This window comes from Mesocricetus auratus, unplaced genomic scaffold (genome assembly GCF_017639785.1).
Source record: "Mesocricetus auratus isolate SY011 unplaced genomic scaffold, BCM_Maur_2.0 Super-Scaffold_100011, whole genome shotgun sequence".
Taxonomy (NCBI): domain Eukaryota; kingdom Metazoa; phylum Chordata; class Mammalia; order Rodentia; family Cricetidae; genus Mesocricetus; species Mesocricetus auratus.
In genome coordinates this window covers 52,917,341-53,061,519 of record NW_024429195.1, presented here as the reverse complement: position 1 = coordinate 53,061,519, position 144,179 = coordinate 52,917,341, and the positions used below count along the sequence as shown (strand labels likewise).

The window sequence follows — 144,179 nt, the reverse complement described above, 5'->3', positions numbered from 1 at the left end:
TTGTTCACAAGCCTCTTGTGATGGACAGTGCTATTGTTTCCAGACTTTTCCCACACGAGTAAATCTGTGATACATGTCTTTGTACTTATAGGCCCGTGTGATTTTTGTTTTATTTTTATAGGTCAGGTTCTGGGGAGTGGGATGATAGATCAAAGTGTTCATACATTATTTTATTAGTTATTTTTGATAATTACATACATGTATAGAATGTGTGTGCTCATAATTGCTATTGCCTTCTCCTATTTCTCTTCTACCTTTGCTGGTTCCCTTCTTCTCAACCACTGTCCTTCCTACCCACGTATGTGTGAGTGCGCAAGCATGCACGTGTGTGTGTGTGTGTGTGTGTCTGTCTGTCTGTCTGTCTGTCTGTCTATCTATGTGTGAGCATGTGTTTGTGTGTGAGTGTATGTGCCTATGTGTGCTGTCTATATGTCTCTCTGTGTGTATATCTGTATGTGTTTGTGTGTGTGTGTGCACACACATGCACACAGTTCTTGTGCAGGTAACTACAGCCACTGTGTGTTGGCGATGGCTACAGATGTACTGCATTGATGGGGAATATCCTTCGGCATAGATGTTTCTCTTAGTGTGGATGAATAAAACACTGATTGGCCAGTAGCCAGGCAGAAAGTATGGGCTACCAGATGAGGAGAATTCTGGGGAGAAGAACCAGAGAGAAGCCGCCAGAGAGATGTCATGCAGCTGTTGATGGAGTAACAGGCATTCTCCAGTAATCCAAGGCCACATGGAGATACAAAGTTTAATAGAAGTGGGTTAATAATTAAGAGAGAGCTTTCCAGTAAGAAGCCTGAACCATTGGCCAAACAGTTTATGATTAATATAAGCCTCTGTGTATTTATTTGGGACTAAGGGCCGTGGGACCAGGTAGAATAGAAGCCCCATTTACGCTGCATCCAGTGTTTCATGGTGCCCCTCTCCATTCTCTGACTCTTTTGGTCTTTTTTCCCCTGACTTCCATGGCATTCACCAGCCCTTGAGGAGCTCAATGTCAATGTCTTATTAAGGCTGAACACCCAACAGCTAACTTATTCTCATCACTCTAGACAGTTGTGAGCCAGCATTAAAGTTTGCTCTATGAAAAACAGAAGCTTCTCTGCTGTAGGCTGGGCATAAGCATAAGCGCTTAGGAGACAGCCCTGCCACTGACTCCCCGCTCAGCTCCAACTCCATCTCTCTGCGAGCACACGTCGTTAGTGGATATTACCCAGTTTCTTTCTAACCTTTGGTGGGCTTTTTTGTTTGGTTGATTTTGGTTTTTCAAGACAGGGTTTGTCTGTGTATCTTTGGAGCCTGTCCTGGCACCAGGCTGGCCTCGAACTCACAGAGATCCGCCTGCCTCTGCCTCCCAAACGCTGGGATTAAAGGCGTGCGCCACCACTGCCCTGCTTGCTTTCTAATCTTTTTAAAGTGAAATGTTATTTTACGAAGCATCGTCAATACTATTTTTTATACTATTTTAATGAAGATGTCTCTTTCTAAACAGGTAAGTGCTACCATTAACAGCATTTTGCGTATTCATTATATTTATTACTTGACTTACAATAACAGCTTTTACTTTTGAATAATCAATGTCTTCACTTCCTTATCTTGCCTAATAATCCTTCTGACTCAAACTTTACTCCTCCTCCCAGAATCAGCCCTGCCCCAGAAGCCACCTCCTCAATATCAACCTGATCCCTCCCTTCTCCACATGGCCTAGGTGGAGGCAGCTCTCTCTACACAGACATGCTTAGCACATCGTGTTGAGTTTGCTGGCCCTGCTGGACTGCATGCTTCCAGAGGCAGCATCCTAGTCACCTTGGATTAAAAACAACCAAACATAGTGCCTTCCTTGCTACTGCTCACTGTGTAGTTGACAAATGGCATTTCAGTGTTTTTGTGTAAATTCTTCATATCCCTTAAGCAGTTTACTAAGTGCTTGTAAAGGAAAAAAAAACTGGATATAAAAGACAAGGTTCATTCAGTACTCCCGAACGAGATGACAACAGTGCAAAGCTGGAGACATAATAAATATTTTAAAAATGAAAAGCACATTCATTCACTTCACCGTGGGCTCTGGGTTGCTACATAGAGGAAGGTGAGTCAAGAATGAATGTGGGTGGTGCTGCTTGGTGATAGAGCAGCCGTGAGTGAGAAGCCCTGGGCTCAAACCCCAGAACTGCAAAAGAACCAAGCGAAACAAAGCATGGTGTATTGATCATAGAAGAAACTTTTAAAAAGCCTAGTGTATTGACCATAGAAGAAACTTGACAGAGATGCTCACGACTTTTTCCTCCAGGACACTGTGGTGTCACAGAAGCCTGGTTTACTATTTGTTTTCCCATCATAAATCATTGAACCAGAGGAAACTGACTGCCTGTAAGATGCCTGTTAAGATGCCTGTTAAACACAGACCTGCATTTGGTGTGCCATCGGATCCTCTTGCTTGTTTTCATAGTTTGTGTACTCCAATGATTATCAAGCAGAAAAAAGGTTCAGGAAAAGGTATCTGAGAAGAAAGACTTGCATAACCATTTACCAAAAGCCTTTTGCTTTGTTCATAGAAACAGTCAGCTTGAAATCTATTGGAATAAAAATATTTAGAGGATTATCTTGAAATCTAGTGTGTGTTCATGTTTCTGTAACATCTATTATCCGGAAAGTGGTAGCAAATTTATATTTACCTTGAAGTAAAGTTAAATTTAGCTTAAACTGGCATGTGGTTCCTGGAGAGATAATAGATGCTCAATAAACAAATATTGGAGAAAAGAGTTATGGAAGCTGACAACCTCATTTATAACTTTGTCATCTTATGGATTTACGGTTGTTTTAAAACACTCACACCCAACATTCTCCAGCTAATGGATTTTTTTTAAAAAGCAAAAGGTAATCCCTAAAAAGGGCAATTGGCAGAGACTAGGCTTACTCAAGGGCAGCAATGGAAACTTGAGCTGGGACTCTTTCCCTCTTCAAAATTCAGGGTCTGAAGCAGAGTTCTAGTGGCAGGGTGATCGATGGGGGATGTTCTTCTGTATGTATGTTTCTCTTACTGGTTGGTGAATAAAACACTGATTGACCAGGAAGAAAGATAGGTGGGGCTGGGGGTAAGGAGAATGCTGGGGAGAGAGGCAGAGATGCCAGACTGCTGAAGGAGAAACATGCCCGCTTACTGATAGACCACAGCCTCATGGCAATGCATAGATTAACGGACATGGGTTAGTAATTTAGAGAGCACTAGCCAGTAAGAAGCCCAAGCCATCAACCAACAGTTTCATAATTAATATAGTGTCCGTGTGTTTATTTGGGGCCGAAGAGTGGCTGGAGCAGGCAGGACAGAAACCTCCAGCAGCACGTGATGGCAGTACATTTTGAGCACCAGGTAGTGCAATTTTTAAAAAAAAGTTTTGGAGCCAATTTAAGCAAATGAGAAAAAAATGAAAAAGTAAATCTAAAGGTATATTTTTTTTCCAAACTTGGATCCTGGAATACATTGTTGGGCCAACAAAAGCACACCAAAGAAGGCATGCGCCTGATGAGGACTGCAATTTTAAGAAACGCCAAATCATGTAAGTCATGAGGTGCCATTCAGGGCACCTGGCAGATAAAGCCCAACATCAGGTTCACTTACAGAACCTACTAAGCATCGTATCAGTCCTTCAGCAATCAGCTCAAAGCCTAAGTATTGTGTAACCTTCCTTTTGGCCGACATTCCATTCTCCTAACATCTGGGAAACCGGGCAGGGGAGGAAGTTCCTGCTTCCAATTATGCTTTGGCAGCCAGAGGTCATTGAAACTGTTAAGGTATGAGGTAGAGCAGAGGAGAGCGTTATAAATAGCCGCTTCCACAGCCCCCCTCGCAGATCTGCAGCATGCAAATGAAGGGAAAACAGACAGCTCCAGGTTCTTCCTTTGCTCATGGCATCCTTTCCTGAATGCTTGATCCTGATGGAAAATTCTTCTGGCGGTGGCTCTCATGTGACTCTCATGAGGATTCTGTGACTCTCTAGGGTCCTCTGTGAGTCCTCACACTAGTGGAGAAAGAACCACATCAGTGAGTTGAGCCAGGTGGCTCAGTCAAAGACATGGGTCAGGCGTGAAGAGATGGCATCTCTTGGTGGCATCTAACTCACCTGGAACTTGGAACCATCACTTTGGAGGTAGATAAGGTACAAAGAAGAATCATAGGCAGAGGCTTTTTCCTTCCTTCCTTCCTTCCTTCCTTCCTTCCTTCCTTCCTTCCTTCCTTCCTTTCTTTCTTCCTTCCTTCCTCCCTTCCCTCCTTCCTTCCCTCCCTCCCTCCTTCCATTCCCTCTCTCCCCTCCCTCCCTCTCACCTTCCCTTCCTCTCCCCATTCTTTCCTTCCTACCTCTTCTAATCTGGTGCCCATTTTTCTGGACCAGAGACTTCAGATAAAATAAGAGTGCTAACCTAGCCCATTGTTCAGACTAGTGAACTTAGACCATGTCAAATTGATTTCTTTTATAATCCAGGACTCTCAATGGCTGAGCCATGAGCATCCCCCAAGACTCCCTAGGTCTAAGGAAAATTGCATCTCCCTGGAATTCTCCATGAAGCTACTTACTGACATTTAGCCTGGAAACAGGTATGCTCTAGTTAGAGTTACTATTGCTTTGATGAAACACCATGACCAAAAACATATTGGGGAGGAAAGGGTTTATTCAGCGTACACTTCCACATTACTGTTCATCACTGAAGGAAGTCAAGCCAGGAACTCAAATGGGTAGAATCCTAGAGGCAGGAGCTGATGCAGAGGCCATGGAGGATGCTGCGTACTGACTTGCTTCCTCTAGCTTGCTCAGCCTGCTTTTTTATAAGTGCCAGGACCCCCAAACACCACCCACAATGCCCTGGACTGTCCCACAGTAATCAGTAGTTAAGAAAATGCCCTGCAGACCTGCCTACAACCTGATCTTGTGGAGGCATCTTCTCAAATGAGGCTCCCTCCTCTCTGATGACTTTAGCTTGTGTCAAGTTGACATCAAACCAGCCAGTACACATAGAAATGGCACATGGAGGCCACAGGACCCCTGTGTCCTGTACCAAGGGAGCCTACTAAACTCCAGAGTCCTCTGATCTGCATTTAACCCAAGATGACAGGCCCTATGTGGTCAGATTCTGGGGGCCCACCCTCAGTCATCGGTTCCTGTATAGTCAGGGTGGGTAGCGTTCCTGCTTATGCCGTGTGCCAGGCTCAGGGACAACAACCATGGGCAAGCACTCAGCTTCTCCTTTGAGATCTTGTGAGCTCAGTGAAGGGAAGCAGGTGCTCCCAGCGGCAGTCATGTATTAAGTGTCACAGAGTGGCTCAACTGGGAGCCCTGAGAAGAGAGCTGCACCGTTGATGGTGGCCCACCCTGTCCCTGTTCCTTTCAGAGAAAACGCTTCTGTAATTAGGTAATGTGAGTGTCCTAGCCTCCAGAGTATGTTGGCAAATGTGGAGTGACCGTCAATCACCTCCAATGTTTCCCACAGACATCTTGCTTCTTTTAACATTTTTAATCTCATGTATTTTTTATGTGGTGTGTGTATGTGTGTGTCTGGTCCGTGTGGCATATGTATATAATATGGGCATGCATTTTTGGTGTGCATGTGGAGGCCGAGGACAGCTTTCAGGACTGAGTTACTTCCTTCTAGCATGGGTTCTCGGGACTGAACTCACACACCATCGGAACTCATGCCATCAGGGTTGCCCAGCACACACAGTCATCTCAACAGCCCACATTTTGCTTCCTGGACCCTGTCTTTGCTGCAATAACAGTTTGTTTTCCACTAAAGAAAGTCAAAATCACTCAATAAACCAGTAACAAGAGTTCTCCACGATGGCAAGAATTTCTCCCCGCCTGTCCTGTCTGAAGAGTTGGGCAGCTAAAATCACCAGGAGATGAGTCTCAATGTGAACTATATGGATGTAATATACGTGTGCTGGTCAGGCCTTTCATCTGCATGACAAAATGCTTAAGACAACAATTTAGGAACAGAAGATTTATTTGGGTTTATAGTTCAGAGGTGTGAGTCCTTGGCCAGCTGGGCTCATTGTTTTTAGGACTTTGGTATGTAGAAACATCACGGGACAAGGGCTTTGTGGAGGAATGTGAAATAGAATAAGGTAGAAAAGTTCAATTATAGATACAAATTTATTGACCCTCCTCCCTTAAAGTGATTTAATTAAAGCACTGCTTATACTGCCTGTTTGCCAAGCATGACTTCACTAGCTACCAAAAACAAAGGCCTGGAGAAATATCTGACTGCTATGTTTGCTTCTGGTAAGTCTCACATGCTTGCCCACTCCTCCTTGTGGTTTTAGAGAATAAAATGAGAATATAAATTGAACTTGGGACCAAAGTCTGTGGTCCACTGGTAACACCGCCTCTCTTTCTCTCTCTCTCTGGTGTCAGAGCACTTATTCCAGAAAGAGCCCCGCAACAAAAGCAGCTCACCCCACAACAGCCTGGAAACAGGAAGGGACCTGGGCCAAGATACACCTTCCAAAGGCATGCCTCTCCACCCATCCTCCAAGTTGCTCCACCTTCCCCAGACACATCTCCCCCCATTCAAATTTGGAATCCATCAATGGATTATACCATTGACTAAGCCTGAGCCTTCACAGTCTAATCAATTCTAGAAACATACCCTCACAGACCTCGCAAAGGGGTTCTTCCCTAATCGTCTAGGTCTCTCTCAAGTCAATCAACTTAATCTTGAGACTGACACTGACTTCTGCCCTCCCACACCACATGCCCTGCCATCTGTACTATGCATTTTGGACTCTGGATACTTCTAATTGTTAGTTAAAGAGATTCACCCAGGGAAGTAAATTGTCCACGGATAAGACTTTGCCCTAGACTTTGACATTCATGAGCAATGTTAACGCTTGCTTAGTCTTCTTTAGTCTGAAACAAAGCGCACACACACCTCAGGAGATCCTGAGGTGAGAATTCATGCCCAATTGGCACACTAAGAAAGTGTCGCTGGGAGGAAACTGAGGGAGAAGTGGGGCATGGGACTGAAGTATGTGAGCCAACGTATGAAGCCCCAGCTCTGCTTGACTGGCAGCAGAACAGCTGAGAAGTAGGAGTTAGACCTCAGTCTATCTCATCTGGAGGCTAGGCAGCTGGTCGTTCACACCAACTCACTCGTACTTTCAGTGCATGCACACCGGGAAGTCATTTGCCAGGGGCCACTCTGGGGTAATATAAATTCCCAGACTCGTAGGCAGTTTTCTGTCTGGGCAAAATGGATCTAGCGTCAAGGTCAGTTACAGGTGCCATTGCCAATTAGAAGTACAGGCTCGTAGAAGCCAAACAGGGGCACCTGGAACTCATAAAGACTCCAAGGAGATCCATGGGAGCCCAGGAAGGAGTCCTTGAGAGAATGTGGAAAGGGCAGCTGAGGCCTAAGTGAATGTGTGTTGTTGTCATGAGCGAGGTGCCTCGGCACCATACGAGTGGCAAAGCCCTCCTCTGGTTCAAGTGTGAATATTGACAGCGTACCCAGAAAATACCCATCTCCCCCTAGATATGTACAGCTTGAAGACTTCTCCTTTACGGAGACTGCCACTACTGAGGTTAGCTAAATCTGCCGCCTCCTTGTTCCAATATATATATATATACTAATCCTGCCTCCTTGTTCCACTATATATACTAACACTGCCTCCTTGTTTATCTGTATGCAATTACCTTGACTCCCTATTTGACTACATATAAAAAATACACTGAGCTCTCACAGTGCTGTGGGCTTTCTCTCCATCAGAGAATCCAGTCCATCTGATTGCAGCTTTTCTGTTTGTCAGTTTTGTCTGTCTTTCCTTCATTCCCTCACTGCCACAGGAGGTTGGTCCCTAGAGCCATGTAAGGATATGGCAGAGACTTGTGGCGGAGCATTAACAAGTTCAGTTCTAGTATCAGTGCTCAGCATGGGAGACCTCTGGTTGACAACTGAAGGGATTACTTGCAACGAGAAAAAAGTTGATCTGGAAATACTAAAATGTCTTGTGACTCGGGTCACAGTGTCATTCATTTTTGTGATCCTGGAGCTCTGGTTAATTTTACTAAGCCAATATACCCGATGAGATAGCAAGAAATTGGGTTTTCACTTCTGTTTCTTTCACTCACTAGTTGTGTGATCTCTGGTGAGACAATTCAGTAAACGTGCTTGGATCACCTGTGCTTTTGAGCTAAAGAAAGACGTGTCGGGGCCAGGACTGTCAGAGAGAAACCGGTCTCGGGAGAGAACAAAGACAGATGTATCTATCTGCCCTCCATTTACAGATGTGTCTATCTGCCCTCCATTTACAGATGTGTCTATCTGCCCTCCATTTACAGATGTATCTATCTGCCCTCCATTTACAGATGTGTCTATCTGCCCTCCATTTACAGATGTGTCTATCTGCCCTCCATTTACAGATGTGTCTATCTGCCCTCCATTTACAATAGGCTTCTCAACCTTCCTGACACTGTGACCCTTTAATACAGTTCCTCATGTGGTAGCAACCCCCAAGCATAAAATTGTTTCGTTTGCTACTTCATAATTGTAATTTTGCTAATGTTGTAAATTGTAACTATCTGTGTTTTCTGATGGTCTTAGGCGCCCCCTGTGAATGGTTGTTCAACCCCCAAAAGGCCTATGGTCCTCATATTGAGAACCACTGATTTATAGGCAGGAAACAGATGAGGTGCTGAGTCATAAGTGTAGAACAGGAAGAGTGGCAGGAATGGGCAGGAGAAGAGAAGATGGCAGTAGAAAAGGAGGTTTTGGTGGAAGGGGATTAGAAGAGTTGCATCTAACAGAACAGAGCCGGGCACTAGGGCCTTCCCAACTGAGTAGGGACAAGAAAGTGACAAAGGACCACATTAGAGGCTAGAGCAGTCATGTAGGGCCATCTAGGAAACAAAGCTGGGAAGGAAATCCGGAGCCAGATTTTTGAGTCTTAAGTGTCTACATGGGATGTTTCTACTGAATGCTTTTCAATATTGAGTCACCACAGAAAGCTCCTGGAAAGGGGAGTAAGTGGTTGGAGTCACTTAATTCCATGACATAGTAGGGTTCTGCCGGAAGTGAATGAGGCTAGCTAAGAAGTTCTTTTTTAAAAATAACGGGATATCTAGTGCCTTTCCTGTAAAAATGGAGATGACTAACTAGGTTTGCTACTAAATCAGCTTAGGAGTTCGTGTCTTAAGGTACTGGAATGATTTCTAGTAAGAAAAACGGCAACTGTTCTGAATTAAGATGGCAGAGCAAATGGAAAATGGCTAAAAATGCTAGGAGGTCACCTGGCACTTCAAAACAATCCAGCCATCAAACAATAAAACATAAAACAGAGCCGGGCGTTGGTGGGTTACACCTTTAATTCCAGCACTCGGGAGGCAGAGGCAGGCGAATCTCCGTGAGTTCGAGGCCAGCCTGGTCTACAGAGTGAGTTCCAGGACAGCCTCCAAAACAATATAGAGAAACCCTATCTGGAAAAAACAAACAAAAAAAAACCAAAAAACAAAACCCCAAAAACCCCAAACCAAAGCATAAAACAGAATTATTATGATGTTTAATGAGAATTGAAGCAAAAAGTAGCCCTTCTTTCCCTTTTGTTTTTCTGAGGAGGGGGTCCTCATTATACAGCCCTGGATGGCCTGGAACTCTCTATGTTGTAAACCAGGCTGGCCTCTAACTCATAGAAAGTTCACTAGTGCTGGCATTAAAGGTGTGCACCACCGTGCCCAGTGTCTTGCTATAAAGAACTTTATGTTGGAAGTCAATGATGAAAATTCATAGAACATTCTAGAGCAGAAAAATGCAAGAGATAAGTTTAGGACACACTAGAGGCAGTTTCAGGACTTGGATGCAACAGAGCAAGATCCGGGGGACTATGTGGTTGGGGAAACTGGAGGCAGCTGCTGCTACCCGACCCTTGCAGGAGGAAAGAGGTCAGGGAATCCCAAAGAAACAAACTCTGGAGGTGGGACTGACGTATGCATGCTTGATGCTCAGTATCTATTGGGAAATGTTGGCACACAGAAATGCTAGGACACACAGAATAATAAACAAACAAAAGGAAAAGTGGTCAAAAGAATTACTGGGGGGCTGGAGAGATGGCTCAGTGGTTAAGAGCAGTGACTGCTCTTTCAGAGAACCCTGGTTCAATTCCCAGCACCCACATGGCAGCTCATAACTGTCTGTCACTCTAAGATCTGACACTCTCACACAGACATACATGTAGGCAAAACACAAATGTATATAAAATAAGAGTAAATAAATTATTCTTAAAAAAAGAAAAGAACTACTGGTTGCAAGTAGTTGTCTGAATGTCTGGCAGACTGGCTAAAGGGAGGAGGTGTTTGGTGGAGAACTCCATGATACTGTCTACCGAAGGCCCTGTGCCCGCAGACTCTGACTCAAAACTCGAGGGCAAGCAGTCTTTCTTCTTGTGTGCCCTGCCCACATAACAACATTCCCTACTCTGTGTGCATGTGTGTGCTATACAAGTGTGTGTGTGTGTGTGTGTGTGTGTGTGTGTGTGTGTCTGTCTGTCTGTCTGCATGTGCACATGGAGGCCGAAGGTCAGCATTGTCTTCCTCAATGCTATCAACCTATTTATTTTTGTTTTGTTTTGTTTTTCCAGACAGGGTTTCTCTGTGTAACAGTCCTGACTGTCCTGGAACTCATTTTGCAGTCCATTGGCTCTACCTGGTTCTTACATGAGTTTGTCCATTTCTTCCAAGCAATGCATGGACCCAAGCATGTAGGTTATCCCAAGATCAGGGTCTGTGCAAGAAGCTGTGTCATATTATGGGCTATCTCGCCTCAAAGCAGGCAGTGATGACCGTGTACAACATGCCATATGCTGTGATATGGTGGTACTCCACATGCAATATCCCTGACCCAGATGTCATTATATGATACAGAGTCACCCAGAATCCATTGCCACCTACACATAACACTGCTGGCCTCATAAATATTTATGTGTGCTTCAAAAGGTTATTTAAATATTTGTACCACTCATAGAAAAAACTCAGTGCACACATACCAGTGGTTCTCAACCTTCCTAAAGCTCTGTCCCTTTAATACAGTTCCTCATGCTGTGCTGACCCCCTCCACCATAAAATTATTTCATTACTGCTTCATAACTGTAATTTCGCTATTAGAAACTGTAATGTAAATATCTGTATTTTCAGATGGCCTTAAGTTGACCTCTGTGAAAGGGTTGTTTGACTCACCACTATGGGGTTGTGACCCACAGGCTGAGAACCACTGATACACACACACACACACACACACACACACACACGCACGCATGCACGCACGCATGCACGCACATGCACACACCTAGGAAGGACTAAGGTTTTGCCAGTTTGTTGCTCTCCTGTTTTTTTGGCAGAGAGCATGTCAGAAGAGCTGACTAAAGCTTGCTGCTCGCCTTCCAAACTGTTTTTGGCAGGTAATCTTGTCTTCACTGGATGGAACATGGCAGCAATGTGAAATTTCCAACTTTGCAAGACTCAAGGTCAGAAACATAGGAGAAAGCCTGAAATTTCCAGATGGAGTTTGGCCCTAATGGAAGCTTTAAAAATATCAAAGATGACAAAGCACTGAGTTGAGGTACATTCCTGGCTTCCCTGATTAAGAACAGCTTTTGTGGCACTTGTACCTTTTCACATCCTTCACTGTTGTCCATGGCTAAAGTTCCTCACCCTCAGCTGAAAATGCTGAGGGGAGACATTGAAAATCCAACCTAATTCCATTTTCTGGCTTTACGTCCCATCCCAGCCTCCCTAAAGCCTGCATTCCAGTTTCACAGGAAGACCACTTCAATATGACACACTCTACCATGCCTTACTACTTCTCATGAGATGTCATACCAAGAGCCTTTTCCTGCCTTCTTGCCTAAAACAAAACCTTCCCACCCTATAGAAGGGTTCCCCCCTCCTCTGTACTCCTGTAACATTCAACGCTTAGCTAAATCATGCTGTCTTATCACACAGCATTGTGGCTCTGCGTTCACTTATCTGGTTACTCTGTTAGTCCTGGGCTCCTCTGGACAAAAATAAGATAGATCTCATTTTTTCAACACTGCTGTGGCTCCAACCATGCCTGGTACAATCTACTCAATATCTGACACTCACTGGTATTGGCTGTTGACATCATACAATTTATTTACCCCAAGCTTTTCTGATACAGCAGCCAGCTTGGCTTGGGTGTGCTCTGAGTTACCCAGAACACTAGGAAGCTAATTCTAATCAGGTGACAAAGAATCAGAAGGATTTGGTGCTGGACCTTCTCTGAGTGTGTGCCGTCGTTGTAGAACACGGCCTTGGGCCTTGATCTACAATCTCAACTCATCACCTGGTCCACTCTTGCATCCAGGTTTGCTGTTTGATAACATGCTGTTGCAGGGATCACCAAAAATGAAGCTCTTTAGTCCCTAGGAAAAGGGCTGTACCCTGGTTCTTTTGAATGCAGTGCATGGAGATTTCAAGGCATCAAGAAATCAGCCAAGATCCTAGTTTTAGTATCCAGGCTGCATGTCCAGTGTATAGAAGCCAAAGCTGGCACCCTGTGGCCTTTGTTACCCTGTGACCTGCTTGTGCTGGGAGACCCATGGGGAGGGCATGGACACCTCAGGGCCAGAAGCACTCCAAGTGGAAGGGAAAGGAGCATGGCCGGGTCAGCGCATTATCAGATCTTAGCTGATAATGAGGATGGAGCAAAACCAGAGGCTTCCAGATATCTAGAGTATGAATGGCCTATGCAAGACCAGCTCCTGGATAGAAACAGTTTCTGTTCTTTTTGGGGGGCTAGGAGGGTAAGAACAGAAACTCTTTTGGGAGGAAAAAAGTGCTACTAAAGCACCCACCCCTTAATTCCACCCAATTTCATTCCTGCGGATTTTTGATACGCTTTCTATCCAGGAGCGAAATCTAAGTTCCTACTTTGACTTGTACGACTACTTTGACCCACAGAGAACGGCAGAAGTGATGTGCCACTGTTACTTCTGGGGGATCAGGAAGGGCCCCGCAGCTTCCTCCGCAGCTTCCTCCTTTAGCTCTTTGAGCCCCGAGCTCTGTCACAAACCAGGTTGAAGTAGGCTGGGAACTGAACAGGCCTTCCCCCAAATTCTAAAAGCCTAATCGCTGATGCTGATGTGGAGGTAGGTCTTTGGGAGGTAATTAAGCCCTAAAGGTGGCGGTTTCATGGACAGAACGAGTGCCCTTATAAAGATACCCTGGCAGGATCCATTGACCTCTGCACGGGGTGAAGCTGTGGTGAGAAGCTGGCAGTCTGTGAAGCAGGAAGAACCTGCTGTGCCTTGGTCCTGTGTTTCTCCAGGGCTGTGAGAAAAGCATTTCTGTTCCTCTAAGCCACCCAGCTGTAGCGGTTTTGGTGTGACAGCCTGCACAGGCTAGGGCAGACCTTAAGCAGGACCTAGCTTCCTGGATTTGTGACAATGACGACTGCCACTGGCTGGAAGCTTGGGTGGTAGCAGTTACCGTTCTTCACTTGTAAAGGGGAAATGAGCAACCACCCAGAGTCAATACGGTTCTGTGTATAAAATAACTCAGTAAAGATGTGGTTGTGTACGTAAGACAACTGAGTAAAGAGATCCTACCTGTTACATTTCTGAGTGCACAACCTCATCACTACTACTGCATTTTTCTAATTTAAGCTCCTTATCAGCAGCAAATCTTTATCCTCATTGTCTAAACCTTTGTCCCAGCGAGCCAGAAGTCAGAAAGGAAAGAAAAATAAAATGGAGAAAGTTAAAAGAAGCAAGGCAGAAGCAAGCATATGGAAGGTTCTTTTCACTTCCAGAGGACGCTACCCTTGGCGTCCTGGGGTTGCTCACTTATGAGCTTGGAGTGGAGAATTGGCAGGAAGACTCATTACCGTGATTTGTGTCTGTGGACAGTCGGCTTGGGGCTTGGACCCAGACAGTTTAGAAGAGCCTCGGCAGGATGAGAGAGAGCAGAGTGGTCCGTGTGCCGACTCCCATGGCACTTTGCATCCCTGTTGCTCCAGATCGCATCCAGCTTGCAGGCAGCTTTGGGGATTTGAGCTAAGAGACTGGCCAGGACAGCTGTGCAGCCAGGCAGGGGGCTCATAGGTTTTTGTAATCCTGGCTTTCCATTGTATGAGACTAAGAAGTCCCTCCCCCCCCAATATTTAGAGGGTTCTAGCTATCTCTTAAAGGAAGCACACTTTGTATAATTATAGAAGATTAAAGTTTTCAAAGAATTCACAGGTCTAAGAGAATGACTTAACTATACTGCAAAGCTGGACTTACAAGATCTGGGTGAATTCATCCAAAGCCTCCAGACAATTATCTGAAACAGAGGTCTAGATTATTTTAATATGGTCCCATATCCCAAAGTTAAATTGAGTCGCACTTGAGCTCACACACAAAGCACATCTAGACAGAAAGCTATGCCATTAACTATTCCTTCATGGTCAAAACAGTCCAGTGCTTTCACAAAAGCAGGCTTAAGAGAACAATTGAAAAGATGTGTTGTTTGACAGCAATATAGGGTGCAGCTATGCCTTCCACTAAAAAGGAAGATTTCCAAAGTGTTTAACAACTGGTATAGCACCAACCTAGACTTGCCAAACCGTGTCGTGATGTCCCACAGTGATGTACCTACCAGTCACTCGAACCAGAGCATCCCGCTGGAATGGGGGCTCGTGATATAACCCACACTTCAGCCTTAATCCCAGTACTCTGGAGGCACACACAGGCGGATTTCTGCAACTTTGACACTAGCCTGGTCTACATAGTGGGACTGTAATGTGAGTCCCTGTCTCAAAAAAAAAGTGAATAAAACATAAGCCTGTATTAAACAAATGCCTTTTAAGTTGTTCTCTTTACAAGTTACCCATAAAAACAACAAAACTTTACTAATCTTTTATGAAGTGAATCCAGAATGAGTTTTCCCGCGGGTATTGCTATGAGCCAGCCCTATCACAGATCAAAAAACGCCTTTGAGACTGGAGAGATGGCCCGGCAGTTGGGAGCACTGGCTGCTCTTCCAAAGGACCAGGTTCTATTCCCAGCACCCACCTGGCCGCACACATGCATTTGTTGCTCAGGTTGCAGGGGATCCGACATCCTCTTCTGGCCTCGGTTGGCACTAGGCATGCACATGGTTCACAGAGATGCAAACAAAACGCCCATACACATAAAACAAAATAGTAAAAATTATATGAGGAAAATGCATCAATTCTAAAGACATACCGATTCTTCCATGTCCTTATTCCCTGAACTAGATGGTAAACGGTCATTCACATGCTATTAGATGTTTCAAGTAACCTCGAGATGGTCTAAAATATACAGGAGGCATGAACAAGTTTGAAGCAAACTTTGCACTATTTCATATAAGGAACATGAGCATCCATAGATATGGGAATCGAAGGAGCATCATAGAACCAGTTGCTCACAGAATAATTATAGTTTTATTTTATGCTTTAATTAATTAACCTGCATGAATGTCTTGTTTGCATGTATATTTGTGCCCCACATTTGTGTGTGTCTGGTGCCCTGAGGCCAGAAGAGGTCAACAGATCCCCTGAAACTGAAGTTATAGATGACTGAGCCACCTTGTGGGTTCTGGGAATAGAACCTGGGTCCTCTGGAAGAGCAGCCAGTGCTCTTCACTGCTGAGACATCTCTCCAGCCCCAGCTGTAGCTTTAAACCATCATGGGAATTAAAGGAAAGATGCAACAATCCTTGCATATGTTTTAAAAAGAGCAACACTGATTAATTTCTCATTTTAAAAGGAACATCTCTTCAGTATTAAAACTTGGAAAAAATGAGAAGAAATTTAAGAACACTACAGTCCACAAATAATCAATGTGAATAGGCAGGGGAGATTGGCTCAGTTGGCTTGCACCTGTCATGCTATTGCTAAGACCTGTTGTGGGATAGTAGTTTAAGATGTGTTAAATTCGTTTATACTGTGGAGTACTTGTTTAATCATGCAAAGATGTGTTGCATTCTTTTGTGTTGCATTTGTTTAACTCTGTAAAGCTGTGTTGCTTTGCCTACCTAAAACACCTGATTGGTCTAATAAAGAGCTGAATGGCTAAGAGCTAGGCAGGATGGGATAGGCAGGGCTGCAAGGCAGAAAGAATAAATAGGAGAAAGAGAAGAGGAGGAGCAAGAAAAGGTGATAGAGAGGTATGCTCCAGGCTAGCCACCTAGCCACACAGCCAGACACCCAACCACACAGCAAGCTGTGGAGTAAGAAGGAAAAGAAGATATAGAATAGAGAAACATAAAAACCTAGAAGCAAAAAATAGACCGTATAATTTTAAAAAAAGCTGGCTAGATATAAGCCAAGCTAAGGCTGAGCATTCATAAGTAAGAGTAAGTCTTAATGTATTTATTTGGGAACTGGGTAGTGGGTCCCCAAAGAACAAAGAGTAAAAACAAAACAAAATACAGCAAAACCTACAAATTCCTGTTTTGTTTGTTTTTTGCCCAGAACCCACATAAAAAGGCCAGACACAGTGGTGCATACTAACAATGTTGGCACTGGGAAATCAGATGGTTCTTGGGTATAATGGCCAACCAGCCTAGCTGACTTGACAAGTTACAGGCTGATAAGAGCCCTGGCCTCTAAACTAAAACAGTAACAGGAACAGTGGGTGGTACCTGAGACTGTCCATGGGTTGTAGTTGTTTTTTAGGGATTTTGTTGTGGTTGCTTTGTACAAAAGGTCTCTGTTTTCTAGTTTACACAGCCAAGAGGAAGAGAAGGTCCGGAAAGAGAACAGTAAATGTGATTAAAAAGACAAAATGAGTGCTCGATTCAGCAGCACATATACTAAAATTGGAACAATACAGAGAAGATTAGCATGGCCCCTGCGCAAGGATGATATGCAAATTCGTGAAGCGTTCCATATTTTTAAAAATCAATCAAAAGAGATGAAGGAGGGCACTTCATACTCATCACAGGAGAAGTCCACCAAGATGAAGTTTCAATTGTGAACATCTATGCCCCAAATACAAAGGCATCCACGTTTGTAAAAGAAACATTACTAAAACTCAAATCACATATAAAGCCCCACACACTCATAGGAGGAGACTTCAACACTCCACTCTCACCACTAGACAGGAATACCAGACAGAAACTCAACAAAGAAACAAAAGAACTAATAGAAGTTATGACCCAATTGGGATTAATAGACATCTATAGAACATTCTATCCAAATTAAAAAGAATATTCCTTTTTCTCAGCACCACATGGAACCTTCTCAAAAATCAACCACATACTTGGCAACACATCAAACCTCAACAGGTACAAAAAAATTGGAATAACTCCATGCATCTTATCAGACCACCATGCGCTAAAATTAGAATTTAACAACACAAATTGCAGAAACCCTACAAACTCATGGAAATTGAATAATTTACAATTGCACCATTCCTGGGTCAAAGGAGAAATAAAAATATTTAAAGACTTCCTAGAATTCAGTGAGAATGAAGACACAACATACCCAAACCTATGGGACACTTTGAAAGCAGTGCTACGAGGGAAGTTCAAAGCACTAAGTGCCCACATGAAGAAACTGGAGAATAGTTATATTAGAGAATTAACAGTACAGCTGACAGCTCTAGAACACAAAGAAGCAAACTTACCCAGGAGGAGTAGACGCCAGGAAATAATCAAACTGAGAGCTGAAATCAATAAAGTAGAAACTAGGAAAACAATGCAAAGAATCAATGCAACGAAGAGTTGGTTCTTTGAGAAAATCAACAAGATAGACAAACCTTTATCCAAACTTACCAAACGGCAGAGTGTGAACATGCAAATTAACAAAATCAGAAACGAAAAGGGGGACATAACAACAGACTCTGAGGAAATCCAGAGAATCATCAGGTCATACTTTGAAAACCTGTACTCCACAAAATTCAAAAATTTAAAGGAAATGGACAATTTTCTGGATAGCTATCACTTGCCAAAATTAAATCAAGAACAGATAAGCAATTTAAATAGACCTACAACCCCTATGGAAATAGAAGCAGTCATCAAAAGTCTCCCAACCAAAAAAAGCCCAGGTCCAGATGGCCTCAGTGCAGAATTCTACCAGAAAGTCAAAGAATAGCTTATACCAATTCTTCTCAAAGTATTCCATGCAATAGAAGCAGAAGGGTCTTTGCCAAACTCTTTCTACAAGGCTTCAATAGCCTTGATACCCAAGCCACACAAAGACACATCTAAGAAAGAGAACTTCAGACCGATATCCCTCATGAACATTGATGCAAAAATACTCAATAAAATACTGGTTAATTGGATCCAAGAACACATCAAAACAATCATTCACCACAATCAAGTAGGTTTCATCCCAGGGATACAGGGATGGTTCAACATACAAAAATCCATCAATGTAATCCACCGTAAAACAAGCTGAGAAACAAAAATCACACATGATCATCTCACTAGATGCAGAAAAAGCCTTTGACAAAATCCAACACCCCTTCATGATAAAGGTCTTGGAGAAACTAGGATAGCAGGAACATACCTAAACATAATAAAAGCTACATAAAGCAAACCAACAGCCAACATCAAACTAAATGGACAGAAACTAAAGGAGATTCCACTAAAATCAGGAACAAGAAAAGGCTGTCCACTCTCTCCATACCTTTTCAATATTGTACTTGAAGTTCTAGCTAGAGCAATATGACAGCAAGAGGAGATCAAGGGGATACAAATTGGAAAGGAAGAAGTCAAACTTTCACTATTTGCAGATGATAGTTTATATAAGTGACCCAAAAAACCCTACCAGGGAACTCCTTCAGCTGATAAATACTTTCAGCAAAGTGGCAGGATACAAGATCAACTCAAGCCTTATTATATAAAGACAATAATAGGGCTGAGAAAGAAATCAGAGAAACATCACTCTTTACAATTGCCAGAAACAACATAAAATACCTTGGGATAACACTAACCAAACAAATGAAAGACCTGTATCACAAGAACTTTGAGTCTTTAAAGAAAGAAATTAAAGAAGCCCTCAGAAAATGGAAAGATCTCCCATGCTCTTGGATAGGTAGCATCAACATAGTAAAAATGGCAATCCTGCCAAAAGCAATCTACAGATTCAATGCAATCCCCATTAAAATACCAGCACAGTTCTTCACAGACCTTGAAAGAACAATAATCAACTTTGTATGGAAAACACAAAAGACCCAGGATAGCCAAAACAACCCTGATTCAACAAAGCAACATCTGGAGACATCACCATCCCTGACCTCAAGCTCTATTATAGAGCTATAGTCCTGAAAACAGCTTGGTATTGGCACAAAAATAGACAGGTAGACTAATGGAATCTAATTAAACACCCTGATATTAACCCATACATGTATGAACATCTGATCTTCAACAAAGAAGCTGAAAATATACAATGGAAAAAAGAAAGCATCTTCAACAAATGGTGCTGGCATAACTGGATGCTGGCATGTAGAAGAATTCAGATAGATCCATGTCTATTTTGATGCACAAAACTTAAGTCCAAATGGATCAAAGACCTCAACACAAATCCAGCCACACTGAACCTCTTAGAAGAGAAAGTGGGTGGTACCCTTGAACGAATTGGTACAGGAGACAGCTTCCTGAACATAACACCAGTAGCACAGACACTGAGATCAACAATTAATACATGAGACCTCCTGAAACTGAGAAGCTTCTGTAAGGCAAAGGACACAGTCAACAAGACAAAAAGGCAGCCCACAGAATGGGAAAAGATATTCACTAACCTTACATCTAACACACGGCTGATCTCCAAAATTTACAAAGAACTCAAGAAGCAAGTCTCCAAAACACCAAAGGATCCAATTACAAAGTGGGATACTGAACTACATAGAGAATTCTCAATAGAGGAGTCTAAAATGGCTGAGAGGCACTTGAGAAAGTGCTCAACATCCTTAGCCATCCAGGAAATGCAAATCAAAACAACTCTGGGATACCATCTTACTCCTGTCAGAATGGCTAAAATCAAAAACACCAATGACAGTTTATGCTGGAGAGGTTGTGGAGAAAGAGGAACACTTCTCCACTGCTGGTGGGAGTGTCAACTAGTACAGCCACTTTGGAAATCAGTATGAAGAGTCCTCAGAAAAATGGGAATCAACTTACCACAAGACACAGCAATTCCACTCTTAGGCATATATCCAAAAGATGCACATTTATACAACAAGGGCATCTGTTCCACTATGTTCATAGCAGCATTATTTGTAATAGCCAGAACTTGGAAGCAACCTAGATGCCCCTCAACTGAAGAGTGGATAGAGAAAATGTGGTACATTTTCACAATGGAGTACTATTCAGCAGAAAAAAACAATGGAATCCTGAAATTTGCAGGCAAATGGATGGCACTAGAAGAAACCATCCTGAGTGAGGTAACCCAGTCACAAAAAGACAAACATGGCATATATTCTCTCATATATGGATTTTAGACATAGATCTGGGGAGTGCCAGCCTACAATCCCATGGCCAGAGAGTTTGGGAAACAGAACCTTCATTCAGCGGCTGATGGAAGCAGAGGTAGACTCCTATGACTAAACACTGAGCTGAACTCAAGGAACCCAGTGACAGAGAGGGAGGACTGATGACCAAAGGGATTAAGACTGGGCTGGTTTAAACCCCAGAAACAGCTGACCTGACAAGGGGTACCTCTTGAATCCCATACTGATGGCTGGGAATCCAGCATGGGACTGATCAAGACCTCTTGAATGTGGGTGTCAGTGAGGAGGCCTAGGCAATCTATGGGGCCTTGGGTAGTAGATCAGTGTTTTTCCCTGGCATACAAATGGACTTTGGGTGCCCATCCCACAATGTAGAGATGCACTCTCACCCTGGACTCTTGGGGGAGAGTCTAGGCCCTGCCCTGGATGAAATGACAGACTATGGACACCCCCATGGAGGGCCTCACCCTCCCTGGGGAAATGAGGGGGTTGGTGGGAGGACACGGGAGGAGGGGAGGGAAACGGAGAGAGATCTGGGATTGACATGTGAAGCAACCTTGTTTCTAATTTAAATTTTTAAAATAAAATCAATGGCAAAAAAAAGACAGAATGAAAAAACAAAGAAAAATAAAAAAGGCAGTGGCTGCCAGGCATTGGTGGCACACACCTTTTATCCCAGCACTCGGGAGGCAGAGGCAGGCAGATCTCTGTGAGTTCGAGACCAGCCTGGTCTACAGAGCGGGTTCCAGGACAGGCTCCAAAACAACACATAGAAACTGTCTCGAAAAACCAAAAAATAAAAAATAAAAATAAAATAAAAAAGGCAGTGGCCCCCTTGGACAGAGAGAATGGAGGCTGTAAGTTGCCTAGCAACACGGGGAATTGCCTCGATTTGCCCTCACCGTTACCATGGCTGCCTCACTGCCCCTCATGCCCCTCTCTCACCCTAGGGTGTCCTAGGATTGCCCCACAGGCTCCCTGAACTCTAACTTGGAACTTGACGCTGCCTTTGAGTTTGGCCAGTGAGGAATTCTGATAAACCTAAGGATGGTTGTGGCATCTCTCCCCACCTCCTGCCTGGTGGAGCGGTCCTTCTCTCCACTGGAAGTCACAACCCTTGTCAACAGCTTCTGTCCATGAACATTCTGGGTCTGGCTTCTGGCAAGCACACTCTCCCCTTGTCCCTTCAGACTTGGCAGGGGCAGGGTGGTGGTGTTCTGATGTTACCAGTTCTGGGGTCCAGCACCAATCCTGTGATCACTCTATTTACTCAGTAAACTCTGCCCCAGGCATCCAATTTGAGGGGGCCTCTGTTCCCCGCCAAGACCCTGGATGACAGTTATTAAAACCATATGTTCCTCTTCCAAGGCTAGCGTGCTTTCTTCATCTTGGGAGTCAGAATATTGCCCGGGTGTCCTCAGCGGGGCCTTTTGGGCTAAGAAACGTGTGAATAACTTGTCGCCAGTTCCAGCAAGGGGTTGTTTCTAATGCTGCTGCTGCTGCTGCTGGTGGTGGTGATGCTGTGAGCAATGACAGCTGTTGTCAGGCCTGCCCCAGAGTTCTTTAAAATCTGCCTGCATCCTCAGAAAAGACCAGGGAAGTGACTTTTGCTTCCATCTTTGTGTTAAAACCATTTCATGCTAAAGTTACTGAGAAATTAGATGATATTTACCCCCTTTCACACAACTACAGCACACATCTATCAGGCCGCCTCCTTGGAGTCCTGACTCAAGTGACTCTACCGCTAGGCCTTTCCTGCATAACTCAGTGGTATTAATTGCAACTAATTAGTTGTGGTGGGAGCAATGCAAGTGGAGGACAGGTTTGTTTTGCTTTATGCTTTCCGAAGGCTCCTCCTGCCATAGTGAAACAGCTCAAATCACAGCGGCCAGAGTGTGTGGTAGAAGCTGTTCCCATCATGGAGGTCCAGGAAGCATGGGCTGGGTGTAACTTCCACAGGCCATACATCATAGTCTACTTCCTGGAGGGGGTCCTACCTCCTAGAGGTTTCAGAGCCTAGGCAAGGCACATTCTAAGCACGAACAGCACTCGGGTACATTTCATATTGAAAGCATAGCATTGACTTCAGCATTTCCTAGCCGGCTTCTCTGCCTTCCTTTTATCTTCAGTGCTCGTCATCTAATGCCATATGTTTTTATCAGCGCATTTGTTGCCTATCTCCATCCCCTTGAAGTGAACTCCAGGAGGAAAGAGATCTTTGTTTTATTTATTGCTTGATCCCAGCACTTGAAACAATCCTAAGCCTACAGTAGACCCTGAATAAAGCTTTGGAATGAAGAATGAGGAGGTTTAAGTTCAAAGCCAGGCATCTCTCTTGCCTGTAGGTCTTTGTTTTTCTACACCACTTTCCCCAGTAGTCACAATCAAGGTGAATAGATAATAGCCCCAAAGAGAAAGAACAATAGCATTGCTTTTTTTTCCTGCCAGACTCAGCCATTATGTAACCTGCTATGACTACAACACCAGAGAGCTAATAAAGGAAACAAACAATGCTTACACTTTTTGTTTTCAAAAATACATTTACTGTCAAGACAGCCAGACATATGGTAAGAGAGCGTGGGCTTTGGCTGCAACAAGGCAGCATTTGGAATGCCAGGGAGAAGAGCTCGGAGCAAGAGATTTTGGTGTGGAGAGAAGCCCTCCACTGTCCACTAAGTGTGGTGCTCACTGGATGAATGGAGCTTTCTTCAGAGTCAGGGAGACGGATGACATAGTCAGGCAGCCTGAGCAAGGCCAACTGGGGAAGCTTAGGTCTGGAAGCCACAGATGCTCTGGCACTGATTCTGAACGTCGCCTTTTCTATGTTCCCAGGGAGCCTGCTGTTTCATTTCCCAAGACATACACTTAGAAATGCAGAAAGAAACACTAGAGGTTGAGGTGGTGGCAGGAAACAGACACAACCGTGGATATATGGGGAGATAATATCACCAGGTGACTGGAGCAAGGACGGTGGCCTCACACATGATGTCTTAGTCCATTCATGCTGCTGTAGTAGCATGTCACAGGGTGGTAATGTATGCAATGAAAATAAATTTATTTCTTACAGTTAGGGACATCAAGGTGTCAGCATTTGTGAGGGCTTTGGCATTACTGCTGTTGTATCTTCCCTTGGTGGGAGGTAGAAGAGCAGAAGCCTACCTCGAAGATCTTGCTTTTATTACAAACTTACTCCAAAGGTCTTCATCTGCATTGGTCCATCTACAAGGGCTCTAGCCATCATTTGAAGGTCCCATCACTTAACATAGTTGCATTAAGTGTCCATCAGGGTGCATGGGGTACCTGCCTAGTCCACCACTCACCTTGATCTTGAGCAGGTTACTTAACATTTCAAAGTCTCTGTTTCCTTGGCCATTCAACTAGGTAGTAACGCCATCTACTTCATCACTGTAATCCCTGTCCTGTGAGAGGAACCTAATAAGTAAGAGCTCAGAGTGGCCATGATGCCTAATAAGTGAAGATATCCTGGCAGCTGGAGTTCATCATTTTCTTCAGTACCAGATCCCCTCTGCTTACTGGGAGGATCTCCTTGCCGGGAGAGCTTTTGTTTTATTTTTAAAATATTTTTTATTAATTCCTTGAGAATTTCATACATTGTATTTCAATCATATTCACTCCTTCCTCAGCTCTTCCCAGTCTACTCCATTCCATACCCACCCAACTTGATAATATCCATCCAATTTTTTAATATCAATTTTTTACTTTACTATTTTATCTTTTAAAACACCCATGAATTCAATTTGTGCGTACTCATGGGTGTGCAGGTGTTCACTAGAATGTGGCCAACCTATCAGGCCACACCATTGAAGAGAACCAACTCCACCTTTCCCATTCAATTGCCAATAGCTTCTCAGCCAGGAGTGGGACTTCCTGCCTGCCCCCTCTCCCCCCTAAACCCCCCATGCTGGGATTTTGTCTGACTTGATCTTGTACAGGTGAGATTGATAGCTTTATGTCAACTCAACACAGATCAAGTCATCTGAGGGGATGGAGCCTCAATAGAGAAAATACCTCCATGAAATCGGGTTGTAGACAAACCTATAAGGCATTCTCTTAATTATTATTGATGGGTGGGGCCACCCTGGGCTGTTGGTCGTGGGTTCTATAAGAAAGCAGGCTGAGCAAGCCTTGGGGAGCAAGTCAGTAAGCAGCACCCCTTCATGGCCTCTGAATACCTCCTGCCTCCAGGTTCCTTCTCTGTTTGAGTTCCTGTCCTGACATCCTTTGATGATGAACAGTGATGTGAAAGTGTAAACCAAATAAACCCTCTCCTCCCCAAGTTGCTTTGGTCATGGTGTTTCGTCCCAGCAATAGAAAACCTAGGACAGCCTGTCTTGGCTTGCTATTACAACTGCTGTGAGTGCGCGTGTACAACTGATCTGCTGAGTGGGGAAAACACTGTTTCTTCATAGTTTTCCACTGCCTCTGGCTCTAACAATCTTTCCACCCCCTCTTCCGCAATGATCTCTGAGCCCCGAGAGTAAGGACCATGGCTGGGGGTACGGGAGCTTCCAAGGAAGGGAAGACAGAACAGTGATACGAAGGAGTCAAGGGGAACAGTGGAATGGGAGGGGCTAGACGGGACAAGAAGTGGGAAAGCAGAGCGGGGAATACAGAGAGGGAAAATGAAAATGACAATCTGAAAAAGCCATTTGAAAGCCTACTGCAGCAGAAGCTTCCCAAAGTACAACAGACATGCATATAAAGAGTTAGTAGAGTTACCAGATAGCAATGGCCCTGCTAGACACCGTAGACTATCAAATAGGAATGGATTACCTCTATGGGAGTTGTTAGCCAATGAGGTCCACAGACCCTCAGATACTTACAAGCCAGAACTTGACAGCAAGACCCTATTTCAAAAGGAATGATTTTGATCAAAGACTTCAGAAACTCAGGTTTTGGGGACTCAGTGTCACCAGGTGAGGTGTTTTTCTTTATATTGTTTCAATATGGAGCAGTAGAATTTAAAGCCTTTTTCTTTTTCTCCTCTTCCTCTTCCTCTTCCTTCTCCTCTTCCTCCTCAATCTCATCCTCCTCATCCTCCTTTTTCAAGACATGGTTTCTCTGTGTAGCTCTGGCCGTCCTGGAACTCACTGTGTGGATCAGGCTGGCCTTGAATCTGGAGATCTGCCTGCCTCTGCCTCCAGTGTTGGGATTAAAGGCTTTGAGTAACCTACAGGGCACCTGGTAAACTCACAATGAGAGAGGTTGCGAGTCTAAGCAAGAATTTAAACCAGACACACCCCCTTCGGAAACACAATAAGGTGGTCACCCCACACCCCGTGTCAACATTTGGGACATTCTTTACACTTCTTAGAGAAGCCTTGTCATCAGGCCCTCCGTCCTCGGCTTTGTATCATCGAGTGCAGATACTACCTGTCCTGCGGGCACGGTGGCATCGTGAGGACACTGTATGCACACACAGGCTCACAGCGCTTGCTGTGGCTCAGGGGCATCCAGAACCCTCCACTCCGTGGAAGCCACTGTCCTGGTGAGCCCTCACCAGAAGCCGGGAAAGTGAATCTGCTTAGATCGCAAAGGAGACCCAGCTCCTCCCACCCCTTAGTTTCTAGGGAAGCACCCTTGGAAACCCCGTATTAGACACTTCACTGTTAAGGAAGCTTTGGGGAAGTTTCCACTATTGCTTACAAAAGACGTTTGTAAAGGCTGTTGAACCCCAGGACGAGAAAGATCGACTCACATCCAAGTTTGCTGCTTTCCTCACGCCCTGCTTCAGAGGAGCGAACTCAGAGCCTCCTCGGTATCCAGTGACCAACCTGTCCCTCCCGGGAGCACGGCTGTGAGGCTCCTTGAGAAAGCTAGAGAGGGCAGCGAACAACCACATGAGAATTAGGAAAAGCCACCATCCCGTTTCCAATTTACGAAAATCTTGCAAATTGCTAAAGATACTGCCTTTAAAATTTGCATTTTAAAATGTGTATTGCTTTTGGTGCGGGGAGGAAGAAGATAATGTTGGTACTAGGGAGCTATGGGGTGATGGGAGAAACAAAGGAAACAGGAGCCTCTGGTGCGGTGGGAGCCTCTCCAGACGACACCACAGCTCCCCAGAGCTTGTACGTGTGGCTTTCCACTTTGCATTGCAACTTTTAAAACTGTTTTCCTTTTATTCAAGACTCTAACATATAAATCTTAATACTTCACTTGCGCAAACAGAAAGCTCCAGTAATCACTCCAGACTGTTTGGAGTTTAATTAAATCGTTTACGCCTTTCATATTGCATTCATAATTTTAATAAATTTGATTCGGGGGCTTCCCGTGGTCATCAAACTTTATAAGATGTTTATAATTCTTGTACATCTGTCAATTAAGATTACAAAATCAACAAGGTTAAGTTCTTTGGTTGTCCCTTATTGCTTACAATCCAGGTAAAGTTACCTTGTTCCTCTGAGAGCTAAATCCTTTGAACCCTTTCTAACTTGTTAACTTAATTTGTCAGATAACGTTAAAATGCAAAATGTTCAAATACTGCAGGCACAGAACCTCTCCACACAGATATTTTTAATTTGACTTAAAAGTGTAATTTAGGAGGTATTTCAGGGTTTATGTAGTATTTATATTAGCATTTCCAGTTAGCCCCAAGCAGGTTGGTGTTTTTGACCCAAAGCACTGAAGAGGCTCGTATCAACGTTTTGGGATTCCATCCTTTTACTTAAACATAATTTGGCCCAAAAGACTGAGCCCTGATGATAGTTGCCATGACAAAGTCCCATGGCTTTCCAAATCAGATTACATCATAGGCTGTCTTCCTGAGTTTACACCATGTGATTACCTAATTCTCCCCTTGGTCACTGGAAATCGGTAAGAGCCTGTTCTCCCTCTAGAAGGAATGCTCAGTGGTTGGGGGTATTTGTTGCTCTTCTAGAGGGCCTGAGTTCAATTCCCAGCACCCACATGGTGGCTTACAACTGTCTGTAACTCCGGATCGCAAGTTCCAGGGGGATCCAGTAACTTATTCTAATTCAGCAGTTCTCAGCCTGGGGGTCAAGACCCCTTTGGGAGTCACATATCAGATATCCTGTTTATCAGATATTTACATTATGACTCATAACAGTAGCAAAATTACAGTTTTTGAAGCGGCAACAAAATAATTGTAAGGCTGGAGGTCAACACAACGTGAGGAACTGTGTTAAAGGGCCGCAGCATTAGGGAGGTCACGAGCCACTGCTAAGCCTCCACTAACACAGGACTGTTTAAACTAGGGCGGGCCATCTGTGCGGCTGTAAACACGGAACTAGTGAGCAACAAAGAAGAGAATTTAACTCTGGGTCCCCATCCATTAGTAGGAACCCAGTTTTGTCAACACTGCTAAATATTTAGGCACATAAATTACAGCTCTGTCACCTGAGCCTGATTAAATCCAAACAGGGAAGTCCTCTCAGTTGTTATTAGAAAACCCAGGTCACTACGTAGAGGACAGAACATTCTGTGCTTCCTCTGGTGCCTGATTTTAGAAAGCCCACCTTCTCTGAATGTGCTGGTCCATTTTACTTATTCACATGTTTGAGTATATTAGTCACTGCTCTTAGCAAAACAATCAGTAACTTAACACAGTATTGTAATGGCATCTTGCCTTGCCAGTGAACTTGTAGTGGTGGCCCTTTGGGTGTGGTTTCAGGTGACCCATTATAAAGTAGAGGATGGGCCTGCTGGAAATCTCTTTGTTGCGGAGAGCATCAGAAGGGCAGAGACTGCATCTTCCGGAGCGGAAAGACTGCAGCAGTAATTTACTCTTATCTGTGTAAGTGCTTTCCTAATAAACACCTATTTGTCATTTGTCTTGGGTCTGGTGGACTCATTTAAACTCGGCCTTCACAGCATGGGAAGTTTAATTCAACATCGTGTCATAGTATAGCTCAATGTGGGTTGAGTGGGACTTGAACTCTCTCCAGTGCTATTACTTGGGGTCCCAAGTTTCTTATGTCAGTGTCTTACATGGAACATAAAACATGGAGACCTCTGGAGGGGGTTTAGGAGGAGGGACACACCCTTATATGGTCTTCCTGACCTCTGCCTGTACACTATTGACCAGAGCTGAGCTGGGCTTGTCTACCCAACAGAAAGTCTGCAGACCAGGAGAAAGAGCATGATGAGCCCTCTTCATTTCCACATTATAGCCCAACTACAACAATAACCATTGCTTTGTTCAGACAACACAATTGTCTAAATACAAATTGCTGTTGTTGATGGAAAAACTGGTATAAATTGATCAGATGCGAAGGTCATAGCACAGTGGAATGGGAAAGCAATGCTGCTTCTACTCCTTTGTCCCTCAGCTTCCCATATACCATGTTTTGACAACGTTTTACAAGTTGGGATAACCATAACCTAAAGTGCTAAAAGAGGTACTTGCTCAGGTGAACTATTTGGCCATTTGGAATACTACCTTTGACTGGGATGAGGATCTCTAAGGAGAGCTTGGATGGAAGGACAATGTTCCATGTTGATTTTTGAGGAGTCACTGTAACATAACAAAGTTATGAGAGATGATTCTGGGGACAGTAAGACCTGGCTTGGGGTCCATGATGCTCCATAAGCTAGCATGGACACTTTGAACACGTTAACATCTATAAGCTTCAGTTATGTATCTGTGAAATGGCGATGATTAGACCTCATCTCAGAGTTGCCATGGGGAGAATGGTACATGTCTTTCTTTCATCAGAACTGAGGTCTTATGGTGTTAAAGTTCTTTTACCTGTCCTGGGCACAGGCTATGTTCTCAACATCAGGTAGTTTTATGATACTTTAACAAAAAAATTAAAACTATCATTATCCATGAAAAAGATATCTAGCATGCAGATGATAATTAAAGTTTGCAATAAGAAGCAATATTTCCAAGACACAAAAGAAGGCCTGAGTTTCTGAGTCATGCCACTAATGAGGTTGTCTACATACTGCTCAGTCTACAGGTGGCTTGTTACTTGACCTTGTGAGATAAGTGCAAAAGTTAAGAAAAGCCTTTAAGAAACTTTTTTGACAATTTGACATTGGTCCATCAGTTCATTAGGCAGGGTGTGGTCTAGTTAGGGTATAGCTTGAAAAGAATCATGAGCCCTATGTGATGCAGTTTACCTTATATCAGGGATGATAGGATAAGTGCATCAGAAGGGTGTGTGTGTGTGTGTGTGTGTGTGTGTGTGTGTGTGTGTTCAAAAGCATTTCTTTATTTTTAAGACAATTTTTTAGTTTGGCAAAAGATTTAAATTGAGGAAATAAACTTTATATCATTTCTTTTTAACCTTGATTTACTCAAGAAACAAGCTCTGTGGTAGGCACGTGTTTCAAAATGTGTCAGTAGGAGTAAGCCAAATCAGGGCAAGGGAAGTTTGTTTGGAAGAAATGACATCTAAAGAGTAGTCCCTCATGTACCACGTTCCATGGATAGAAGTAAGAAAGAGAAAGTGCTAAACCTATGATGTGTTTCATGCCTTTAGAAATGTACTGACTCAAATTACATGAATTTTGCCTCACATTTTGCACAATAAATTTTAAAATGCATAAGCCATCCCATCAGTGCATTTCTTCTGACAGTACCCAGCAGTTAAACAAAATCATCAAAATTGAGGAAAATTTGCATACCACGTATATTTTTTAAAAAGTCAAAAGAAATTTTTGAAAAGAAGGAGTGTTACATTAAGTCCCCCACAGAATCAGATGTTAACTGCTTCACATCAAAGAGGATTTACAGGATTTCTTTCACAGTAGCACTCAAGGTGGTAAAGATCAAATATTCGCACCATTGCCAAGGTGTGAATGCAAGACCACGCCAAAGACACTGGCTTAGAAAAATGATGGGAGAGAGAGCCCAACTGCCATTTTCTAGGGAATCTGTAGCCCAGACAGATCTGGGGATCAGCTAATGATTCGGAGACAAAAATCACAGAAAACAAAACTGTGGAAGTATTGTTACTGCAACGACATGGGTGCACAGATGGTTTTGCAACCAACCTTATACTTATGATTTACATGTGATTGCCATGGGATGACAGAATTCTTTCATCTTCTTAGCCTTATAGCCAATAAACACATCTGTGAACTATATAAAACCAGAAAGGATTATGCTGTCCATAATGTGTCTGGCATTTAGGATTTTGTGTAGGATTGTATTCTGAAGGCACAGCTGCAGTTACTGGAACACATTCTGGGTTGGTGAGCCAGAGTAAGGGCTTGGTGCCAAGGTGTAAATCAGCAAAGCACTTTCTCCATTAAGAGAGAAGTTGGTGGAATATTGGAATCCGTCAATCTGAAATTCCATAGAAAGGTCATTTAAATGGCATCATAATTTAAAGGGATAGTTGTTGGAACTGGATATTGGTAAAGGATTTTAAAAGAATATTGCTCTGTATTCTGTATAAAAAAAATAAAATGGAGCCCATTCTATATGGAGAGATACTTTGCCCAGCCTAGACACAGGGGTGTGGGGGGGAGAGGTGCCTTGGTCCTGCCTCAACTAGATGATGGGACAGACTTAGTAGACTTCCTAGGGGAGGACTTACTCTCTTCATGGAGCAGATGGGAGGAGGGGGGAGTGGAGGGAGTGGGAAGAAAGGGGATTGGAATGTAAAAAATAAATTAATAAAAAATGAACAAAAAATAAATAAAATGGTTACCTGGCTTCCTAGAATTGCTCTGAAATATCTTTTTTTCCCCATTTTCCCATGTCACTGGCTTCCTGACAAAGTATGAAAACTATCCATTTGTAATACTCCCTACAAGTGGTATGTCAACAACTCAAGGATAATTGGAGAATTAACAGGTAAGCACGTTTGTCACATGAAATACCTTAAATATTAATAGAACTGATCTTCAGTGTGTTGTTGGGTCTGGCTGACAAGTTGGTACATTCCTGAGAAGGAGAGTGTGGGTTGAGGGAAGAAATAGACAAGAGACAGTAGAGTTGGGGGGCACTCAGTGAATGCTGAAAAAAGCCCCAAGTTTATTACTCACAGTCTTTATATACCCCAATCAAATGGGAAGAGTAAAAGACTTCCATAATACAAAGAACAAACAAACATAATTACCTTCCCAATACCAAAAATAACAAACAACCACGCCTTAATCCAAACATCCTATAATTTGGTCTTGAGGGTCAAGACATCCACACCTTTGGCCAAACATCCTGCTGTTTAACCTTGGAGGAGCAAGAATAGGTTTGAATTCTCTGACCTTAAGTCAAGATGGAATGGAATCAAATCTGTGGGCCCCACGGTGTTTGCAGGCATGATTTTTATTTAATTACGACCATAGGACAATGTCTGTGTTCATCATACAGTGTGCCTCTGCCCCAGGAACAACATGTAGGTCTTCATAATTCTTTTCCTTCTTTTATGTTGACCTAATTATACTTATTAAAATGAAAGGTTTATATATAACAGCCTAACAATAAATGAATTTAATGACAAAAACATAGATTTTGTGTGTTTTGTTTTTCTGAAACAAGGTCTCATGTAGCCTAGGCAAACCTAGAATTCCCTGTGTAGCCGAGGGAACTTAAACTTCTGACCTTAATGTCTCCACCTTCCACATGCTGGAATTAAAAGCATGAACCACACTATCCTATTCATGAAGTACTGGGGGTTGAACCCACAGCCTTGCACATGGTAGGAAAGCACTCGACAGATGAACTACATTTCCAGCCCTTGTTTTAGGAATTTGTTTTTATTATCCCAAAAGAAGCACTGATCTCTGACAGACTGGAACAAACAAAAAGGGAAAGATTTTTATGACATTTTTTGAAAAATTCGGTTTCAGAGTGTCAGCCTGATACAAGCGGTTCATGAGATTAAAGAGACGTGCTTATCTGGAAGCCACCGTTATGCTCAAAAATAATATTTTTTTTGCTTTTTTTAATTATTATTATGTTCTTTTTTATTTTAAATAGCTTGTTTTACATGTCAATCCCAGTTCCCTCTCCCTCCCCCCCATCCTCCCACCCTATTGCCAATTCCTTCCACATAGGGGATATCTAGAGTCTGTCATTTCACTCAAGATAGGGTCCAGGCATTCCCCTAAGAGTCCAGGCAGAGAGAGCAACCCTCTTTGTGTTATGGACACACGATGTCTGTTAGTATTCGAGGGATAAACACTGATCCACTGCTCAGGGCCCCATAGGTTACCCAGGCCTCCTCACTGACTCTCACATTCAGGGGGTCTGCATCGGTCCCATGCTGGCCTCCCAGCTGTCGGTCTGGGGTCCAAGAGCTCTCCCCTGTTCATATCAGCTGTCTCTGCTGGTTTTGCGAGCCCATTTTTTGCCAACTTGCTAATCGCTCCTCTCTCTCTGTCGCTGGGTTCCTTGGGTTCTGTTCAGTATTTAACTGTGGGTGTTTGCCTCTGCTTCCATCAGCCACTGGATGAAGGCTCCAGGATGGTTATAGACATCAAGTTCACTATCAGGAATAGGCATTCGAGGTGGTCTCTCCACTATTGCTTAGCTTGCCAATTGGTGTCATCCCTTTAGATCACTAGAGGTCACAATGCTGCCTGATCTGTCTTCTAACCTATGATTCCCTCTTCCCCCTATCCTACCCCCCCCCCAGTCAACCTTCCTTTTCCTCCACGACCTACTCTCTCTTCCACTTCTCCCCCTCTCTACTTCCCAGGTCCCCCTCCCCCCAACCCTCAACGTGTTCCCCATCTTTTCAGAGGATCTTGCCTCATTTCTCTTCTCTTGGGTACCATGTATATCTTTTAGGTTCTTTCCTGTTTCCCAGACTCTCTGTCAGTGGAAGTGCAGACTGGCACTCTCCTGATCTATGTTTAAAATCCATATATGAGTGAATACATACCATGTTTGTCTTTTTGTGACTAGGTTACCTCACTCAGGATGGTTTCTTCCAGTGCTATCCATTTACCTGCGAATTTCAAGATTCCATTGTTTTTTTTCTGCTGAGTAATACTCCATTGTGTAAATGTACCACATTTTCTCTATCCACTGTTCAGATGAGGGGCATCTAGGTTGCATCCAGGTTCTGGTTATTACAAATAATGCTGCTATGAACTTAGTGGATCTTAAACCTAGGCTAAGGGTGAGTTAGCTCCAGAACTTAGGTGGTGGAGTACAAGAGAAAAGTGACTGCCACACATTTTCCTCTGACTCCTACACATACCAAAACACTCAGAGAGACAGACAGACAGACAGACCCCTAGACCCAAACGCCCTGTAGTAGGTAGGTTGTGTGTGGACAAAGTTCCTTACAATGTGAAGAGCTCCAGGGGCTAAGAGCCATCTCCCACAGCACAGAATTCTGAAATTCTAACCAGAACCAATTGTTAAAAATATCTATATTTCAAGTCAGGATGATGGGATATGTGTAACGGTTGGTAGCTCCGTTTATAATGTGAACTGCATCGGACACTTGGAATAGCTGAAGGGGCATGTCAGCTGTTATTTTCTGCAGACTGACCCCACAAACACTTAGGAAGCACCTGTCCAGATGTTTGTCCAGATGTTAGCCACAAATAGAGTCCATCTGGGCAGCTCACATGCAGGGCATATGTGAGCTAAGGACAGGCAGGTGCATACGAAGACAGAGTCCCACACACAAACTACCATTTTGCATCCTGGAGCAGTGCCCTCTAGCAGTAGAACTTGAGCCTATCTTTCTGTGTCTCAACTATCTCATCTGTGAGCTGGAGATGTTCACTCAAACTGTTCCTTACAGAACGGCTTTGGGGATCAGATAAATTCATCCAGGCGAAGGCAACAGAACTAACCTGACACACAACGAGCTCTTAATTCCAAGAGAGTGGTCACGGCATGGGTAGAGACTGTGCTCAAGGAAACCGGAGAAAGCAATCTGAGTGAGGGCACAGAGAGCATCTTTGGTGCTTGGAAGCGCGGGAGCGCTTGGTGCACATGGATGGATTTGAGAAGGACCATGAGAGTCCTTAACAGTCCACACAGCAGAAAGGTCAAACCCGAGGAGGCCCTGTGCAAGCCGACTGGATCCACAGGCAGGAAATACCTTTAAAGGACATTTCCGTCCACAGGAAGCTAGCCTGAGACCGAGTGAGTGGGCAGAGACGACTCTCTTTAGTTTAGCTTAGTAATTCCAGTAGAAACTGCTCCTCCAAAAAAACAAGTTGACAGTGTAAGGAATGAGAGAGATAAAATAGTAGCTGGAGGGGATACAAGGTGGAAAGTTCTTTCATGTTGAAGGAAACACGGGCAGACTTGTTGCTGAGAGAAAGAAACGAGTGGGGAGAATGGGATGATTAATGGGACAGGAATCTAGGCGCATGGGAGGAGACCCAATCAAAAGAAAACGACCTGGGAGTCCCTTTCAGCCATGCACTAGGTGAAAGGAAGCAGGAAAGTCACTGAGGATAGAGAGGGATTTAGAGGTGAACTAAGTTGAAGCAGTTTTTAAGCACAGCTAATGGGTTGGAAGCAAATTTTTCTCCCCATGGTGGTAGATAATCTAAATCTGCTTGCCATTCCATCTAGCTTGTCATCCCACACCATGGAGCAGGGTGCCCAGCTATAAGCTAGAGGCTGAATTTAGCCCCAGTGGTCTGTTTTTGTGCAAACCACAAACCTGAGACGGCTTTCATCTCTTTTACTGAGGTGTAACACAGATGACAATTACTATCTTAAGTCCTTTTACTACCCAGGGGCGTTGAGTGCATCTCAATGATGTGAAGTCATCACCACTACTGTCTCCAGAATGCTGCCATCTCAAACAGAAACCGTGTGCCCGTAAACAAGAATTCATGGTTCCACTACTGCTCCAGGTCCCAGAAAGCTCTGTTCTACCTTCCATTTCTGTGAGTTTGCATGCTCTGGGTTCCTCACCCAGGTGGAGTGATAGTACACTGTCCTTTTATGTCTGCTTATTTCACTTGCCATGAGGTCATTCATGTTGCGGAATATGCAAGAACCTTGCTTCTTTTGATATATATGTATGTCATATATATATATATATATATATATATATAGATATATGTATATCACTACCCGTGTCCAGAATACCATTACTTTCTTCATTTATTCATTCTCTTGGAAATATTTGGGTCATTTTCACTTATTTAATTGCGGAGAAAGCTGTTGTGAACATTGGTCACTGACCTTTGTTTGAGTCCTTGCCTTCAGTTGGCTAGCATATGTAAGAGACATATCACACACTAATTCTATATTTAACTTCCTAAGAAGCAGCAAGCTGCTTTCATTGCAAATGGACCACTTTGCTTCCTGCAAGGCATTCCTGAAGTTCCGTTTCTCTACATTCACACCAACACTTATTATTTTCTGCTTTGCCTTTGGTTTTGATAACAGCTACCCCAATGGATGCAAAGAGATGACCTGTTGTTCTCTAACTGTGGAAAAATATGCATAATGTGACATTTGCCACCTGTGTCATTTGCTGTGCAGCTTGGCAGCATTAGCATATTCAGAGATTTCCTAAAGAAGTGTCATGTACCACATCAAATGTACACAAACTCATGTGAGTTTACAGCGCCAACCACAGCACATATTCTAAACTGGCTCCCCCACTGAAGCCCTTGTGTGCATCGTCTTCAGCTGGTCTTACAAACTGGAGACCAAGTTAGCCTAGTGGTCTGTTTTTATATAAACCTCTCCAGGACTCCTTCATCTCACCCATCAAGCAATAACTCTCCATTCTTGCCTACTCTCAACTCCTAGCAATACCTATTCTATCCATTTTTTTATGAATTTGGTTGCTCTAGGTTTTTGGAATCATGGGATCCTACACAGTGTATCATTTATGACTGACTATTTTCACTTCAGATAGTATTCTCAAACTTCATCTACCTCATGGCGTGTGGTGGCACAACTTTCTTTTAGGGATGACTAATAGTCCACTATCCATGCATGCTCCATTTTTCTATCTGTGGATAGGCACTGAGCTGTTTCTGCCTTTGACTACTGCATGGACACATGGGTGTGGGACCAGCTTCTTGCTCTGTTTTTCTGGGTTTGTACCCAGCAGTAGGGTTATTGGGTGATGTGGTGGCATTATTTTTAAGTATTTGAGGGATCACTACAGTTTCCATACTAGGTACACTATTTTAGTTTCCTACCAGAAATGTACAAAAGTCACATCCTCACTGACAGGGACGGGGCCACCCATCAACAGCCATTCTGGCCGTGTGAGACATGTTTCATTATTATTTCATCTACATTTCCCCTATGTCTGTTACACTGAGCATTTTTCTCTTGTGTTTATTGGCTATCTGCATATTTTCTCCAGAAAATATATCTAATTAAGTCCTCTGCCGGGTTTTAATCCAGTTGTTTTACAGTTGTTATTATTGTATTTTAAGCATTCTCTATATGCTGGCTATTAATATCTTATTAGAGATGTAATTTGCAACTTTCTCCCATCTGTCATCTGCCTTTTGACTCTGTTGGCTGTACACATGAGAATCTATGAGTTTATATGTGTTAGATATGAGCTATCTAATGCCCTTCCATAATCTCATCCTGCTCAGCGGCTAGCAGGGGCCTCTGTCAATCGCACCCCAAAAACTAATTCCTACATGCAGCTGAGACAGTTGCAGTTATAATTAATATGTCCTCGGAAGTTAGTGCTTTGAGAGACACTCTCAATATTGTGATTTTTCTGCCAACTATATTTACTGCCAGTAGACTTCTCATATCTATCTGTAAAACTGGTTTAATAGAATCTATATGTACTAGGATGAATACAATGAGGATTATCCAAAGAGTAGACACAGGATGTAGACACGAAAAGGAGATACAGAGTGAGAAATGGTCACCTGAAGAGCACATTTCACTGCAGATATGCCCACCCCCAACCTCCACCCCACCCCCACCCCAGTATTACATAGCTGTAACCAGATCAGACAGAGCCTCCACCCCACCCCAGCATTACATTGCTGTAACCAGGTCTTACACAGCCTAGAAGGAGAAAATGTAAGCTCTAGGAGTTTATCTTTGTAAAGCAGGGGACCTAAGAGCATCTCGGGAGCTACGAGGTCTTGGAGGGAACGGAGAGGAGGTAGAGGGTAGGATGCTGCGGACCAGAAAGAATTCAGAATTCTCACCTCAGTTATTCCGCTTTTACACTGAATGTGTTGCTTCATTCAGAGCTGCTCCCACCTCTCCCAGCTCATAATTAAACTCTTAAAAAAACAGAGCTCTCTGATTAGAACGCGGCCTTTATTGCTTTGCATGCTGCTCCCTTGCCCACACAGCCATGCGTGAGTAACAGTGACCTCATCACAGAAACAGAACTCTGGACATGACCTCAAGGAACACACGGGATTCTCTGGCTCTTCCTCCCCCCTCCCCACCATTCGCCTCTCTGTTTTCAAGGGTTTTGCAATGCCAGCATGCTGGTCCCTTGGAGAAAGAAACTGTTCCTGTCTGTGTCCACCTCTCCTGTAAATAAAGTGGTTTTCTTCAGTTTTACTCCGTGTGAGGAGAGTTGGGAGAAGGATATGAAGAAAGTGATTTAAAGTGGAAAAAATAAACATATGCCCTAAAAGGCTCACGATATAATCTCTCTCTCTCTCTCTCTCTCTCTCTCTCTCTCTCTCTCTCTCTCTCTCTCTCTCTCTCTCTCTCTCTCTCTCTCTCTCTGTGTGTGTGTGTGTGTTTCTTTTTTTGTTCTGTTTCTGGTTTTGGTTTTTCGAGACAGGGTGTCTCTGTGTAGCTTTGGAGCCTGTCCTGGAACTCACTCTGTAGACCAGGCTGGCCTCAAACTCCTGAGTGCTGGGATTAAAGGTGTGTCACTACCAAACAGGCACAAGATGATCCCTAAAGAGATCAGGACCAACTGAAGCAAGCCACAGAAGGAACCCAAGACGTACGGAGTAAACAGCAGGCACAGGCTAAGCACTGGCTTCAGAGAAGAGCAATGCTGGCCGAGTTGACAAAGGGTTCACATGGAAGTCCACACCCATTAGGCTATGTCACCTGGGCCACCACCCTTTGTAGGCAAAGAACACCTGTGTAATTTGTGCCAAACCAGCTAATGACAAGTAGCATCAGACATTTGAGAAATAATTAGCTGCTCACCCTTCATTTTCAGCCTGCAATTAAACAAGTGCAGATGTAATTATTTGTGAATGTAATTTTTCCAACAGCAAATAATTGTGGCTAAAGAACTACCTACATTGTGAAAGGGAGGTTTAATTGAACCCCCCTTTAATATGTTGGTGCTTAAAATATAAGTTGGTATATAATTTGATTAGTGGAAAAACACCCGTGGCTTCTTTATTGCATTTTTATATTTTAATAACTGCTTTCCCTAGCCCATTGTGGCCCTCACTTCAGCATGGTCAGTGTAGCACGCTCTTAATTAAACCCTAAGCAATGCCACATCACAGAGGAGGTAGCTAGGAGACCTACCCAGACCTCGTGAGTTCCCTACAGCCAGCCCAGAAGAGGCACAAATAAAAGGCCCCAACTTTGAAGGACGCAAATTACTATGTCCTGCTTGAAATATCAAGGTATGGCCCCAAAGGAACTGAGTCCAGCACCTAGCACCAAAGGTCACAGCCCATCACCTCTGGCTGACACTGTTGAATCTTCCCTTGCATGCCCTCATCCTGTAAACATGACTTCATTCTGGTTCTGAGTGCTCTTGTCTCTCTGTTTGCTTATCTGTCTGTCTTGCCGCTGTCTCGTGGGCTGCAGGAGGAAAAGCTTAGGATTTTTTCCTTGGTGCATTTGCATCTCTGCGGATAGAAAACCACTAAAATTAGTCTCAGCCAAACAAAACAAAACAGAGTAACCAGCTAACAGAAAGACCCCTGAAGAGATTCGGTTTCTTTCTTTTGTGTCTTTGTTGCAGAGGGATGTTCTCCAGGTAAAAAGCAAGCTCATAGCTCTTGTACTGCTTAGGCTTGAACTAGCCCCACCGCTTGCCTAGAATAAATTGCTTAAGTGTGTGTGTGTGTGTGTCTGTGTGTGTGTGTGTGTGTGTGTGTGTGTGTGTGTGGCGTATGTACAGTTGTACATGTTGTTAATATCCAGACATCTGTACTAGCCTGTCCTTAGTGTTCTGACAGGGTTCGATCTTAGCCGCAGCCAATAAGAGCATCATCTGTACATATTCACTATGTTCCCTTTTTAAAGGGCCCTGCCCACCCTCTCCCACTGCTCCTGTCCCCAGAGGTCAGTCCTCCCCCCCTTTCTCCTTTTCACGATCCTTTTCCCTAATTCAAAAACAAACAAACAAACAAACAAAAAACCTCTACTTGAACACTGCCTCATGGCACCTTTCTCTCACGAGTCGTTTGTTTTTAAATTACAGCACACATTTAAGCATGCATTTGGAGGCCAGAGACAACTTTGGGTGTTATTCTTCAGGAGTTGTCTCTCAGGTGCTATCTATTTTCGTTGTCCCTCACTGGTCTGAAGCTTACCAAGTAGACTAAGCCAGTCAATGAGTCTCACGGATCCATCTGTCCCTGTCTCCCAGCAGATACAAGCATAGGCCGCCATGCCTGGCTTTTTCACCTGGGGATTGAACTCAGGTCCTCATACTTCTGAGACAAGCATGCTATTGACTGTGCTATCTCTACTATACTGTGTAAGCTCTTTGTTTTCTCACCTATAAAATGTAGACAATAGCAATGCCTACTCATTTTATAAGACTGTTGTAAATAATAAACACAGTAACATATGTAAGTAATTCACAACATGCTTGACACATAAGAGCTCAGTAAAGGCAAGCTTTATTGATGCTGAAAGACAGGCGTTTCATGGGCAACAGCAGGCATCTATCAGCCTGACTTAGTGGCCTATGAGATGGTTAGTCTTAAATGTCAACTTGCCATAGCCTAGCGTCATCTGGGAAGAGCTCCTGAACAAGGGCTCTCTTACACAGGTTGGGTTGGCCTGTAGGCATATTTGTGGGCGATTGTTGTCAGGGCCATGGGAGGGGATCAACAGGCAGCATCGGAATTCAGGGAACACAGCTGGGTGGTTGGCAAAGCCACATCTGAGTGAGCCTTGGAGAGGCAGAGCCCCAAGGACTATGTGTCCTGGGGACCTAATACTGTCATTGAGTGTAGCTCTGATTGTTGCCTTCATGCTCACCACATCCCTCATCATCTATGGGTTAGATGAAAACTCTCAGGGGTTTCTAGCCCCCTCACTGGGCAGTGTTACTGGTACTTACAATAATAGTGATTGACTTTTTCCAATCATCCATGCTGGAGCAGTTTAATGATTGTACCACCACTCTTAGAAAGAATTCAGACATATAGAATTGTTTAGTAAGGTTAGGTTAATATGTTTTTGTTAATGGCTTGGAGGTAGAAAATCTTGGGGAACAATTTAGAGTTTAGAAACACACTTTTAATAGTTGAACAAGGGACTCTTTGAGGTCAGGGAACAGGAACAATGGCAGCCTGGATATTGCTGGCTGATGTACCTTTCTTGCTAGGATGGGTTGGTGATCAAAGGTGATAATTAATTCCTTGTGCTCATTTCTGCCCTCAGCTCCCTGAAAAAAACCAAAACATTGATGAATGGGTTTGTATCCTGAGGACTTAAAGTAAAAATAACTGACTGTTTTTCACATACAAAAATTTAGATTGCCGGGCAGTGGTGGCGCACGCCTTTAATCCCACACTCGGGAGGCAGAGGCAGGCGGATCTCTGTGCGTTCGAGGCCAGGCTGGACCGACAGCCTCCAAAACAATACAGAGAAACCCTGTCTCGTAAAAACCAAAAAAAAAAAAAAAAGTTTAGATTTGTGGTACTTTTGGGGGGGTTGGTTTTTTTCAAGACAGGGTTTCTCTGTGGCTTTGGAGGCTGTCCTGGAACTAGCTCTTGTAGACCAGGCTGGTCTCGAAGTCACAGAGATCTGCCTGCTTCTGCCTCCCAAGTGCTGGAATTAAAATCACCACCGCCTGGCTTTGTGATTCTTTTAAGGTTTTTTTTTATATAAGATTGCCTTTTGAGATAAATAATAAAGTGATTAGTTCTTTCTCTATAGCCAAAAATGCATCCTACTAGTAAAAGGACTGGCTGAGTAAAATAACCTTGCTTGCTTACACTCTGTTGATCTATAGCAAGTTGCTTGGGCATGAATGTATGTGAGTTCTTGGAGATAATTTGTTTTTCGCCTGTAATACACAAAATGTTATTCCTGTAATAGATATGGGACATATGCTGGTCTTTCTACTTGTACTCATTGCAATTATTGACTTAAAAATAGAATGTAGCCACACTATAATTTTTATATTGCTTGAAAGGTTTTGCTGGGGTGGTGTATACGCTGTAAGGAAAAAATTAAGGACAGACAGAAGGGTTACATCTGAATACAGGTAAGAAAAGAAAGATGATAGAAAGACCCCAAAGGGGTGTGTGTGTGTGTGTGTGTGTGTCTGTGTCTGTGTGTGTGTTGTGTGTGTCTGTGTCTGTGTGTGTGTGTGTGTGTCTGTGTGTGTGTGTGTTTTCCTTTTTCACTGGCCCCAGAGAGTTAAGCTTGGCCCTACTTGCCAGCCCCAGAGAACTTAGTTTTACTTCCTCAGTTAGGAAAGTCAAATTGAACTGTTAGTCCGAAGACTCTGTGGTTCCCTCTCAATTCCTGAGCTGCTGAAGGGGAAGGCTGGTCCTCACAGCAGCAATTCCTGCACCCAAACAGGGACTTAGGGGGTAATCAAGAGGGCTGTCAAGGAGAGAGAGGCACCCTTTTCGCGGATTGTCTAAGAGAGTGGCAATTCTCTAATGGTCACCGCGGAAGGAGTCTTGCCTAAGTTGCTGAGATTGTCTTGATTGTCTTAGATGAGGTGGGATGGAAGACCTACCTCAAATGTGGGCCACACCATGTCATGAGCCAGCGGTGACCTGCTAAGAAGGAAGGAAGCCAGTTGAGAGCAACCAAACCAGCAGCATGGACCCTAGGCTTCTCTTTGCTCCTGACTGTGGATGCGATGTGATCCACTGCTTGAGTTCTTACTGCCGCTTCCCCCTCAGTAAGGGGCTATACCCAGAAGAGTAAGGGGAACAAAACCTCTCCTCCTGTGTCTCTTTGTCAGGGCAGTTATCACAGCAAGAGACATTCTTTCCAATGACAGGAGAGCACAGCACGTTTATGTAACACCAGGTGTCACATAAACAATTCAGCTTTTTCCTTAGGGATGGCCCTCTAGAAGCACCTTTTCCTGTGTTATCTCAGTTAAGTTTCACTGCACATCCGGGAGCCAAGGACCAGTCTTAGTCTCACTTTCCAAGTGGGCAAAGTCAGGCTTACCGAACCGGGTACAGAGAAAACAAGGTTGGCAAACTTTCGCTATCCAGAAACAGATGGGAAATCTTCAGACACTGCCGGCCAGATGGCATCTGTCACAACTTCTCAGCACTGTCACTCTAGATGGAAAGCAGCTGTAGGCAACACATAAACAAATGAATGTGGCTGTGCTCAAGGGGTCTTTTTTATGAGTACCAAGGTCTGTCTTCTGTATCTTTGTGTCACAGAACAGCATCTTTTGTTTGTGTTGCCTCGGGGCTTGTTACCTGTCTTTCATTCTGTCTGCCCCACTTTCCTGCTTCCTCGGTGTCCAGTTGGGTGGTCCCTGACGTCTCTTTTTCTTGCTTCATGGAGCCTAAATTCCTCCTCCTACTTACTCTCCCTGCCTGAAAGTTCCATCTATACCTCCTGCCTAGCTATTGGCCATTTAGCTTTTTATTAGACCAATCAGTTGCCTTAGACAGGCAAGGTAAACTAATGAAACACATCTTTACAAAGTTAAACTAATATTCTGTAACATAAACAAATGCAACACGTCTTTGCATAGCTAAACAAATATCCTGCAACATAAACAAAGGCAACACATCTTTATATAGCTAAACAAATACTCTGCAACATTTCTGCAATCCATCTCAAAGAGGGGAAAGTCTAGCTTCTGTGGGATGAGCTAGAACTAGGCTAGACAGTTGAAGACAGGAGGAGTAGTGCCAGGGTCTTGGAGGTCCCGTTGAGCATAGTGTTCTATTTGGAGGAGTCCACTAAAGTTTGGTTAAGGCAGGAGTCTTTGTCACAATGTCATTTCAAAAGTGACTCCAGGAAATGAGCAACACGGCATAGATGTGATCTGAGCAATGTGAGCACACAGGGGCATAGATGTGATCTGAGCAATGTGGGCACACAGGGGCATAGATGTGATCTGAGCAATGTGGGCACACAGGGGCATAGATGTGATCTGAGCAATGTGGGCACACAGGGGCATAGATGTGATCTGAGCAATGTGGGCACACAGGGGTTGTTCTTGAGGTAGATGCTGAGCTTCTCTAGCATCTGGGTTGCCAGGTTGACATTAGGTTGCTATGCGGCACAGAGCATGTTACACTTCATTCATGATGAAGGTGGTGGGAAAACTCACTCTTTCTGATCTCTCCGTTGCCTTCCTAGCCAAGTTGTCTTCCCTAAACCCAGATCTGAGCAATCTCCAACTGCCTACGGAATAAAATCCACCCACATCTGATGGGGGAAGTCCTTCTGTGTATATGTTTGATTGGTATGAATAAAGCACTGTTGGACAATAGAGAAGCCAGATAGGTGGGACTAGGAGTCTAGGAGGATTCTGGGAAATGTAGTGAAGAGAGTTGTTGTGATGTGATCCTTGGAGGAGAGAACACAAGCTTGGCATTCTTGGAAAGATAAGTCCTTATAAAAGTATATATTAGTGATTATGGGTTAATAACTAAGTCAGAGCTAGCCGATTAGAAATCATAGCAAACAGCAGCCAACAGCTTCATAATTAATACAGTGTCTCGTGTGTTATTTGGAGACTAAAGCGGCGATGGGACCCAGGCGGGATCCCACAACAATATGGAGCCGACAACGTGGGTATTAAGAACTTCCACTTAAAACTTGACAAAAGCTTAAAAAGGGATTTTACACCCAAAAGAACAGAGGCAAACATAGCTTCTTGGTAACAGCTTTTTCTGGGGTGGGTTCTGTTTTGCTAGAGACAAGCAGAGTCTTGCCTGACAGCACTGGTGGTAAACTTACACCCGCCATCTTGCAAAAAAAAGCAGTTAAAACAGCTGCAGTTTGATTTTAGGAATGCTGTTTAGCAGATAACAGACACGTGGCCAGAAAAGCATAAATATTTACAGCAAAGAGATTCAGATGAAGAAAAACCTCTAAAGGTTTACAGTGTGTTTAAAAACATATGTAGGCTTGGGAGAGAAAAAGAAACAAGATAAAGTGGTTAAAAAAAATAGAAAGAGAAAATGGCTGGGCGGTGGTGGCACACACACCTTTAATCCCAGCACTCCAGAGGCAGAGGCAGGAAGATTTCCACAGAGAAACCCTGTCTCAGAGAAAATAAATAAATAAATAGAAGTAAAAGAAGTAGAGTACCAAAAAAGCCACATAATGATGAAAAATACACAGAGTCTGGATACTGTATGCTATTGTGTTTTTCAGTTGTTCAATTGCTAAGGAAGGAACAACTGCTGAAATATACTTGATTATAAATGCTGCTAAATTAGCCGGGCGTTGGTGGCGCACGCCTTTAATCCCAGCACTCGGGAGGCAGAGGCAGGCAGATCTCTGTGAGTTCGAGGTCTGGTCTACAGAGCGAGTTCCAGGACAGCCTCCAAAACAATACAGAGAAACCCTGTCTCGAAAAACCAAAAATAAATAAATAAATAAATGCTGCTAAATTAATCCAACTTACATATTTTAAAAATGCTTTGACTTCTAAATTTAAATATAAGGACAGGTTACTTGGGAAAAGAGTTTTTGCTTGTGTTTCCACAGAAAATGAAAAATCATGGATTCCTTTCAGATTTATATGGTTTAATGAACCAAGACCCCCCCCCCAAAGCAGTGGCCAAGGTGATCTCACATCTAAGACAAGTGAGATGATGCAGACTTGCAGACTACAAAAACAAGGACTTATACATGTTTCTGTGTTTTGTCATGATCCCCATAGTATGGACAGCTACCCCATCAAGCAGGAAGCAGTTTGGAATGACCAATGCCCAAATTCCCAAATATTGTTTAAATGTTTGTTTTCATTTATACAGAGTTAGTTATGAATGGTAATTATCACAATCAATCTCTTTCTAAAGGGAAAAAAGGGAATATGATATAGTAATGAATACTTTGTATTGGAATGGATTTTCATTTATTAATAGAAATTTAAGGTCAATTTTGTGATATGTATATTTATCCTCTTTTTTAAATATTGTGTTTATACTGGTCTTTTAAAAATGTGATGTATAATTAAGTAGAGATTATAGATAGTTACCTATAATAGTCAAAACTTATAGCTGGGTTAGTTAGGTTTTCTAGATATACAGAGATGTATTTAAGATAGATAGATATTCTTCAAACCTTTCAAAGACCTACAGAATATATGGCATTTAAATGGTTTAGGGTTTTTCGTGATAGTGAGACACAACAGCCCCTGACACACCAATTACTTCTGAGAGGAAGATGGGTATCAAAGATACTCGTTGTGGAGTTTGCTTTCAACATGGCAAGATTAGCCATTTGGGCAAGAAAGTGTTCTTGACTGGACTGTTTGACTATTGCTGTATAAAGTAGACATGAAGGACCCACAGGAAAGTGACTGCTGAACTTGAACAGTCATACAGGGTCCCTGCTTCATGGAAGAGTCTGCCAGACATTCTACAGGACACAGAAAAATGACTAACAAACTGCCAGAGCTCTTATATGTAGCGGACAGTTTAAAATATCCTGCTTTGTTGTGAAGTCTTCCAGACACACTGTGACCTATGGGCTGAAGATGGATGCCCCAATGTTACAGAGGAACTTTGGGTGACTGTCCAGGTAGTGAGATGTCTCTGTCAATTCTAGTGTTTATATATTATCCTTCTGAGGTCTTTTATGGAGTTGAAGACAGATAGTTATAGTTTTTCTTAGTTATAATAAAAGATAAGCTACATATAAGATTTTAGACTCACACGGATAGGATAGATGATAAAATGCTTTCTTTAAAACTTACTAAATGTTAATGGACAAAATATTGTAACTATAGTTCTTGCTTGATAACTATTCTGTTATATATAATTTAACTATGTTAAAGTTAAAACCGCTGGGCGGTGGTGGCGCACGCCTTTAGTCCCGGCACTCCGGAGGCAGAGGCAGGCGGATTTCTGTGAGTTCGAGGCCAGGCTGGACCGACAGCCTCCAAAACAATACAGAGAAACCCTGTCCCGTAAAACCAAAAAAAAAAAAAAATTAAAGTTAAAACCTTTCTTTTTATTTAGACAGAAAAGAGATGATGGGGGAAGTCCTTCTGTGTATATGTTTGATTGGTATGAATAAAGCACTGTTGGACAATAGGGGAGCCAGATAGGTGGGACTAGGAGTCTAGGAGAATTCTGGGAAATGTAGTGAAGAGAGTCGTCACGATGTAATCCTTGGAGGAGAGAACATAAGTCTGGCGTTCTTGGAAAGGTAAGTCCTTATAAAAATATATGTTAGTGATTATGGGTTAATAGTTAAGTCAGAGCTAGCTGATTAGAAACCATAGCAAACAGCCAACAACTTCATAATTAATACAGTGTCTCGTGTGTTATTTGGGGGCTAAAGCAGCAACAGGACCCAGGCGTTGCTCATTGTTCTGAATTCCATGCTGGCGCCGTGGGTCAGGCTCTGTGGGAACCAGCCTGGGAAATGCACAACAATGCCCAAAGGAATACTGCATGACCCAGCTCCCACACTGCTAAGTGTCTTGAGCTAGTAGTTTGTGCGACTCCTCACAGAGGTCAGACATCAATGTGCTTAAGATTCTAAGATGTCCTGTGGTATCACAGAGTTGTCTATGACACCCCAGAGCAGTGGTTCTCAATTTGCGGATTGTGATCCCTTTGGGGGTGGAACACACTTTCATAGGGGTCACATATCAGATATTTACATCATGATTCAAAACAGTTGCAAAAATTACAGTTATGAAGTAGCAACTAAATAATTTTATAGTTGGGGGTCAGCACAGCATGAGGAGCTGTGTTAAAGGGTCACAGCTTTAGGAAGGCTGACAACGACTCTGTAGAGAACCTTAATGCAAAGCCTGGAAACCATTGACTTGGTGGGTACATCATTGATTGCTTTTATACAGTTTTCTCAAATAAACAAACTTTTTTTTTTAAATCTCATTTTTAAAAATGTGTTGTCCAGAATCGCTTTACTGGTGGGGAATACTCAGAGAACTCCAAAAAAGAAAGTGGAAATGAAAAAAAAAAAAGAAGAAGCCAATGAAACCTGAGAAAAATGAAAGAAGGATCCATGGTCTTATTGAACTGTTTAACCTGTGAAAGCATGTCATAAAAGACATTTCTTTTTTTTTTTTTCATGAGTCATGGCCAATTACTATTGTTTTGCTTTGAGTGATGGGTTCTGGACAGCAAGGAGTTGATGAAACTCATCCCCAGGCCAAAAACAGATGCTCCTCCTCCTCCTCTTCCTCATCCTCTTTCTCCTCCTCCTCCTCCTCTTCCATTTCTTCTTCTCTTTGAACACAGGAGAGTGAGGACAGAGAAAAAGGGAAAAGTGATTACCCTACCTTCGCATACACAGCTATTTTTAAATATAATTACACACTTGGCTGATGTCTCTATTTTATTGCCTAGGGGCAGTCATGTTTGCATCAAACACTTCAATGCAGAATGTTATAGAAGCTCCGGGCTGGTCAGAGCATGGGCTAAAAAGGACTAAAGCATCTTTGGACTTGCACTCCGAGCCTCCTTCTACCTTGTTCAGCCCCAGCTTTTTGGTGGAGGTGAAGTTATCGGTCTTTTCGGCTCTCCTTTCTCCATTAGTCATCTTTGTCTTTCAATCTCTGGGTCCATAGGACCAGATAGATCATGGTGAAGCCAGCCCCCCACCGGGACAAGTTTGCTCTCTCAATGTCCAGACTACTAAATCTACCATCATTCAGGAAGCAGGGTGGGGGTGGGGAGGTGTGAGCAACTGTTGTTCGCCCAGCAGGAACCTTCACTATCCAAGCAAACAGGGCTCTCCTGGGGGTTCCCTAAAACCCCATGAGTCATACCCAAAGGCAAAGCAGATTGTGAAATCTGCCCTCAAGTGGTTTTAGAGAGGTGCGTTTTCACATTTGCTTCCAGATTCCTGAACTCAAGTTTCATCCTCCTGAAATCTGAGCTGCGCGTAAAAGGATGTGTTAGGAGCCCACTGGCTCGTACTCGGCATTTGCTCTTAGAACCAGGAACAGCAGGAAGGGTTTGCGCTCAACTCAACCAAGCAGCTGTGAGGACATTTCAAGCAGCTGGGTCTGGAGCTAAGTTAAACACTCCAGGCTTGCTCAAGCACGGCTGTGATGAGGAAGAAGGCTCAAAGACAACCAGCTAGTGAGAACAGGGCTCCCCACCTACAGAGGTGCAAGTTGCCCCCTTTAACAAACTACGGAAAAAGCGGGGAGAGGAAAGAGCCTTGAATGTTAAGTTAGGAATTAATTCTTCAGTGCTGTAGCCAAGGCTCTTTTCGGCTAGTATGCATTCATCTCGGTGGTGATTTTGTTTAATGATGTTTGCAAAGTTCAAGGCTGCAGCCGGAAAGATTCAGCTCATTAGGGAATGAATGAGAGTTGTGGCATTTAGGACTGAATGCTTCACCATGAAGAAGCATCCATCGTTTGAGTTTTTCTTCCCTGAGGTCCAGGCAGGACTCCAGCTTTCAGGACCGAGGAATGACTAAGTCAGGGCCATCGCCAAAGGTTGGGACATAAGCACCTGTGCAAATCTCTCCCTCCCCTTTTACTTTAGAAGCTGATGATTCCACAGCAAAGCTGGGGGAGGAACATTTTTCAAAAGGTGAGGAAAAAAACATTCGCCCTTAACGGTAGCATTAAACAAGTCCAGCAATGAGAGAGCAGGAGAGCTCGTAACTATACGATGAGAAAGGATGGGGAGGCAGACCCACAGAACGCACCAGGAGCAGGCTAGTTCAGACTTGTTCAAGAAGTGGCTTTAGGGGGGCAGGAATGGACAACTATAGATCCTGTGGCTTCAAACCGTATCACAGAGGAAAAATGAAGCATACACAGAACATGTATCATCCTCACTGCACAGCACTCTGACAGTCTTTGAGAGTTAGTGGAGGGAGACAGGAACCTTTGGCATTTCTTTGGGGGACTTCATGAGACATTGTAAAAAACAAAACAAACAAAAATCAAGCCAAATAAATAAACAAATCGTAATATTAAAAATAAAGTAGATGGGCAGATAGTGTAGACTAAATATGTGCGTGTGACATGCAAATAATTAAAATCTACTTAAAGGACTTTAGCATCTGAGATGTTGGTGTCTTCTGGAGTTAATCTCCTGAGGACCCTGAGGGATGACTATGTGTGGGCAGGCGCTGAATTAATAAGGTGAGAGATGTGGAGTGTGGGAAGAGAACACAGAAGGGCTGGACCTCGCTCATCTGTCATGCATGTGCCTCCTCCGGCTTTGAAAACAGCTCGGTCAACATAGCTTGTGCTTCCCGCAAGAGCTTTTCACAAAGCTCCCCGGGAACAACGTCAATCTTGTTAGAGGACACACGCCAGTGCAGAGAGGCTCCCAAATGTAAGAAGTTTGATTGGCGTCAGTATAAATCCCCTCTGTCAGTGAGAGGCTCCAGGAGGGGTGATATAGAAGTTGAGAACCTTTGTATGACACCCAGCAAGTTACCGGGACCTGGAGACACGCTGTAAATCCACGGCAGTCTTTGAAAGCACAGGCCACTGGCTCCGTCGTGAGACTCAGACCAATTCATAAGGGACAGAAATATAGCATTTCCCTAGGATGGCCTCTGAATGGAAACAGGCTGTTTCTGAGACCCTCCCGAAGTTACCTAACTTACAGCCTTTGGCCACCCATGTGGACAGGCAATGAGCAGTTAGTGAGTATATGCGCGACACCGGTTGGAATCAATAAAATCTGGCACTTTCCGGTGTGATTTGTAAGTGTTCCCACTGGACTGCCTCGGGGGTCTTAGGGCGAGGGAGTGGCTCCTCCCCACCAGGTGTTTCTGATTAGAGCCCCAGGCTCCCAGGCTTAGAATGATTTGTTTGCTTGTCTATCTCATTTGCAAAGTGAGCGGCGCCAGGCCAGGAGTGCTGTTCTACTGATAAGTTCCACGCAGACCCCAGCACCCAGCGTGGCACACAGAAGGCTGTAAGGTGAATATATAACATATGACGGAAAGAAAAAAAATCCTCTTACCCATTTTCTTTTTCTTCTCCCTGCTTCACAAATTCCCAAGCACAGGCAAGTTGCTGCCTTGTTTTAATTTGGTAAGGGAACAATGTGCCTCTCTCTGAGTGGTTTGGCTTTTGAGGCCATTTGCAGAAAATGCGAGTTTATAGAAATGAATTCCACGGCGTCATGGAAAGTAAATAAGACGAAGGAGCCATAATGGACAACGCACAGTTTTCATTCTGGCTGTCCTGCACCCAAATATGGAACCAATTCCCTCCCTTATTAGTGGAAAGGACAAGAGGGCCACTTGTGCCGGATCACAGGCTCACTGCTCCCTTTGTCAACCAATAAAAAGTCCCGGTGTTGGTAAGGGCTTCGGATGGTGTAGAACAAAGGGAAAGTTGAGGAAGCGTGCTAGCCGGCCTCCCGGACTCATCATGGAAGGGTGGCAGACGCAAGAGAGCCTTGTGTTTGTGTCTGTCTTTGTGTTTTTAAGCTCTGGGCTTCTGCTTTTCTTTGGCTTTCTCAGGTTAAAACACACACACACACACACACGCATGCACTTACACACACACTTACAACCTAAGTTTATATGAGAGCTGAAAATTTCAAACTGGTGAAGTCTGAAGTCAGGCTAAGTGATTATCAAGGAGCTATTTCCCTTCTATTTAAACTGTGTAAAGGAGACTCAAACCCCTGACAGTCTTCAGAGTTGTCCGGTCTAAAAGCAAGTTTCCTTAACGCCAAATGTTCTATAAGATTTAATTAATATAGATATTTTCTTTAAAATGAAAATTGGGATAGAAAATTAAATTTAATTCTAGATATCCTAGAAAGTTCTATGTGTAATCAAGCATCTAAGAGAAATGAAAGAAGATCATTGTTTTCATTAAGAGGGAGAGTAACAAAGATTTACGGTATAACTTTATTCTGTCAAAGTCAACCTGGGCAGCCCACTAGCCAACAGCCCTGTTTTTAAAGTGTAATTTGGGATGATATTGGAAGGTTTTGCCTGATCAGACTAAACCAGCTGTCTACCACAGAAAGGGAAATCCCAGCAGCCTCTTCTTTACTGAGTTTGCCTCATCCTTGATGTCTTAGACTCTGCTTAGTTTTACAAGGACAGATGTGAAGGAAAAACAGTAGGTGTAGAGCTTAGGATGAACACTTAGCATGGGCAGTGAAAGTACATTCCCTAAGAAAGAGCCACTGTACCCCTGGCTGGAACATGTAGAATGTGACAGTTCACATGCTAAGCCACCCTGGAGTGCCTTCCAGGGAGTGGGAGGCTACTTTCTTTGAGGTCTGTGCTCTTCATGAGGCATAATGGTGTCCAAATCTTGGCCAGAGCTTTGGTACATTTGTTGTTGTTATTTAATGCATACCTGCCCAGTTAAAATACAATTTGCAGACTACACTGCAATCCCATCACCCCTGTGGCCCAGGTACTACACACAGTGCAGGCATCATTTTGGCTGCCTATAGGGAGCACGATTGGAACCGGGAGCACAGAGCATAACTGGAGCGGGGCATGTGGATCTTCTATAGAGGACCCCACAGTGGGAGCACTAGCTCTCTCAGGAGGATGATTCAGGGGGTCTCTGCAGGTGTCACACAGAAAAACGAACCCTACGAATAGATAAGAATGAAAACTCGGTGTAGATTGACTTCATCAACCTGGATCAGACTTGGGGAGTCTAATAACAGGTGATTTATTCCCAGTGTATTTAAGTCTAGCATATTTTGCAAAAAGGTTTCCTAGTATAATACAATCCCCATTGCACAAAGAACATAATTACATTGAAACTCAAGTCAGGGTACCTGTCATTTCTTCCAAGAAGATGGGTTCTAGAGATATGCTACCTGTACTAGCTTAAGTGCCTAAGGGCCAGGCCTGGTCTCAGTCAAACAGATAGCATAGAGGTCATCTGGGCTGTTAGCTACCTCTGGTCCTGGTTGTAGGAGCTTGGGGGAGCCTCTGGCTATCAGGGTCATTTAGATTACTAACCACCTCCTGCTCTGGTGGTAAGAACTTGATATGGCCTGGCCGAACAGATAAGGAAGATCACCAGGATTTTAATCTCAGCTTTCTGGAGAGAAGAACAGGTTTTTCATCTTTCCCATTGGAAAGACAATCCTGTGTGCTTAACATTCCCATCTCTGGAGGTCTGTGGGCACAAGGATCTGTTCTTCCAAGGAATGGGGGGCAGCATCACCAGCTGTGCGAGCACCCTCGGGCCTTGGACATCCACAGCTCCAACAGCAGAGGCTTCATGATCATCGGAAACCGTGGACTTGGGACACGCCTACTCCTCCCACAAATGGCGGTCCAGCGGAACCTGGGATCCCATTAGGAAATCACTGAAGAAAGACTCGAGAGTCTCCCCTTCTCGGATGACTTTCTTGGATGACGGAGCCTGGGCAGAGCTTTCTGTAGTCGACACTGGAAACAAGGTGGAGTGGCTGCAATCCCAAATACCGTAGGCCATGAAGCAGCCGCGTGACCCGCCCAATGCTCGTGCCACATTCAGTTTCCCGTGTCATGAAGGCCGAGTGACAGGAGCCGCCCTCACTCCCCCTCCTGGAGAGACTATGCTCACGTGTTTGGGTCAAGTTGCAGAAGGAGATAAATGCCAGGAACTGTCAAAGGAGGCACTGGTCCTCAGCAGAGTTCGGAGACTCCCAGTGTTTTTTATTATACTCTGCCCTTTGGAACTTTCAACACGTGCCAAGCTTACGCAGTATGATGACTTGCTGCACTTATTATAACTTCCCTTTTAAAAAACTGCGTGAGGACAATGACTTTTAGTTCATGGCCATAAGAGAAAGCTGTGTGTTTGGTAGGTGCCCGATACATACTAGATTTTCAGTATGTATTCTCAACATACGGGTCGCGACCCCTTTGGGTCGCCAAAGACTATCGGAAAACACAGATGTTTACATTACAATTCATAACTAGTAAAATTACAATTATGACGTGGCAACAGAAATGACTTTATAGTTGGGGGTCAGCACAACATGAGGAACTGTGTTAAATGGTGGCAGCGTTAGGAAGGTTGAGAATCACTCTACTAGATGAATGAATGAATGAATGAATGAATGAATGAATGAACGAACAAACGAACGACCGCACACATGAGGAGTGAATGAGTGGATGAAGTGTTAAACCTCTCCCGTCCTAACTCTTTCATCTGTAAAATGAAAACTAGATGTACTCAACACAACATCTTCACAGAGAGCAACCAGTCTGGGCCCGCGGTAGACCTAGCCAGCCTTTATGCTCTCCCTGCTGCTGCTGGAGAGCAGGGTTTAGGGGTGTAGCTGCTCATGAGGACGAGGAGTGAGGCTGCCACAGTGGTTCAGTCCTGTCACTCAGAAATTAACCCTGCTCATCATGGAGATGGTGGATCGCACAGATATCCTAAAGTCTCACACGCATCCTATTTTCATGAAATGACTGTTCATACTCAATGAAACGAAAATGACTCTAGTCGTGTAAGACTGAGGCAGCGGGCTGGAAGCCAAATGTTCCAGCTACACTCTGTGGCTCTCCCTCACATGGGACCTACACAACTTGGGTGGGAAACTACTTTTAGAAGCCAGTATACTTAATTACAAAACAAGCATAGAAACGTGACTGTCTCCCTACATAGGGCTGTGTTCCCTTGGAAACAACAACAGTATTTACACAATAACTTAACTAAATATTAAATGGAAGTGAATAAATTCAAGAGGGAATATGTGGGCTTGGATGAAGAGTCCTCTGCGACTTGGCTCAAAGATAAAACAAGTGGATGAAAAGAACTTTTTATTTCTGGATGAAAAAAGGCATTAATGTGCTAGGTGGTGTTGGTACACACCTTTAGTCCCAGCACTCAGAAGGCAGAGTAGGTGGATCTCTGTGAGTTCAAGACCAGCCTGGTCGAGAGTGCATTCCAGGACAGTCTCCAAAGCTACTCTGAGAAATACTGTCTCATAAAACAAAACAAAGCAAAAAAAAAAAAAAAGGCTTTAATGCAAAGTATCAATTCCCAAATTAATTTATAAATGTGATATAAAAATCGCCACACCATCTTTGGACCTATTCAGAATAATGATTAGCATTATCCAAAAGCCTGAACTTACAAAAAGTAAATTATACCATTTTTTAAAAGTCAGAAAAACAAAGTTAAGGTAAAACTTGCCATCAGCTATTTAACAAGGAAAATCATAAAGCTGTAATAAAGTATAATAAATAAGATTACTGGTCATAATGCACTTCAGGTTATATATACTTTGCTAGGGGTCATGAGCTGAAGTTTGCAAATGATTGGTTTATAAATATCCCAAATGGAGCATAGTGAAGATAAATATGTGCAGCTATTACAAAACTATATAGTTGCTGCCATGGAAAGATGTGAACAATATGTGGTGGCTTGAATGACAGTGGCCCCCAAAGCTTCATATACTTAAATGCTTGTCCCTCGTTGGTGGAACTGTTTGGGAAGGATAAGGAGGTGTGGCCTTGTTGGAGGAGGCATGTCTTTGGGTGGGCTTTGAGGTTTTAAAAGCCCACACCATTCCCAGTTAGCTTGCTCTGACTGCTTGTGAATCAAAATGTGTTCTCTCAACTATTACTTCGGGTCATGCCTGCCTGTGCCGTGTTCCCTGCCATGAAGGTCACAGATGTGAACCCTCTGAAACTGTGATCCTCAAATAAATTCTTTTCTCTATAAGTTGCCTTAGTCATGGTGTCTTATTATAGCAATAGAAAAGTAATGAAGACAATAACTCTTGTATTTGCTAGACACTCCCCATTTGGGAAGAACAGAATGTCATATATGCAGAGGAAAAGAAACATGAAGAGTTTAGTGTCAATATATTAGTAATAGCTACAGTCCACTGACTGCAGGTGCTGAGTTTATGGGTGAGTGAAATCTTTTTACTCCTCTATGATGAATATGTATTAGTAATTAAAATACAAATTTCAAACATTTTTAAAGAGTTCCTAACATGTGATTCCATTTATACCTATTTTCAGGAAAAAAAATGCAGATCTGGCCTTTAGTTCATAGTTAATATTTATCATGATCCTCCATCAAAAATATGCCTTCATCAAAAAAGTAATTAAATCAAGCATTCCTGATTCTCTTTAACATTAAGTTTGCAGCAGTTGACAGCCCACAAACCGAAATAATTATATTTTTGTTATAAAACTGGAAACACTTTTTCCAGTTCCTGCCACAGACTTCTCTAAGAATAATACAGCTGCTTAGCTATTTAATGGGGACAGTACCGTCTTCAGATCCATGCTTTGTGTGGACACTAGGGTCCAGTCGCTCTGGTTGCTAGGACACGACACTGTGCATCTTGTGGTACAACCTTCTGGGCCTGATGGTCCAAGTTTAGGTCTGGCCCTGACCCAGATGGGAGAATTCGAGATTTATTTATGCTGGGCAGCAGAATAAAGCAGCTACTCATGGTGAGTTTTTACACAGAACAAGTACACCCAGGCGATCTCAAAGAACAAAAGCCACTTGCAGACAGCTGAAAGTATGTTCATGCAGGCAGAGGGAGACTGGTTAAGAGCTCAAGCCTGCAGACTTCAACTCGCACCTTTAGTTGTGGCTGCCATGGCTGCCTAAGTTGCTGGTTTCTTCCTCGTTGCTGCCCTGAGTTTGACCTTTTGTTTGTGTTCCAGACAACAGCCCGCCAGACAACGGCCAGTGAGTCGTCCTTGACAGAGTTTAGACAAGGGTGAACAAAAATGATTCTTGAATAAACTTCATAGATTATACCTCTTCTTCAAGACCCTTGTGACAAGCAATGTTATAATTTCAGTGTACCTGTGAGGAGAATGACCCAGTGAGGTTGTTTTAAGTAGAGTCGGCACATTTGTGAGCACATTGTCCAGGACCTAGGAAGTTTAATGGGATAGCACAGTTCTTTATAGACAGTGGGTGTTGTGTCTTCATTTACCAAGGCAGCATTACTTGAGGGAAGTCTCATCTTAATGACAGCATAATATTCCAAGCTGTGGTTTACATAATTGTTATATAAATCCCATTTCCAATTTTTTGCTACTGTTAATAATATTATGCTTACTACATGTGAAAGAAATTTCTGCATTTCAGATCATTCCTTAAGATAACTCCCAGAGTAGAATTACTCTCATAAACATTTGAAGGCCACACAGAAGAATTACTTTTGAAAGGGTTGTAGTAATTTTTATCTTTACAAGCAATATATAAATGTCCACTTCCTTCTGAACTCATTCAATTGAGGGCTCATTTCTCTTTCCCTCCCTCCCCCATCCCTCTCTCCCTCTCTCCCTCTCTCCCAGACTTAATTCACTCTGTATTTCTTGTATAAAAACCCTTATGTGGTCACAACTGGAGCCTGGGCCATCTGCACACAGACTCTGGTGTGGATTTTCCCAAGGTGGTCAGTGAACTCCTGATAAAGAGATTTGGTGAACGTAGTCTCCTGCCAGAGGTCCGGCCAGGGTTGAGGAGATGTAGGTCTTTGTAACCTGGAGACTAGGCATGGCCGTGTGGCAGAACAGCATCCATGTAGTGTTAAGTGAGGTCCCTTGAGGTTGCAAGCTACATTTGTCATGCAAGGTTAAAGTTTGCTCACCAACCTTGCAATCATTAACCAGTGAGCACTCTGGGGCTATATTTACGAGCCCAACAGTACAAAGGACTGGGCTTGCTTAACGGGAGGAAAGTTCCTGAAGCCCTTTCTTCCCTGAATGGCGAACGCAAATAAGAACACGAGGCTAAGGCTGTGAATTTTAAACACAGCTCCAATTCTCCGAGTGTGCCGCATCGGCCTGGCCAGGTGTGGTTCAGACTAGGTCAGGGAATGCATACAGCAAGGGCAAGAGGACAGAAATGGCAGGTTAGTTTCCTGAGCAGGAAGCAGTTGGGATAGGATGCTTCTGAATGGAGAGGTGGGGTGGAAGTGGCTGGTGTTATCATCCACCCCATTTGACCTTAATCCACCCATGCAATACTCTCCTATCATGGCATTTCATAATCAGCACCCAATTTTAATGGAAAGCATTTGTAACTCTTTATCCCACTGTATGCTTTATGCATTGTATTTTATGACTTCTGTCAAACTATAAGCTCACAGAGGACAGTAATTCTACTTTCCTTACTAGTGCTCCCTACTAAGGGCAAATTAAAAATTGGTTGGAAGGTCAAAGACAGGCATTGTCTTAGCTAGGGTTGCTATGGCATGCTATTGCACCATGACCAAGGCAACTTGGGGGAGGGGTATTTGGTTCACATTTCCACATCACTGTTCGTCATTGTCTTTGTCACTGGTGAAGAGACACTGACCAGGGCAACTCTTAGAGAAGAAAACATTTAACTGGGGACTTGCTTGCCGTTTCAGAGGTCTAGTCCATCACTATCATGGCGGGACTCATGACAGGCATGTTGCTAGAGCAGGTGCTGAGACTTACACCCTGATCCGAAGGCCTGGCGTGGGCTTTCGACCTCAAAGCTAACCCTCAGTGACATGCTTCCTCTAACAAGGCCAAACCTCCTAATCCTTCTAATTCTATCAAAGAGCTCAACTCCCTGATGACTAAAATGTTCAACTACATGAGCCTATGGGAACCATTCTTATTCAAACCACCCCAGGCATAGAAATTTGTTTTGTTTTTTGAGACAGGATCTCTCCCTGTAGCCTTGGCTATCCTGGAACTCTGTAGACCAGGTGGCTTCTAACTCAGAGATCTACCTGCCTCTGCCTCTCTTGTTGCTGGGATTAAAGGTGTGTGTCACTATCCCCAGCATGGCATCTAAATTTTAATCTTCACTCTCAGTTCAGAGTGAGCTCTACTAACTCTCGTCTCCATCCAGAACTCCATATTAGAACCTTAGACCATTTCCTATTTGGCTCATCACAAGTTTCCCAGGGAGCAATCTTCTAACTCTTGCCAGGAGGGTGGGGTCTGACAACCCATCTGTCAGTGGAGGTTGAATGAGGAGACTGGAGCTACTTCATCGCTGGGGACAGTGCACAAGCACCCCCTATACCTCAGGGTGCCATTCCTCCAGTCTCCCATCTCTTGACTCTGGTTTGTCTTCTGAGAGAAGACACCTCCAGTCTTCAGGGGTCTGCAGTCTCAGACACCCAGTGGCCAAGAGTGGAGCAAAGGGCAGCCAGAATCCAGAATTCCAGACTCAAGAATCTCACCCCTACCCCTGGGAGGGTGAAGGGAAAAAAAATCACACAACACCCCCACTAATGAATGTGACCCAGCAGGAAATGAGTTTCATATGTATCTCTACTTTAAATTATTAATACACACCCTGCCACATTAGCTCAGCCTATGAAACCATGGAAGCCCATTGCTTTATCATCCATTAAGGAATTCCTTCATAAACATTCATCTTCTTTTTGATGTGCTTTTTAGGGTGTGCCAAATAAGAGGCCTGTATGAAGACGGTAAAGGCTAAGCTGAACATTTCACAGAAGCCAGAGCCCATGTTCACAGTGGGAGGAGAACTTTTAGTTTAAAAGTTGGGCGTCTCAGGCACAACATTTCACAGCATCTTGATAATTACAGTAACTGTATGTCTGATTGCACTTAGAAAATTTTATGTTACCCATGTTTAGGAAAATATCTGTGAATTGCAGAGGGGCATGCCATCACTCCTGCCAACTTAGGCTTCTAGTTCTCTTGGGAACATGAAGGACTAAAAAGATGCCAGTCTTCTTAAACATTTGAAGAGATGGTTCTACACAGGCCTAATCTCTGAGTCCTGGTCCAAATGCCTCTTTTTATTTACGTCCCGACTGCAATTTCCCCTCCCTCCTCTCCTCCCACTCCCTCCCTGCTACCTTTCCTCTGCCCCACCCTCCACTCCTCCTCCATTTCCCTTCAGAAAGGGGCAGGCCTCCCATGGATGTCAATCAAACATGGTATAACAAGCTGCAGTAAGACTAGGCACCTCCCCTCATAATAAGGCTGGACAAGGTCACCCAGCAGGAGGAAAAGGGTCCCCAAAGCAGGTAAAAACAGTCAGAGATGGCTCCTGCCCGCACTGTTAGGAGTCCCACAAGAAGACCAACTTGAGACCCAGGCCATGAGAGGGAGCCCACCCCTGACACGGCCTGGAGGGCCAGGACCCAGAGGCTGGACAGCCCAGAGACATAGGACAGAACCAAACATGACTGGAAAATAAAAGTCAGTGAAAGGATTCCTAATGATAGTCTGCTATACTCATTGATTGGTGCCTAGCCCAATTGTCATCATCCAGCAACAGAAACAGATGCAGAGACCCACAGCCAAGACTTGGGTGGACCTTGGGGATCCTGCAGAAGAGGAGGAGGAAGGGAGGTAGGAGCCAGAGTGGTCAAGGACACCACAAGAAAATCCACGGAATCAACCAACCAGGGTTCATAGGGGCTCACAGAGACTGAATCAACCAGGGAGCCTGCATGGGACTGACCTAGGTCCTCTGCATATGTTACAGTTGTGCAGCTTGGCCATCTTCTTTATTTTTGTAATTTTATTATTGGGGTGTGTGTGTCTATCTGTGTCTGTCTGTGTGTGGGTAGGCACACACGTGTGTAAGTGCCCAAGGGGACCAGAAACTTCTGACCCCCTAGGTGTTAGAGTGATAGGTGATTGTGAGCCACCTGACTGCGGTTCTGGGAATTGAAGTTGGGTCCTCTGGGAGAGTAATAAGCACTGTTAACTGCAGGATCATCCCTCCAGCCCTGCAAACACCTCATTTGGGAGACTGTCTACTGTCCTAAGAAGGCAGGTCCAAACACCTCTTTTTAAAAGGTCCAAGTTGAACTAAAAGTCTACTAGATTATTTAGCCAGAGGTCTCCCTACTTAAAGTCCAGTACGTTGCCTAGTTAAGCACACGTGTGATGGAAACATTCGTGTGTGTGTGTGTGTGTGTGTGTGTGTGTGTGTGTGTGTGTGTATCCAATGTCTTTTGGAACTGCTCCTAGACACCACCAGTAGATCTTAATGCTGCTGAGTTTCCCACCACGGTGACAGTTCAGAGAATGCCACCTCACTGTCCCTTTCTGTACACCCCCAGCGAAGCAGCACAGCTCTGAGAGTACTCACTAGCTCTCCATGTATCTGTGAGGGGCTTTCTGCATTGCTTTGTGGTCATGAGCACAAACTCACATCCAAATTAACTCCATTTAATTCTGCTTCCCAGTCCTGCCACTTCCGTTCAACAGTCTCCTGCTCTCTGCTAGGTCTTCCTCACCAACGAACCATCGATACATTGTATGTGTGTTCACTTGCATTATATCTATGAAGCATTCCACTTAAATCCCTAATGAGCCTTTCCGTTGGTTATTTTACCCCAAATGAGTCACCTTTCTCTTCTTTATTAGAACAGGAAATGTCCTATCTAGGACAGGCTTACTTATTTCTGTTACATAAACAGAGGCTTCACATAATGACTGAAGTCTCACACATTTCTAACCAAAGTGGATGAGGTGAAGGGAAAGGGAGGCAAAGGACCAAGAGAGGCCAGGTGTTCATACAACAGGGTGTTCCTGAATCTCATTGCCTTGATCACCTAGACAGAAAGATTCCATATGAACTTTATCAAACCCCGTGAATTCCAAGAAGAATTAACATGAATCAATAAGGAGACTGGGGAGGGCAGAGATGGCGTAGCAGTTAAGGGCATGTACTGCTCTTGCAAAGGACCTAAGTTCAATTCCCAGCATCCATGCCCAGTGGGTCACAAAGGCCTGCAACACCAGTCCAGGTGATCTGATGCCCTCTTCTGGACTCTACAGGTACTGCACACACATGTCATACACTCTCCTACATACACACACACACACACACACACACACACACACACACACACACACTGAGAGAGAGAAACAAAAATAAGTCTTTAATAAAAAAAAAAGAAAATTGTTTTTCAAAATCAAGTATTTGTTTGCCAAAGCTCTCATTAATGCTGCTGGTTCCAAGCCAGCATGCTGGAAATGAGCTAAAGACAAATCAAGATCACAGTGGAGACATTTTACTCAGAATGATTCCTTCTGGAGACATCACTGTACTTTTTTTGGGTGGAGGGAGTCTTAATGGACCACTTTGGAGGTACTTACAAAATAAAGACTAGCAACCCAGGTGTCCATCAGTGGCTAAATAAATCAACAAACTCTAATAAAGGTAGAAAGAATGTAGTACCCTAGATTTGCCACTTGGCCTAACAATTATTTTGAGCTAGAAGTCAGGCAAGGCTACATAGTAAAGTCTTGTCTCAGAAAGAAAAAGAAAACAAACAAACAAAAACACCCAAGAACTCTGACTTCTTTTTCAAACAGCCCATCATCATCTTTGTGGCTGTGGATTCCATTTATGGGAGAGCTGGGCAGGTGGTGATGGCCCAGGACTGGCAGTTAATCGTGTCACACTTTCTGTCTCTTTGTCCCGTTTTATTCCTCTCTTGAAATGAATTTGCCTTTCAGTTTTGACTTCCCCTTCTTCTAATTCTGTTTGATGTGAGCATCTCCTTTCTATACATCTATGTGGCAACAGGCGAAAGTGTGGGTTTAAAAAAAAAGGTGGAGAAAGGGTAGCATTAGTCGAGGAGGCTGAATGGAGGATAGTAAAAGGGCAAACAGGACGTAAAAGAGGAAGAGAGTCTGACAGGGAGCCACAAGGAGGAGATAGGGCAGTGGGGAGTGGGATACGTAAGGGAAAGGGAGAGGAAACCACAAAACCACACTTCCTTCAAATATGTCATAATAGTATCTAACTTGAAACAACAACGGCATTTAAAAATATTTGGTTACCCCGAAGCCACCTCTTGGAACTGACCCAGCGGGGGGGGCGGCCGGGAGTCTCGTGGACCCCCTCCTTGCTCTCTTCCCAGGCTGCTCTTCCTCACCAGCAGGGCCCAGCAGGGTTTGAGGACACCCACTGGCCAGCCAGCCGGCCTGCTGGAGAAAAAGTGAGCTCTGAAGACTACACAGAGATTGTGGGCTGAGCTGAGGGACCCAGCCTAAGGCGGAATCTGCCCTCAGAAGTGACCGAGGATGGTGTAACTGTGCCTGCCCAGTCACGCGGGTGTCAGGTGGCAAACAAGCGCTTTCTCCTTGCTGTGGTGGACTGTGCTACTACAAAAGCAGAAGTTGAGAGATCTTGAGGGCTTTGTTTTTGCTGTGTCAACAGCTGTTGATGCTGGATCACATCAGCCGGACGCGGTGGCAGCCGTCTCTTTACCCAGAGTGGGCAGAGCATCAACCATTTCAGTTATGCAATGAAAGCTTGTCTCCCTGAAATATTTACATGATATTCTATCTTGGTTTTCTCTGGGGGAAAAATGGTTATTAATTAGTCTACTTTCCCACCAGAGGTTCTGATGACGTGGTCTGCAGTGGTTCCTGGAACCTGTGCTTGTAATTACAGTGGTCCCAGATATCTGTGGGGATCTGCAGGCATGGACTAGAAGAACAGCACTGAAATACTTTGTAGCCTAGTGTAAACCACACACATTTGGGGTTGGTGCTTGAAGGGATTCTCAAGTCCCTGTCCACAAGAGTTTGAGTTCAAGCTAGAAGGCATTGGGGGGGGAGGTATTTGTAGGAGGACATTGTCATCACATTTCCTTACACTAGGACATTGTCCCCACAATTCCTTACACTAGGACATTGTCCTCACAATTCCTTACACTAGGACATTGTCCCCACAATTCCTTACACTAGGACATTGTCCTCACATTTCCTTACACTAGGACATTGTCCTCACAATTCCTTACACTAGGACATTGTCATTACAATTCCTTACACTAGGACATTGTCCTCACAATTCCTTACACTAGGACATTGTCCTCACATTTCCTTACACTAGGACATTGTCCTCACAATTCCTTACACTAGGACATTGTCCTCACAATTCCTTACACTAGGACATTGTCCTCACATTTCCTTACACTAGGACATTGTCCTCACAATTCCTTACACTAGGACATTGTCCTCACAATTCCTTACACTAGGACATTGTCATTACGTTGTTCTCTCTTCTCTTGCTCAGGGACAGTAGTTACATGAAGAACTTGACTTCCTCCTTCGGTTGTTACAATCAATATGAGTAACTAAAAATGTATTTTTTTTAATCTGTTCTTCACACAGGAACAAGCAGATTCACAATGGCTCATTCCCGTAAAGAAGCCATATGCTAAAAGTCTGAAATAAGGACTGTAACATAGCCACATATGTAAATAAGCATAGTCACATAGTCACATGTGTGCTTACTTGGTACTGTGCTCAGCTCAATGCTCTGCTGGTGCCGTCTTGAAATGATTAATTTTAAACAATGAGCCTGTCTTTTTCCATTTCCTGCTGATAACAACACCATTACAGACTGGCTGACACAAAGAAAGGTTATTTATTTCATCTCAGTTTCAGGTTGAGGGGACCTCAGCTGGCAATGGCCTTCTGACATGTGATGGCTCAAGGTGGTACAGACCTTCAGTTATGCCAGAGATCCAAGCAAACAGTCTGAGTCCTCTATGGAAAAAAGTCACAGGAGCAGGTTGTTCTACCCAAGGAGACATGTTCCAGTATCTCACTGTGAAGAGAGGATGTTGAAGGGCTGAGGAGAAGACAGATCATGTGCACAGCATCGCAGCCTCTTCTGTCTTCGTTTCGTGCTTGGCCTATAATGAAAGCATCCATCCAGTGTGGCACCTGGGTCACTGGTTCCACAACACAAGGCTCTCTGTTCTGCAAGGGGAGGAGTGCAGATAAAGAAGGGACACTTTCTCTTCAAGTTTCAGCGTAGCATTGCAAAACCAAATGAACACCATTGCCTGCCATTCAAAGCAGACAGTTTCAGAAACACACAATTTCAGAAAGAAATCTCCATAGATGGTATCGTTTTCTCCTAAATATTTCCAGGGATTCACAATTGGACATGTTACTCCATTTATCTTGATGTTTCTTGTCATAGGCCCATCCAACATCTATCTACATCTGACTGAAAAAAAATCATGAAGCTAATGCAGAAAGAAGCAAGAAAGCCAAAAATAAAATGTTTTCACCCTGAGCTGTAGAATGAGTCTCTTGTGCATTCATAGGTTGTAGGAAATATGAGTCTTACTTTTCCAGGTTTACAAAGCCAACACCTATCAGAAACACAAAGTCTTACTTTGGCTGACTTAGAACGATCTCAAAGTAGTACAATGTCTGTTCATGGAAACGAACAAAGAACACACTTGTGTCTTTATCTGAGAATGCTTGCCAGACTCCATTCCAAACCAGTAAAGTAACATTTGTTTTTACAGTTGTATATTTTGCTGAATTTCATAAATCCAGAAGTGGACAGACCTTTGCTTGTAGGAAAACAAACTAGTATTAGGGAGAGAAGGACACAACAGAGCTAAAATGTTGGTGCCTCTTTCATTAACCATCTTTAATCTCCCTGAAGTCACCATAAAGTCCATTTTCTCTGCTTCTCAGAGCCCAGGTTTGGGCTTCACTTCCAGGCATTGATCAAATACCAGCATGGGAAGGGACTTATCAACTCTTTTTTTACCCCCAAGATATCTCATGTAATAGCAGTATTTTAACACGGTAGCCAATGGGGTGAGTATGAAAGTTGGAATTTCTGACTAGGCAACAAAACACTTTAAAATACTTTCCTTTATTATTCCATCTATTTATTTTATTAGGTTGGTGGTGGGGGAATGTCCTTCTGTGTGCTGTGAATATATGTTGATGAATAAGTGCTGATTGGCCAGTAGCCAGGCAGGAAGTATAAGCAGGGCTACAGGACTAGGAGAATTCTGGAAGGAAGGGAGGCAGAGAAGCAGTCGCCAGAGGGAGATGCCATGTAGCTGCTGAGGGAGAAGCGTGCTAGAACGTTACAGATAAGCTACAGCCTCGTGGCAATACATAGCTGCAGGACCAAGAGAGACAGAAACCTCCATCTTCAGTTTGGGGAGTAGACACTGTGACACACATATGGAGGTCGCAGGATAACTTGAGTGAGTTAAATCTCCCCTTTTACCATATGAATCCCAGGGGTTTAACTCAGAGCATGGGGCTTGGCAAGAAATCTCTCTACCTATCAAGCTATCTATGATGGTTTGAGTGGACCCCCATAAGCTCATGTGCTTAATGGGTTGCTGTCCACTTGGTGGGACTGCTTGGGAAGGACTAGGAGGCGCGGCCTTGTTGGAGGAGGTTTATTACTTGGAGATAGCTTTGAGGTTTCAAAAGCTCACACCATTCTCATCTCTCTCTCTCTCTCTCTCTCTCTCTCTCTCTCTCTCTCTCTCTCTCTCCTCTCTCTGCGCCTCTTGCTTCTGGATCAAATGTAAGCTCTCAGCTATTGCTTCGGGGGCCATGTCTGCCTGCCTGCCTATTGCCACGCTCCCAAAGTAATACTCATGGACTCATGAACCATGAGCCTCTGAATTAAATGCTTTCTTTTATAAGTTGGCTTGGTCATGGTGTTTTGTCATGGCAATAGAAAACTGAGAATCTGAAACACTTCCAAGTCTCCTTATGAAGGTGGCAACCTATGAACAGGACTGGCTCTTTCTAAAGGCATTCTTCTGCTCCCTCACTCAAGCCTTGACCATGCATTGAAGACTTGCTTTGTGACAGGGACTCCTTGCTACAGCAAAGAGATACTTTTTTAAATTTACTTATTTTTATTTTATGTGTGTTGGTGTTTTACCATGGGCATCAGGTCCCCTTGAACTGGAATTAGACAGTTGTGAGTTGCTCTGTGGGTGCTGGGAATTGAACCTGGGTCCTCTGAAAGAGCAGACAGTGCTCTTAACCACTGAGCCATCTCTCCAACACAATATACAGCATTTAACAAGATGACCCAGTCCCTACTCATCTTCTTTTTTTCAATGTATGAGTGTTTTGCCTGCATGTATGTCTATTTCCCATGTGCATGTCTGGTACTTACAAGGCCAAAATAGGGCATTGGATCCCCTGTTACAGGAGTATTAGACAGTTGTGAGCCACAAATCAAACCTAGATCCTTTGGAAGAGCAGCCAGTACTCTTAACTGCCATCTCTCTTGTCCCTGGGATCCTGCTCCAATGCATCTTACATTCTAAGGCTTGAAGTGAGGTGTACAGATAAGTAATAAGCAAGAGTTTTAGGGGCCTGGGGATGTAGCTCTATGGTATGGTGCCTACCTAGAATTTGTGAGTCCCTAAGCACCACACAAAGGAAGTATTTGTTTATTATATGTGTTTATGTGTACATGATTATGGGTACGAGCATAAGGTTATATGTAGTGGACATTGTGTGTGTGTGTGTGTGTGTGTGTGTTGGGGGTATCACTGGATAGTCAATTTGGCACAATCTAAAGTCATCCAAGAGGAGGGGATGGCAATTGAGAAAAATGCCTCCATAAGACCTGGCTGTAAGCAAGCCTGTAAGGCATTTTCATAATTAGTGATTGATGTGAGGGCCCAGCCCGTTGTGAGTAGTGCCATCCTTGGGCAGGTGGTCCTGGGTTCTGTAAGAAAGCAGGCTGAGCAAGCCATGGGAAGAAAACCAGTGAGCAGCACCCTCCATGGCCTCTGCATCAGCTCCTGCCTCCAGGATCCTGCCCTGTTTGAGCTCCTGTCCGACTTCCTTCAGTGACGAACGGTGATGTGCAAGTGTGAGCCACATAAACCCTTTCCCCACCCCCACCCCCACCTCAACTCGCTTGTGGTCATGGTGTTTCATCAAAGCAATGGAAAGCCCAACGGAGACACCCACCAATGACAAATACAAAAGGTGGGTGATATCCAAGTAAGTTAGAATGGTGCAGGCACCGCCTGAGAAGCATCCAGAAGCTCAGTCTGATACTTATAGCTAGGATGTAATATTTTAATAGCCAGATGTGTTTAAATAAGCCTTGACTTGACATACATTTAGCTAGTCTTTTTGTAATTGCTAATCTTAGGCCTAGAGACTTGAGTATCATATACATTATCTTTAAGTCTCATTCTCCAGGTACCTTAAATAGCTTATTTGGATCTTTGTAACTTAAAATGTCTTTAATTTTTTATTTTAAAAACATGTATTATTCTAGTCTTTATATACAAATCCTTACTTACTAAAATGATTTTTATCTTTTATCATCTTAATATTTTTAATCCCGTGAAACAGAATAGTCATATAGATAGATCTCCCCTCTATTTTTTTTTTCTAGACAGGGTTTCTCTGTAGCTTTGGAGGCTGTCCTGGAACTCACTTTGTAGACCAGGCTGGCCTCGAACTCACAGAGATCCGCCTGCCTCTGCCTCCCGAGTGCTGGGATTAAAGGCGTGCGCCACCAACGCCCGGCTCTCCCCTCTATTTTTTGAAAATAAAATTGGTTGGGGTGGCCTGTTTAACTTTTCATTGTAAAGGAGTATTAATATTTAACATTAATATTTAACAAGTATTTTGTGACCATCTGACCCAGGGCAGCAGTTAAGGACATACTGAGTCTCACAGGGGAGGGCCAAATTCTATGTTCCAGAGCCAGGTTTTTGTCTTAAACAGCATAGGAAAATTTGGCAGCAGTAGCTGCTCTCTTTTAACTGAGAGGACACTCATTACCCTATTAGCATGTAAGAGGGAATTGAGGAATTAGGTTTAGAAGTTTAAGTTTGTAAAACCTGATGTGTTGAAACGATGGACAGAAGCAAAAATGGAGAAGAAACTTTAGACCTTTTGTCATCAGGAAGTTGTCTGAATCCGGGGCTTCTCCATCACTCTGCTGACTGCTGCTGCCGCCGCCATCTTTAACACACTAACACACATACACACACACACACACACACACACACACACACACACACACACTTACTGCTCCATTGGGGCTAGTGTAGGGAAAAGGGGCCAGCCAAAGAAACACACCCTGAGCAGAGCCAAAGAAACACACTTTGGCCCAGCAACCAGAACCAAAGAAATGCACCCTGACCCTGAAACCATTGCCAAAGAAACACACTTTGTCCCTGGAATCAGAGTCAGTGAAAGAAATGCACCCTGACCCTAAAACTAGAGTCAAAAGGCTAAAAAGGACCAGAAAAAGAAACACACTTTGGCCCTGAAATCAAAGCCAAATCTGACACTAATCCTGTGCAGAAAACTAACCAATCCTTGGGTAGGAGCTCTAGCCAATCTGAGCTCAGCACTGAAATCTAACCAGTCCCCACCCTGGAAGCCCTATATAAACCCTGTGTTTGTTCAGCTTGTGGCTGTTGGTGCTACCCAGCTGTCCTCTGCCACTCTGACAGAGGGCAGCCACTATCCTGGATTCTTCCCTCCCAATAAACCCCTTCGATGAGCTTTGGGTGAAGATCTTTTGCAGCAGCTGGCAGAGCAGAGGCGACCCTGGGCAGAGCAGAGCGAGCAGGACTGTAACACATTTGCCAGGGAAACCTTCCCCTGGCAGAGCGGAGTTGTTACACTCGGCTCTCCACTTCCAGGAGCAGAGCTGAACTGTTGCAACTTCGCCTGGGAAACCCTCTCCTGCTGGAGGAGCAAAACTGCTACACTGGGCAAACATCCCCAGCTGGAAGACCCTCTCCTGCTGGAGCAGAGCCGATACACTGTGTGCCTTTCCCTGAGGCAGGGCTGTAAACTGCTATACTTTCTGCAGCCTGTGGTAGTCCTTGGCTCCCGAGCTCCAGGATATCTTTCCACCTGAGCTGTGTAACACTCAGTATTCTGTGACTCCCAAGTGCCAGAATACCTGTCCCATCCAGATCTGCCCAAAATGCCAACAGCTAGAGTAGCTGCCAGCCAGAGCTCCAAGGCTACTGCTGATCTCTGTGTTCTTCCTCTTACTCCGTTTTTCTTTTTTCTTTCTTTCTTTTTCTTTTTCTTTCTTTCTTTCTTTCTTTTTTTTATTTTGTTTGTTTTTCCAGACAGGATTTCTCTGTATTGTTTTGGAGGCTGTCCTGGAACTCGCTCTGTATACAAAGTTCCACCTGCCTCTGCCTCCCGAGTGCTGGGATTAAAGGTGTGTGCCACCAACGCCCAGCTCCCTTTTTCTATAAAATTTCCTGTTGTAGTAGGGCCTTTAGATCTGCTAAGTGGGTAGAAGTCATTGTGGATGATTTTTCAACTGTGCCATTAAAAAGAGGAACTTTTCCCTCATTCTCTGAGAATCAAAAAGTGAAAGCAATTTAAGAACTGATGCTACTTTCTCCTCTCTCTGTCTCTCTCTCTGTTTCTCTCTCTGTCTCTCTCTCACTCTCTCTCTAATTTTGTCTTTGGATCCCTGAGTCTGTTTTGGAGTAAAGTGACCACATTTACAGGGCTGTTGAATTACAGTTGAATCAACCTTACACTGGATCTAAACAAGCTCTAATTCGGTTTCACAGTGCAAACCCACCAAGAGGAAACCACTTGGCCCTAGTAGGTGATATTTTTGTCTTGAAACATTTATCTACACTTCTCCATGTTTTTAAATTTACAGAACATTTTTCAGAACTAGGTATTTTGGGAAATTTTCTTAATTAAAGTAAGCAATTTTCCTAAGCACTTTGGGAATTTGCTACAAGAACTAGAATAAAGAAGCAAACAAAGCATCTAAGGGGAAAAACCAGTTCTTTAGAACCCAGCTATTCCAATCACCCTGAGTGAGGGTAGGGTTAGGGTTAGTGGTATGTACTCACTCCTAAGTGGATATTAGCTATAAAGTAAAGGAGAGCCATGCTACAATCACAGACCCAGAGAAGCTAGGTAACAAGGAGGGTTCTTGGGGGGAGCCAAGATCTCCCTGGGAAGGAGAAATAGAAGAGATCTCCTGATAAGACTGGGAGTGGGTAGAGTGGGAACTTGAGGGATCGGGGTGGGGGGAGGGGGCACAGTGCTGACAGAGATGACTGGAATTGGGGGGTCTTATGGAGTTGGATAGAAGCCTGATGCAGGGGAAACTTCCAGAAGTCTATAATATGGCCCCAGCTAAGAATCCTGGCGGCGGCAGCAAATGCATAGCCTGGTCTGGGCATCTCCTGTGATTGGATTGGTGACTATTCCAGTCTTCATCAATGGAGATCCTTCATCCAGTGACTGAAGGAGGCAGATTCAGAGACCCACGGCCAAACATGGGAGGCCCAACCCTTTCTGAGCGATTACAGAAAAGGGGGGGGTAGTGGGGGGAGAGGAGGGAGGGGAGGCTGCAGTCAGGATGTAAAATAAATTTTAAAAAGAATCCAGCTGTCCCATGTTTCGCTACCGATCCTTCTTTGCCTCTTTCTCGTTCACCTCTATATTACAGCTGGACTCTCTCTTCCTTCCACACCCCGGTGCCACTTCAACCCAGGCCAGTGACAGACAGGGTCTTGAGGAGGAAGGTCCAGGGGGTCACAGATAACAATGACAGAACTGGTAAGCTAGGGAGGTCTTGCACAGGCTGCGTCTCATGCCAGCTGAAACTGACTGAGAAGCACAGTGTCTTTTATACTATTGCCAGGGGACAAGTGGGGCAAGGTCAGAAGAAGCTCTCAGGGGAGGCAGTGGTGAGAAGCTAATCAAACAATGTTGCACAAGGTGAACACAGGCATCTCAGGAACGGACCACAGGCGGCCTTGGAACCATAACCCCCTGCGAGAGAAGGATTCTTACTATCAGAAGCCACAGCTCCACAAGGCCCAGGTCCCAGGCCAGTTCTGACCCTGTTAAGCAAGTTCCAGGGTCTTCTCAACACATCCGGGTCTCAGGGAAAGCTTTGGACTAGCCCTGTCTCAACAGAAAGGGTTACAAAGGGAGTTTTAGATACTTCCTAGGTTTGGGGTTGAGTAACTGAACACAAGGCAGGGTCATTTCTCAAGATAGGGTTGGGAAATGGATAGAGTGGGTTTCAAGAGGAAAAACTTAAAAAGTGACATTTTTGAAAAACCATTGCATCTGAGGTACCCTGCAGATATCTGGGTCACTCTGTCCTGTGCACCTACAATGTGTGAGCCTGAGTTACAGAGAAGGCAGAAGTAGGATGCGTACATCTAAGTGTCCCGGCATCAGTCATCATCTAGAGACAGAAGAAAGGGGAAGAACTGAAGGCACCAAGATGTCAACAAGGGCTCGGCACTGCTGACTTGGATGACAATCCAGACTGGGTGTTGAAAAGTTGCTCCACCCCATAAGCTTCTCCAATGACACAACAATCCAAATCAGACCAGATCAAACCAAATTGAGAAAAAACCCACCTTTAATGGCTACACTGTAACCCCCCCTTCCAGCCCCCCCCCTGCTCCCAGAGAGGAGAACGGGAAGGAGAGACTGGAAAACCACACGTCTATTTCTGGGGGACAGTTTAAATACCCTGCGGGGGTGATCTTGGACATCTCTGGGGGAGGGGTCATCAATTGTCGGGCTTTCTGAGATGCAGCAGGGTTTGGAGAGAGGTAGAGGAGGGGGCTTGGGATGGAACTTTCACCAGAACATTCCAGACTCTTTGAGTATATGGATGCCAGGAGCTGGGGTGAGGCATCCACCGGAATAGGTGTGTCTCAGAAGACCAAAGAGGTAGAGCTTAAAAATCAGGGAGGAAAAACAGCCCAGGACTGATAAGGGCTGTACCAGAGGCAGACAGATGTGTAACCTTGGGGGTCTCCAGCAACTGTCACTGGATCAGTTTGACAGCAATGGAAACGGAGAGGGCTAAGTGAGTGACTAGATCATCCTTCACCAAATGGGGTGACGCCCATAGTACTGTGCCAGACCTGCAGTGTGTGATGTTCTTAGAAGTTTGTCATCCCCCCACCCGAAACAGAATGGCACACAGAACAGATACTCAACAACAAGAAGATGCTATAAAAACTTCATCGCCACCCACACATCTTGTAAACCGTGGAAAGCCATGAAAGAGCTCCTGGATGTCCAGCTTTAATAATTTTATGGGGCAGCTCTCCAAGACATCCTGAAAGAATAACTAATAAAAGCAATTGTAAAAAAGCTGAACGAAAATAGAAAAACTGGCTGGGAACAAATCATGCCTGGTGAATATCTATGTTGTAATGCTAAGGAAACAACCATAAACACGGGACAATGACGTCTGTGGTTACCGAATTCCTAATATAACAAACCCCATAACTTAACAAACACTTGTCTAGAATTGTAGCCCTCTTCTTTGTGATTTGTCCACAAGTTGCTACTGAACTTGTATCATGTTCTATTTCATTCCACAAATATTTCTGGTGAGCAGATAGGAAGAGCCATCCGTGCTTACTCCTAAGGAGACCAAGATGAGTCACAAGCAATCCGTGCCTTCAGAAGCTAGCAAGAAGTGTTTCTGCCACCAGGCTGGCTGCCACAGTAATAAGGACAGGGACTCCATCTGTCTGGGTTAATATAATCTACACATGGAGATAGAAAGCAGTCAGTATTAGGGGATGTGTGAACAGATTTAAAATGAAGGTAAAGAGCATGTTGGGCACACGGCTAAATAAATTGAGTTCCTAAATACTTTAGAATATGTTGGAATAAATGGGAAATATAAACAAAGGGTCATAGAATAAATACTGTCCAAAAAAAGATTATTTAAAAATTGTGGCCTTCACTGGCAGTCGGTTCAGGATCTATCCCTAGTACATGAACTGACTTTTTGGAGCCCAAAATTTCCTATGGAAAGATACCTTGCTCAGCCTAGACACAAGGGGAGGGCCTTGGTCAGGCCTCATCTTGGTGATGGGACAGACTTTGCTGACTCCCCATGGCAGGCCATACTCTCTCAGAGGAGCAGATGAAGAGTGGGGTGAAGGGAAGGTGTTGATGGAAAGTTTTTCTACCCAGCAGAAGTCCTGCCGTTCTGGATCCCCAAATAAACACACAAGACTTATATTAGTTATAAACTATTGGCCAATGACTAGGGTTTCTTATTGACTAGCTTTGTCTTAATTATTAACCCATTTCTATTAATCTATGTATCTCCACATGGTCTTGGCTTACCAGAGAACACCTTCAGAATCCTCTCCTCCCAGGCTGTACATGAAATGTACTCTGCCTACATTTCCCAGAATTCTCCTCATCTCCTAGCCCCACCTACACTTCCTGCCTGGCCAATCAGTGTTTTATTCATCAACCAATAAGAGAAGCATATATACAGAAGGACATCCCCATCAGGAAGGTGGAGGGAGAGGGATGATAGGAGAACTGGGATTGACATGTAAATAAAAAATAAAATAAACTGGGCGTTGGTGGCACAGGCCTTTAATCCCAGCACTCGGGAGGCAGAGGCAGGCAGATCTCTGTGAGTTCAAGGCCAGCCTGGTCTACAGAGCAAGTTCTAGGAAAGCCTCCAAACAATACAGAGAAATCCTGTCTCAAAAAAAAAAAAAAAACAAATAAATAAATAAAATAAAATGAAAAAGTATGGCCTTGAAGAATTGTTAGACTTTCAACAGGAAGAAGGAGATGGGGGAAAAAATTACATTGGGCACAGAAATGAAAGGAAAGAGCTTCCATAAGGTGTTTAACCTTGAGAAGGGTCCTTGAGTTCTTTTTTTGTTTTTGTTTTTTTGTGTACTTTCTTGAGTCTGTTTCCTACCGCTGAGCCAAGTATCCTATAGGCACAGTGTGTATGTATGCCCAACTGGCCAACCACACGACACGACTATTTTCTTCCTCCCTTGACTGATATTGTCTTCTTCAGAAAGCGCAGTTGGGGTTAGGTGACCTGTACAAGCATGTTCTTGCTAAGTAACCCTAGACCCAGCTGTGACACAGGCAGTAGCAAGCCCTATGTTCTGGTGACCTGCTGTAAACACAGAGAAAGTGTTCATGGTTTACCGAAGCCAACTTCCCTCCCTTCCTATTTTGGTCTGTTAGTTGGTCTGTTTGGCCAGGCTAGGTATCCAACTGGAAGCCTCATGTTTGCTGGCAAGTGCTCTACCATGAAGCCGCACCCCTGGCCTCCCAGTGTACTGTTTTTAATGGGAAAACATAGGCAGGCACGGAGGACACCTGGATAACAATGGACCAGATGGTGGTTTCTTGGAATCTTTTCCTGTGAAATTCAGAGAAAGTGGAGACGCAGGGAGGCATGAAAAGATTATGAGCAGGAAAAGCTGGAGGAGGATCCTGTGTCTCCTGTCTTCCTCTGGTACTCCGCCTTAGGAATGTCCCCACTGCTGGGCGGTGGTATCTAACCCCTTAATCCCAGCACTCAGTAGGCAGAGGCAGGTGGATCTCTGTGAGTTCAAGGCCACCCTGGTCTACAGAGCGAGTTCCAGAACAGCCAAGGCTACACAGAGAAACCCTGTCTCAAAAGAGAAAAAAGAAATGTTCACACATGTGTGGAAAGGGTGGGAAGGGTAGGCCAAGGGGCTATGCTGATCACGTGGTACTCAGGGCCCTGGACCAGAAAGAGCTTGTACTTGGTTGAATGCTATGCTAATCACCTCAGAATCCTCAGTGATCTCATTTTGCCTCACACACTCCGGAGATAGAAGCTAGCAAGCTGAGGCCTCAGCAGGGACCTGGGTCTTTATGTGACCTCCTGACCCTTTCCTCCCACAAGTGCCCAGTGAGACAAAGGGACATGGAACTGTCTGATGTGGGTCTGAGGGAGGAGCAGAAAAAACTTAGATTTTTATCCTTTAGGAAAACATCACAGGGCTGGAGATTTGACTCGGTGATAGAGAGCTTGCCTAGCATTCCTAAGGCTCTAGGCTCAAACAAACAAACAAGAACATTAATGAAAAATTTGGGGGGCTGGAGAGAAGGCTCAGCAGTTAAGAGCACTGGCTGCTCTTCCAGAAGACCCAGGTTCAATTCCCAGCAACCACAACTGGCTCACAACTGTCTGTAACTCCAGTTCCAGGGGACCCGAAGCCCTCGTGCCAATACCCATAAAACAAAGATAAATGAATTCGTTTTTTAAAATGCAATATAAGGCCAGATGTGCTATGGTGCATACCTGTAATCCCAGCACACTTGAGGCAGAATCAGGAAAAACTTGAATTTGAGGCCCGAATAGGCCATAGAGTAGTTTCCAAGCTGCTGTGGACAACATGGTGACGTGTTGCCTCAAAAAGCAAACCAAACAAAAGAAAAATCATGCTTCTATCCTGTTCCCTGATCTATCTGTCAGACATGTTTTTAAAATATGATAACCTACTCCAGCCTTAAAGCAATCTTCAAGTAACATGGATGACTGCTGAAGACAGTGCCGGTTAGCACTGGCCCTGAAAGACCTTTTGGCCCTCTGAGCTCCCTCGAGCATCACAGTTCTGGAGTGCACACTTGCGCTACAGGGCAGAGAGGAAACAGCAGTTCCACAGAGGCCCACATTGGCCACAGTCTCCTCTCTGCTCACAGGGCTCCTCCAAGGCCTTCCCTGGCACACACCTAACCACACAGAGTGTCTGCTCGTTGTTCTCACCCTTTCCCCTTGCTGGACAACAGTGCTCCCTTTCCACTCCAGCCAGGGCTGTCTTGGGAGTCTTGTTGGCTTCTGATTTAGTCTTCTTTTCCAAGCCTAGCCCTGCTATGCTTGCCTGGACTCGGGCCTCCTCCAGGCCTCCATCCCTACTCCCCACTTTGGACACAAGATCCACCAGTGTGTCAGCACTTGACAGATGTGATCTGAGCTACAATAATGATGAGAACTGTCAGGTTCTGACCTCCTGCGCTTGCACACACAGATCTTGTAGAGATCTGGAAGAAACCTGCTTGCCTGGTCTCAGATCTCAGCGTGGATGCCATTGCCTCTGGGACTCTGTGTTGTTAGTACTTATTATTGCGCCACTGTGAACCAAATATCTGACAGAAATAACCTGGGTTGGGAAAGGTTTGTCTTGGCTCACTGTTTCAGAGGTATCTGCCCATCATAGCAGAAAGACACGTGGAGTGTCTCAGTCTGTTGCAGCGGGGAGCATGGCAATGCTGGGACAAGGAAGCACAGAGCAGCAGGAGTTGGGGACAGTGTCACAGTCGCCCAGCATCCCTGCATCTTGAAACCTCCTTGGGATTCCCAAAATTGCACCACCACCCGGGGAGCCATTTCAGAATAAAACTAAGACTACCTCTCCTCAGAGTGCTATTCTCCCCCCAGCTCAGCACCAAGGCAAAGCCACTCTTTTATCTCCTGGCCATAGGGCCCACAGCCCATAGACTGCACTCCTGTTAACATGCTTGTATCCCCAATTAGTGCCCGTGTACGATCAGAATGCGAGCCTTCTTGCCTTGTTCTCCGCTGAACTCCTCAAACCTGGCAACCAGAAAGAAGAAGCAATTTACTCTTGGAGCCTGGCCATTGTTGAGTGATTTTCCTTTGTTGAATCACAATAGTCCTAGAAGGAACACTCTAGTGCCCAGAGAAGCTGTCACAGGAAACGATGCAACCAGGTTATCAGTTCTGCGTCCCTGCTCCATCGGGACTTTAACCTGAGAGGCAAAACCACCATGAATGGTTCAACGTGACTTGTTTCTAAGGACTGGACCTTGTGCCGCCGTGGCAGGAACTCCTGTTCTGTACAGGTCTGTTGCTTCGTTGTCTGCTACCAGAGCCTTACAGTCAGCCTGGCAAGTAATTGGCAGAAAGCTGGGCATGAGGTGAACGGGAAGAGAAACCGGAGCCACAGGGATGAGCTGGGACTCTCCACGATGGGCCGGGAGCAGTTTTGGCCTCCCTCCATCTCCAACCTCCATCTAAATGTAGCTTCCAGGAGCTACAGACAACTTTGTCAAGAGCAAACACATCTTGGCCCAGAGGCCCAGATGCTGAAGGAAATCTGGTAGGATCTGCAGGGACTGCCACCAAACACCAACCAGGTAAGGCAACAAAAAACTGTCGGTGGCCCAGCTGCCACAGCCCCAGAGCCCTACCCTGACCTTCTGGGAATAAGAGTTGACACGGCACTCCCACCTCCCAAAACATGAGCACAGTGTCTTTTGTGAAGCAAACAACACACAACTCTACAGGCAAGGGATTTCTAGAAACCCTAGTTCCTGTTAGCTAAACAGATGGAGTACAAACCTATTTCATTCCCTTTTCTAGTGTGTGTGTGTGTGTGTGTGTGTGTGTGTGTGTGTGTGTGTGTGTGTTGTTTTGAGACATGGTCTCATTATGTAGCCCTTGATAGTCTGGAATGTGCTAGCTAGACCAGGCTGGCCTTGAACTCACAGAGATCCACCTGCCTCTGTTCCGAGTGCTAGGATTAAAGGTGTGAACCACCATCCCTAGCTCCCCTTCCCTAGTTTCTTTACTATTACAAATTAAAACAAGATCTCCTCTCCCTGACATCTAATATTATACCATTAATATATTAATCTCCAATTAGATTTCCCATTTGCAGCGTTCACCCATGTTCTTGTACCTGAGCACCCACAGCACGGGTATAATCCAACAATTCAACACCCTTCTCAAAGCACCTGCTGCAAACCTCCACTAATATAATTTCCTGACAACCAAGCATATTGTTGGGTGCCTTACTTGAGCCCCCACAGCATCCGTATGCTGTAGATGCTGTCAACGCCCTCCCTTCTGAAAGGAAGGACTGGCATGGGACTAAAAATGAGACACTACAAGCTTAGATGTGTGCTAAGTGGTGAGTACATAATTACAGCTCTGCATACTCAACCCGTGGTCATGTCCACCTCTTGTGTTTTTAATCCTTATCTATTTAACTCTACTACCCGTTCTCAAAACCAGAGTGGCTTCCATTATGTGCTAAATAATGTGTTGGCCTGTTGGAGGTTACGGTGATTAATACCCTGTTTCCTGCCTCTGGTGGCTTACCAGTTGCACACAAAAAACTACCACCTCAGCCTGTCATCACTGAGAATAATATCTAACAGAAACAACCTAAGGGAGAAAGAATTTCCTCTGCTCACAACTTCAGAATTTTCCTTCTACCATGGTGGGGAGTAGGTGGTGGAACAACCCACATCATGATGGACAGGAGGCAGAGCTAAGGAATACAGGAAGGATCCAAGGCACTGCCACGCCCCTAGGGACCTACATGCTCCAACTCAGCCCCACCTACTTTTCACCATTTCCATAATACCATATTTGTGATGGTTAGTGCTGTCAATTTGACATAATCACCCGGCATTTAGAGTAAGGAGCTCTTCAAGGCAAAAACTGCATCCTGATATCTTTCTTGGTAGTTGTGGGGGTGTGGAGGGGAAGGTTGTGCAAGCAAGCAGTTAAACAGAAGCTAAGATAAGTGGTTATCTGGAAGAGGGTGTGTTCTGCACAAGCAGGCCATTTAATAAAAGCTAAGTTATCTGGGACATCTTGACCTTGGAATCCTAGAATAGAGTTGGGTAATTTTTTCACAGGGCTCACAATCAAGGAGTTAAAGTTGTAGTTAAACCTAATGGCCTCAGCAAGAATACAAGACAGAGGAAACTTCGCACTATCTTATCCTGCATCATGTTAATTGATATGGGAAGACCTGTCTTATTTGTGAATGAGGCTGTTTCCTGGTTGGGATCCTGGACTGTATGAAATAAAGTGAGCTGAGCAACAGCAAGTATTTAGGGTTCCCTGTTTCTTAACTGTGGATACAATGTAGCCAGGTTCTTCAAGCCCCTGTCCTGTAACTTCCATGCCATGATGGACTATCACCTACAACTGTGGGCCAGACTAAATCTGTCCTGTAAATTGTCTTTGACAAGGTATTTTATTTTAATTGAGCTACACCCCCCTTCCCTCCTCCCCTTCCACCCTCTTCCTTTGGCAGGGCATTTTATCACAGGAACAGGAGAAGAAACTAAGACAGTATTATGAATCCATCCCATGATTAATCCATAGATTAAGTCAGAGCCAAGATCTTTAAAGGGGGCCTCTGTCACCATGCAACTCTACACAACTCACAGGGACTGCAGATATGCACTACACCAGATGATGACGTAAGTTACTGCCTCTGCCACTGCTGCCACCAAGTTGCTGAAGGGCAGGATGGCAGGGCACCAAGTATACAACAGTAACAGTTAGGGATCTGTGAGATGGTTATGATACGTCAGACTGAGCCTCCTAAACTCTTTATGTTAACTCATTTAATATCTGCAATACGATATGATTTCTAAGTCTTATAAAGTCAATATCACAATTCAGTCTGTCCTATAGATTAATACCTGGAAGAACACAGAAATTAAATGACGTATTCAAAGCCAGGCAGTTAGAAACAGAGCTGGGGTCTAACCCATGGCATCATGTTTCCATAGGTTTTGCTTTGAACAATGAACGATTTTGATTACTGTCTTAGTTAGGGTTTCTTTTTTTTTTTTTTTTTTTTTTTTTTGGTTTTTACGAGACAGGGTTTCTCTGTATTGTTTTGGAGGCTATCGGTCCAGCCTGGCCTCAAACTCACAGAGATCCACCTGCCTCTGCCTCCCGAGCGCTTAGTTAGGGTTTCTATTGCTGTGAAGAAACACCATGGCCACAGCAACTCTTAGAAAGGAAAACATTTCATGAGAGTGGCTGGCTTACAGTTCAGAGTTTCATTACTGTCATGGTGGGACATGGGGACATGGCCACATCAGGCAGACATGGTGCTGGAGAGGTAGTTGAACACCCTACATCTCCCAGGCAACAGGAAGTGGTCTGTCTGTTAAACTGAGCAAAGCTTGCGCAAGAGACCGCAAAGCCCTCCCTCACAGTGACACACTTCCTCCAACAAGGCCACACCTCCTAATGATGCCACTCCCTTGGGGATTACGGAAGTCAGTTACATTCAAACTACCACAGTTACTGTGTATAATCTATTGACCTGGTCACAGCAAAGTTTTAACACTGCTGCGTTTGGTTTGGTTACTATGTATAATTCTGTGTCCTTTCTTGAGTAGCAGTTCTAGTCCCCCATGTATACACTGAACTCTGATAGAGAGGCAAGGGAAGAAACAAAGCTACTCAGTTGCCCATGCTTGACTCCGGCACCCTCCAGAACTAAAGTAGATCTTTTTTTTTTTTTCAGTTAATAGGCAAATCAAACAGCAACTAAACTTGAACTTTGCTCCATTGCCAGTAGACAAAATGTTGCATCTAAGTCACTCCATGCAGCTTTAAATGCTGTGCAAAGCAATGAAGGTAGACACAGAGCAGAAAGTAATGTTAAGTTGACATACTCACTCAAGAAAGGCCACAGGTTTCTTTAGGGCGTGAGGTTGCCAAAGGGAGATGTTGGCTCTTGTAGACTGTAAGCGACACAAAGGCAGGGACTTAGCCTGTGATGCTCCCCCATGGTGCTCCCTGGGCATTATTTGCCTGGCACAGACTAGGTAATAAATAATTGGTGGGTGAACGAGTCTAGGAGAGTGGGGCAGGGCAGAGATAGGTGAACTCCCACAGTGATGAAACCCTTAAGGGAGAATGACAACGGATGCTTTCACAATCGCTTGCTGTTCACCATCATCAACATGACTACCACTATTACTATTTTCCTTCACAACTAAGTGTGACTTTTAATCCATTTACTTCTTCCTGTTTACCATCAAAAAAAATCCAGAAGTCCATCAGAATACAAGAGCCATCATAATCCCCAGGGGAATGCTACCTTACTGACAGTTGCTCACCCAAAAAACGGAAGAACTGCTCTGTTTGAATTTCAACAGACAAGTTGTTTAGCAAACAGAAAACACAGTCACAGTTCCTACAGAACTACAGAACATCTTCTGAAACACACACACACAAAAGACAATAAAAAAATAAAGGATCAAGTTTTTTATAGTCATATAGCAGAAAGTGTAGAGTTCTTGTCTTAAGAAGAGAGGGCTTGAGTTAAATGGTCAAACATCTGCTTCATGGTATTGAGAGGCAATGGTGTGGAAGTCAGGGAGAAGACCGCCGCTTGGTCTTGATGAAAAGCAGCTGGTTTTCACTAACGACTTTCATCTCTCTAACCAAAAATAGCCAGCTTTCCATTCTAGAGTATCATAGCGATGCATCCTTTTGATAGAACTAACAGATCTGGTTCGACGGAAGTAGAGATCTTATTTGGGGAGGCCCTCATTTGAAGAAAAAACAAACAAACAAACAAAAAGACAGTAAAACAGTAATGAGGGTGAGACCAGGAGAATTGGGCCAAAAATAGCTGCCCAAAGCCCAGAAAGACCTCGGAAATAACAAGTATTATAACTACAGAGGGACTGAAGAGATGGCTGAGGGGTTCAGTCTGGCTTGCTCTGCTAGAGGACCAGGGTTCAATCCCCAGCACCCACAGCTCACAACTACATGATTCTAGCCCTAGAGAAACCCAATATCGCCTCTGCTCCTGGGAGCACCAGCACCCACATGACATATGCTCACACAGACATAAACACATGCACATAAATAGAAACAGTTAGGCTCTACACTTTATATATATAGAACCTCAATAAAACTGGTCTTAATATATATAAAGATATTATATAATTGTGTTATAATATATAATAGATATTTTGTAAATTTGTTATATTTAATTTTAAGATGTATATTAAATATATAAAAATGGAATTTTCCTTATCATATTGGATGAGTTATTCATGAGCAACGGATTTGAGTTTTTTTTTAAATTTTAATTATTTATTATATACACAGTGTTCTTCCTACATGTATGCCTGCAGACCAGAAGAGGGCACCAGATCTCATGACAGCTGGTTGTCAGCCACCTTGTGGTTGCTGGGAATTGAACTCAGGCCTTTGAAAGAGCAGGCAGTGTTCTAAACCACTAAGCCATCTCTCCAACCCTGGATTTTAGATTTTTATCAAAGGGGGAATTCAGTCTTGACTGTGCCATTTGCTGGCTAAATGACCATGGATACATTTTTTTTATTGCTTAGAGCTTCACATTCTCATTTGTAAAAATGGAAATAATGCCCTGTACCTTCTGAGCTCTTTAGAAAGGTCTTGTGAGAGTTGCATGTAAATTACTCGTTTGCATATGTAAGTTGTGGCCTGGCAGTGGTGGTGTGCAAGGCAGGTGGATCCCTGTGAGTTGGTAAATTTACATCACTGATCATCTGGAACATTCATCCAACAAGGACTGGGTAAGGGCTGGCTCTGCATCTGCTCTGTTCTCCACCAGTCAAAATGGAGACAGATGAGTTTCTATCTCACAGGGCTTCCAATGGAGCAGAAATTCTGGCAGGTGACCACACTACTTCCTTGTCAGGGTGTGAGACTTGCTGAAGTTAAGAAGTTAGTCAGCTACTCACTGCTTCTCCAGAGTGAGGGAAGGTGTGAGATTCCTGGATGAGAGCAGCTGTTGTTCATTTCCTGAGGCATCCTGAGCTGTTTGCTTTGCTTCTGAGTCCTGCACAGGGAGAACCCAGGTGCATGGTGCAGGTGCAGAGGGGTTATATAGCACCCCAAAGAGCTGAGCTTGGGAGCTTGGTGCTTGTTAACCCTGCCCACACCATGGAATGCCTGTGGCAGCCAGAGGACAACCTCTCCTTCTACCTCTCCTCCTACCACGTGGATTCTGGGGATTGAACTCAGATCATCAGGCTTGGCCGCAAGCACCTTTACCTGCTGAGCCATCTTGCCAGCCCCCTCATTACTTTTCTCTGCTTTAGTAGAAACAGAAACCACATACTTCTTTGTCCTCAAAGAAGAAGGCATTACTTCATCGCAAGGCCGCAGGTGATGAACACAACTCCAAGGAATGGCTTTTAGGGTTGAATTCTTGGCACACTCAGCCAGGACATGCAGGAGCACTACAGGCTTACAGGGGAATGTCCTGTAGTAACAGTCTTCATTCATGAAGCAGGGAGAATAAGTTCACATGACTTACATGACTGTGAGGATTAAATGGGGGTAGTATATACTAAAGCCCTGGAAATGAGAACGCTTTAAATAAGTTAGCCACACCAGGCACAAAAGTGAGCAAGAAGAGCGACACCGTGTTACCTGCAGCTGGGACAGCAGAAGATGCGGAGTGCGTGCTGTTTAATGCTGGTGAGTTGCTGTGGGGGTGCAACACTAGCACACGCCTGCTGCATGACAGTTACTGAGGTTTCACTCTGTAAGTCACTGTTTAGGCGCCCTGAATGCACTCTTTCAATTAGTAGCCACGGGCAGTCAGCCACGCAGCTCAGCGAATGACCCAGTGCAGTCCTCTAGCATGAAAGAAAAACCAAAACAAAACTATCATTTTCCTTGCTTCACATAAAAACAAAACAAAGCAAAAATAAAAACAAACAAAAAAACTAAGGCACCTAAGGGAGCTATGTTTCCCAAAGTTAAACAATAATGAAATAATCAGGATTTGACATCTGTCTGTACACGAAGACTTTAGACTGTAAGTATTTGTTGCTATGACTGGATGAAAGAGGCTGAGCTATAACTTTGGATGGAGGTGCCCTCTCTCCTTGCTTTTCTTTAAGATGCCTTGAGTACCTAGTTTGGGTACTGGACAGCTGTAGATAAACTTTGTTTCCTTCTGTAGTCTAAGCTAGTATGTCCCTGACACTGGAATGCAATAGTCAAGTAGAATCCCAGTCTCACTTACTTAAGCCAGAAAATGGGCAGTAGACATAGAGTCTGCTACATTTTATTAAATATGAGATAAGTTGCCTAGTTTTCTATCAAATTGACACAAGCTAGAGTCGTTTGGCAAGAGGGATTCTTATTTGAGAAAATACTTCTATAATACTGACCTCTAGGCAAGTCTGTGGGGCATTTTCTTCATTAATGATTGATGGGGGGACCAGACAACTGTGGGCCATGCTACCATGGACGTGTGGTCCTGGGTTGTATGAGAAAGTAGGCTGAGAAAGCAAAGGGAAGCAAGCCAGTAGGTAGTGTTCCTCCATGGCTTCTGCTTCAGTTCCTACCTCCAGGCTGCCTTGAGTTCCCGCCCTGACTTCCCTTCAAGATCTGCTCTAGCCTGCAAAGGGAGATAAATCCTTCCCTCCCCAAGCTGTGCTGGTAGCACAGCAATAGAAGACAAACTAAGACAAGCTTGAAAAGATCAACCATCAACTACCTTAGTAGTCATTAAATGTCTCTTTCATATTACAATAGCCAAAGTCACCTACATACTCTGTGCAAACTCTATTGAAATCCTAATAAATAGAAAACAAATCCTAAAATCCAAATTGTCAAAATGAACCTGAAAAAGGAAAACAAAGCTGTAGACTTGCTGGCTTCAAAACATAGTACAAAGCTACAGTAACCAAAACAGCATGGTACAGCTGTAAACACAAGATCTGAAGGGCAGGGGAACACAACAGAGAGTTCAAAAAGAAACCTTCATCAACACAGTCAAATTATCTGTGACAAGGGAACAAAGGTAACACAATGTTGGGGGAGAATGACTTTGGGAAAACTGTATCTCCACATCCAAAAGGAATGAATTTAGATCCATACAGCACACCATGTGCAAAAATGTACTCAAAGTTAAGGGCCTAAACTTAGGCCCTAAAACCATAAAAGCAGAAGAAAGCAGGGAACCATTTGGATTTGGCAAGGATTTCTTGGAAAGGGCACTAAAAGCACAGGTAGCAAAAGCAAAAAATGGGCAACAGGGACAGTATTGCATTTAAAAGCATGTATGTAGAAGGGGTGATGAGATGGCTCAGTGCATAGAAGTGCTTGACACCAGCTCGAAGATCTGAGTTTGAACCCCAGAAATCTCATGGTGGAATGAGAAAACTGACTGTTGGTCTCACACCCATGCACACACATACACACACACACACACATACATGCACTCAAACACACACCCATGCACACACACACACTCAAGCACACACCACATACACACACTCACACACACACACACGTCCACAAGTATACTGAGGCACATGCACAGACATCTACAAACACAAAAATAGGTGAACAGATAGAAAACAATCAAAAAGAACTCGTGTGTAGCAAGGGAAGCAATGCCCAGAGTGAAGGGTAACCCTATATGAACAGAGAGGGTGCCTGCAATCATCTGCTACTGAAGACAGACACATCCACACACACACACACAAACGCTTTTCAAAGAAAGGGAAGTTAAAACACTGTGGCTCAAGGATTACCAGTCAGATTGTTTGGAAATGGTTCAGCATATTGCTAAAAATGGTTATTAATCCACTGTACCTCCGAAGTTCCTACTTTTTACTTTTATCATCTGCTTTTTTTCTCACTGAATGATCTGTCTTCCCAAGGCAGTAAGTTGTAACTACATCCTCATTATTATGACTGAAAAATAACTTGCAGAGTGGTCATAACAGTCTTCATTTGACTTAGGATGCCTCAACGCCATTGGGATTGACACTTCTGCCTGGAAGGTTCTTTGTTGAGCTGGGCAGTGCTATACACTATAGAGCAGTGGTTCCCAACCTGTGGGTCATGACTCCCTTTGGGGTCGAATGACCCTTTCACAGGGGTTGCCTAAAACCACGGGAAAACACAGATATTTGCATTATGGTTAATAACAGCAGCAAAACTACAGTTATAAAGTAGCAATGAAAATAATGTTATGGTTGAGGGTCACCACAGCATGGGGAGCTGTGTTAAAGGGTCACAGCATTAGGAAGGTTGTAAACCACTGCTATAGAGTCTTCCACAGCAAACCCCTCCTTACCCACTGCCTCAGGACTAGATTCCAAGAACACTTTCCCTAAGTCATAACCATCAAAATTAGCTCCAGGACTGATCCAGACCCCCTGAAGGTGGGTGTCAGTGGGAAGGCCTCGGCAATCTATGGGGCTTCAGGTAGTAGATCAGTATTTATCCCTGGCATACAAATTGACTTTGGGAACTCATTCCAAATAGAGGAGTGCTCTCTCTGCCTGGACACATAGGGGAGGGCCTGGGCCCTGCCCGGGATGAAATGACATTCTGGAGATTCCCCATGGAGGACCTCATTCTCTCTGGGGAGCAGCGGAGTAGGGTTTAGGGGGTCTGGAGGGAGGCAGGGGAGGAGGAGAGGGAAAGGGAGCTGGGACTGACATATGTAGCAAGTTTATTTCTAATTTAAATAAAAAATAATTTAAAAAATAGTTCCAGGTATTGCCAAGGGTTTCTGGGAAATATTGCCCCAGAGAAGATCACTGTTGCAGGCAACCTGCTTATGTTAGACATTTAGGTTTTATTATCTTTGTCAGAATTTGAAAACAACACTGATTTTGAAACTCTAACCTTCCCAGGTAAATACAACACACATTTTCAAATTACCTTTAAAGATGAAATCCCAGGGTTGAAACATTGTTGTCTTTTCACAAGTCTGCCCCCCCCAACAAGGGTAACTGTTTAAAACACAATGGAAAGAGCATAAATGCCATTTCCTGGCTTTGCCGGCCTTTTAAAAATCATGCCTAGCGATTAGCAAAACAAAACATTGCCTTTCCCTTCAAATATGACTCTTTAATTACTAGCCAGGTTGGTAACATTCGCTATGTTTATTGGCTATTTATATTGCTGCTTTAGGACCTGCCTATTAATGTCCCTTGCCCATTTTGATTTCGTAAGAGCTGTTAATTCTGCTTTCTGGTATGCCAATCAGTCTTTGTTGCCATGACAAAACCTGAGAAAAACAACTTACAGGAAGAAAGACTTGTTTGGGGTCAAAGGTTCAGAGGGTTCAGTACATAGACTCTTGGCTGTTCTGAGGCCGTCACAGTGGTGACATATGACCGAACGAAGCTACTCAGCTCTTTAGACGCTAGAGGCAAAGGCGAGGAGAAAAGGCTAAAAGGCTAGAAACAAGGTATGTCCTCAAAGCCATGCCCCTAGTGACCTACTTCCTCCAACCAGACCCGATCTCTCGGTTTTCATCTTGAAATAATACCATCAATTACGCACACAGCAGTGGATCCATCCATTGATGACGGAAATCAGCCCTCATGATCCAATCATGACCCAGCCTTCAACACAAGAGCCAGTGGAGGACTTTCCTATGCAAACCATAACATCTGATTTGCCTTTCTTTTTATTTCTTTTTGGTAAACTTTATGCCATGTTTACCCATTTAGAAACCACACGCTTTCATAATGACACATTATCAGTCATTAGACTATGGTTTTACCCCAATCATTTCATGATAAGGAAGATCACCTCTGAAACCACAAACCAGGTTTTTTTCTCGCTTAGCTTAAACTTTTATTCTTCCACGGCTTTTATAGTCTCACACTGAGCCTTCTCTGTTTCTCTCCTTCACTCTCTCTAGAGCAGTGTATCTCAAACCCTTCTGCAGGATGAATGAATCTCTGAATTCTGTTTAGGCTTGCAATGGGATGAGAGATCCAGAATTTTTGGAGTGCTCCAGGTGACATTCCCCGACTGGTTTTTCTTATCTGGCGTGAACTTCCAGGGCAGAGATTGTAACTTTTTCTCACCCCTTCGTTTTCCTGGAATAGGGAAGGCAATCCTTGTCAGTACTGACGAAGCCACTGACCCCCAGTCTCCAGCCACAGAGCTACGACAGCAGTGTCTCTGAACCTTCCTAACCCTACAACCCTATTATAGTTCCTCATGTTGTAGTGAGCCCCGACCATAAAATTATTTTCGTTTCTACTTCATAACTCTAATTTTGCTACTGTTATGAATTGTCATGCAAATATCTGATAAGCAGACTATCTGGTCGTGACCACATGTTGAGAATCGCTGCTTTAAACCATTAATTCTTTCGCTATTATGTATGTGCATGGTGGGGAGGGGCATGGGGGAGGCAGAAATGATCACTTTGCACCTGTGGAGGAGGTCAGGCGACACCTGTGAGGTCAGAGGACAACTCCAGGGAGTCTGGTCTCTGCTTCTACCTTTACATGGCTTCTGACACTCAAATTTCGGTGGCCAGTTTTGCAACCCAAGCAGTCTTTACCCACTGAGCCTTCTCTCCCGCCCTCAAGGACCCTTTTAAGAACAACCCCCTCCTCTGTGCTCCGGGAAGGAACTTCTACCCCATCCGTTTGGGATGGTCCCTGTCGTCACTGTTTTAAAAATCTATTCACGAGTGTTGTAACAAATCAGTAGTTTTTGAAGTGTGTTTTCACCAGACCCTTCCAGGGTTCTGCAAACCCTCAGACAGTGGGACAGTGTATGTGGAGTCCTGTAGAACACACCATAGCCCGTGTCACGAACCACTACTCATCAGTCACGGTCTGTGTTTAGTGGGATGGCCCGTGTCACGATCCACTTCACAACAGTCATGATTTGTGTTCTGTTTAGTGCAAACACAACCCACCCCACCCACGCAGAAAGCAGCATTTTAGGGAGAAGCGCCAGAACTAGCTGAGGAATCGGAGTAGCGACCGCGGCTCTGCTTTTGTCTGAGAGTTGGTCGCAAACTTAACTCTGATTTAGTCAGATCTCGTCTACTATCTACTTTTGTTGGACACGTTCCCGTACTGCACAACGTGGCTGAAGCTCTCACACAAGTTCTTCTTTAAAGCCCCCACCCCACCTCACCCCATCCCACCCCACCCCTGGTTTCCCCAATTACAGCACAGGACCGGAAAGCATGGCCTGGTTTGGACTCCAGGTGACCCGCGCCGCCCACCGTGGGCACCGTGTCCACCGCGGCCGGCACAGTGGAGGCCGTGGGCGGCTACTGTGCAGCGTCTCCGGGCCGCGGACAGGTCGCACGTCCAACAGGAGTGCGGATCGATCGTGCTCCATCGCCCACCAACTCTTCAAAACCCTGCGGGGCTCGCAGTCCCTAGAGCCAGGGCAGAGACCACGCCCCAGAGGGCGGGCAATGCGACGAGTGGGCGTGTCCGCGGGCGTGGTGCTCCTGGGAACGCCCCTCTGGCCGGGCTATAACTCCCCGGAGCGCCCGGCAGCCGCCGGCGGGCGGAGACGCGCGCCTGGCAGTGGTGAGACGGGGCGTGCGGAAGGGTGCATCTGCCGGGACTCGGGCGGGCTGCGGGGCTACGGATCGCGTTGCGCGGCCCCGAGGGGGCCACCTTCACCTCGCATCTCAGAAGAGGGAGTGTGGAGCTCAGGTGCCCCCCGAGGGCCGGGAGGAGTCCCGGCTGGAGGTGGCCGCGCTTCCCCGGGGCGGTCCTCCGCAGCTCTTTCCTTCCCCTCCATCTCTAGGACATGGACCTCGCGCGCCTGTGCCTGGGGCTTCTGCTGCCCGTGGTGGCCGCCCTGGATTTCCGATACCACCACCAGGAAGGGATGGAGGCGTTCCTAAAGAGCGTTGCCCAGAACTACAGTTCCATCACGCACTTGCACAGCATCGGGAAATCTGTGAGAGGTAGGTCGCCTCCCGCGCACGTCCCCAACCCTCAGCTCCCGTTCGAAAGTTTACTGAATGACTGTCCCCTTGTCCGGGACGCTCTGGGGACGCGCTTCACGCTGGTAAAGCATACCTTGCCCGGCCGGTGGTTTTGTGCTGTTTGTTGTTTTGTTCGATTTTGTTAGATCAGGGGAAGCAGTAAGAGGCGGGCATTATTTATCTGGGAGGTGTGTTTTCGTTCCCTTTCAGGGTAAACAACCTGCTAAAATGTCTAATCTGACTCGGTTTCCCTTTTTGTTGGCTTCCTTGCACACTGATTGGGACTGTTAACTACTGTTTTCTCGGGCTGCTTTTAAAACACTGTCACCATAATTTTGCGGAGTTCTATGCATGTGTATTTAACCCTATGACTTAAAGTTATGAAAGAAAGCAGTTATACGACTGAAGGCTGCTTTTAGACTATATCCACTTAAAGGACTTACCTGCTTGGTAATAAGTAACGACGAATGATACATTCTTGACATTCTCGTGTTTATCACTTACTTTGCTTTAATTTAGAAACTATATATTTTCAGTGGAGGGAGCAGATGTGAATCATAGGAATTAAGTAGTTTGGTCAAGTCACCTAGATGGCAGTTTATTTGTTTGTTTGTTTGTTTCACTCCTGGAGATCAAACCCAGGGCCTCATGCGTGTTAGCTCTCCATCATTGACCTACCCCCACACACACACTCAATCATTTTGGGTGGGACACATTTAGCAGCTATCATTATTCCTTCATTTTCTGTTACTACATTGATTCCCGCCCAAAATTGGTTACCAGAAAACTTAATGCTTGGCATCAAAGATTCATAAAATTCATGCAGTTTGGATCTTAACTTTGGAAGTTATATTCAAATTTTGCCTGGTCTTAGCACTGATCTTTTGACTCATTTGGGAGTCTCATAACCATATTACTAAGTAGTCATTTTTTCCTAATGGTTAATATAATGGTTCTTATGTTACAGAAAATTATTGAAGTACAATAAAAAATATTGGGCTGTGTAATAGAAGTCTTATTTTTAAACCACATTGCCAAAGAGTTGGTGCCAGACATAATCTGAAGTAATTTGGGCTCTACAAGCCCAAAATGTAGAGGTTAGTTATGTGAAATTTTATATCTTGAATCAGTGGATATATTGAACCTCTCAAAATAATTTATCCCAAGGGTTAAAGTAGAGCAATTTTAAAAGATTTAAGAATACTAAATGTATTAATAAAAGAAATGCACAACTCAACTAACTTGCTGCTATTCTTCAATCATTTTGAAACTACGAGGTTATGGGTTGCTCTAAATACAAGTACTAAACGACTCTTGTGTTTTTGTGTTTCCAAATACAAAGCACTTGTGATGGGTAGGGCTTTCTGAATGTGACACAGCACTCTGATCTGTCCCTCCTGAAATCCCACCACAGGAACAGTGAAAGCCAATAGGCTTGCCTTTGATTTTAGTCTTGTATGCATATTTGTGGTTAAGGAATAGAGGGGTTATCATGTAAAAGTAAACTTTGGTGCCAGCATTAAGAGTTTTTGTGTTGAGTATGCATCTCTAAATAATTACTTGGATTAGAAAAAAAATCACAAATCTGCCATTGTTTCCAGGTAGTGGGGTTAAACTGTACACCTGTGATTAGGAGCCAGTTGCCAAGGTAACCCTGCACTTTAGTGTGATGACTGAGGCATGGTGCTCTTTCCACTAGTTAAGACATTTCCCCTGAACATTTTGCCTTCTGGTGTGGGATGTGTGTACTTAGCAAGCAAGTTTTACTCTAGATTTCCTTTCTCCTGTTGTCAATATGGACATCCTCACCCAGAAGAGAGCATAATGCAACATTGGCCACATGCATCTTGGGTTTTCTAAACACCCATCACATTTCCATTGCTGCAATTACGAATTTAACTTTTTTCCTGTTTCACATTATTTTATTATTTATATTTAGTAAATATGATTTGGACTAGTGATTTGAATTTTCTTGATTTTATACTCTGGTTATATGTATTTCTTAGTCATTTGCCTCCTTGGGACATTGGAATACTTTTTGGTTATTTCTGTTACAAATGATGATATAAATCTATTGATACATGCCTTACATACCTTCTATTATAAGTGAGTTTTTTCCAGATTTTTTTATTTAAATTAGAAACAAGCTTGTTTTACATGTCAATCCCAGTTCCCTCTCCCTTCCCTCCTCCCCTGCCCCCCACCGATACGCCTATCCCATCCCCTTTCAACTCCCCAGGGAGGGTGAAGTCTTTCATGGGGATCTTCAAAGTCTATCATATCATTTGGAGCAGGATCTAGGACCTCCCCCATGTGTCTAGGCTGAGAGAGTATCCCTCTATGTGGAATGGGCTCCCAAAGTTCAATTGTATACTAGGGATAAATACTGATCCACTGCCAGAGGCCCCATAGATTGCCCAGGCCTCCTAACTGACACCCACATTCAGGGAGTCTGAATCAGTCCTATGCTGGTTTCCCAGCTTTCAGTCTGGGGTTCATGAGCTCCCCCCTTGTTCAGGTCAGCTTTTTCTGTGTGTTTCACCAGCATGGTCTTGAACCCTTTGTTCATCACTCCTCCCTCTCTGCAACTGGATTTCAGTAGTGCAGCTCAGTGTTTAGCTGTGGGTGTCTGCTTCTGCTTCCATCAGCTACTGGATGAAGGCTCTAGGATGGCATATAAGATAACTGAGCTTTTAAAGATTATTTAATTTTATTCTATGTGTATGTGTCTTGCTTGCATGTTTCACTACATGCATGCAAGTACCCATGTAATCCAAAGAGAGCATTGTATCCCTTGACTGGAGTTCTAGCTGTAGTGTGCCTCCATGTGGGTGCTGGGAATTGAACTCTAGTCCTCTGGAGAAGCTGCCAGTGCTCTTAACCAGTGAGCCATCTTTCCAGCCATGAACTTTTACTTTTAAAAAATTGAAACTCATACAATAGGTGAGCACAAATGTACTTTTTGGTCAGACACAGTAGATTAACCATATTGGACTTGAGGCTTTGAAGGAATTCTTACAACCTATTGACATTGTGTAGAAAAATCTTAGGTCAAACAAGAGAAACAGCTCAAACCTGATCACCAAGTCAGGATATTTTTAAAGTGTGCAATATTCAATATCTATAGTGTGTGTGTGTATATGTATATATGTATGTGTGCGTGTAAAATGAATTGCATATTTTTTAAAGAAAGTGTACCATCTGCTGCTTGCCATCAGGTATCTTCTTTCAGATACAAATATATTTATTATTAATTAATTTCTCAGGCTTAGCTGTCTATACCTCACTAAATCAGTTTAGGACTATTGCTTGCTCTGATTTTTTTTAATTTTTCTAAAACATGTTTTGGTTTTTGTTTGTTTGTTTTGTTTATTGCCACAGGTCTCACTATATAGCTCTGGCCATCCTGGAACAAAATTTACTCTGTAGCTCAGTCTGGGCTTGAACTCACAAAGATCTGTCTGCATCTGCCTCCCAAGTGCTGGAATCAAAGGCCTGTGCCGCATGCCTGTCTTAAAACAGGGTTTTAAATGTAACTTGGGTTGGCCTTGACTCACTATAGAGTACAGGCTTGCCTAATCATGTGGTCTGAGGGGATCCCTGCAGATGTCATCAGGGAAGCAAGCTGCTCAAAGAGATTCAAATGAAAACCAGTGCAAACTGATTCATTAACCTGGATCAGACTTCAGAGAGTCTAGTAATAGGTTGATTTCCAATTTATTTAAGCCCAGCATATTTTGGAAAAAAGTTTCCTGGTATAATACAATCCCCATTGCACAAGGAAGCATAATTACATTGAAACTCAACTCAGAGTACCTGTCATTTCTTCCAAGAAGATGGGTTCTAGAGATATGTTACCTGTACTAGCTTAAGTGCCTAAGGGCTGGGCCTGGTCTCAGTCAAACAGATATCATAGAGGTCATCTGGGCTGTTAGCCACCTCTGGTCCCAGTTATGGGAGCTTGGGGGAGCCTCTGGCTATCAGCATCATCTGTAGATTACTGACCACCTCCAGCTTTGGTGGTAAGAGCTTGATATAGCCTGGCCCAACAGATAACACAGACCACCAGGATGTTAATCTCTTCCAATTCTCAGCTTTCTGGAGGGAAGAACAGGTTTTATATCTTTCCCATTGGAAAGACAATCCTGTGTGCTTAACAGTCCTGTTTCTCTGGAGATCTATGGTGCCCCCAACGGAAGGTCCTCCTACTTCAGCTATCATAGTACTGGAATTGTAAGCATGTGCTACCACACCCAGCAAAGGCTGATGTTCAATAGATGACAGCAAAAGAGCTGTTCATTGGATGTAAAATCCCAAAGGAGCATTTGAAATGGCGTTCTTCAGGATCTGAGTTGAGAATCTTCTCTTGTCTATTATTAAATCTAAACTTTACTTTATCTAAATAGTGTTGCAAGGTAAAGGGGTAGATATTCTGTTACCAACTACCTTCCATTTACTGAATGTTTGAATATAATATTTCAACACCACTGGCTCAAGTGGCATTATCCTGGAGAATACGTTGAATGGGTCATGCGGAAGTTACATGGGTAACATTCATTAGAAGATTAAGACTGGGGGCTGGAGAGAGGGTTTGTTCCATGAAGTCCTTGCTATGAAGACCTGAGTTTGGATACTCAGCACACATATAAAAGGCTGTGTGTGGTGCCCTGCATGTGTAACCCCCTCTGGGTACAGGAGAATTGCTGGGGCTCATTGCCAGCACAGGTGAGCATCAACTTCAGTGAAAGACCCTATCTCAGACATAAGGTAGGAAGAAAGACATTCGCTGTCACCTCTGGGCTCTGTATGCAGGTACACACATATATGGACACATACGTGTAAAGAAAGGTTTTCTGGCCCGGCAGGGTCCCACTGCCCTTAAGAGCTCCAAATAAGCACACAGACACTATGTTAATTATGAAACTGTTGGGCAATAGCTTGGGCTTCTTATTGGCTAGCTCTCTATTAATTATTAACCCATTTCTATTAATCTAAGTATTTCCACGTGGTCTTGTCTTACCAGAGAAGGGTCAAGACCTCTAACTCCTTTGGTGGCTCACATGGCAATTGCCTCTGCCTACGTTTCCCAGAATTCTCCTTATCTCCTAGTCCCACCTATCTCCCTGCCTCTATTGACCACAATGTTTTATTCATCAACCAATAAGAAAAGCATATACATAGAAGGACATCCCCCACCCCCATCGCATATGCAAAGATTAGATTCTGCTACTCTTCCAAGCACATCTCCTTTCTCTTTGGAGATACACCTTGCCACAGATGGAAATCATTACAAGGTATTTGGTTGGTTTCTAAACTTTTCCCATTATGTGCAGTGCCAAGGCGAGCATCCTCATAGCTAAGACAGCATTGTTTGAGCACAGGCCTTGGAAACATGGTACCCAAGTTCAACTTTTAGATTCTCAAGTGCTTCCCGGGCCTGACCCAAAGCAAGAGCTGTGTATGTAAGAGCTGATACTGGTGAATGATATTATTGTAGATATGTTTCTGAAAAGAAATTAAGAAATTACTGAGTCTAAAACCGTTTTAAGAACTTGATATATATTGGACTGGTAAGATGACTCAGTGGGCAAGGGTGCTTGTCTTCCAAGCCTGGCCACCTGACTTTGATCCCTGGAACCCACATGGTGGAAGGAGATAACTGACCCCAGCAAGGTGTTCTCTTACCTCCACACTTCACTGTGGCATGCATGTATCTGCACTCACACACCATACACAACATGATAAGAACTTGATACATATTTAATATACGTGACCAAATAATTTTGTGCAAATAACAAAGAAACTGTCTTTTTAAAATAATTTATTGGAGCCGGGCGGTGGGGGTGCGCGCCTTTAATCCCAGCACTCGGGAGGCAGAGGCAGGCAGATCACTGTGAGTTCGAGACCAGCCTGGTCTACAAGAGCTAGTTCCAGGACAGCCTCCAAAGCAGTGCAAAGAAACCCTGTCTCAAAAAAAAACCAATAATAATAATAATAATAATAATAATTTATTGGGCTGGTGAGATGGCTCAACTGTTAAGGCACTTGCTGCCAAGCCTGATGTGACTTGAGTTTGATCCCTGGAAGAACCACCTTCCATGAGTTGTCTTTTGACTTCCACATTGTATACACACACACACACACACACACACACTCAAATTATTAAAATAATAAAAATTGTAACTATTATATTGATTTATAGCCTCTCAAGGAATGTTTATTGGGGGAAAATCTTCTAAAACTTACAGTGTTTATAATAGCTCCTTCTATGATTAGCTGGAAAATCTTAGCAGTGGCTTTTCACTGTGGTTAAAGCAGAAGGAGGGATTTCCCTTTCTCGCTTCTTTCTCCAGGATCTCCCTTCCACCGACTGGTTGGAGACTGTATGCCATCTCAGCTGTTCAGAAATCTCCCCAGAACTGACTTAGAGTCTTTCCCCACAGCTGGGAGACTGAGCTTACATGTGCCCTCTCTCTCATGCTCTCCTGCTCTTGACTGGACAGGCTTTAGCTAGTGCTTTATCCGGGAGGGAAAATGAGCCATGTGTATAAAATTCGAGCACAACAGTTGGTTTTCATCACATTCTGCTCATTTTCCAAACACACTCCACAAAACCAATTTGCTTGAGCTCCTAATAAAGTGATGAAAATATTAACCTATCCAGGACTAAACCCCAAGACAAACACTAAAACCTTGGAATCTCTTCTCTCACTGCCCATGTGTATGGTTTAGTCTGATGTGCTCAACAAGTATTTCTTTTTTTAACAAATCTAACAAATAAAGCCATATTTTATAGTTATTCAGGCATCTTAGAAATATGCTACCTTTTTCAAATGTTAGGAAATGTGTTATAAATCCTCTGCATTTCCAGTATGATATTTTAAGTGGAAACTGAGACAGAATTTCCAGAGAGTAAGCAGCATTTTACTTTGCTTCATTTATAGCTGTGCACTCCAAATCTCAAATGTGTCTAAACAGAAATACTTCAGGGACCTTAAAAAGTAAAAATGATAGCCCGCATCAAGTAACCTTTTATATTTTCCTGGAAGTTGTGTGTGTGTGGTGGGGGGTGGTGGGGAGGGGAGAGAGAGAGAGAGAGAGAGAGAGAGAGAGAGAGAGAGAGAGAGAGAGAGAGAGAGAGAGAGAGAGAGAGAGAGAGAGAGAGGCCTAATCATTCTGGCTGTGATGTGCAACTCTATTATCACCACCTTGGCTTATGTGCAAAGGATTGGAGCTGAAGAAATGACTCAACTGTTAAGAGCCCTTGTTGCTCTTCCAGAGGACTGGAGCCCAGCATCACTGCCTATAACTCCAGCTCTAAAGGATACAATGCTCTCTTCAGGTTTCTGAGGGCACTTGTACACACACACACACACACACACACACACACACACACACACACACACCTTATGAATAAGAATTGGATAAGAATTGGGATTAAATAAAGTCTCCATTGTTGATAACAAAGGCTTCACTAAAACCGAAACTTATCTTGGCCAAGAACTGAATCTGCAGTCTTTTCGCTATAAGGCTTCCCAGCTATCCTGTTCTCTGTTCTTGTCCCTACCCTGCTCCTCCACCTGTCCCCACTTGCCCCTGGACCCTATGATTCTAAGAGTTGACAAGGGTATCAAACATCCTTCACGCACAGAGTGATCCCCGGTGGGATTCTCTGATCTCTTCTTGGTATTCATAGTTGCATCCAAGTACTTTGAGTTCCATCTTTTGGTATAAGTAGCCCACTCTCCTAGCTCCAGTGCCTGCCATCTTGGATTTTGAAGCACATGGAAATGGCAGGTTGTGGTCAGCACACTTGTCTGGGGGCTGCCATCTTGAGTTTGAGCTGTTGAGCTGAACGGGGATTCTCACTGAAGACAGCACCGCCTCCTGGAGGGAGTTGGGGAGAGGGAGGAAAGGGATGATTTAGGTGGAAACTTGGGCCTGTGGGAGACTAACGAAGCACAGAGTAGTTGTCACACAAGGTGAAAAATTGTCTATTTTCTAATTTTCTAATGTCCTCCATAGGTGAAAGACCTATCCAGTACCTAAACCCAAAACAAGGTTGATGTACAAAACAAAATACTTCCCCTCACAATTTTAACGTATACTCAACTTTCCAGGAATTCAGCTGTAGGTAAATTGACAGAAAATAACATTGATTTGTTCTCAACTTAATTGTGAGATATTTTCACATCCTCTAAGGTCTGTCACCAGGTAAACCTTCTCCATTTGGAACCTGTGTTCAACTGAGACTTTCTCCTTCTCTTTTGGTGGTCACCTCAAGAGTTCTTACAATTTTGTATCGTATTTTATATAATTTCCCCTTTATTTCTCCTCTACATCATGCAGTTTGAACATCAGACTGACCCTCTTAAAACTATGCATATAAATGTGTTGTAAACCATATACACCATCTTTCAAGCAGTAAAGGATACAATTAAATTATTCTCCAAGAGACTGAAGTGGTTCTGTTCCCTCTTTTGCCCTTGGTCCCGTGAACACTGATCAGAGTGGTGTTAGAAAATAGTGCTTTTTCGTGGGAGACACTCTCCTCTGTGACAGTGTAGGCAGCTGTCACGTGGGAGGCACAGATGCATGTACAACAGCAGTTTCACGGTGCTTTCTTATATTTTAAAGGGAGATTAATTTACACTTTACTAGTAACACCAGAGGCACAGAGTTAAATTTGATGTAGGGTCTGCTCAGTTGAGGACAGTCATTTTATTTTTCCTCTTCCTCTTTCGGAGTCAACTGTAATAAAGATAACCTACAGGTTTGTATAGCTGCCTCCCTCCTGTGAGAAACAGAAAGGTAAACTAGGAAATGCGGCATGCCTACCTCCTAACAAGTCATACTTGTAAATGTTCTCAGGCTGTGGTAAGCCATCCTAGCACATAATGGCAGTGGCAGAGACTTGCGGGCCTGCTGCAGAAAGACCTTTGGCCAGTTGGTTCTTGATGGACAGTGAGGGCCAGTCGTCTCTGTGCAGGCTCATGAGAGGCTGAGAATAGCAGGAGAGAGTGCATCTCCACATTGCTATTAGGGGGCGCCAACAAAAAGGAAAGCACGTCTTGATAATTGCTGTGAAGAGCAGAGAGGGTTTAAAGTCAGGGCTGGGCCGCTCTCTCAGCGTGGGGAAGTGATTGCTGTGAAAATGGAGAGCCTCCTAGAACCCACGTAAGGCTAGTGCTTCTGCAACTTCAGCACACCTCGAGGAAGACGGGAAGTGGACGTGAGAGAATCCCTGGAAGCTTATGGGCTGGCTAGCTTGACATATGCAGTGTGGAAACAAGGTGGAAGGCAAGGGCAAATCTGTGAGGTGGTCCTTTGTAGCGTGTACATGTGTGACCACACACACACACACACACACACACACACACACACACACACACACACACACACACACACGAGAAATGGAGAGAAGCGGAAACATTAGGGATTTGTTCTTGCCCCCTGGAGCTTCATGCTTTAACCCCAAAGTGCATGCTTTGGCAGCTCAGTGTATTAATGTTATTTACTGAAACTGAGAACACTAGAAGAGGCCAGATCTGGGGTGGAATCAAGAGCTTGGATACAGATCTGGCATGGTGACGCACACCTTGAATCCCAGCACTTGAGAGGCAGAAACAGGAGGATCTCTGTGAAATCAAGGGCAGCCTCATTCGTATACTGAATTCCAGACCAGCCAGGCTTACACAGTAAGACCCTGCCTCCAAAAACAAAACCTCTGATTTAAACATTTTTCTTAATCTTCAAATCCTCAAGAGATCCCCAGGCAGGACTTCAGTGGGTATTTAGGTAAATGGAACTCAGGAGAAGTCTGACCGTGAAAATGAACTTGGGAATCATCCTACTACTGATGATATTGGCAGCCATGAAAATAACAAAAAGAGTGGAGATAAATGAAAGGTTGAAACAGAGCTGTAGGGCAGACCAGCATTTACAGTCTGGGAGAGCTAGGAGCCAACAAAGTAGAAATGAAATCAGTATTGAGACAGATAAAAGCTAAGAGTAGTGGCCACAAGAAGGAGGAGGTACCCAGGGTCCCATGGCTGTCCACTAGGGATGTGCTGGAAGGCCTCTTTAGTTGGTTTCTTGGTTTTGTTTTGGAATGATTCTTATAAGTCACGATAAACTCGTACTCAAGCCTGAGATTGCAGCAAGGACACAGAAACAGTAGGCTGATGCTATGATGACAAGAGCTGGAGCAGGCCACAGAGGTTCTGTAAACTGCAGACACATGCAAATCCCTGCTTCCAGGCAGGCCCACTCAAACCTTGGAGTTGAGAGTTCTGCATAGCCATGTGACCGACCAGCAGAAGTACAGACCTCTAATGACACACATTGCATTGTTTTGAACCATGCTTTTATCCTGACCCACTGCCTTGGGATTCAAAAATAGTCTTTAACTAGTGAGTGTTTCAGGTCTTTAGTGCTTGGTTGAGTTCAGGGTCATTGCCAAGCCTGCAGGTGTTCCCAGAGATAAGCAAGAACTGAAAAAAGGCAGATTGGCCTTTGTTAACCATTTCTTCTCAAGGTCATGGTTAATATTAAATGTTGCTGGAAGTCAAAACTGAGAGCCATAAACTTAGGTAATATGACCCAAACTATAGTTAATGAAATTGCGCTTTTCTGTAGACAGGTTTATTTGCTTTAGAAGTTGTTCAGTGCCTAAAATAGTTGGTGGCCTGTGCTTGCCTAGGAATATGGAGGTAAAGAAGCTAGACGTGACCCCTGCCCTGAAAGCATTGGAGTGAGCAGAGGGAAAGCAAGGCGGCTAGTAAACATGGGCAGGATGAGTTCTGGGGTGGGGGCGGGGAGAGGGGCGGCATGGCAGGACTGAAGGGTAGTCAGCCAGGTGGAATGGGGGAGGCAGGACAGACAGTGGGCCTGGGGCTGATGGAACCATCGACTTAGAGATACAGAAGAAGCCACTGTGACTGAGGGGAGGAAGATGGATCTTAAATGTCCAGTCAACGTCTTTTCAGTCATTCAAGGGGGAGCACACCCATCCTGGGGATTGATGCCTGGTAGGAAGGTGACAGGTTCCATTTCTTGATTGGAAAAATTTCTAGAAGTTTTATAATTGGATAGGTTGTTTTTTCGATATATTTATCGCCCCACCAGTGTGCATGTGTGTGTACCACAGTGTTAGTGCTGAGGGTGACGTTTGCACCATGTGGATCCTAGGGACCAAACTCTGTTTGTTGACCCTTTACAAGAATGTGTGTGTGTAGTGTACACACACACACACACACATCCCTACAAGTTTGAGCAAACAAACACAGGAAGAAACAAACAAATTAGTGACTCCAAATTAGAGCTTAGTTACTGACAGGTTTGGTTCATTAACCCAAATCTGCCACCCATTTATGAATTCATTTAATACATTTATTCCTTGAGCCCCTTAGGAGGGTATAAAGATCAAAACCCAGGCTTCTTCCTTTCAGCACTAGAGCTGTGGGAGCTGAAACCCTGTTGCTGTGGTGGCTGGGCGTGTCTACAGGCATTGCCCTGTTAGTGATTCCACTGCTAGCCATTGCTAACTAGGACTGTGATCCCAGGTCTGGACCCTGGGATGCTTGAACAATAGTCCTAGTGCTCCTAGGCAGAGTTGGGGGGTGTTTCCAGATGATGCGGATAGGCAACCTCACTTGCTTACATAGCTGGTCAGTGTAGAGTCGGGGCCTGACAGACAATCCAAGAGGCAGCTCCCACCTTGTGTGAGATGAGACTTACCTTCTACGACTGGTCCAGGATGAGGGTTTATTCCAGTGTATCTTAGCATCCACACCATCTTAACCTACGCTCACTGGAAAATACAGCCTGGGATGTTTAGGTCATTGTGTGCTTTGTTTTTGAAAATAGAATGTCCATAGAACAGTGGGTGAGTCCGGAAGAGATCTTTGACTCCCTTAACTTCTCCCTAGAACTGGCAATATTTGTGGTCCCAGGGGAACGGTTTCCATTGGACATTCTGTTCTTTGCCCTTGGGAGACTGTGTCCCCAGGAATAAACGGGATATATGATGGTTAGCAATGCAGCTGGTCTGTGTCACTCAATGCTTAGTACGCACTAGCCCTAAGTCCTCACTCTTGTGAATGAGATACTGCCTTGCTCGATTTGCAGATGAGCAACTGAGGCCCAGGGAAAGTGGCATAGCTAGTAAGGAATAGAGTTTTGTCAGAATTCAGAGCCCCAGTCCCCGTTTTCACATAGGTCTCTAGGACATGGAGGCATCAGTAGAGTTCAGCTGGGCTCATTGGACCTAGGTGAGGAGACAGGAGCACTTAGGTCTCCTCGCCCCAAGCCAGAGCAGCTCAGCTTGGACGTCTACGTTGGGTTTCCACATGAGATCTTACAGGGATATAGGTTCCACTCCTAGGAGTGAGTTTCGTGAAAAAAATCTGTATTGACTTGGAAAAGGAAACTGAGCATGCACTATCAGGAGCAAACTGAGCATGTGCCATCAGGAGCAAACTGAGCATGCGCCATCAGGAGCAAACTGAGCATGTGCCATCAGGAGCAAACTGAGCATGCACCATTAGCAAGTTAATACCTGGAGACACACGTGATAAGAGTCCCTGTACTTTGGGAGGCTACATGCCAGCTGAGATGTGCACGTGGGGCACTTTACAAACGTCTGGAGACCTCCGAACTTGATCAAAACAAGATGGTTAAGAAATATTGAGTGCGAGGGCCTAGGCCCTGCTCCAAATGATATGACTGACTTTGAAGATCCCCCATGGAAGGCCTCACCCTCTCTGGGGAGCAGAGAGGGCATGGGATAAGGGATCGGTGGGGGGCAGGGGAGGAGGGGAGGGAGAGGGAACTAGGATTGACATGTAAAAGAAGCTTGTTTCTAATTTAATTTTTTTAAAGGGGAAAAATATTGAGTGCATCCCTATATTAAGCCAAATAAGGCGACTTGACAGGTCACCTGTGATAGGCAAGCTCTGTGCCTCTGAGCTTTGTCCCCAGATTGTCATCTTGATTTTAGAAAACTTAGAAAGAGGTCTTCGTATCAGTTATGGGAATTGGGGGACTACCAGAATAAGAGGAAAACACCTGGATTCCAACGGTAAGAAGCAAAAATGCAGCCATATGATTAAAACCACCTAAAACGGCTAACATGACAGATTTTGTTATATGATTTAGCGCAATTATCGTTTTCTTGTTTTTGCTTTGTTTTGGTAATTGTTTTAAAAACCTACTTTGGAAGGAATATATAAGAAAGCAATCTTGGAAGTGAGGCATCATGTTTGTTTTCAAATGTTTAATATAAATCCTTCTAAATAGTCACTTTATATTCGATCTAGACTTTGTATTACATAGGGCAGATGAGGGAGGCTGGTGGACACATCTAATCCTCACCAGTGAAGAGCATGTCAAGTTAGGAAATGCTACAGCTGTCCTTTTGAGTGGGGATGGGGTTTCTCTGTGTAGACCTGGCTGTCCTGGAACTCAGACATCTGCCTGTCTCTGCCTGCTGAGTGCTGGCGCCACCACAGCCCAACATACATTTTTATTTTTAAGACATGGTCTCAGTTCATAGCTCTGACTGGCCTGAAACTTGCTATGTAGGCCAGGCTGGCCTAGAACTCACAGAATTCCACTTGCTTCTGTCCCCCAAATGAAAACATTTCTTTTAATAAAAATCATTTTTTCTAAATGGATTCGTGTGACACATGTATAGACTATGTATAGATATGACTAGTCATATCTAATTTCTCACACTGGTTTTTAAAAATTAGTGATGTAATACATCAGACATCACTGAGCTGTACACTTAGTAAATTGTGTGGTGTGTGAATTGTATCTTAATAAAGATTTTTATTTTAAGAAGACAACAGAAAATCGGTAAGGTTATGGCAAACCCCATCAATGGGATAGTATACAACTTTTATAAGAAGGATAGGCCTGACACAATGCCCAGAACATTCTGTGAGGTAAAAGGGCTTCGGCACAGACGTGCTTCTGTTCATCTATCGTTCTGGTCTATGGGCACCACCCTGGCAAGAACCGCGGGGCAGCCTGCCCTTCTCGCCTCATCCTTTTAAACTGCTTCGTAATTGCTTCGTGCTGTGTTTTTGCCGTGATCTAACTAATCATTCCACACAGGTGAGCATTCCGACTGTTTACAACTTTTAGATAGTTCAGACAGATGCCGTGGAGAGACACTTTGAACAATCACCGGTGCACAGGCATTTCCCAGGGTGGGCATCGCCAAATCAAAAGCTCCTCACAGACATTGGTGCCCCTCCTGCTAGATCCTGACAGTTCCCCTTCCTCTGAAAAGACGCTGTTTGTGCTCCAATCAACACAGGAGAAAGTACACTTGTCTCACATTCCTAATCAATGCTTGAACCTCTCCCTATTTCAGGAATTAAAATCCCTCCGCTTTAAATGCCATTTTTGTGACTGTATGGAGAATAAGTGAGTTTTCTCATTATCTAGCAAAGGAAGTGCCCTTGGGGACCTAACCCTGACCTAACCTTCCAGTCTGTACTTTACTTCCTATTTGTCTACTAACTTGTAGAACTTCTTAGGCATTCTGTTACAGATGCAGCAGATATTTTCATCTACTTTGTGGCTTGTCTGCTGGATTTTGTTTTCAACATTTTTTCCCTATGTAAGTTTTTTCATTTGTACGAGGTCCTATTCATCAGGTTTTCTCTTTAAGCCTTTACATTCCATGCATCATTTTAAAAAGTCACCTTTACCCAAAAGTCATACACATAGTCTAGCATTTTTATAGTTTCATTTTAGACCTGAGTTCATTTGGAAGCTCTTAGAGTGGTTTGTCACCAGATTTCACATCCCATAGAATATACTTATGAATGTTCACATTTTTATGTGTTAGTGACTTCCATAAGCAGAAATAGCCATGAGGAGTTTGAAATGCAATGCAACGAATGATGTCTAGGAGAGAAGAGGGGAAGGATGAGAAGTAAGACCATAGCCTAAGGAATAGATTGAAGTTATAGTGGGTCCAGGTAGGTACAAGAGGCCAGAAGAGAACCCCTGTTTACTCTGTGTCCTGGGAACTAAGGTACCTCAGGAAACACACGAAGCATAGAGAAATGTCACAGCTTCACAGAGGCCAGATGACAAGTCAGAAGGAATCGGAGTTGTGACAGAATCCATCATCTGGGACAAAAAACAAGCTTGAGTATACCCTATTCCAAAAAATATCCCAGCTCCAGATTAACTAACTGCCCGTTACTTCTGTTTGTTGTGGCTTGAGAAGGTAGTGGACTGTGAACGTGTTTAAACATGTTAATTAACATTTTCTTGATATTCTAGAAAGATAATGTTATGCAGCAGAAGTATGGATAACAAATGGACAGATAATTCTTTAAGGACAGCTTGTCAAACTCTCTAGAATTACCTGCCCAAACCACCACAGTTCTTTCTTCCTTTGGCACTGGACCCTTGTAACCCTTAGTGTCGGTGACACCAAGTTTAGAGCACCAGACAACCACACAACACATCTGCTGACTGCAGTGTGTGCCAGGCCCTGCTCCAAGTACTTTGAGAGCTAGCTTTAGCTCCTAGACTTCTTTTTCTTCACGTGTAAGTTATATTGATTTTCTTAAACTGATGCTTGTATGTACACATTAAATGGGCAAAACGTAATTTTTCAGATCTTGACATGTTATACTCTTTCCTCTCAAAGGTAAATTGGAATTTTCATTTCTCCATAATAGTTTTTGAACTTTCAGTTTGTAAGTTTTATTCTTAGAGAATTTCAAACATGAAATATGATCATTCCCCTGAAACTCCCCCCCACCAAGTGTCTTCAACGTATCCTCCCCCGCCACCACCAACTTAGTAGAGTAGCCCCCACAGGCCTGCTGCTGACTGAGAGCGTCACTGATCTGCTTGACCCTCGCATACACAGGGCTCTGTAAGCAAAGAATTATCCAAGAAAGGCTAAACTCGTGTTACAGGATCCTTTCACTCATGGTTTGAAAGAAAATTGCACAACGATTCAGAAGACCTACATGAAAAGACCTGCAAGTAGGTTTCCTGGGACCCTCCTCTTGCCCATCACAGGGATGTTTTAAGACCATTCGCATCCTTTAAGTACAAGAAGAATAAGTGCCTGCCGCCGGCCCTGACTCTCTCCTATCATGTTGTATCTCCCTTAGAGAGCATCAACCGTATATGCCTGTCACATTATCTTTCCTCGACTTCATCTCCCTCACATTCCACATGAACACAAAAGCTGTAGGTAAAACTGTTTCCCAGCCTTCCTTCTGGGCCTCTTCATGCCTTCTCACGCCCACTTATCATGATGTGAGGGGGCTTGAACAATACCTTACCCCTGGTTTTAAGAGCTGGTCTCTTCCTTCGTGATTGTTGGGCATGACTCCAGGCATTGCCCTATTAGTGATTCTGTTGGTAGCCATCGCTAACTTGGAGAGCAAGGAGAAAACCTTACGAATCCTCTTGTCTGCTTCTCCCGAGAATCTGCCTCATCCATTCAGGCCTCCGTTAGGTTGGGTGGTGTGGTAAAGCCTAGTTGTGATTCGGGTCCACAGATTCCCTCCACTTAACTGAAGCAAGGTGTGCAATCAGAGGATAGAGGCAGGCCATCAAGCGCTGCAAGGGACAGTGCAAAGTTGTGACTGTGAGCCAGGCATGGTGGCACACACCTGTGACCTCAGGAGTGGAGTCAGGAGAATCACGAATCCCGCCTGGTCTACACCATGAGTTTGTGGCCTGCCTAGGCTACATAGTGAAACCTTGTCTCAAAATAACAAAAGTTCTGATGATGCCGGTGAATTGCCGTACATAAATCCAGTATGGTTAAGAGTGTCTCTGGAATGGCCCCTTATGGTTTGGGGAACTTTCTACTAAGGCTTCTGTGTCGTGTGTGTTAAGTCAGTAGTAGGCCTGTGGATATGGCACGTGGCCCACTCTTTCTTGAGAATAACTTGCCAGTGAGCAGTGTGCTGTCTGACCAGGCTGCGTCCTATCCTTTGTGAAATTGGCGGGTGTGAATTGTTAATTAAATGAGTACAAGCTAAGATGGAGATAAGATACACTTGCGTGGGCGGGGAAACTCAGCTGCTGACAGGCAACCGTCCTGTCTGAGGTGGCATTTCTCAACACATTGGAAGGCAGAAGCTGATCTGAGATACAATCTAATTACAGTGTGATGAAGCTACCAAGGGGAGCCTTAAAAACCTCAGTGGAGGTGGTCCATGTGATCATGGATCTTGCGGCCAATGGGTGGTTCAAGGCCTTGGCTTGCGACATACTGAGCAAAAGTCGCAATGGAAGGTAGATGCTGAGGTCTCTCAAGTTACAGTCTTCAGCTTGCAGAAGACTTGAGACCGGGTGATTTCCAAAGTTGTGGGTTTCGTCTGCTACGCCTGGGCCCACTTTACAGATGGTGTTGATTTTCAGCTGTTGAGAGTATCGAAGCTCTTACAAAGACAAGAAAAGAATCAGCTAATGACTCTCCAGAAAGCAGAGGCTTAGTGATGCCAGAGGTGGATGGGACATCAGTCTTTGCTTCTGTGGGGTGGAAGAGTGATGGCAGAGACAGTGTGCTCACTTTGTTTCCAGAGTTCCATGCCTCAAGTCTTTGTCCTAAGAAAAGGGAGCATCATTCTGTCCAGAGTGGAAACAGAAGCCCTGTCAGGCATTAGAGTGAAAAAAGCCTCAGCCTCGGAGAAGACTCCATTTACACCCCCCACACACACACTGGAAACCAATTTGGGAGGAAGAAGAAGGAGCTTACCCTACACATGCTGATTCCGTTTTCTTGTTTTGTTTTCCTTATTTGTGTTTTGTTGTGTGATTTTTTGAAATAGAGATCTTGCCATGTTGCCCAGATGGATCTTAAACTCTCGGGGTCAGATGATCCTCCCACTTTAGTCTGCCAAGTGAGTGGCATGGCAGACATGTACCACTACACAGGGCCTCTTAGTTCTTAGATTAATCGTTTGCCTTTGATAAATTAACGACTGAATAATAACCGTACTAAATGACCACATAAATCAAATAATTTAAAAATGCTTTTGTTCTCTTTCCTGGTTACAATAAAAATTTTAAATTCCCATCTTTTAGTTAACATTGTTATTGGCGTCTATGATTTTCTTTCCAAAAACGCATGGAGTACCAAGCCAAGAGAGGGAGAGAGGGGGGAAAGGAGAGACTTGATAAGTCCATGTTTCAGGAGGGTGACATAGTAATGTTTCTTTATATGCTTCCCAGTATCACTAGTATAATTTTGCTTTTTATCGAGAGGAAGCAGACTGTGAATTCCTCACCCCAGGGTAGACATTCTGTCTCCCATGGATTTGAACAACCCCAACATCTCTTGACCCACCTTCTCAAGAAGCTGGTGGACTAGGGCATAGTTTCTTCTATTGCTCTTAAAACTTTTGTCCCCAACTGCTTTTTGGTGAAGACTTAATATTATTATGGCAGTATTAAGTTCACAGCAAATCTGAGAGGAGGTGCAGAGAATTCTACAACCTCTGTCTCCTCCTTCTGCACATGCTCCCCACTTTGAGCTTCCCTTCCCAGAATGCATCCTTTTTACAATTGGTGAGCATTCATAGACACACTGTAAGCAGCCAAGTTCCGGGTCCCATTAAACAGTATTCTCAACGCCATGAGTTCTGTATATCTGAGTTCTGAATGAATCCATGATGGCATGAATCCACGGTCATCACACCAACACACAGAGTGCCTTTGCTCCCCTAAAATCCTGCCTGCCACTTTTTTGTCCCTCTTTCCCCTCCTAATCCATGGCAACCACTGATCTTTTTACTGTCTCTGTAATTCTTCCTTTTCCAGGGTAGTCTGTACTTGGAATCACACAGAAGCTCATCTTTTCCAGTTGGTATCTTTCACTTAGCTACATGTGTTCAATTTTCTTCCCTGTCTTTCTATGGCTTGATAATTCATTCCTTCTTAGTACTATGATTCTATTGTCTGGCTGTGCCACAATTTATCTGTTCACCTACTGATAGATATCTTGGTTGCTTCCAACTTGTCAGTAAAACTACTACATTTATGTGTGTGTGTGTGTGTGTGTATGTGTATTTATTTTGAATGTGTGTGTGTTTGGAAGACAACTTGCACAGGTGAGTTCTCTCCTTCTACCATGAGGGTTCTGGCAATCTAACTCAGTTCTTCAAGCTTGGCAGCAAAGTGCCTTTACTTAAGTCAGTTCACCAGCCTTGTGTCTATGTTTTTACATGGTTGCAATTTTTTTTTTTGGTTTTATGAGACAGGGTTTCTCTATATTGTTTTGGAGGCTGTCAGTCCAGCCTGGCCTCAAACTCACAGAGATCTGCCTGCCTCTGCCTCCCGAGTGCCGCCCGGCACATGGTTGCAATTTTTATTTCATTTGGGTAAGTAATGAGGAGTTTTGTTGCTAGATCATACATTAAGTGGAGATTTAGTTGTGTAAGGAACTTCTAAGTTGTCTTCCAGAGTAGACATGTTGTTTTGCACGCTTACTAGCCATGAGTGAGCACCGTACCCTCACCAACATTTTATACTGTCAGTGTCTCAGAGGCTGACAATTCTAATAGTCGCATAGTTGTGTTAGTCAACCCTTCCTTAACATGGAAAACAGATGAAAGAACATGTAAAAGGAGAAAATTTGGTCTTGGCTCACAATTTCAGAGCAGTTTCAGCATGGTTACCTGCTCCATTGCTCTGGGCCTCTGGTGAGACAAAATATTATGGCAAGATATAGCTCAAAGGGCATAACCCAAGTGCCCTCTGTCCTCCAGCCAGGCCTCCTCGATACAGCCAAAACAGCACCGCCATCTGGAGATGGAGCCTCTGGACCATGAGCCTGTGGATACATTTCACATTGAGGCCGCAGGGATGTGGAAACACATTTTCTTCTACATTTCTCCACTGACGTACAACACAGAGCATCTCTTCATACACTTCATTATCGTTTGCATAAACTCTTTGGTGAGGTGTCTCTAAAATCCTTGACCCACTTTTTAGCCAAGTGGTTTATCTTGAGACATGGTCTCTCACAGTCTGGCTTCGAGTATACTGTGTAGCTGAGGAGTGGCGTTGAGTCCTGGATCCTCTTGTCTCTGACCCCAATTTATAGGTGTGTGCCACCATACCTGCCAAGTGATTGGCTTTCTTCATAGTGAGTTTCAGGAGTTCTTTCTGTGTCTTTGATAGATGTCTTGGATCAGATGTGGCTTCTGCCCATGTTTTCTCCCAGCCTGAAGCTTGCCTTTCACCGTCTGAATCCTTCAGATTTTGCTTTGAAATGTTTCAACCCTATATTTAAAAAGGCAAAAATACCCAACTTCACACATCTGCTTGATGTTAATATTTTGTCACATTTACTTTGTCATGTATGAATTCTATTGGTTTTTTGTTTGTTTGTTTGGTTTTTGTTTTGTTTTGTTTTTTCTTCTTGAGACTGTTTCTCTGGATAGCCCTGATTGTCCTGGAACTTACTTTGTAGACCAGGCTGACCTCAAATTCAGAGATCAACCTGCCTCTGCCTCCTGAGTGTTGGGATTAAAGGTATGCACCACCACCACTTGGCTGAGTTCTGTTGATTTTACTGAACCATTAGAAGTATTAAATACGTCACCATGAGTCTGAATATAACTTCCACATAGTCACAACATACCATCTTTAAACTAAGAAGCACATTAGCTCAATAATATCAGACAACATACTGCATTACTAAGGTTCTCAATGGCTCCAGCAATGCCTTCTGTAACTTTTGTCTCTCCGATTATTTCTTTAATTTTATGTGTGTGGATATTCTTCCTATATGCATGTCTGCTGTGTGTATACCTAGAGCTCTATGGGATTAGAAAAGGGTGTTAGATACCCTGGGGTTGGGATCAGAATTACACAGACAGTCCTGATTTGCTATTGGGTCTTCAGAATAGAAGTCCTTTAAAAGAGCAGCCAGTGCTCTTATCCCATGAGACAACTGTCCAGCCTTATAATCGGGGGCAATCCCTTTGCGCTGTGATCATATCAGCCAATCTGTCATATTGAGCAAACTTTCTGTCCTTGATTGATTCCTAATGAGCCGACTCCTGTCTACAAGCCCTTAGCTTACCCCATTTGATGATTCCTTGTAGTCACTCCAGAGGAGCCAAACTCGAGCTTCTCAACATGGCTTCCAAGCCTCATTAGCATTGAGATAGTTAAAATCTGCATGGTGACCTCAATCACTTCAGAAACAGGCCATGTGAGAAAACATTGTGTAAGATGTTTGTTGCTGATGATCCAACACAGCCAGCAGAGGTGACATATCTTCCCGCCCTCATGGTGGTGTGTACGTGCCACTTCCAGGCTGGGCACTGTCCTCTGGCCCTGGGAATTATGAGTTTAAAATGTAACTTCAGCTGATGCCAGATGGTGTGAGGTGACATGTATTTTGTTAAGGCCTTCGGAAGAGCGGGTTTTCTGAAGCCATACTCCATTTTCCTTGTTATGCACTTCAGGGAGTATTGGTCTATTCAAATGGAGTGGCAGATTTCCTGGAGCATCTGCCTCTGCTGACTGCTGGCCAAGGTCTCCATCACAAGTTTTGGACACTGTTTATATTTGAAATGTTGCTTCAATTGCTCTAATGAGGCGCTATCCAGAAGGGCCTGAGGTTTGTCCATTAGCATACATGACCTTGCTGTAGTTTTGGTGCCTTTGTAGTTGTTTGTGTTTTGTGGTGCATGGGCTCAATCCCACAACCTTGATCATGCTAGGGAGGTGTTATACCACTGAGCCGCCTCCTCAACTCACTGACAATATGTAGCACAAATCTAATTGGTCTTAATAACAAGAACCTGGAGTCGGATATAGGGTTTAATGCTGAAAGATCAGAGAAGCAGAACAGCCAGCCACAAGTTCTTACCTCTACTGAACCTTCAGACCAAAAGGGTGATCCCATCCCTACAACCCCTCAGACTGAATGCAATGAGCTTCTGTCTCCTCCCACCTAAAATTTCTCTCTCTGCCCGGCCATATCACCTCCCTGGTGCTGGGGTTAAAGGCATATGACTCAAAAGTGTGAGCTCTGTGGATCAATCTCATGTAGTCCAGGGTGGCCTTGAACTTGCAGCGATCTGTCTATCTCTGCCTCCCAAGTGCTGGGATTAAAGGTGTGCACCCCCACTGCCTGTGCAAGCCTGGCAACCAGAGTGTAATCTGGACCCCCATGTAAGGGTAGAAGGAGAGAACCAACTCCACAGAGTTGTTCTCTGAGCTCTGCATATGCACTATGGCATGCAAGTCTCTACCCCTCGCTGCAGAAATGAGAGAGGGAGAGAAAGAGGAGGAAGAAGAAGGAGGGAGAGAGGAGGAGAAAAGAAAAGAAGAAAAGATGACTAGTTAAGCTAGAAGACAATCTCACTGTCATGGGAGGGCCCTGGTACCCTCTAGTTTCAACTTCAACAGTAGCCTCTCTGTTCTTGTGCTTCCCTAAAGAGAAGACTTCACTAAAACACAAGCAGTGTTCAAAATCAAGCAGTTAAGACTCTAATTAAAGCAAGCAAGGAAGCAATACATCATCAAAGAAACGTCTCTTTGCAACAGATGGAGACCATTACAGAAAACCACAGCCAATCAAAATGCAGAAAACGAGTGATTGCGTGGTGCCCAGCCCTAAACAATACATCTAGAAAGCAACTCCTGCACCTACATGAAGCTCAGGGATCACTGTGGAAGAGGGGGTGGAAAGTTTGCAAGAACCAGAGGACCAGGAAATCTGCGGTGAGATTGCATCTCTGAGAAATGTCAGGGAAACATCACCCATGAAATGTCAACACGATGGCTGCCTAAACAAGACCTGGGCAAGGATGACACTGGTAGACACGCTAACTCGGAAGTGAGAAATCTCACCACGCATCCGCCTAGATAAGGAACTACAGGCAACCAAAGGATGCTGAGGATGGGGGAAGTAGTCTTCCCGGGGAAGAACCTCTGTTGGTTATCCTATCCCCAGTGGTCAGCCCTGGAGTGATAGACATACAAGTAACGTTATAGGATTATGATAGCAGTCAAAGAAAAAGAGGCAAGCATTTGGGGTGGGGAACACGTGGGAGGGCTTAGAGGGTGGAAGGGGAGAGAAGAAATTGATTTAATTTTATTTTAATACCAAAACAAGTTTTTATATACTCTTTAAAATGTAAGAGGTCTAGCCGGGCGTTGTTGGCGCACGCCTTTAATCCCAGCACTCAGGAGGCAGAGGCAGGCTGATCTCTGTGAGTTCGAGGCCAGCCTGTTCTACAAAGCGAGTTCCAGGACAGCCTCCAAGATAATACAGAGAAACCCTGTCCCGAAACCCCCCCCCAAAAATGTAAGAGGAGTGAATCAACCAGTAGCAGCCCCAGTCTTGTTAGTCATGGGGCTTAGATTTCTCTTCTTCTCCCTCTTGCCCTTCCAGGCCATCTTCTAGAAAAAGCCACTTTTACCCAGAACTCAGTCTAAGTAAATATACAGGATGCAAGGATATGTGGAAGAGCCTAAGCACACCTAACGTTGCAAAGTTCGATAGAGGGAAGGGTAACAGCGCTCTGCCTTGGCTCCTCTGCTGAAGAAATCCCTGAGCTGGCACAGTGGCCACTGTCACTAGCATTCCATCCCGACCACCAGTCCGTTGCCACCATTATCTTCTGTGCTGTTTCGGTGCCTTGAGTTGACCCACCCGTTGTCCTTATGTCATATCTTTGGGGACCGTTGGTTAGTTCATCCTGGGTCTAACCTGAACCACTGAACCAGAACGCTTCTGTTGGTAAAACAGAAATCCCAAAGGACCATACACTATGGGGATCCCATCTTTTAAAACCCAAGGGACTGGAGGTGTAGAGCACGTGTGGCAGAGCATGGGCATCACATGTGTGAGGCCCCGGGGTTCAGCCCCAACACCAAGAACCTCTAAGAAATCCCTAAGTACTTGTTTGCACTTCAAGAGGGTGCTTAACGTCTCTTCGGTATTGCTCGCCTGTCCTTCAAAAGAGCAGATTCAGTTGCTCTCTCTCCCCCAAGGGACCAATAAGGGAAGCTGGGGCTTTTTATAGTATGAGACCTCTAGAGATTTTTTTCTTTCAGCTTTGGGGATTTAAAAACAAGTTTCCTGTCCCTGTGTGAAGAAAAAAAAATACTAGAAAAAAAAAAGACAGAGATATTTTGATGGTTGGGACGTGATGATTTTATGTCTATTTTTGAAAACTCATGAATAATTTCCAGTTTGTGGTGTGCAGAAGGAGAACAAATAGAGAGAAGGAGGCCTAGAAAGTGGAGAGTAGAGAGGAAGAAGGCAGAGGATTCGCCTTGGCTCCTCTGTTTGGTTGATGGCTGCTTGGTGATGACATGCACTCCCGTGTCTTTAAGAGTCTCAACCAAGTTGAAATCAAACAGTAAAAGAGAACGTATTCCAGCCTGATTGTCTTTCCCTTTTTCAATTAAAAAAGCACCGTCAGGCTGGAAGGGCAGCTCAGTGGTAGAGCGCTTGCCACTAATCACTCGTGTTCTTGGCAGAGCACACACTAAGACCTGGGTTTGATGCCTGCCATTATCTATGCTTTTACTTTTTTTTAATTAAAAAAATAAAAATGGAAGTCCTTTCATTTAGGAATTAAAACTCCCTAACCTTCCCTCCTCTCCCCTCCTTCCCCCCCCATTCAGCAAGAAGTAAAATGAAGCCTAGCATTGACGATTCTCTGGTCCACACCATGGGGATGGATGAATGAGCAAATGAAACCCCATCCCTCGGTGTGTGTTGGCAGAGTCTAACCCAAAGCCAGATGTTTGCTTTGGGCCTCAGGACTCGCTTACAAGGAAGTGCTCCGAGAAGGTCCATCTATTCTGGAATGGAAAACTGACTTGTACCCAGAGGCACTGTGTTGGCAGGTCACAGGTGTTTCCATAAATACTGGAAAAACCAAAATCCTCCATCTAATCTCTGGGCCAGGGGTGACGTCAGCTCCAATTGGCCTCCTCTGATTTGCCTGTTAATTTAGCTGCTTGTCTGTTTATCCAGCATATATTTATGATCCTCTGTGGTATCGTGCCGGGCCGTACGAAATGCACAGGGAATCATGCCTGCATATACACTGTGGTTGCAGTAAGTGTGGAGTGTTGCCTGAGAGGTATCCAACCCAGGCTGGGGAAAGTAGGGTTGTGCAGGAGAAGAATAAGAAAGATGTTGGAGCCGGTCGTTGGTGGCGCACGCCTTTAATCCCAGCACTCGGGAGGCAGAGGCAGGCGGATCTCTGTGAGTTCGAGACCAGCCTGGACTACCAAGCGAGTTCCAGGACAGCCTCCAAAGCCACAGAGAAACCCTGTCTCGAAAAACCAAAAAAAAAAAAAAAAAAAAAAGATGTTGGAGGCCAAGTGGCCTATGCCTTTAATCTCAGCACTCCGAGGAAGGCAGAGGCCGGATGAATGCTACAAATTCAACATCAGCTTGGTCTACACAGCAAGTTCTTGGCTGGCCAGAGCTACACAGGGAAAGCCTATTTCAAAAATTAAAAGGCAGGAGCGGGGGGAGATAAGAAGGAAAGGGAAAGGAATAGCGGCAGGGAGGAAGAGGAGAATAGCAGGAGGTTAGATGGAAAAGGAATTTTTCTTGAGGAAGTAGTCACTGTGGTCACACTATCCATGCTCTTTAGGGGGCAACACATTATGATGACAGGCTAGAGCCTGGCAAGGTCCCTGTTTCCAACTTGGTCTCATATTTGTAGTTTAGCCCATGTATTTGCTGTCCAGTTCCTCTGTGTGTGTGAGAGAGACAGAGAGAGAGAGAGAGAGAGAGAGAGAGAGAGAGAGAGAGAGAGAGAGAGAGAGAGAGAGAGAGAGAGAGAGAGAGGAGAGAGAGGAGAGAGAGAGAGAGAATCTTGCTTTGGTTTTATAATGACTTCTCTACTTCACAGGCAGAGGATGTGTGAACTTTGGAGACAGATTTAAATTTAAAAATGAGGTTATACTGACCTAGAGAATATATGGTGCTCAACTCCTCAGTGGACACGATATTGTTTGCCTGTTGTGTATAATAAGCCTCTTATGTGGGTGGTAATGGGATTGTCCGTGGGAAATGCAAGGGTCTGTGTCAGATCCAAGACAAAATGAACTCGATGGTTTTCTCTTTTCATGAGCTTTTTTAAAATCTAACTTTATTTTGTTTTGCCAATTTTTGTCTTGACTTTTTGTTTGTTTTGATTTTTGTTTTTGTATTGAGAGACAGAGAGATACTACTTTAATCCGTAAAAGCCTTAAATTAAATAATGGAGTCATCGGCAAAGGAGCTAAGTATAATTTAAGAAAACCAAGTAGGCCAGGCAGTGTGGTGCACACCTTTAATCCCAGTACTCAGGAGGCAGAGGCAGGCGGATCTCTATGAGTTTGAGGCCAGCCTGGTCTACAGAGCGAGTTCCATGACAGCCTCCAAAACAATACAAAGAAACCCTGTCTTGAAAAACCAAAAAAGAAAGGAAGGAAGGAAGGAAGGAAGGAAGGAAGGAAGGAAGGAAGGAAGGAAGGAAGAAAATAAATGAATAAGTCTAGAAAGTATTCACTATTATTATGTGTGCACATGTATATGTGATCTCTGTGTGCACGGTACACACATGCCCTGGAATCTACGTGGATATTAGAGGATAACTTAGGACTCAATTCTCTCCTTCCATTGTGGGTCCTGGGGACTAAACTCAGGTCATCAGGTTGGTGGCAGGCACTTTTACCCACTGGGCCACCTTCCCACTGCATCTTCTCTATTTCAGTGAATGCTTCTAGACTGTCAATCTTTTCCTGATCCTCCATACAAACCCAGCGGTATCAATGTCACAAGCCCAGGGTTTCTGTCCACACTAGTTAGTAAATCAAAGCTGAAATATCTAGAATGCAAGTTTCACGTATTGGTGGTAAGGGGAAAGCTGGTTCTCTCCTTCCACGTGACTTTAGGTCAGGCTTACACAGCACGCACTTTTACTTGCTGAACTGTTTCTCCCACCTAACTCAAATCTCTTGAGCACACCCATTATTTGCTAGAAATAAAGTATTTCCAACCTTACTAGGGGGAACAAATCTTGCTTAAATTTTACCTTGGCAAGTGTATGGTTAAAAAGCGAGTGGTTTATGGACTTGAGTCCATGCTGAGGGAGCCCAGCGTTGGTTGGTAGAGAGAGCAAGTAAAGCCCTTTAAGGAGGCCCTGATTCCAAAAGGGTCGTATGCATTGTTCAGGTGACCCATTGCTCTTATCCTCACACTGGGAGCCATTGAAGTCACTCAAGGTCAGTTTCTTATCTTGCAGTTCATTTAGAGGTCATCCATGCCAAAAGTGGGATTGAGTTTCCCCCTGACATGTGTTTTTCACTTATGTTTGATTGATTTGGTTTCCTTTCCCTTATACTAAATAATACTGGGCATCCATTCACTATTGTGTAAGTAACATGCCAACAACTGCAGACTTTGAATTATGAACAACAGCTGGCAAATGTTGTTGAGAGGGTACCAAATTTTTCCCTTGACTATGAGGATCAAGACTACACTCAGTATAAATCTGTGACTACCCAGCCTCGAAAGCACTAATCATCACCAAAAAAAGCAATTATCAGAAAAAACTCAAAGAACCATGATTGATAGCTCCCTCATTAAAAACAACAACAAAAAGATCAACTTTGTTCTCTATAAAAATGTTAACTTTGTAGGGCTGAAGTTCCAGATGACCAGAGAGTTGGCACCAGAGGGCAACGGAGGAGCTGTAGTTAACTAACTTCAGGTGGGGAAATGATGTCCCTGTCCACATGGCAGACCCGGAGTCATTCTCCAGAATCGTGTTCAGAAGCACTGTAGGTTAAGCCCTGTAGAGAGTGTCACGGTTCCCTGCTGGAAGGTTACCCATGTCTTCCTTCATTCTCCACACACGACAGCACTGCACATGTGTCTCTGTTATTATATATGCCACGCTGGTGTAATTACATTTGCATACTGCCTTTCTTCACCAAATCAGAAATTTAGGGGCTTCAAATATAACGCAGTGGAAGAACAAGGATATAGCATGTTGGATTCAATGTCCTGTACCCTTCTTTTAAAAAAATGTAGATCATGACTTACTTGTACACTTTGAATTAGGACCGATGACTGGATATTTGTAGCCTTCAATAACTCGAATGAATGAATGAATGAGAACTGTACATAGTACAGGGACTATTAATCAGCTAAGCCACATTCTGGATATTTTCTAAGAACTCTTGCAGTTTTACTGAGTTTAAAGCATCACCCTATCATGGCAGAGTTCCCTGGGGTTTTATTCCAATTAATTATGAATAATGCTGAAAATATGAGTGCAGTATTTGTCTCTCCTTGGTCCCTCAGGTCAGTGAGCACTCCTCAGCCCTTAGGTGTCCCTGACTGAAGGAACTGGACAGGAACATCTATAGACCACTTACAGCCTTAGCCCATTTGCTGCTGTTTAACTCGTTTCCTAGGCTCTTAAATTCTACATGAATTTTGTGTGTGTATATCTCTATATATGTATGTATGTTTGTATGTATTTGTATTTATGTATATGTAATATATATAACATACTTTGCTTTTTTTTTTTTTTTTTGGTTTTTACGAGACAGGGTTTCTCTGTATTGTTTTCGAGGCTATCGGTCCAGCCCATCCTCGAACTCACAGCGATCCGCCTGCCTCTGCCTCCAGAGTGCTGGGATTAAAGGCGTGCACCACCACCGCCCGACCATACTTTGCTTTTATATATAAATATATTTTTTTAATCAAATAATGATTTTTTTATTCTTTTTTTTAAATTTAGATAAGAAACAAGGTTGCTTCACAAGTCAGTTCCAGGTCCCTCTCCTTTTCCCTCCCCTCCTCCCGTGCCCTCCCCCCATCCCCCTCCCCCCATCTCCCTCCCCCCCCCCGTTATCCCCTCATTCCCCCAGGGAGGGTGAGGCCCTCCATGGGGGTGTCCATAGTCTGTCATTTCATATAGGGCAGGGCCTAGACCCTTCCCCAAGAGTTCAGGGTGAGAGTGCACCTCACATTGTTCTATGGGAGTCCAAAGTCCGTGTGTATACTTGGTATGGGTACTGATCTGCTGCCCAAGGCTCAATAGATTACCTAGGCCTCCTCACTGACACCCAGATTCAGGGGGTCTTATAAATCTCTGAAACCACATTAAAAGAGCTAGACAATTTTAAAGTCAAAAGAGACTTTTTAATCTGGGTTTATTGGTAGGAGAGGGGGTTAAGGCAATGTTTTGCTATATGACCATGGCTTGCTGGTACTTGCTTATGAAGCTCAGACTGGTCTTGAACTCATGGCAACCCTCCTACCCCAGTCTCCTGAGTGCTGGGATTACAGGTATGCACCACCATGCCTGACTTGACTTCTTAATTATGTCACCAGCTTGGAAATTAAGCCCCTTATAAAGAGGAGTCCTTTTTTATTGATAGGAGGAGTACTAGAATTGAAGTCAAATAGGCCAAGATTCAGTTCTTCACCCTGGGAATCAAATCATAGTCTCGTACTGGTTGTGTGATCACAGCAGTTTGCATAATAGCTTTTCATTTGAAAGTTTGATTGGCAGTCTAGCTCAGTGGTTCATGACAAGCACTTAAGTGTACAAGGCAGAGTGCCAACAGTAATGCCTGCAACACACACAACCTCAGTGATCTTGTTTCTGCCCTTGCTTGCCTGAGTCTGTGGCTGCAAGGGGACTTGCAAGCTTTCCTTGGCATTGTTAGGTTGGGCTGTGGTTTCTGGCTTACTTGGCAGAATCCAGTGGCATCAGAGGCACAGCCAAAGCCCAGCATGGCAATGCATGCCTGTCATCCTGGCACTTGAGGGACTGATGCAGAAGACTTGTTAGTTTGAGGCCAGCCTGGGCTCCAAAACACCAAAAGAGCAGCTAGAGAGACGGCTCATCAATTAAGAACACGTTGCTCTTCCAAAGAGGATCAGGGTTCAACTCCTAGCACCACATGGCATCTCATAGCCATCTGTAACTCCAGTTCCAGGAGATCTGACGCGCTCTTCTGACTTCCAAGCACATAAGAGGTATACACACATGACTGCAATGTGTATACATACAAGAGGTATACACATGCCTGCAGTGTGTATACATACAAGAGGTATACACACATGCCTGCAGTGTGTATACATACAAGCATACAAGCAAACACTCGTACACATAAAATAAAAATAAGTAACCCTTAAAAAAAAACAAGGAGAAAGCACATTCCTTGCTGGTGTGCAGAGCCTTGGGTTGATTCTCCACCACTGGAAAACAACACAACACAGAAGGTACAGCTAAGACCATACTTTGTCAGCACCCGAACACAAGACCTACGATAGAATACAAGAATACAAGACCTCTCTTACTTAAAAAAAAATCACTCCTAAATTACAAGTTTCACTGCTCTTTCTGCTTTCCATTTCTTTGCTTATAAGTTATGGCACTCTTCCAGTCAACCATCAACTGTGGTTTTACTGTATAATTGTGTGTTTTAGCAAGATTGTTGCTACAAGGCACTAGGATCCCAGAACACAGTACATAAGTGTTTGGAAAATAAGATCAGTGTAACCTAATATACTGCTCTTTTAAATTACATTCTAGGGTAATAAATGTTTCTATTAAGTTGAGTTTCTTTCCATTCCGACAGTAAATAATGAGTATTTGAAGCATAGCCATGTTCATCGCATGAACATAAGTCACCGTGAAATTTTAAAGTCGCCAGGAGGGGGAGACGCATGCTAACCTTCTCAGTCTCTCAGCGTTCATTCGTCATTTTGCGAAATAACTTATTTCTCTCTCCTTCTCTGTAAAGGTAGAAACCTGTGGGTTCTCATTGTGGGGAAGTCTCCAAAGGAACACCGAGTTGGGATTCCAGAATTCAAATACGTGGCTAATATGCACGGGGATGAGGTATGTACCCGGTGGGAATATCCGCAAGAAACTTGCCCTCAGGTTTCCCATGGCCTGTGTCCACACTGACAATAAAGCCTGGATGAGCATCACACGTTGCATCAGGCAGCAGGGGCCCGCATGGTCTTCCCGGGAGGCGTGGGAGGAAATTGAGGGAGCAGGCACTAGCAGCATCAGACAGTGTGACTGTATGCTTGGTCCCCTGAAGAGTAATCGAAGCTGCCCTTGTGTTGGGGCGCTCTCTGCGCTGCCTCCAGCCCTGTGCAGACTCCTTCCTGGGTTGCTTTCCCGTCTCCTGTTGGCAATTAGGAAACCCAGCACAGGAGTTCTGTTGCACTTGAACTCCAAACAATGAGAAGACACCAAATAACCATCCAGACTCCCAGCATCTGGTATTTTTAGTTTTTAATTTTTAATCTTTATTTATTCATTTATGGCGCTGGGGATTGAAACCAGGTCTAAGCTTTCTAGGCAAGTATTTCATCTCTGAGCTGTCCCTCCAGCCCACGAACATGACGTTTGGAGCTATCTGCTACAGCTCTGGGACTTCCAGGGTGCAAGCCGAGAGGCACACAGCGTTCCTTCCATTAGACTCCATAGTATCGTCTCTTCCAAATTAGAGGAGATGAACCCTGTTTTTACTTTGTTCCACAAACCACCCTCTTACCACTCTTACAAGAATGACTGGTACCCTAGTTTGCTTTCCCTTGCACTGATGAAGACCACGACCAAAAGCAACTGAAGAATAAAAACAGGTTTACTCCAGGTCATTGAGGGAAGTCAGAGGAGCTCAGGACAGGAACTGAAGCAGGCATGAAGGAAAGCTGCTTACCTCCTTCCTCTAGCTCATCGTCAGCGTCCTTTCTCATATGTCCAAGACCACCTGCCTAGGGGTTAGCACCACCCACAGTGGACTGGGCCCTCCCGCATCAATCATTACTCCAGAAAATGCCCTGCAGACTTGCCTATGGGCCAATCTAATGGAGATTTGCTTAACTCAGGTTCCCTCTTTCCATGTGACCCTAACTCGTATCAAGTTGACTTTCCCAGCCAGGATAGTAGGGCTGTTGAAGATGTCCACCTCTTTCCCACCTTGCTTCCTTAGGATACTTTCTTTGTTGTCTGTATACCAGGACTCCACACAGCTGAGGGAGGAATGGTAGCTCCCACTGTAAATGAAAAGTGCGTTTAGTTCTAGGAATTTCAGAGTCCATGCATATGGCCAGAAGCACAGCCTGCTGGTTTCCAAATCATTCTCAATCGCTGGGTGGGATGCTCTAGTCAGTGCTGGACCTTGTGACCCGATTTAACCTCCTCAAGCTCTGGTTCCATAGGACCTGGCTCCACCCTTTATGACACACACGGCCAGCCCTTGCCAAGCATGCCACCCAACCCGTCCTGCTGAGAGGCTGTTTCTTGCAGCAGGAGTTGAAATGCAAATGTATGCTTGCAAGAAAGGAACCTGATTTGGGGTGCATAAAGAACAATACAACTATTTTGTTGTTGTTTTTAATCATAATGGACTGTTTCTTTAAAAGACTTCATGTTGCTGGGAGTCTGCCCCAAACTGCCTTTAATGAACAGCTCTCTGTTACACACAGCGGCCCAGACTTCCTTTTCCTTTTGCTATCTAGTCTATTGATCAAGGGCTCCTGGAATCCATTTTTAATAAGAGACAGATGGCACTCATTGTCTCCAGGAAGTTATTTATTGACTTCCCGGGGATTCAGAGGTTATAGGCTGATGCTCAGAAATTAATCCTCAGAACCAAACTTCCAGAGAGGAGCGTGGTCCCTGCCCTCCCTCCCCTCCCTGCCTAGCTGTGTTTGCCCTTTCTGTGTTCTTTCACAAACTCTTGGTATCCTCTTTCTGGAGCGACACTGTGTCCTATCAAACCCAGGCTCTCTGGTTCACCCTGAGTCTATAAGGAACACTGAGAACGGATTTAGGATGGAAGGATAATGGAGAAAGCATTCCCATGTTCTGAGTGGGGATCTGAAGCATTGTGAATGCTTTTGTGTCCCAGCTCATGGCTGTGGCTGTGTGCTCTGCAAGCCTGTTAAAGAAATGTATTATTCCGAACTTGAGGTCTTGTGGATTCTGCTCCTATTGGTGCCTCTAGGAGTTGGAGACAGGGGTGCCCTACCTGGAAGCAGAGGGCTTTCTCTGAGCATAAAATCTGAGCCCCACCATGATCCGCTTAGATTTTTTGGAACTGAAAGTATTTTCAATTCTTGATGATTTCAGGCCTCCTAAAAAGCCATGTAACTAACATCCTGGGCAGTGACTTTTGCCCGTCTTTAGAGGTATTTCTCAGTGTCCTGATGTGAACTTAGACCTCTGACCCCAGGATCTTTAGTGCTTCCAGAAGTTTAGTGCCTCATGGTAAATTCCTGTAGGAAGCATACACACTGAGTGGCGGGGTAGACCAAACAAACCACATGATTTTTAAAGGGCATTTCCTCTCTCCCCTAGACACCACCACATGGGGGGTCCATAATTGGTTCTATGTGCTTGATGAGATTAATTGAAGCATCAGGGCCCATTTCTGTCCCCCTGTGAATTTCCACTTTGCTCTTTAACACCTTATTTTAAAATCATGTATCTTTACATTAAAATAATAATGTTAAGGGCCAGTGAGATGACTCAAGGGGTAAAAGCACCTGCTACCAAGACTCATGACCTGAGTTGGATCCTCAGGGCCCAGGCGGTGGAAGGAGAGAGAGCTCCAACTTCCAAAAGATGTGCTCTGACCTCCAAACACCCTGGGACATGTGCATCTCCACAGACAGACAGACAGACCATTCCCTAGACAGGAGTCTGGACCTTTGTAAGAATGGAGAAATCACTGGCATGGTGACCCACACCTTCCTATTATGTGGAGGTCAGAGAAAGCATGCCTGTGGCATGAATTCTAGTTGGTTTTAATAAAAACTTGGAGACATACATGGGGTTAAAGCTGAAGATCAGGGAAGCAAAGCAGCCAACCACTAGAGAGCTCTCACCTCTACCAATGCTCACACAGAAAGGGCGGCCCTGTCCTCAGACTGCATCTCCAGACTGCATCTGTCTCCACCAAACCTCAGACTGCAGTGAGCTCCTGTCTTATATTCCTCTCTAGTGTTGGGATTAAAGGTGTGGCCACCACTACCTGGTCTCTATGGCTAACTATTGTGATTAGCTATGCACTCTGATCTTCAGGCAAGCTTTATTTGTTAGATCATAAACCAAATATCACCACACATGCACAATAATGTAACATTTAGGTAAACACTGAACAAGAAGAACTAAGCAATCAGTAAAGGGATTAAACCTGTAACAACCCCAATTGACAGACTTATTGCCCCGGCCGACCGACACCCCCAGCTACCTTACAGCATAGTTTTTTGTTGTGATACAGTTTCACTATGTTGTTCTGTCTTTAGAGCTCACTGTGTAGACCAGGTCTTGAACCCACAGAGACCCACCTGCCTCTACCTCAGGAGTATTGGGATTAAAGGTGTGTGCCACCACACCCAGTAAGCAATTTTAAACTAATTCCCACTGGTTCAAGCTTTTGCTCCCCTCCCTTCATTCTCCCCCCATCTGTCTCTGTCTGTCTCTCTCTCTGTCTCTCTCTGTGTCTCTCTCTTTGTCTCTCTCTGTCTCTCTGTCTCTCTCTCCTCTCTGTCTCTCTCTCTGTGTCTCTCTCTCTGTCTCTCTCTGTCTCTCTCTCCTCTCTGTCTCTCTCTCTCTGTGTCTCTCTCTGTCTGTCTCTATCTGTCTGTCTCTCTCTGTCTCTCTCTGTGTGTCTCTTTCTTTGTCTCTCTCTGTCTGTCTCTCTGTCTCTCCTCTCTGTCTCTGTGTCTCTCTCTGTGTCTCTCTCTGTCTCTCTCTCTGTGTCTCTGTCTCTCTCTGTCTGTCTCTCTCTCCTCTCTGTCTCTCTGTCTCTCTCCTCTCTCCTTTTTCTGCTCTCTTCCCTCCCTCCTTCCCACGTGCTCTCTCACTGGTACCCATCATGGAGATGCCTTCAAATTTCCACCATCTCTAAGCATTCTCTGTAGAATGAGACCCAGAAGCGTTTTTACCTATCCGGCCAGTTCCCGCTTGGCGGGTGAACTAAACTGATACAGAATTGTCTTCTGCTTTCTGAATTGAGTCACCCGGGGTGGAGGTGGGGGATCCCCGAAGCTGGTGTGTGTCTCAGGCCTGCCATCGTTTCCAGGGACCCTGATGATAAAGAAGTCCGCGTTCTCTAGCAAGTGAGTGTGGAGAACGGCTGTTAAACTGAGAGGCCATTTCACCACATTCTCTTAAAGTTGGGCACCCGAGGTTCCATACTCCAAGCCTTAAATTTAAGGGAAAAAGAGAAGTTTATACATAAAACATGAATGAGTACTTGAGCCGTTTATATTCAGTCTATGGAGAATACATTTGAATAATATTTGTCATAAATCACAGGGCGGCAAATATGGCCCAATAAGGAAAATAATGAGAGGATTTTGTTTAACTCCCTCTGAGACATTGTATGTTTTGCCTCAGCCTTTTAAAACTAACTGGTGCACAGTTGTTTCTGTGTATTTATGAGATTTTTTTAAACCTTCTGTAGTTAAGCACTAAGAAATTTGGTTTGGAATATTAAGAGAGATACTTCTTTGGTTACACATGGATTTCCTCTGAAAGAAACGTTATTTAATTATTTTATGACAACATGGGATGTCTTCAGTTTCAAAAGTGATACTAGAAAAATAAATATTGAGAAGCCATCCGGGAATTATCACCCAGAATGGCTGATATTAATATTTTCAAAAATCTTTCCAGAAATTCATACCTTCCTGTGGTAAGAGAAATTAAAATAATCTGGCAGGGCAGGCAGGAGGAGACTGGGGAGTCAGTTCAGCGGTTAAGAGCACTGGCTGCTCTTCCAGAGGACCCGGGTTCAATTCCCAGCACCTAAGTCCAGTCCCAGGAGATCCAATGCCCTCCTCTGGCCCCGCCTGACATGTGTATGGTTCACAGACATAGATGCAAGAAAAACAGAACATATACAGAACACAAAATTTTAAAATTAAACAAGAAGTTTTAAAATCTAGAATAAAATGTGTGGCATAATCCGTATATAAAATGCACAAAATTTTGTCAAATTTAATGTATTAACCAGAGAAGAAAACTGAAGTAAAACTAGATGGAGAGCTTGATATTCTGGATTTTTTAGTTTCTTTATTATATGTTATTTATTTATTGTGTGTGTTTGAGAGGGTGTGTGTGTGTGGGAGAGAGAGAGAGTGTGTGTGTGTGTGAGTGTGTGTGTGTGTGTGTGACTGCTGTGTTCAAGTGTCTGGCCCACTGTCGCAGGCTTACATGGGGCAGTCAGAGGGCAGCCTGCTGGTATCAGTGGGTTTGCTTTCATTTTTCATTTTTGATTATTAGTTTTATTTTATGTGTGGCCTTTTGCCTGCATGTCTCTCTGTGTACCACATAAGTGCCTGGTGCCTGCAGGAGCCAGAAGAGGGCACTGAACCCTGGTACTGGAGTTACAGCTGAGCTGCCATGTGGGACTCAAACTGGGTCCTCTGGAAGAGCAGTCTCTTAACTATTGGTCCCTCTCTCCAGCCCCAGAGTTTTACTTTTAACATAAACAAGAAAAGCGGGCATGTTTGAAGGAAATGTAAATAACAGTGTATACCAAAATCATATGGCAAAATCTGTGAACAGTATATGGGTGACAGGCCAGTGGTGAAGTTCAAGTCGGAAGTGTACAGAAAGATAGCACAGGTGTGCAGAAGCAGAGGCTGCGGAAGGAGACTGTGGAATGCTGAAGCCTGCTTGGGTCCTCAGAGCAGTGACTGAAATGAACCGCCTTAAAACCCAGTGTCTAACTTGGAGCTGGGTTTCATGTGGGCCATGTTCTTCTCTTGGAGGGCAAGGAAATGAAGGCCTCAATGACAAGAACTGTCACTCCGGTTCTCCTTTAAGTCTAAATTGTTCTGAGTTCACCGGGTCGCACACATACAAAGGGCAGATAATTTACAGACGAGCCCCTGAATTGTCACAAAGCAATCCTTTCCAGCAGTCTCCTGTGAGCTGACACTTGCCACTGTGGTATGATTGACAGCCAGTGGTCTCACCTGGTGGTGGCTCAGGCCATGAATTCCAGCACTCAGGAGACAGAGGCAGGGGGATCCCTGTGAGTTTGAGGCCAGCCTGGTATGCAGAGAGAGCTTCAGGACAGCCAGGGCTGTTACACAAAGAAACCCTGTCTCAAAAAACCACACAAACAAACAAGAAAGAAGGAAGGGGGTAAGGGAGGCAGAGGGAGGTAGAGGGAGGGAGGGAGGGAGGAAAAGGAAGGAAGGAAGGAAGGAAGGAAGGAAGGAAGGAAGGAAGGAAGGAAGGAAGGAAGGAAGAGAAACAGTGGTCTCACAAACAAATGTTAATCTAAGACAGCAAATGTGGAGATCCCCCACAGGAGGATCTGTGCTTGGGAAACATTTTCCCTATTATTTCTGGCTTAATAATAATAGCCCCGTTCCTCTGTCTACCCAGACTGTGGGGCGAGAATTGCTGCTCCACTTGATCGACTACCTGGTGACCAGTCACGGAAGAGATGCCGAAATCACACATCTAATCAACAGCACTCGGATCCACATCATGCCTTCCATGAACCCAGATGGATTTGAAGCCGTCAAGAAGCCCGACTGTTATTACAGTAACGGAAGGTAAAGAGGGTCGTGGTCTCCCATCAGGCACCCATAGACCCCAGCAAGAGGAGTCACCTCTTAGTCAAGCACCCTGGAGCCTGTGCCTGTCACAGGTACCCTGGGGCTCTTCAGGCCACCATCTTGTAGGGTGATACATGGCGCCCACCTAGTCCCTCGGCCTCCACCGACCACTGCTCACCCTCCCTGCTACGCTGGGCCTCTCTGATCTTTCTCCTGGAACTCTCAGGTGCTATCTCAGCTCAGGAACTGGGTACATCCGTTTCTATTCTTCATCACCATCAATTGCACCAATAGCATTCCTATAAACCCTCTCTCCCCAAACGTGTAGCATGTATGTAGTCATCCGTCCACACTCCCACCCCCACCCCCACCCCCACCCCCTGTTCTCTCTGATCCTCTGGCTCTATACCTTCGTGGTACAATTTTTAGCACACTTATTTATCTGTGGGGTGTGATCTAGGGCCTGCACAGTGGGCATGTAGGGATCAGAGAATTAACTTGTGGGAGTTGATTTTTCCCCTTGTACCATGTGTGTGTGTCCTGGGATAAAAATCCAGGTCACCGGCCGGGTGTTGGTGGCGCACGCCTTTAATCCCAGCACTCGGGAGGCAGAGGCAGGCGGATTTCTGTGAGTTCGAGGCCAGCCTGGTCTACAAGAGCTAGTTCCAGGACAGCCTCCAAAACCACAGAGAAACCCTGTCTCGAAAAACAAAAAAACAAACAAACAAACAAACAAAAAAATCCAGGTCACCAGGCTTGGCATCGGGCACCTTTACCTGTTAACCCATCTCCCGGCTCCCTAAGGTCTAATTTCTTATTTAATATCTTTCCCTCCACTAAACTCAAGTTACTAAGAGCAGTCTACCATTGTGTTTATCATTATTAGCTCAGCATTGCTAGCACAGTGGTTCTCAACCTTCCTGACGCTGAAATCCTTTAACACAGTTCCTCATTTTATGGTGTCCCCCAACCACAAAATCACTTTCATTGCTACTTTGCAACTGTAATTTTGCTACTGTTATGAATCATAATATAAATGTCTGATATGCTAGCCTTGTGAAAAAGTTGTTTGATCTCCCTAAGTGGGTCGTGACCCACAGGTTGAGAACCACTGACTTAACATCATACCTCCAAAATTACCTATTAGTATATTAATCCAATACCCTAAAAAGTGTAGGTGTTACAATATGGTCTATTAGTGTGTTTTGTTTCAAAGTGCCTCAGGGAGTTGAGGTTCTCAGTGCTTAATGACACATATATCTGCACAGTTTATAAATTTGTTGAGTTCGCCAAAAATAAATAAGTCAACTCTCACTCCTGGATTCCATTCATCTTTAACTTTCCTGGCAGAGCTAGGCATGGTCACACCAGCTTTCTGAAGCATGTTTGTATAAAGTGAACTGTTTCTGCCCTTGGGTGCTGTGTAAGGAGCCACTGCCAAGCGTGGTGACCGGAGCCTTTTTATTGACTGCGGGTTCTGGAAGTGCTGAGCTTAAGAGGGGCAAAGCAGGATCGATGTCAACCCCTGCTTCATCTGGGGCCTCAGCTCAGGTCTGTCTGCGACAGTTAGCCTGGGGCCATGTGTCTGGCATGGAATTCTGGCTGTCACCTGGGTTCCTCATTGTTCTATGTAGCCCACATGTGGCTGCCAATGGTGCCTCGGTGTCTAAAAGGCCCTGTTCCAAGAACAAAAAGTCCCAGAATGCAAACAACTGTCTAACCTTCGCTTGTGTCACAGTAGCTAATGTCCCATCGGGAAAACAAATCACACAGTAGGGGACAGGGTCTTTAGTTATGATTCACCAGCGGTCCCCACATCAATTATCCACTGCACTTGTATTCACATCTGGGAAACACCTGGAACCTAGGTCTCAAGTCTGTGTACTGCAAGACCAAACCACACCCACACACCCCAATAAACAAAATCCTTTCTTTTAAAGGGAAAATTACAACAATTATGACCTGAACAGAAACTTCCCTGATGCCTTCGAATATAATAATGTGTCAAAGCAGCCTGAGACCCTGGCAATCATGAAGTGGCTGAAAACAGAGACATTTGTCCTGTCTGCGAATCTCCACGGGGGCGCCCTGGTGGCCAGCTACCCCTTCGATAATGGCGTGCAAGGTAGGTGATGTGACCAACTTCTGGCAGGCCTCAGCTTCGAGCACTCCACCCTGGGACAGAATGAAGTCTGCAACCCATGCTTAACTTTCTCTGGATGGCAAAACAAAAGCCCCACTTTCCCTAATGCTGATCAGTCCTTCCTGTCATTGGATTGTTGTTGTTGTTTGTAGAGGAAAAGGAGTAAGAATAAATCTCATGTGTACCAGGGTGCCCAAAACAGACTACATAGCTGAGAGTGACCTTGAACTTCTGATCCACACAGGCTTGCACCACCCGGCCTGGTTTATGAAAGACTGGAGATCAAACCCAGGCTTTTGTGTGTGCTAGGCAAACCCTGGGCAGCCTGAGCTACATGGTCAGCTCTTCCTGTAATTCTTAAACAGTTGATGGACAATGAGGCTGAAATGACAACCCAGTAACAAGATACTCACGGGTGAAATCCTACAGCCAGATGGACATTGTATCACACATTTAGGCTTTGTGGCTAGAAGAAAACAAAACCAGGATGGCTTACCTTTTTTTTTTAAATCTCATGAACAGTGTTGACGCTAGTGGTTCTCAGTCTGTGGGGCTCGACCCCTTTGCAAGTCTAATGACCTTTTCACAGGGTTGCATATCAGATATCCTGAATATCAGGTATTTACATTATGATTCATAACAGTAGCAAAATTATAGTTATGAAGTAGCAACAGATATAATTTTATGGTTGGGGATCAGCACAACATGAGGAACTGTATTAAGGGGTTGCAGCAGTAGGAAAGTGGAGAACCCTGCTTTAGAGTCTGTTGAATGAGATGTACTTTATATAAGGACCAGGCATGGTGGTGCACACCTTTAATCTCAGCACTTGGGAGGCGAGACAGGGGATCTCTGTGAGCTCAAGGCCAGCCTGTGTATATAGTGAGTTCCCGGACAGCCAGGACTATTTAGAAAGACCCTGTATCAGAAAACAAACAACCAACAACTTTTAAAAAAATCTGAATATATGACAATGATGACAGTGGCATCCACGGGCCCCTAGCAGCAGTACCTAAGGGAAGTTGCTGAACTCCAGAAACTGACAAGCATGGTGAAGAGGTGACTTCATTTTTAGACCAATTATTCTGTGAGTTGACACTCTTGTTAGTTAAAAGCAGAAAGAGGATGGGGGGCATACCTTAGTAGGGTTCCTATTGCTTCAAAGAGACACCATGATCACAGCAACTCTTATGAAAGCAAAATATTTAATTGGGGTGGCTTACAGTTTCAAAGGTTCAAAGGTTCAAAGGTTCAGTCCATTATCATCATGGAAAGCATGGTGGTGTGCAGGCCGGCATGGTGCTGGAGAAGGAGCCAAGAGCTCTACCTTTTGATCCTCAGGCAACAGGAAGTGAACTAAGTGTCACACTGAGTGTAGCTTGAGCAAAGGAGACCTCAAAGCCCACCCCCACAGTGACATACTTCCTCCAACAAGGTCACACCTCCTAATAGTACCACTCCCTATGGGTATATGGAGGGCAGTTACATTCAGATTACCACAGGGATTGTTCAGAGGTAGAGAATGAGATTGTGTGTGCTGTGATAAGTCTGCTGATGTGTTTTGTACATTTCCCTTTGTCTTTCTAACACAGCCACAGGGACACTGTTGTCCCGAAGCCTAACTCCAGATGACGATGTTTTTCAACACCTCGCATATACCTATGCTTCCCGGAACCCCAATATGACGAAAGGAGATCAGTGCAAAAACAAAAGGAACTTCCCCAATGGAATTACTAATGGGTACGCCTGGTATCCACTGCAAGGTGAGCTTGTCATCCTTATATCCGCCTTGCTGCCTTCACCCGGAGGTACCAGCTAGTGTCAAAAGATCTCTAAGGCACAATGTGGTCCCTCAGGTGGGTCTCCATCCCATAATAGCACAGGAGCAGTGGAGGTGACCGGCAGTTTTGGAGCGTGTAGAGACGTGTGCCTCACTGCCCATGGCCTCCTTCATTGACTCGGACGTTTGTTCCTTGATTCGATGTGTGCTCAGTACATCCAGAAACAATGCCAAGGAAGACGGAAGACTGCCTGACCCTCCAATGGGATGAGAATAAGGAGTTGGGTTACAGTGCCTTGAGAGTAGGAAGAGAGGGTCAGACAAGGTGCAGATGTTGCAAAGGGGTCGGCAGCCATAGCCGACACCATCAGGGACCTGGGAGGAAGGTGGTGCTTATGTCCCTCCTACAAGGATGGCTGCCCCTGATTATGACCGTGCAGTAGTGGAACCCATGTGGTCTCTTTCCAACTTACAAACGAAGTTGGATGTTGTGAAGAAATTCTCTTCAGGCAGGACCAGGGAGTGGGGCTCTGGTTTCCCATCCTTAAATAAGATGGCTAGACAAAGGAAGGGTCACAGTGGAGGGAGTTCAGAAGGAAAGCTATTCCTGTTGTTTTGTTTTGTCTCGTCTTCTTGGCGGTATTGGGGATTGAAACTAAGGCTTTGCATGTGCAAGTGCAAATTTGAAGTGAACTATCAGTGTACTATCCTCAGCCCTCTTTCACTCTTGAGACAGGGCTTACTAAATTGCCCAGGCTGGCTTTGAACTTTCAATTCCCCTGTCTCAGCCTCCCAAGTAGCTGGGATTTACAGGCCTGCACCCTAAGGCATAGCTCACACTCACCGGAAAGAGTAATGTCAGCAGAAGCCCAGGGGTGTATGGAAACTGGGAGAGACGTAGGGAGGGAGGGCAAGAGGAATGCCCTGATGCTAGCCCCAAGCAGCCATTCCCCCAGACTAGTGGGCCTGGCCCGCCGACAGCAAGCTTTGGTCTGCATTTCTGCACACAGGCCATTTCCACAGCTGTCACTTTGGGAGCATGGGCTGTCTGGTAATCTAGCACAAACTGGTACTTTTGTGTCTGAGTGGCCTGCTGCCAACTTTCCAGATGAAGTAAATAAGCCTCAATTGATGGTGTTCAGGCACCGGGCCCTGCTAGACACGGAGGCACCCTAAAATTCATTCTGTTCAAGATCTGTTCCCACCCACCTCAGGTCGCCAACACAGTCCTGGTCCTCAATCTTCGTCACTACAAATGACCTTCTGTTTTGTGGTACAACTGTCCTTCATGGTCACTGTAACTGCCAAGACAAAAATCCAGATGTGTGGAAAATTTCCAAAGTTGTTGCAAGTTATTTTCAATTGTGTAAGGGTAGGTGTGTGTGTGTGTGTGTGTGTGTGTATGAAAATGGATTCTGAGAGGAATGAAAAATCCATAGGGTAAAATAACAGAAATTGAAAGGACAAAGAAATTCTTTGTCTCTAGAATCTGGGTCTATATTAGATTACTTAACATTTTGATATTTTCTTTGTGAGTTTTTAAAAAAATATTTCTTCATTTATGCATTTTATGTATATGAGCGTTTTCCCTGCATGTATGTCTGTGAACCACAGGGTGCCCTGTGCCACAGAGGCCACAGAGGGCATCAGCTCTTGTGGAGCCGGAGTTATAGAGGGTTGTGAGCTGCCGTGTGGGTGCTGGGTGTCAAATCTGGGTCCTCTGTAATTGCAGACAGTGCTCTTGCCAACCTCCCCCCTCCCTCGACACCCAGACATCTCTCCACCCCTTGACCACTTGTTGAAATTGAACTTGTGTAGTACCTGTGGAAGTGAGAACACATTTTTGCCTATTCTTAGGCTGATACTGTAGTAGTTACTTTTGTCATTTCTGGGAATGACCACTGCAACTGAGAGGAAGGAGGCTTCCTCTACCTCACATTTGCACGACGGGTGAGGCCGAGGCTGGGCCATTGGCAGATCAGGAAGCAGAGGCCACTGGCCAGACCCAGGACAGATGCCACCCTCCAGCCCTATCACTGTCTCCCTGCCTCTGTCGGGACCAACCAAGGGCCAAGTGCTCAGACACATGAGCCTGCAGGAAGGCGTTTCAGATTCAAACATACCAGGTACCAAGCAGAAGGTGGTAAAATCCACTTCCTTCAGAGCTATAGGGCTGGCCATGTGGCTCAGTGGTGGACCACTTAACTAGTGTGATGTGACCTCAGTACAGTACGGGAGAAGAAGAAGAAAAGGGAAATTTACTGCATTTCATCAAGCCAAAGATGTCATCCCTATAAAATACAGCATGCCACCAGGAAAGACAACCCTAAGATCTCCTCAGTTAAATATGCGTTTTTCAGGCATAAAATTTAAGACACATAAATCCAGAGATGTCACATATGAAACTTCACGCCCTACAAAATATGCACTAATTATAACCTTTGAAATTAGGGTCTCCTAATGTCAAGGAATTGGAAAGGGAACATGAGCAGTGACAGCTGGAAGCCACAGGGACCCAAGTCTGAGCCTTCCTAGAACCGAGTGTCCTTTCTCTGAACCTTAGAAACACTCTGTCATCATGAGGGCCAAAGCCACGAGGCTCCTTGCAGGATGGCTGCACCCTGGTCTCTGCCGCCCACAGGCACAAGTCCCTGGACCTTCATGAGTTAATATCTATGGCTGCTGCCCTAAAGAAGGGATTGCTGTCTGCATTCAGTGACGTGACCTATAGGTCTTTGGGAAGAACCTAAAAACCCTGAGCATTCAGTAAATATTAGACATTATTATTTCCTCTAAAACCAGTGTTCCTGGTTTTAGCTAATTAATTTTATGGTTTACAAAGATATTTTTTAAAGATGTGTGTGTGTGTACCACATGTGTGCAAGTGTCTGAGGAGGCCAGAAGGAGGGGTCAGATCCTTGGAGCTGGAGGTGTGGGTGGCTTTGAGCCACCTGATGTGTGGGTACTGGGAACTGAACTCCAGGTTTTCTGGAAAAGCACTGAACACTCTTAACTGCTATGTCTTTTCTCCAGCCCTGCAGAAATATTTGTGAGAATAATCTTATCCTGCTGCCCTGGGCACCCTTTGCCCTGTAGTGCAGGCAATATGGCTGTTTACCCCACTGATTATTTGTGGTATAGTCAATAAACTGTTCTTTTTTCTTTTTTGCAATATTTTTAATTAAAAATGTTCCTGAGAACCTGAGTACTGGATTCAGTAGTCATCTCCAGTCTTCCCTCTCCTAAATAAGCTACTCTTTTTTTCTTAAAGATTTATTTATCTACTATGTATACAGTGTTCTGTCTGAATGTATGTCTACTCGTCAGAAGAGGGCACCAGATCTCACTACAGATGGTTGTGAGCCACCATTTGGTTGCTGGGAAGTGAACTCAGGACCTCTGGAAGAGCAGCCGGTGCTCTTAATTTCTGAGTCATCTCTCCAGCCCCCTAAGCTACTCTTTTTTTTTTTTTTTTTCGAGACAGGGTTTCTCTGTAGCTTTGGAGGCTGTCCTGGAACTCACTCTGTAGACCAGGCTGGCCTCGAACTCACAGAGATCCGCCTGCCTCTGCCTCCCGAGTGCTGGGATTAAAGGTGTGCGCCACCAACGCCCGGCTCCCCTAAGCTACTCTTAAAAAGAAAAAGAAAGAACTCTTATCCTAGTTTACATCCATGAAAAACATAACTTCTGCCCCTCAGCCATATCTTTAGTACTTCCTCTTAAAGTGCAGTTTAAGGAAAAACTATCTGAAATGTTGAATTTCAAAAAATAAAAAGGAAAAATAAATACATAAATAATGAAAAGGGCTCTTTCTCCACCTCTCACTTAATTTTGGTGCAGAATTGAACAGCAGTCAACTCCGACCCAGTTACCCCATGGGATTCTTTGTGTCCGCCTTGTCACGTGGTGATGAAACGTCACTGCGCATGCTAACACAGCCAGTGCTCATTCTTTGTGTCCGCCCTGTCACGTGGTGATGAAACGTCACTGCGCATGCTAACACAGCCAGTGCTCATTCTTTGTGTCCGCCCTGTCACGTGGTGATGAAACGTCACTGCACATGCTAACACAGCCAGTGCCCTTTGTCCATTTCTAAGTGCGTCCTTGCGACTGTCTCCTCCGCACATTTCCTAGGCATGCGATACTTGGCTCGCCTCCAGCACTGGACCTTAACAAAAATGAAATGTGCTTGTTTTTAGGTGGAATGCAAGATTACAACTACATCTGGGCCCAGTGTTTTGAAATTACACTGGAGCTGTCGTGCTGCAAATACCCTCGAGAAGAAAAGTTGCCGTTGTTTTGGAATGACAACAGAGCCTCTTTGATTGAATACATAAGACAGGTGCACCTAGGTTTGTGTCTAATACTACTTGTTAACACACACGGCATGCAAAGAACCCTTGGGTCAAGCAGGTTCAAAACCTCTTGGGGGCTTGGGGGCAGGACCTCGTTTTCAGCACTAGGGTTTGAATTCCCTACGTTATTTTATCTGCAGTGTGTGAGCGGTGCTGTGCACAGCTGTTCCTAAGACAGGATGGTTCCTGTTCAGTTGATTTGAGGGTGTAAAAGCCCAGAGTACCCCTAATTTTACACATTGAATGATATGTAAATCTGACATAAGAGCAGGAAAACAAGACAGTCCTCTTGCAACATCTCCAATTAGAGGCCTAGTTTGAGCTCCCTAGATGGCTCAGCAGGTAAAGGTGCCTACACCACCTGGTGACCTAAGGTCAGCCTGGGGGCCACTCCTGCAAGGTGTTCTCTGGCCTCCACACACTTATGTCATTCCACACAAGTGACCCCAACCAAATAAACAGATAAATCTAAAAGAATTTTTAAATAAACCAAATCCCACCAGCATCTGAATAACATACAAACATGCTTACTGGCTCCTCCTCCTCCCTCTTACGTAATGTCTCTGTTGGGGCCTCTGCTGTTGTTTTGACATCCAGCTCTCTCATTGGCCTTTCTGTGTTCTTCTGACATCCAGCTCTCATTGGCCTTTCTCTGTGGTCCTGACATCCAGCTCTCATTGGCCTTTCTCTGTTGTTCTGACATCCAGCTCTCATTGGCCTTTCTCTGTGGTTCTGACATCCAGCTCTCTCATTGGCCTTTCTCTGTTGTTCTGACATCCAGCTCTCTCATTGGCCTTTCTCTGTTCTTCTGACATCCAGCTCTCATTGGCCTTTCTCTGTGGTCCTGACATCCAGCTCTCATTGGCCTTTCTCTGTTGTTCTGACATCCAGCTCTCATTGGCCTTTCTCTGTGGTTCTGACATCCAGCTCTCTCATTGGCCTTTCTCTGTTGTTCTGACATCCAGCTCTCTCATTGGCCTTTCTCTGTTCTTCTGACATCCAGCTCTCATTGGCCTTTCTCTGTTGTTCTGACATCCAGCTCTCTCATTGGCCTTTCTCTGTGGTCCTGACATCCAGCTCTCTCATTGGCCTTTCTCTGTGGTCCTGAAATCGTCTAACTGGCCCATCGAAGTTCTCCCAGGATTGATCCTTTGGTGTTTCTCTGAATTCTTTTGTGAAGTCCACCCTTCGTCAGTACCCGTGGGGAAGTGTGGCGGAACATGACGTGTCCCTGCACCTCACTGCTCTCTCTCCCTGTGGACTCTTGATCTGGCTGTCCCGGATGACTCAGAGAGAGCTGAATCGGGGCACACTTTGCCTGCCATGTTAATAGGATATGACTGTGCAGGAGCTGTGCAACCCGATAAATACCACACAAGTCGTAGCTTAAGTATTGTTACTGTTAATGCAGAAGTAATAATACAAGCCTGTTTAATTGTGTTGTATCAAGAATATTTGTCTGGCCAGGCGGTGGTGGCACACGCCTTTAATCCCAGCACTCTGGAGGCAGAGGCAGGAGGATCTCTGTGAGTTTGAGACCAGCCTGGTCTATAAGAGCTAATTCCAGGACAAGTCTCCAAAGCCACAGAGAAACCCTGTCTCAAAGAAAAAAAGAAAAAAAAAAAAAAAGAATATTTGTTTGCCTGTCCCTGCAATCAGACGAGAGCTCACTTCACAGTACGTTTATTAGCATATCAACCCTGCCCCCTTGTGGTGTAAAACAGTAATATCTTTTTCTGATTTAAAAAAAAAATAGGAAAGTTTCAAATCACTGATGTGTGGTTGTTCCTACTTAGTAGAACGTCTTGGTCCCTACTAGGGCCCTGGCTGACATCAAGGAGCATTTCATTTGTAGATGATGAGGGCAAGTTCCCTTTGTTGTCACTCCCTGGTCTTTGTCACACTGTATTCATCCACTGACTCAGTTCACCTCATGCTTGGAGGCTCGGAGTCATCGGGAAGCCTCTGACCAGCCCTATCCCAGACAGAAGAGCCTCCTCGGTAGCACAAGGGCCTGGCCTAGAGGGCCGGAGCAAGTGTGGCCGCCGCACCGCTTGGGTTATTCTCATTTCTGATCTTCCGTTTTGACGATAAATGCTATAACTGAATAGCCAGTAACCAGCGAATTTAAGCTGTAGACCAGGCTTGTAGCTCAATTGTGATTTACAGGGATCAAAATTACTCTCCTTTCTTTAACACTGTTGGACAGATGAATACTAGGAATATATTTCTTAAATCACTAAAGAGGAAATTTCTTCCACATGCCATAAGAGGTTTTATTTAGTTTAAAATTCTTAAATTTTATTATTACTATGCAGGCCAGTGGACAGTTTTTTAGGGAGTTTCTTCTCTCTTCCCACTGTGGGTTCCAAGGATTGAACTCAGGTCTTCAGGTTTATCCATCAAGAATTTTGCCCACAGAGCCATCTCACTGGCCCCAGACCTGGTATTTATATTTAATTTTCTTTTTGTCCTGCAGGGGTAAAAGGGCAAGTGTTTGACCAGAATAGAAATCCGTTGCCGAATGTAATTGTGGAAGTCCAAGACAGAAAACACATCTGCCCATATCGAACCAACAAACTCGGAGAGTACTACCTACTTCTCTTGCCGGGGTCCTACGTGATCAATGTAAGTGGGCAAGGCCAGCTGCTGTGAAAACATAGAATGCACAGTGCTCGCCTAGGACTGCCCAAAATAAGAGAAAACCTAACTGGGGGACAGCAAGGCAGAAAGAAAGGTGACCTCAGGTGACAGGAAAGGAGTGGAGAGGAACAAACTAGGAAGGAAAATCATGTGTTCTCCTAACTGGCAGGTAACTCTTGTTTGAAGCCAAGTACTATTGTTTTTCTTTCTTTTTTTTTCATATTGAGTATTCGTGCTATGCACACTGCAGAGGTCAGAAGGCAGCTGGGGGGGGGGGCAGGGAGGGTCAGTTTGCTCCTTCCAGCAAACATTCCAGAGATTAAACTCAGGCTGTCGGGTGTGCCAAGCAAGCACTTTTACCTGGTGAACCATCTCGAGATGGCTGTCCCAACAAACACGTGCAACCTCATTATTTAGCCAGGGGCAAGCCAAGGTGAGCCAAGGTGCCTTGCATGTGCCCCTGCCAGAGAGGCCAGGGCAGCAAAGGAGACGCTGTATTGTCAGGATGAATGAGGGAGAACTCAGAAGACTAGCAAAGGAGTAACAGGAGCCCTCACGGCAGGGATGGTTGGAAAGGAACCCAGAGAAAAGAAGGAAGGAAGCTCCTGGCAACTTCAGCCCCTCCCCCACCCCCCCACCCTCGGGGAAGGCAGAGAAGTGCCATCGAGCACCGGCATGGCAGGGGACCATGAATGAAAAGTCCCAAGTTTTAGATTCAATCTGGGGGGCTGTTCTGAAAGTGACTCTCCCATTCCAAAGAAGGTTGTCACTTCAAACTCTTCCTTGCCATTCCACAGCCACTGCTGGGCACTGTCTTGGCTTAGGAGCTGGTAGCCCAACCTGGACTCTGACCACAGTCTTGGTCCAGTATTCATTTCATTGAACAGAAGAAAGACCCCTCAGAGTCCAGCAGCTACCAGAGCCAAAGCCCAACTACCGTCTCAGTCTGCCCCACAAGTTCTAGGGAAGGCTCTGCCAACCACAGCATTGGCACTGTAGCGAACCAACACTCAGTCCACAACACTCAGTCAATCGGGAGCTTAGCCAGGTGCCAGCTGAGCCCCACAGCTCCGGGGACAGAGCTCCCAACCGCTCATTCACTCACCTGGTCCTCCTCCCCAACCACAGCCTCGGGACCACGGCTGCAGACGCAAGCGGCCTCAGCTTTTCTTAGGTGTAAGGTCCATTCCCAAGTCTGTATGTGAAGGCTCACAGGCAGTACCGTACAGAATGGGAAAAGCCTAAAGAAAAGGAGCCAATCAGCAGACTCAGAACTGGGAGAAAAGATTTACAAACCACTTAGCTGCTAAGAGGTTGGTTTCTAGGATACATAAGGGACTCAGAAACCTTTAATCCCAGCACAGAGGCAGAGGCAGGTGGATTCTCTTGAGTTCCGTGGCCAACCTGGTCTACACAATGAGTTCCAGGCCAAAACACAAAGCAATCACAACTCAGCTGAAGAGGCACAAAGAACAAAGCTAGAAAAACTCGTTTTTAAAAGAAAGCAGTGGAGAGGCTCAGCAGTTCAGAAGACCCAGGCTGGTTAGTTCCAGAACCCACATGGCAGTTCACCACCATCTCTAACTCCAGTTCTAGGAGATCTGATGCCCTCTCCTGGTCTCCGTGAGCACTACACGCAAGTGGTACATAGATAACATACAGGCAAAATACCCATGCATATTAAAGAGTAGAATTGTACACTGAGATCAATGGCGAAGAGAGTGGTGACAAATTAGGGAAAGGGTAGTTGCAATCTTGCTACCCACTAAGGATACTGAGTACAGGCGTGGTGCAAAGGACACCATCCTTACCGTGACAGAATCGGCTGGCTGCGCCCTCCTTCTTCCTGACTCATCACCAGATGCTGGACGAGCCTGTGTCCTAGTTTCAATCTGTAATTCTTGGTATCAGCAGGCGCTGGGCAAACTCATCGGGCAGCAGAGCCCCTGCCCCACCACCCCCAGGCCTGGCAGGCTGTCACCCGAGGCACAAAGGCTACATCCTGGTGGTGGAGATCATGTCTTCAGCGAGGCTCCACACGCATCTGAGATCACTCATGCGATGGTTTCTTGTTCCTTCTCAGGTTACGGTCCCCGGACATGACCCACACCTCACAAGGCTGACTATCCCGAGGAAGTCCCAGACCCTTGGTGCTCTTAAAAAGGACTTCCACCTCCCGCTGCGAGCGCAACCGGATTCCATCCTCGTGTCGGACCCTCAGTGCCCCACGGTCCCGCTGTACAAACTAAGGCCAAACCACTCGGCTGCCACAGAGCCTACGTTGTGCATACTTTTCCTGACTCTTTTGCACATATTTTTCAAATAAAGTCAAATGTGAAATCAAGCCCCATCACCACCTGGAATCAGGGATTGGTTACTCCAGGTGATGGCAACTGTCCCTCTTCCGAGACTGCCATGGGATAAACGCCGCTGTTTTCCCTAAGGGGAAAACTGGATGTTTCCAAACCCAGCGGAGAGCAGCATCCGATGACAAAAGTGACCTTCTGTCTGGATGATTGGAGGTCACTGCCTAGCAAGTGCAGCCCACATGACACCCCACCCTGAAGCAGTTCCAAAAAGTTGCAAGAATCTTGAGAAGCAGGCAAAACAGACATCCCTAGAAAGAAAAAAAAAGCTAATTTTGTGTACAGAAAGGTCAATGGATCTGAGCAGCCATAAACACTTCCTGACCACCTACTGTGTGCAACCTTGCCATGAGTGTTCTTTGGAAAGAGCTAACACCACGTAGAAGTGGCTCTCCCCAAAGGAAGAGATTCCTAGGTAACCGGACTGAAAGCATGGACTTTTCCAGTGTTCTAAGGAGAAATGAGCGGGAATGGGCAAGCTTGCCTGAGGTGTATACAGAGCGCATCAGATGAAGTGGCCTCTGTCTCCAGTGCTGGTGTCCCGCCTCTTTGCACCCAATGCCACCGTCCGGTCAAGATGGCACCGCACCTCGTATGTAATCCTAACCTATCGCCCGAGTCCCAGATGCTCCCTGGACACACGCACTCAGATACGACCCCATGTGAACTTGACCTCATCCTGCTGACAGTTGAGATGCCATGCGAAGGCTGGTCCTGCTTCGTGAGTCCCCGTTGATGCTTTCTTCATTTGGGTATCCAGCCAGTCACTGAAAGCTGCTGTGTTGGTGCATCCTGTCCTCTCACGCCAGTTAGTCCCCCTCACTGCTGACCCGGCATCACGGTCTCTTGCTCATGGTATCCCTTTGCCAGGCCCATCTTCCACACAGCACTGGAGGAGGGGGGCTGCCCAAAAGCCCTCCAGCTCCCTAAACACAACACGGTGCTCGCCGTCCCAGATCTGCATGCCATTCTGATTGTGCCGAATCTTGTTTCCCACTCAGTAAAACATCCCAAGCATCTTCTTTAACAGGAAGACTTGCTATTCCTGTCCCATGAAATTCCGGCTACCTGGGTCCAGGCCGGTCCTCTTGGCCCCTTCAGATGAGCTGGTTGTCTTGGTTACTAGTTGACAGCACAGTGGTGCTAGCTACTTCATGCTGGCCTTCTCTAGTCTGGCATGGGCGGTCAGGATCTACTTGTTGGAAAAGTTCACTCCTGTATCCTCAGAGCCTAGCACAAAATAGGAAATGAAGGGGGTGGGGGAGGTGTTTCAGCAGACCTTTCCAGAACTGTAGGGATTTAAGCAGTTTTATGAAAATAAGTTTTACATTTGGCAGCATTCAGCACACTACTGTACATACACACACACACACACACACACACACACACACACACACACACACATTCTTACAATCAGTCTGAGGTAGAAGCACCCCCTGTGGAAGTAAATGTATTCTAATTCATTTCGAGAATTGAGAGAAGACTGGGTGAGGTGGCGCACGCCCTTAACCCCAGCACTCAGGAGGCAGAGGCAGGCGGATCTCTGAGCCCTAGGCCAGCAGGGCTACACAGAGAGAGACACTGTCTCAGAAATAGATAAATAAATAAGAATGAAGCTCAAACAGGAAAGTCAGTAAACTCTGGTGTGCAGGGTTCTGAGGGCATTTTCTATGGGACTGCGTCATCTGGTTCTTCAGTCCTAAGCCCTGCATGGCTGTGAAACCATTTGGGGCTTGACACATGGTGAAGGCTTGAGACTCCAAAGAGCCGAAGAGATCCAGGGGCACCTTGATGCCCTTTCTCGGTGCCAAACTTATTCTCTACTTTAATATCTGTAGTATTTGAAGTTTTTAACCACTTCCAAATTTTAAAAAAGCATGACTGTCTTGATCATTTTACTTCATCATTAGCTTGTATCTTGGAAAGCATGTATTAATATTTTGGAAAGTGATTTGGATATGTTACCTTTAAAGTACAAATGTAAAGTATAAAGCCAGATGTGGTGGCTGAGGCAAGAAGACTGACACAAGTTCAAGACCAACCTGGACTATAAGTGAGACCCATCTTAGGAAAACAAAAACAGTAAAATTTGGTTTTTGTGGGGTTTTTTTTGTTTTGGGGGGGTTCGAGACTGGGTTTCTGTGGCTTTGGAGGCTGTCCTAGCTCTTGTAGACCAGGCTAGTCTCAAACTCACAGAGATCCTCCTGCCTCTGCCTCCCAAGTGCTGGGGTTAAAGGCGTGCGCCACCACCTCCTGGCTACAATAAAATTTGTAAGAGCAAACTTGGTTTGCCATGGAGGGTCTGAATTCTGACTGACCCTTTTCTAGAGTAGTTTTTAAAGGAAATGAGCTGTTTTCTGAACTGGCTCATGGGCCTAACAGAAAACTGGTTATTGAAATAACTTGCAAATGGATGTGTCTTACTGGAGACTGGCCCAGGGTTTTATACACATGGGAAAAGTGCTCTGCCACTGAGCCACACCTACTTCTGTTATTAGTTTTTGTTTTGACACAAGGTCTCACTAAATTGTGTAGGTTGGGCTTGAAACTCACCATACTCCAGGCTTGGCTTTGAGTCTGCCTGCCTTAGCCTCCGAAGTAGCTGTTATAGTCTGGATCACTATGTACATCTTAAGGTAATGTTACTTAGATCAGAAATCTGTATTAAAACCCAATTAAATGTCAACTAAACAGGGTAAGGGGCGCAGCTTAGCGTACACAAAGTCTTGGGTTCCATCTCTAGGAACTACCCCACCCTCAAGACAAAGCATGACTGTTAAATTATTCTATGGTCCGGGACCTCAAATCTCCACAAAACCCGTCCCTGTGTCCTCTAACCTGATGGATACGATTTAAGGTTCCAAATTCAGGTGTAACACTTGTATATCGGAACAGTGCAGGCGTCGAATGATGACGGCACATGCTCCCCAGTAGTCCTGATGTTGACAACAGTGGTGGTACAGACCACATTCTGGTGCTCCTCCAGGTTGAGAAAGCACAACTAGTATTTGGGTGAGTAACTACTTTGAAGGCAGAGCACCGTATTAAAGGTTTGAGTGGCAAACTGAAAGACGGGTTAGCAAGAATCATGTCATTTTCAAAGAAACTCTTCACAAAGTGACCCAGCTCACCTGTGTGCCTACTCTGATTGAGATGGGTGATATCCCAGCACACAGGAGGCAGAGGCAGGTGGATCTCTTGAGTTTAAGGCCAGCCTGGTCCACAGAGTGAGTCCCAGGATAGTCAGAGCTACATAATAGAGACCCTGTCTCAAAAGACAAAAAAACAAACAGGATAAATGAGTGGTGGATGTTTGGGGAAACGATAAGTGGGTACTTTGTTTTTCACTCAACAGACTGCATAGCATACCAGAAATGGTTGGCCTCCTCTGTTCACTTCTCAGTGTCTTTCAAGAATCAATGGCATGCTCTGTTCCAGATGCAAATGTGTACATGTAATGTCTCTCAGTGGTGTACGCTAGCTCTACTTTCCAATGTATGAAGCGACGCTGGGTGGAGAAGTATCTATTTCTAGGAGATGTGTTCAAATCCGCATCACACGGGTAGT

At 44.5% G+C, this 144,179-nt stretch overlaps 1 protein-coding gene, 2 long non-coding RNA genes, 1 other non-coding gene and 1 pseudogene across 5 annotated transcripts; 3 read left to right on the top strand and 2 right to left on the bottom strand.

Moving 5' to 3' along the window:
* Positions 1-16,805: 16,805 nt before the first annotated feature.
* Positions 16,806-16,912, top strand: LOC121143415. The gene has a single exon (XR_005880604.1). It is a non-coding gene; the product is annotated as a U6 spliceosomal RNA (small nuclear RNA).
* Positions 16,913-40,780: 23,868 nt separating this feature from the next.
* LOC121143276 lies at positions 40,781-50,872 on the bottom strand. Its single transcript, XR_005880475.1, has 4 exons — positions 50,657-50,872; positions 42,705-42,835; positions 42,259-42,301; positions 40,781-40,950 (listed from the first exon to the last, which is right to left on the bottom strand). It is a non-coding gene; the product is annotated as an uncharacterized LOC121143276 (long non-coding RNA).
* A 933-nt stretch (positions 50,873-51,805) lies between these two features.
* LOC110342987 lies at positions 51,806-53,401 on the top strand (annotated as a pseudogene).
* Positions 53,402-76,913: 23,512 nt separating this feature from the next.
* On the top strand, positions 76,914-141,639 carry Cpm (carboxypeptidase M). Of its 2 annotated transcripts, none has more exons than XM_040754828.1 (9): positions 76,914-77,357; positions 89,542-89,704; positions 120,527-120,624; positions 127,150-127,322; positions 129,266-129,450; positions 131,061-131,231; positions 135,448-135,600; positions 138,083-138,231; positions 140,330-141,639. In XM_040754828.1, exons 2-9 carry the CDS (start codon positions 89,545-89,547, stop codon positions 140,570-140,572), a joined length of 1,332 nt encoding a protein of 443 aa, XP_040610762.1. In that variant the 5' UTR covers positions 76,914-77,357; positions 89,542-89,544; the 3' UTR covers positions 140,573-141,639. The 2 variants fall into 2 exon arrangements, with proteins under 2 accessions (XP_040610762.1, XP_040610763.1); XM_040754829.1 differs by lacking the exon at positions 76,914-77,357 and adding an exon at positions 89,285-89,318.
* LOC121143275 lies at positions 86,889-89,175 on the bottom strand. Its single transcript, XR_005880474.1, has 2 exons — positions 88,956-89,175; positions 86,889-87,851 (listed from the first exon to the last, which is right to left on the bottom strand). It is a non-coding gene; the product is annotated as an uncharacterized LOC121143275 (long non-coding RNA).
* Positions 141,640-144,179: the final 2,540 nt, after the last annotated feature.

Coding starts and splice junctions, on each gene's coding strand:
- Cpm (XM_040754828.1), top strand. CDS start 89,545: ATGGACCTCGCGCGCCTGTGCCTGGGGCTTCTGCTGCCCGTGGTGGCC. Junction 129,451..131,060: donor CTTCGATAATGGCGTGCAAG/GTAGGTGATGTG, acceptor TTTCTAACACAG/CCACAGGGACACTGTTGTCC. Junction 131,232..135,447: donor CGCCTGGTATCCACTGCAAG/GTGAGCTTGTCA, acceptor GCTTGTTTTTAG/GTGGAATGCAAGATTACAAC.